The sequence below is a fragment of the Ahaetulla prasina genome, chromosome 4 (genome assembly GCF_028640845.1).
Source record: "Ahaetulla prasina isolate Xishuangbanna chromosome 4, ASM2864084v1, whole genome shotgun sequence".
NCBI lineage: Eukaryota > Metazoa > Chordata > Lepidosauria > Squamata > Colubridae > Ahaetulla > Ahaetulla prasina.
Window position 1 is genome coordinate 21,487,509 of NC_080542.1, and position 134,207 is coordinate 21,621,715.

At 42.3% G+C, this 134,207-nt stretch overlaps 5 protein-coding genes across 14 annotated transcripts; 4 read left to right on the top strand and 1 right to left on the bottom strand.

The window, feature by feature from the left end:
- Positions 1-31,755: 31,755 nt before the first annotated feature.
- Positions 31,756-78,777, top strand: MVP (major vault protein). The gene is made up of 17 exons (XM_058181486.1): positions 31,756-31,829; positions 32,482-32,616; positions 36,295-36,490; positions 38,962-39,085; positions 40,225-40,356; positions 40,459-40,553; positions 42,679-42,915; positions 45,851-45,976; positions 46,080-46,238; positions 57,095-57,333; positions 69,784-69,981; positions 72,112-72,247; positions 73,561-73,772; positions 74,917-75,033; positions 75,265-75,391; positions 77,447-77,635; positions 78,481-78,777. Exons 1-17 carry the CDS (start codon positions 31,759-31,761, stop codon positions 78,601-78,603), a joined length of 2,616 nt encoding a protein of 871 aa, XP_058037469.1. The 5' UTR covers positions 31,756-31,758; the 3' UTR covers positions 78,604-78,777.
- A 3,207-nt stretch (positions 78,778-81,984) lies between these two features.
- TLCD3B (TLC domain containing 3B) lies at positions 81,985-98,489 on the bottom strand. 2 transcript variants are annotated; one of them, XM_058182187.1, is made up of 7 exons: positions 98,478-98,489; positions 91,064-91,178; positions 89,727-89,845; positions 87,236-87,319; positions 84,689-84,914; positions 84,422-84,517; positions 81,985-83,373 (listed from the first exon to the last, which is right to left on the bottom strand). In XM_058182187.1, the coding sequence occupies exons 2-7, from the start codon at positions 91,109-91,111 to the stop codon at positions 83,062-83,064; spliced, it is 885 nt and encodes a 294-aa protein (XP_058038170.1). In that variant the 5' UTR covers positions 91,112-91,178; positions 98,478-98,489; the 3' UTR covers positions 81,985-83,061. The 2 variants fall into 2 exon arrangements, with proteins under 2 accessions (XP_058038170.1, XP_058038171.1); XM_058182188.1 differs by lacking the exons at positions 89,727-89,845; positions 91,064-91,178; positions 98,478-98,489 and adding an exon at positions 88,507-88,631.
- Positions 98,490-99,919: 1,430 nt separating this feature from the next.
- Positions 99,920-106,308, top strand: LOC131198553 (uncharacterized). 5 transcript variants are annotated; one of them, XM_058183328.1, is made up of 5 exons: positions 99,920-100,168; positions 100,950-101,002; positions 101,714-101,851; positions 102,705-102,851; positions 105,932-106,308. In XM_058183328.1, the coding sequence occupies exons 2-5, from the start codon at positions 100,997-100,999 to the stop codon at positions 106,052-106,054; spliced, it is 414 nt and encodes a 137-aa protein (XP_058039311.1). In that variant the 5' UTR covers positions 99,920-100,168; positions 100,950-100,996; the 3' UTR covers positions 106,055-106,308. The 5 variants fall into 5 exon arrangements, with proteins under 5 accessions (XP_058039311.1, XP_058039310.1, XP_058039314.1 ...); XM_058183327.1 differs by having other exon boundaries at positions 99,921-100,173; XM_058183331.1 differs by lacking the exon at positions 99,920-100,168 and adding an exon at positions 100,214-100,279.
- Positions 106,309-111,495: 5,187 nt separating this feature from the next.
- Positions 111,496-115,553, top strand: LOC131198563 (crk-like protein). The gene is made up of 3 exons (XM_058183350.1): positions 111,496-113,270; positions 113,557-114,012; positions 114,877-115,553. The coding sequence occupies exons 1-3, from the start codon at positions 113,097-113,099 to the stop codon at positions 115,000-115,002; spliced, it is 756 nt and encodes a 251-aa protein (XP_058039333.1). The 5' UTR covers positions 111,496-113,096; the 3' UTR covers positions 115,003-115,553.
- A 4,213-nt stretch (positions 115,554-119,766) lies between these two features.
- ALDOA (aldolase, fructose-bisphosphate A) lies at positions 119,767-131,644 on the top strand. Of its 5 annotated transcripts, none has more exons than XM_058181896.1 (9): positions 119,767-119,916; positions 125,677-125,802; positions 125,956-126,167; positions 127,427-127,481; positions 127,613-127,773; positions 129,261-129,344; positions 129,519-129,693; positions 130,273-130,472; positions 131,210-131,644. In XM_058181896.1, exons 2-9 carry the CDS (start codon positions 125,691-125,693, stop codon positions 131,303-131,305), a joined length of 1,095 nt encoding a protein of 364 aa, XP_058037879.1. In that variant the 5' UTR covers positions 119,767-119,916; positions 125,677-125,690; the 3' UTR covers positions 131,306-131,644. The 5 variants fall into 5 exon arrangements, with proteins under 5 accessions (XP_058037879.1, XP_058037883.1, XP_058037881.1 ...); XM_058181900.1 differs by having other exon boundaries at positions 119,794-119,916; positions 125,682-125,802; XM_058181898.1 differs by lacking the exon at positions 119,767-119,916 and adding an exon at positions 119,924-119,941.
- The last annotated feature ends 2,563 nt before the right edge of the window (positions 131,645-134,207 follow it).

Below are 134,207 nucleotides of genomic sequence, written 5' to 3' on the forward strand. Positions count from 1 at the left end.
GCAAGGCCCAGGGGCTGGATCTGGCCCATGGGGTGCTTAGATCTGGCCCACGGGGCTGTCCTGGAAACATCAAAGGAGTTTTGCAGTGCCCCTGCCAGTGAAAATGCCCCTGCCAGCGAAAATGAAGCTAGGGAGGGCTGCCCATGGCCCTTACGTGCTCTGTTTTCACTGGCAGAGGGTTGCAGGAGGCCGTTGCAGCCAAAATCGGAGCTTGGGAGCCTGTTTTCGCTGGCAGAGCGTTCGGGCTGCCATAGGCGCTCCTGACATGAGTGACATCAAGCTGGCCATGACCCTCCTGGGCCCCCCTGAGGTCAAACACAACCCTGATGCAGCCCTCAACGAAATTGAGTTTGACACCCCTGCTCTAGGACCAGAACATAGACACATATTTAATTAAATTAATAATTAATTGAAACAGAGGATAGTGTTATCTTTATTATTTTACACATAGGTTATTCTAAGGTCAAAGACCTTGGAGTTTTCATATCCAATGATCTAAGTGCCAAAGCCCACTGCAACTACATCACAAAAAAGGCTTTAAGAGTTGTAAACCTAATCTTACGTAGCTTCTTCTCCAGAAACACTACACTACTTACCAGAGCTTATAAAACATTTGCTAGACCAATTCTTGAATACAGCTCGCCTGTCTGGAACCCATATCACATTTCAGACATCAATACAATTGAATGTGTCCACAAATATTTTACAAGAAGAGTTCTCCACTCCTCTGAATACAACAAAATACCTTATGCCACCAGACTTGAAATCTTGGGTTTAGAAAACTTGGAACTCTGCCGCCTTCAACAGGACCTGTGTTTAACTCATAGAATCATCTATTGCAATGTCCTTCCTGTTAAAGACTACTTCAGCTTCAATCACAACAATACAAGAGCAAATAATAGATTTAAACTTAATGTTAACCGCTTCAATCTTGATTGCAGAAAATATGACTTCTGTAACAGAGTTGTTAATGCTTGGAACACACTACCTGACTCTGTGGTCTCTTCTCAAAATCCCCAAAGCTTTAACAAAAAACTCTCTACTATTGACCTCACCCCATTCCTAAGAGGTCCGTAAGGGGCGTGCATAAGAGCACAAACGTGCCTACCATTCCTGTCCTATTGTTTTCTTTCATTATATCCAATTAGTATAGTTGTTGCATGCTTATGCTTATATATATATATATGCTTATATATTATATAGTTACTTTCATGCTTATGCTTACATATACTGTTGTGACAAAATAAATAAAATAAATAAATAAATAAATATTAGTATATTTGACTTTATTACACATCTCAGTCATTAGAAATTTGGGCTGTATAAAAACATTGTAATACTCAACTGGATAAATAAAATCAATTGTCTGTAATATTAGTTAGCCTACTCACAAATGGAATTGATTCATATATATTGACCATTTTCACACACACAGACTTCTCTCATCCACTAAAACCCATACATAGCTTACAAGCGTTCTCCTTTTTTCTCCGAGTAGAAACAACAGGAGGAGATTTTGCTTATATATGTATTCATTTATTTGACCACTGTAAGTTGCAGCACTAGGCTAAAAATAATCTAAGAAAATGTACATTTAGAAGGGAAGAAAAGAGACAAGAACATAACTGGATAGAAAAATTAAGTGGAAAAGTTAACAGAAAGAAAGAGTGACAAAAACAGAAATCCCACTTCAGTCTTTCAAAAGGATTAAATTCACCAGGAAAACAGCAGCTTTTTCAAAGGCATCTGCATTTTGCTGTGATGATGTCTCCAACTTTTCTGTTTCTAACTTGTTTGATCTACGGTATGCAGAATTCACATATAAACTCAGTTTCACATGTGAAGTAATGTCAATGCCAATGCTCATGGGTTGTATTTAGGATAAACAGGATAGGCTAAAATATACAGGCATATAGGTGATATCAGAAAGGACAATATAAAAATAAGGCAAAGAAAAAATGCACAGTCTGGCTTATGGAATTCTTTACAATTCCTTTACTAACAGTGCACCTGTTTCCACTGGGAAGCAGTAGGTTACTTCATATGCTGAATTATTCTGGGTTCAGACACTGGGTTATTCTTCATATTTTGGGCTATCTGACTGGGGTTGGAGTGGCAGTGGTGGTGTATTAAATGGAGTGTAAGCAGATCCCAAGTCAAGACTAAGCTACCTCTCAGAGAGGGGATTGTCGTCTATTAATTTTTAATTAATTTTAGGAATACTTTTATAATTCATTTTTACAGAATAGGCAAACAAAAACTAACATAAACTAACAATCAGAAAGAAGGAAAGTGTTGTGCAAAAAGTCATTTAGAAAAAGGAAACAAAAATATACAAAAGGAATGACTTCCAATTTCCTTTTTCAAGCATATCAAATCTCAGAAGTGATATTTATCTCTGTAGCCCCAATCTTCCCTGGTGTAGCCCATTTTTGAACTCACTCCCTTCACAAAACTTTACAAATTTTATTAATGTTTCTGTTATCTTGCTGACAAAAAAGCAAAATCTTAACCTTCCTTTAGATAATTTCTTTCCAACACTTTGTGGGAAACAATAAATATAAGAATATGCTGTAAATAAAATAAAAACACAGAAATATAAATCTAAAATAAATAAAGAATAAATAAAGTAGGGAAATTCCAAAGCGTCTGACTTTGGGAATTTTTTCCAATCCTCTAACCAGAAATGATAATGCCTAGGTCTCTTATTTTCTTCTTTGAAATGAAATAACATGTTAACTGTGTGTATTTTCTCCGTAGGGATTAATTAGGGAGTGCATATTTACATTGCCTCTGCTGTCTGATCTTCCCTTGGATTGTATTTATTTTTCACTTCTCTACACCATCCATCTCACATACTCTGGGTGGTCTGTAATAAAAACATAAAAAGTGATATAAAAGCATAAATAAAAAATGGAGATAAAATAGAATTAAAGTTAAAATTAAAATGCTAAAAAGGCAGAGGAATGATCCTCATATCAGCAACCACCCACAGGGTTTTTTTTTTTATTATTTATTTATTATTCGAATTTATATACCGCCCTATCTCCCAAAGGACTCAGGGCGGTTCACAGGCATATAAAACATCAATATACAAATTAAAATAATCCTTAAAAAACTGATTCTAACGCCCAAATTATTAAAAATAAAAATATAAATATAAAATATAAATATTAAAATCAATTTAAAACCCCTCTAAATTTAAAATCTAAGCCAGTCCTGCACAGATGAATAAATGTGTCTTGAGCTCGCGACGGAAGGTTCGAAGGTCAGGAAGTTGACGGAGTCCTGGGGGGAGTTTGTTCCAGAGGGTGGGCGCCCCCACAGAGAAGGCCCTTCCCCTGGGCGTCGCCAAACGACACTGCCTAGCTGACGGCACCCTGAGGAGTCCCTCTCTGTGAGAGCGCACGGGTCGGTGAGAGGTATCTGGTCGCAGTAGGCGGTCCCGTAGATAACCCGGCCCTATGCCATGGAGCGCTTTAAAGGTGGTCACCAAAACCTTGAAGCGCACCCGGAAGGCCACAGGTAGCCAGTGCAGCCTGCGCAGGATGGGTGTTATGCGGGAGCCACGAGGGGCTCCCTCTATCACCCGCGCAGCCGCATTCTGGACTAACTGCAGCCTCCGGATGCCCTTCAAGGGAAGCCCCATGTAGAGAGCGTTGCAGTAATCCAGGCGAGACGTCACAAGAGCGTGAGTGACCGTGCATAGGGCCTCCCGGTCCAGAAAGGGGCGCAACTGGCGCACCAGGCGAACCTGGTAGAACGCTCTCCTGGAGACGGCCGTCAAATGATCTTCTAGAGACAGCCGTTCATCCAGGAGGACGCCTAAGTTGCGCACCCTCTCCATCGGGGCCAATGACTCGCCACCGATGGTCAGCCGCAGATTTAGCTGACTGTACCAGGATGCCGGCATCCACAGCCACTCTGTCTTGGAGGGATTGAGCTTGAGCCTGTTTCTCCCCATCCAGACCCGTACGGCCTCCAGACACCGGGACAGCACTTCGATAGCTTCGTTGGGATGGTCCGGTGTGGAAAAGTACAGCTGGGTGTCATCCGCGTACAGCTGGTACTTCACACCGAACCCACTGATGATCTCATCCAGCGGCTTCATGTAGATGTTGAACAGAAGGGGCGAGAGGATCGATCCCTGCGGCACCCCACAAGTGAGGCGCCTCGGGGCCGACCTCTGCCCCCCCAGGTAGCGTGCATTGCAGTAGTCCATTCCGGAGATGATCAGGGTATGAGGGACTGAAAGGAGGACTTCTCAATCCAGTAAAGTGTGTAACTGATGTGCAACAGCAAGTTACACAATACCATGTTTATATACATGTGCCTACTTGTACATCTACCTGTACATCTACCTGTACCTATCTGAACATGGAAGCACAGGGTAAACTGCCGACTGTCTTGTGTGCTCTATTCCCTTGACACATGACCAGAAGAATGGCTTAGATTGGAGCAGTGTTACCACCCACAGGAGATAAATAATTTTTCAAGATATCTATTTTTTCGTGTCCCCACCTGGATCTCACCCATCCTTTAGTAACATAATCCTGTTATTTCCTCCCATTTCTGATTAAATTCTTGTCCAATACTGTTTTCAAAGAGTTATTTTGCTGGTGACCAATAAAGTCACCAGCCTTTTTATGTGACACCCTTTTTATTTTTTTAGTTGGCTTTTTAATAATAGGAAAAACATATTTCTTTTCTTTTTCCTTGTTTTTCTTTCTGAATTTTGATCTATAAATAAATGAATGAAGACAACTTTCAATAGTCAGTTGAGTTGGAAGTAATAAAAGTAAACAAATTTCTCAAGTTCCTGGTGATCTCTACGCATGAATTCACAGAATATCAGGGATGAAATGCTCCTGGTTCGGACCGGCTTGCGCGATCCAGTAGCGATAGTGGCAGCTGATTTGGAGGACCGGTAGCAAAAATCCCTGGCCCCGTCCCCCTGCCTCTGCTGAGCCGCACCATCAGCAGAGGTTTTTTTTTTTACTTTTAAAAACCAGTTTTTCTTCAGCCGAAACATGCCTTTAAAAGTAAAAAAAAGCCTTTGAGGATCCCGCCCCTCAGCTGAGATCAGCAGAGCCTTTAAACTTAAAAAAAATAAAATAAAATCTCCTCTGGCGATCTCACCTGAGTTCCTCATCAGCAGAACCTTACTTGTACTCTTACTTGTAGAAAACATGTTTTCTATAAGTAAGAGTAGAGATTCTAAGGCACTTACCTGATTACTGATGAACACATGGCTTTTTTTCCAGCCAGAAAGCCCCAGTTTCACTTTCAGCCAGACAGAATCAATTGCTTAGTTAATCTATTTCCTCATGATCAACTAATGCTGGCTGGCTTTGCTGGCTGAGGAACTCTGGGAATTGAAGTCCACAATAAAATAAAATAAAATAAAATAAAAATAAAATATTTGTGCAGCTTTCTGAGATTTGGTGTGTTTCTGTAGTGTTTCACTCTAACTACACAAACACACAAAATCTCAGAAAGCTGTATGTGGCATTTTGTGTGTGTGTGTGTGTGTGTGTGTGTGAATCAGTTGTGTTGTGTTGTGTCTGTAAAGTGTGAAAGTTGGTTTTTGGTACCTCTTATTGTTTTTTATACTTTGTTAATTATTTTTATTATTTATTGTTATTGGCCACGGCCACCTAGTCATCTGACCATCAAGCCACACCCACCAATTAAGCCACGCCCACAGAACCGGTAGGGAAAATTTTTAGATTTCACCCCTGCAGAATATGCTACAAATTAACATGTGGCGTGTTTATTTGGGATTTGGCATGTTGTATGAAATAGCCAACTGAGTTAATTCAATAATCCATAGATGAATATAGGTAATCCTCATAATCACAATTGAGCCCAAAATTTCTGTTGCTAAGTGTGACAGTTGTTAATGGCTCTAACAATAGCACATATTACTTATATACTGCTTCATAGTGCTTTACAGCCCTCTCTAAGCAGTTTATGGAGTCAGCATATTGCCCCCAACAATCTGGGTCCACATTTACCAACCTTGGAAGGATAGAAGGCTGAGTAAACTTTGAGCGGGTCAAGATCGAACTCCTGGCAGTCAGCACAATCAGCCTGCCGAACTGCATTCTAACCACTATGCCACCACGGTGAAGTGAAATTTGTCCCATTTTACGTCCTTTCTTGCCACTGCTTTTGTAAGGTTAGTAATATGATTGCTAAGTGAATCTGGCTTCCCCACTGACTTTGCTTGTCATAAAGTTGCAAAAGATGATCACATGATCGCTGGACACTGCAACTGTCATAAATAAGAGTCCGTTGCCAAGCGTCTGAATTTTGATCATGTTGACCATGGGAATGCTGCAACTGCCATAAATCACCTTTTTCAGCACCGTTATAACTTCAAACAATCACTAAATGAATGTTGTAAGTCAAGGACTACCTGTAATATACAGTTTGGTATATTGTTTAAACAGAATTCCAAGTTATGGTGTCCATTCTTGAAAAAAAAGGAGTTTCAAAGTTGAGATTGTGGTGTTTCCAAATTCCAGAAAATTGAATTTATTCCATCAAGTGCAGCTTCTTCCAGGTTAATGAAGAGAAATTTTTTCCCAAACTAAGTCTTACTGTCAAAAGTCATGTCATGATTAAATTGATTTTGAACTTAATAACAGCCGCAAGACTTTTGATTGCTCAATATTGGAAGAAAGAAGAATTACCTACAATTGAAGAATGGACACTCAAAGTATCAAATCTGGCAGAAATGGCAAAAATTTCTGCTTATTTGAAAGACTATACACAAGAAAAATATATTTCAGAATGGAAAATGTGGATTGATTATATTCAAAATAAGTACCAGATAAAAAAATATTGAATAGCATATGAGTAAATTTAGGAAATATTTTGTATTAGATATATTTCTGAAGGAGAGGGGAATTGAGAGTGTGATTATGTGTGGAGTGACTAGAGATTATAATTTAGGAATTATTTTGGATTATGATTGTTAGTTTTGATACCCTGCATTTTGTTCTGGGAAGTCGGGGTGGGGGGTAAGGGGGAGGGGAATTGGAGGGTTGAGGGTAGAGGATAGAGTGATGGTTAATGTACAGGGATTATTGAAGATGTATAAATATAATTAATGTAGGCTCGGGTCTGCCCAGTTACCATTTTAGAACGGTGGGGAGGGAGAAAAGAGGAGAGAGTAGGAGGTAGGAAAGAGGAGAAGAGGAAGGAAGATGGGTAGAAGGAAGGTATAGGGTGGAGGGAGGAGAGGATGTAGATAAGAGAAGGAGAGGAAGGTCTAGAAAGTAGAAGAAGGTAGAAGAGGGAAGTGTTAAGTTCGGGAAGTAACGAGGCTGGAGACCAGGGTAGTGACAACAGCTCTTTAATATATGGTGAACCCAGCAACCAGGCTGGGGAAAAAACAACCCTTTATATACTGTTTAACCGGCGGCTTCAACCAATCAGCAACGTGCTTGTTTCCCGCCTAAATATTTAAAGATACATAACACTCCTCCCCTCCCAGAAAACACTTTACCACTATTTACATATTATTTACATGTTATTTTTCGACGTAGTCACGCAAATAACCTGCCTCCTAATTCTTTCGGACCTCGCAGTTCAGTCCTGGTGGTGTTTTGAGCTGGTCGGAGGGGCTTTTCTCCTCCCAGCTCTCTCTAGGCCATCGGGCCCTGGATTACTGGCAGTCTTTTTCTTGGCCCTCCGGCCTTGGATTACTTTGAGTTTTCCTGCTGTTTCCCTCGAACCTGATGGCGCTGGACCTCCGGGACCTCAGCTAAGTCTTGCGCCTCCCGGTTATGGTCAGCTGTGGATTCAAATAGGAGTGGTCATTTTCTGTCTCAGCTAGCTCGGTTTGTTCAGCTATTCGCTTCCTTATCTGGTCTATGTGGCGCCCATACCGGTTGTCTTGTAATTCGACTAAGTATGACTTTGGACCGGTTGCTTTTATGATTTGCCCTGCGAGCCAACTTGGGCCGTCCCCATAGTTGCGGCCCACACTCGATCGCCTATGCCCATTTCTCTCGTTTTTCTATTTCCCTTGTAACCCTCTGGTGTGTAATGGGGATTCAAACGGTCAAGTGGGCACCGGAGTTTCCGTCCATCAATAATTCGGCCGGGCTTCTGCCTGTAGCAGTGCTTGGGGTTCTGTGCTGAACGGCCAGAAAGAAATCTATCTTTGTTTGCCAGTCACCTGGCTTGAGCCTGGACAATGCCTCCTTAGCGCTCCGGACGGAACGCTCTGCAAGGCCATTCGACGCAGGGTGGAAAGGCGCAGAGAGGGCATGTCGGATGCCCTCCTCTGCCAAGTATTCTCAAACTGGGCTGCCGTGAATTGCGGCCGTTGTCGGACACCAGAGTGTCCGCAACCCGTGGGTTGCGAATAGGTGGCGCAGGGCTGCGATTACTGCCTCGGCCGTGGTGGATTTCATGAGTATGATCTCCAACCATTTAGAGAATGCATCGACGACCACGAGGAAGGTTTGGCCGTGGAAGGGGCCAGCAAAATCAATGTGGATTCTTGACCAGGGCCCTTGGGGTTTTTCCCATTCCCTGACTGGGGCCGTTGGGGGTAGAGGTCTGGACTCTTGGCAAGCCTGGCATTTCCCTACCCTCTCAGCAATCTCTGAGTCCATGAGAGGCCACCACACATAGCTTCTTGCTAACCCCTTCATCCTTACGATCCCTGGGTGACCCTCGTGGAGGAGGTCCAATACCTTTCCCCTTAATTTATCCGGGATTACCACACGATCACCCCATAACAGGCACCCCCCTTGAGCCGAGAGCTCATCACGTTTTTTTACAAATTCCTTAAACCGTTCGCCCGGCGCAGCGGGCCACCCTCTCTGTACCCAACCGAGTACAGTCCTTAACATAATGTCCCGGTATGATGCCCGAGCCACTTCCTTAGATGTGACTGGGCCAGAGTCCAAAGAGTCAATCAGCAGGATGGGCGTCCCGAGTGGGATCTTGATCGCCCTGGTAGTGGGCATCTGCTTAACGCGTCTGCATGCCCCACTTCTTTCCCTGGTCGATGCTGCAGCTTGTAAGAATAAGCGGCTAAGAAAATAGTCCATCGAGTCAATCGTGGCGAAAGTGCCACAGGCGTTGGGCGGTCGCCAGCCAGTATTCCTAACAGCGGTCTGTGGTCAGTCACAATTTCAAAGTCTCGCCCAAAAACATATTCGTGAAATTTTTTCACCCCTGACACAATTGCTAGCGCTTCTTTATCTAACTGGCTATAGTTCCTCTCTGGGGAGGACATCGTTCTGGAGTAGAAGGCTATAGGGGCTTCTGTGCCGTTTGGAAGTCTGTGGCTGAGCACAGCCCCCACTCCGTAAGGGGAGGCATCGCAAACCAGCACTAAGGGTAATGAGCTATGATACTGGATGAGCAGGCTATCGCTCGAGAGCAGGTTTTTTACTGCTTCGAAAGCCCTACTTTCCGACTTTCCCCAAGACCAAACAGTATTTTTCCCTAGAAGCTTATGTTTAGCGTCGCCTTGTAGTCAGCGCAGATTCTAATTGACCCATCTGATTTTACTGGGGTGACGATTGGCGTCTCCCACTTTGCATGATCGACTGGCACCAAAATCCCCTGATTTATAAGCTTATCTAGCTCCTTGTCAATTTTTGGCTTAAGGGCAAAAGGGACTCTCCTTGCCTTTAACCTAATGGGAGCTACCTGGGGGTCTAAGTTGAAGGAAATAGGGGTCCCCTTGTACTTGCCCAGGCAGTCCTTTAAGACATCCTCGAACTCGTTCATGAGCATGTCTTTCAGATTACAGTCACTTCTGTAGATGCCAGTCACTCCCATGCCCAGTGCACGAAACCAGTCTAGTCCCAACAAACTAGGCAGGGTTCCTTCGACGATTGTGATGGGCAGGGTCTTCTTGTGTGGTCCGTACTCGACTCGGACGGAGGTTGTCCCTCGAACAGGGATGCGATTCCCTTGGTAGTCGTGGACTCGTAGCCGTTGTGTTTGCAGGTGGCGCTTCGCGACGGACGGCAGTGACTTCGCCAAAGTGTCCCAGGACATGATGGTGATCGCTGACCCGGTGTCTACTTCGAGTCGGCACCGTACTCCTTCTATTTTGGGTTTGGTGAAGATCTTCTTCTCCACCCGGGTTGAGGCGCGGCCTATGACCACCGTTGTTTGGTTTGAATCCGCGCCTTTTTTGTTTGAGCCAATCGCGGGTCGCCTTGCCGCTCCCGCGCTCTGATTGGCCGATTTGAATTTTCGGCGGGAAGGTTGGGGAGCTCGACAGACTTGAGCTAGGTGCCCTTCTTCTCGCACCGCCGACATGTTGCGTCCTTGAACTTGCAGCGCTGGCGCTGGTGTTGACCTCCGCAACTTCCGCATTCGTCCCGGTCCTCTTTGCCGCATTTCTCGGTTCGGCAGACCCCTTCCTCATCCTCACCGTCGGATTCGGTCTGGATATCCTCTTGATGCACCGGGGTTGACTTTGTGCTCGCCTTTGGTGTGAGAGGCTTTTGCAGTGTTTCCGCCGCTTGGGTGGACATTTCATGCGCTCGGGCTTCATCCAGGGCGTTTGCCAGCGTCAGATTGCTTTTCGATAGCAGTCGCCTCGCAAACGCATGTCTCGGACCCCTGATGAGTTGCTCCAGCAGCACCTCGTCTAGGTCTCGGTACCCACAGTCTTTGGAGGCTTTCCGCAGGGCGCCATGTAGTCGCCGATGGATTCGCCTCTAGCTGCCGCGCTCTCCAAATTCAAAACGCCGCACGATTTGGACGGCGTTGGCGCGAAATGGTTTTTAGCAGGGTTTGCAGAGTTTGCCACGACACCGATTGTAACGGCGTTGGCTCTGCCAGGGCTTCCGATGTCGATGACCTCGGGACCGCAGTGGCTCAAAAGTATGCCCTTTGCGGTTGTCTGGAACTCCTTGCAGTTCGTTGGCTTCTAGAAAGCTTTCAAACGGGTCATATCGTTCCCATTTCTCTTTAGCCGGGTCAAACGGTGCGGGCGGAGTGTAACTGGCCATCTCCGTTTTTCTGCCCTGTGTTTGCTGGGTTCGGTTCTTCCGTGCTTCAGCTCGGTTCTGGTGCTCCTTAGCCTCGAGATCCCACCTTCGTCACCAGTGTTAAGTTCTGGAAGTAACGAGGCTGGAGACCAGGGTAGTGACAACAGCTCTTTAATATATGGTGAACCCAGCAACCAGGCTGGGTAAAAAACAACCCTTTATATACTGTTTAACCGGCGGCTTCAACCAATCAGCAACGTGCTTGTTTCCCGCCTAAATATTTAAAGATACATAACAGGAAGAGTGTTAAAAAGGGGGGGGGGTGACTGGGCAAGCCCGACTAATTGTATATAACTGTACATTGGATGAGCTGTTTGATATGATTGTAAAAATAAAACTTTTTTATGAAAAAAAAGTCATGTCACGATTAGCACACTTAATACTCTTTGCATGTTGTATATTGGGAGAAGAATTGTTATTTTGAGACTGCAGTATAGGAGTCAGGGAAGTCAAGAGAATCTCACAAGAGAAGATAATGCTAAGCCATTTCTATAATATTAACAACAGAATTGATGAAAGTGAGCATTATGTTGCGACACCTCAGATAACAAAAATGTGTAATTTAATCCTATTAACTGACTTAAAGTATGCCTTTCACATAACTGTTATCACCAGGAACAGCTTTTGAATATCATTAATCCTGAGCAATCTCTCTCTATAGTTTATAATATTTTTGCATCATTAATCAAAATAGAAGATGGTTTTGGGGAAGGTCTCCACACTTCAAATAATCAAAAGGTGTTTTAGAAATCATTTTTAACTTTTAAGAGATGGATTCTTTAAAACAGCAGCTATCAAAGTGTGGAAAAGCACATTGCTTTAATTAACAGCAAAGAGGTGCTAGGATTAACAGGAAGTTCTGAATTACATCTTTCAAATCCTTTTCAAAGTAGGTTTAGCTTACATTCAAAGTCTATGGATGTAAGTGGAACTGCTCTTAATCCCATGACTTGATGGACTGCAGTCCACAACTTTATTTGGGGTTTTTATGCATAATCATCCAGACAATCTATAGATAATAACAGAGATGTACAAAAAATGTTATTTTCAGCCCACATATTACAGGCTTAATATAGCCCTATAAATATTATTGTTTTCCCATTAACCCTTCTTCAAAATTCCTAGGAATGATGTTTTGGATCCTCAGTCACATGTAATCCACATGATTCCTTAGGCTGCATAATAAAATGTGATTATGTGAGCTTCTCAATGACCCACATAATCCTCATTTAATGATGGCAACTTGGATTGTTGGAATTGCCATTGCTAAGTGATATAATCACATGACATCATGTATCACTTAACAATGGCAGTTTCAATCCCAATTGCCATCATACCCCAAGGATGATCAGAATCCAGCCAGTATGAGCCAACATACTGCGGCATCAGCCAAAAAAGCCGATGTAGTCAGTCCTAGGTTGCATTTACAGAGGGATAAAATTGAGATCACATGAAGTACCACTACTTAGTAGTTCGCATGATCTTTTTATAGATGTAAAATATATATAAAGCCTTAATAAGACCACATTTGGAATACTGCATATAGTTTTGGTCACAATATAATAAAAAAAATGTTGAAACTCTGGAAAGAATGCAGAAAAGTATAACAGAAATGATTAGGGGGCTGGAGATTGCAGGAACTGGATTATACTTAATCTAGTGAAAATAAGGATTAGGGGTGACATGATAGCAGTGTTCCAATATTTGAGGGGCTGCCACAAAGAAAAGGGGGTCAACCTATTTTCCAAAGCACCAGAATGCAAAACAAATAACAATGGATGGAAACTAATCAAGGAGAGAAGCCACCTAGAATTAAGGAGAAATTTCCTAACACAGAACAATTAACCAGTGGAACAGCTTGCCTTCAGAAATTTTAGGTGCTTCAACACTGGAAGTTTTCAAGAGATTGGACAGCCACTTGTCTGGAATGGTATAGGGTCTCAAAGTGTGGATTTTAACTGCTGTTTCTCTATAAATACTGGTGGGGGGGGTGTTTTTTGAATTGATAGCCTAGCTGTTGCAATGTATGTTGCTGGGCAGATTTTGCATGGTATTTCATAGACCAGCAACATACATTGGACAAACTCATAGGAGAATAAATGCACGCATAGCAGAACACAAGATTGCAGTCAGAAAAGAAGAAAAAACTTCGTCTCTTTTCCAATACCTTAAAGCAACAGGACATGACATTGATTTTGAAGGAACCAAATTAATCTCCAAAACTGAACACTACCACAAGAGAATAATTATGGAAGCCATAGAAATAGCGAAACACCCCCATAACATGAATAAACGTGATGATACCTCCCGCTAACCAAACATCTGGAAACTAGCTCTTGTCAAGAAACAAATCCCAGCTACAAAAATTGATACCAACACACTACAGGACCTCAAACTCGAAACCAGACCAGGGCCCAAAATGCTACTCCCCACACAAACATCAATCCCATTAACCAATTAGCAACACAGCCAACCAATCAGTTTGCAGCAGCTAGGCCAGCAATTAAAAAAACTCCATTAACCAATCAATATGTAGCAACACAGCCAACCAATCAGTTTGCAACAGCTAGGCCATCAATTCAAAAAACACCCCCCCCCACCGATTGACAAGAGCTGCCGTTAAACGTAAAGAACAAAAAGAAAAGGTCAACAGGCTCAACTTGCAACTACTAAGACGGAAATAGTGGGAGGAGCAAGGCCCAAAGAAAAATATGATTTGCGGCTGGTGCTTCAAAAATTTCCGGTTGCTGATAAAGGCAATTAGACTTTAATCATGGAATGTTAATGGTCTAAACTCACCACAAAAGAGAAGAAAGACATTTCATTATTTGAAGCAATTTAAAAATGATATTGTATGCTTACAAGAAACACATATTAGAATATTAGATCAGAAATATTTGATAAACGCACGGTTAGGAAAACATTTTGTTGCCTCTGCTACAAAAAAGAAGAACGGAATAGTTGTTTATATTAAGAATAATTTAACTGCAACATTAATTGAGACGGATAATCAAGGAAGATATATCGCTATTGAACTTTTATTGGAGGGGAGAAAGATACTTTTAATAGGAGTTTATGCGCCAAATCAACAAGAAATTTTTTATAAGTTTTTACGTAAAAGAATAACATCTTGGGACTATAAAACTCACATATTAATGGGAGACTGGAATGGAGTGATGGATATTCAGAAAGATAAAAGAAGTCTTAGAAATATTTCCAGTCGTATTAAATTGCCAAAGGCTTTCTTTGATTTGATGGAAGATTTGGAATTGAGAGATGTATGGCGAGAACGTAATGAAGAAGAGAGTGATTTTACTTTTTTTTCTGATAGACATCAATCATTTTCTAGGATTGATTTTATTTTAATTACTAATGATTTGTTTTTCAGAGTGAAAAAGACTAAAATTTGTTCTAGAACTTTGTCTGATCACAGTCCGGTTTGGACTGAGCTTGATCGGGAAAAGGAGGCCAGGAGGTCGTGGAGGATGAATGAGAATTTGTTTAAATATGAACAAAATGTAAATGAATGTAAAACTCAAATGAAGGATTTTTTATCTTTGAATATGGATAAGGGGACACCTATAGAGATAGTTTGGGACGCTAGCAAGGCTTATATGAGGGGAATTTTATTGGATATGAATAATAAATATAGAAATAGATTGCGGAAAAAGTGAAAGGAATTAGAAAAGGAAATTAAAAGGAAGGAACAGTTATTGGTATGTAATCCAGGAGATAGTAAAATAAAAGAGTCAATAAATATATTAAGAGGTCAATTTAATATGTTAATGGCAGATCAGGTGGCAACTAATTTACAATATGCAAAGCATAACTTGTTTAATAATGCTAATAAACCTGGAAGGTGGTTAGCATATTTATTAAGAAAGAAACAGAAACAACGTATAATTGATAGAATAGAATATAGAGGTAAGGAAGTATATCAGCAAAACTTGATTAAAAAAGCTTTTTAAAAATATTATACTAAGTTATATGCTAGAGATGCGATTAATGATGAAGCTATAGATAGATATTTACAAGATCAAGGTATCTTAGAAATTACAACAGACCAAAGGGAAGAGTTGAATCAACTAATTACTTCAGAGGAAATAGTGTTTGCAATTTATTTATTTATTTATTTATTTATTTATTTATTTATTTATTTATTTATTTATTTATTTATTTATTTCGATTTTTATACCCCCCTTCTCCCAAAGGACTCAGGGTGGTGTACAGCCAAGTAAAAATACACTATATACAGATTAAAAGAAAATTAAAAGAAACATATTATAATGTGGCTGAAAATTTAAGACAATTTAAAATCTTAAAATATAAATAACCCCAATAAAATTTTAATCCAGTCCCGCTTGAATAAATAGGTGCGTTTTCAGCTCACGGCGAAAAGTCCGAAGATCAGGCACTTGACGTAAGCCAGGGGGAAGTTCATTCTTGACTACCGGTAGTCTTTCGGGTGCAATTCAAGGTCTTGGTTACCACCTTTAAAGCGCTCCATGGCTTAGGACCGGGATACCTTCGAGACCGCCTTCTGCCGCCGATTGCCTCCCAACGACCTGTGCGCTCCCACAGAGTGGGCCTCCTCAGGGGGCCGTCGACCAAACAATGTAGGTTGGCGGCCCCCAGGGGGAGGGCCTTCTCTGTGGCGGCACCAGCCCTGTGGAACGAGCTTCCTCCAGGATTACGACAACTACCCGACCTCCGGACCTTCAGACGTGAACTGAAGACTCTATTATTTCAGCGCGCAGGACTAGCCTAAGATAAAATGTTTTAGCATATTTTAATGGGGTTTTTATTGGTTTTTACTGTTTTAGTGACCAGGCCATGATAATATTTAGTTTTAACTGGGTCTTAATGTTTATTTATTATATTGTTTTAATATGCCTGTGAACCGCCCTGAGTCCTACGGGAGATGGTGCGGTATATAAGTTTGATTAATAAATAAATAAATAAATAAATTCCAAAGCGTAGGAGCTCCAACAGAGAAGGCCCTTCCCCTGGGGGCCGCCAGCCGACATTGCTTGGCGGACGGCACCCTGAGAAGGCCCTCTCTGTGTGAGCGTACGGGTCGGTGGGAGGCAAAAGGTAACAGCAGGCGGTCCCGTAAGTACCCGGGTCCTAAGCCATGGAGTGCTTTAAAGGTGGTAACCAGAATCTTGAAGCGCACCCGAAAGACCACAGGAAGTCAGTGCAAACTGCGCAGGATTGGTGTTACATGGGAGCAACTAGTTGCTCCCACTATTACCCGCGCAGCTGCATTCTGGACTAGCTGCAGCCTCCGGGTGCACTTCAAGGGCAGCCCCATGTAGAGAGCATTGCAATAGTCCAAGCGGGAAGTGACAAGGGCATGAGTGACCGTGCATAAGGCATCCCGGTCAAGGAAGGGGCGCAACTGGCGCACCAAGCGTACTTGGTGGAAGGCCCTCTTGGAGATGACCGCCAAATGATCGTCAAATGACAGCTGCCCATCCAAGATGACACCCAAGTTGTGCACCCTCTCCGTTGGGGCCAATAACTCGCCCCCCACAGCCAGCTGCGGCTGCAGCTGACTGTATCGGGGTGCTGGCATCCACAGCCACTCCGTCTTGGAGGGATTGAGCTTGAGTCTGTTTCTCCCCATCCAGACCCGTACGGCTTCCAGACACCGGGACAGCACTTCGACAGCTTCGTTGGGGTGGTCCGGGGTGGAAAAGTACAGCTGTGTATCATCAGCGTACAGATGATAACTCACCCCGAAACCACTGATGACCTCACCCAGCGGCTTCATGTAGATGTTGAACAGGAGGGGCAAGAGAATCGACCCCTGAGGCACCCCACAAGTAAGGTGCCTCGCAGTCGACCTCTGCCCCCCTGTCAACACCGTCTGCGACCGGTCGGAGAGATAGGAGGAGAACCACTGATAAACGGTGCCTCCCACTCCCAAACTCTCCAACCGGTGCAGCAAGATACCATGGTCGATGGTATCAAAAGCCGCTGAGAGATCTAATAGGACCAGGGCAGAGGAACAACCCCTATCCCTGGCCCTCCAGAGGTCATCCACCAATGCGACTAAAGCTGTCTCCGTACTGTGACCGGACCGGAAGCCGGACTGGAACGGGTCTAGATAGACGGCTTCATCCAGGTACCGGGGAAGCTGCCATGCAACCACACTCTCTACAACCTTCGCCAGAAAGCAAAGGTTGGAGACTGGACGATAATTTCCCAAAATAGCTGGGTCCAGGGAAGGCTTCTTGAGGAGGGGTCTCACCACCGCCTCTTTCAAGGCAGCGGGGAAAACCCCTTCCAACAATGAAGCATTTATAATCCCCGGAGCCAGCCTCGTGTCACTTCCTGAGTAGCCAGCACCAACCAGGAACCAGTTTAAGCAGCTCAAAGCAAATAAAGCACCAGGTACAGATGGTTTGACAACTACTTATTATAAAAATTTACAAAATGAGATGATTGAACCACTTAAGGTGTTATTTAATAGAATACAAAGGGGAGGAGAAGTTCCTCCCTCATGGAAGACAGCTTTTATCTCATTAATACCAAAAGAAGATTGAGATGGTGTTAAACCAGAGAATTATAGGCCAATATCGCTTTTAAATACTGATTATAAGATATTTGCTAAGATATTAGCGAATAGATTGATGCCACTGATGATTCAAATAATACACAATGATCAAACAGGATTTATTAAGGGGAAGCAGATGAGATATAATATGAGACAAATTGTAAATTTACTTGAATATTTGGAAAGAAATAGCCAGGTCTCAGCAGCAGTCTTTTTTTTGGATGCGGAAAAAGCTTTTTATAGATTGGATTGGCAGTTTTTGTTTAAAGTAATAGAAAAAATGCAATTTGGGGATTATTTTACTCAAGGAATTAAGACTATATATCAAAAGCAAACAGCACAAATAATAGTAAACGGTGGATTAACAGAATCTTTCAAGATTTAGAAAGGGACTAGACAAGGATGTCCCTTGTCACCGTTATTATTTATTTTAACTTTGGAAATATTATTGAGCAATATACGTGGTTTAGATCGAATACAAGGAATTAGAATTAAAAATCAAGATTATAAATTAAGAATGTTTGCAGATGACCTGGTTGTTACTTTATCTCAACCAATACATTCAGCCGTATATCTAAAGAAGACAATAGATCAGTATAGCAAGGTATCTGGGTTTAAAGTGAATGAACAGAAGACAAAAATGATAATTAAAAACATGAATATACATCAGAAAGAAGAATTAGAAAGAATAACTGGATACGAAGTAGTTAAAAAGGTCAAATACCTAGGTGCATATATTACAGCATCGAATGTAAAATTATATAAAAATAACTATGAGGTACTGTGGGGAAAAGTAACTAAAGAAATGGAGAATTGGAAGAAATTACAATTATCATTGTTGGGAAGAGTGGCAGCTATAAAAATGAATGTTTTGCCTAGATTTTTATTTTTGTTTCAGATGGTTCCAATATTGAAGAAAGATGCAAACTTACAGGAATGGCAAAAAGGGATTAGTAATTTTGTATGGAAGGGTAAAAAACTGAGAATAAAGTTAAAAATAATGCAAGATGTTAGGGAAAGAGGGGGTTTAAAAATGCCTAATTTGAAATTGTATTATGATGCAATTGCTTTATCTTTAATTTCTGATTGGATTAATTTAACAGAGGAAAGGGTTTTGAATATAGAAGGTTATGGTTTGTTATATGGTTGGCATGCATATGTATTATATGATAAGAAAACTGATAAGATATTTAAGAATAATATGGTTAGAAATGCTTTGTTCAGGGTTTGGAAAAAATATCAATATAAGTTAGATGGTAAGATACCAATACGGGCTATCCCCAGACATATGATAGAGAATATAAATATAATACAAAAAATGGAGGTTATTACTTACAAAGAGCTTACAAAAGGGGGAATTACAATTAAAATCTAGGGAGAAACTGAGGGATGAAGGGAGAAATTATACGTGGTTCCAGTATGGACAATTGCAATCTAGATGGAAAATAGATCAGAAAATTGGTATTAGGCAAAATGATGATAAGTTGGTAAAACAAATAAAAGATCAAGGTCAATAGCATATAAAGAGATTATATAATGTATTGGTAGAAATTGATTCAGAAATGGAGTTGGTCAAAGATTGTATAGTAAGATGGGCACAAAATTTTCAACAACCTGTAATATTAGAAACATGGGGAAAAATTTGGGTGAAAAATGTTAAATTTATGCAACAAAATTTAAGAGAAATTTTTTATAAAATGTTTTATAGATGGCATTTAGATCCGAAAAAACTGTCGTGCATGTATCCAAATGTGAAAGCAAAATGTTGGAGATGTGATTGTGAGGATGCTACTTATTACCATATATGGTGGACTTGCAAAAAAGTTAAAGCTTTTTGGATTAAAATATGGTGGATTATGCAGAACATTTTGAAGAAGAAGATCAAGTTTGCTCCACAGTTCTTTTTATTAGGAATAATTCCAGATTGCACTGTTATAGAGACAAAATTGATTTTGAACTTAATAACTGCTGCGAGATTATTGATTGCACAATATTGGAAGAAAGAAGACTTACCTACAACTGGAGAATGGATTAGTAAAGTATCATATTTAGCAGAAATGGCAAAAATTTCTGCCTATTTGAAAGACTATACACAAGAAAAATATATTTTGGAATGGAGAAAGTGGATTGATTATATTCAAAATAAGTACCAGATCAAAAAATACCAATTAGTTTTTGAGTGAAGTTAGGATTTGCTATGTATTAGAGTTTAAGAAAGAAGGGAATTGATAGGGTGATGGAGTGAAATGACTGAGGATTATGTTTTATGTTATATTTTAGATTATGTTTGTTAGATACTATATCCTGTATTCTGTTCAGGGAAGTCTCGGGGGGGGAGGGGAATGGGGGGGGAAGGGGAAGATTATAAATTGCCATTATACAGGAATAATTGTAGAATTAAATAAGTTGGAATGGTGTAAAGTCGGGGCTGCTCACTCCGGAAGGGAAAGGGTAAGGAGAGAGGAGTAAAGAAGGAAGAAAGTAGGTAGGTAGGAGAGAGGGGAGGGGGAAGAAAGGATAGGAGGAGCAGAAGGAGGGGAAGATAGAGGGTTAAAGGATGGAAGTGAGAAGTGGGAAGGAGGAGGGGAAGTAGGGAAGCGAGGAGGAGGAGGAAGGTGGGGAAAATAGAAAAAGGATGAGACGGGTAGAAAGGATTAAGGAAGGGAGTGGCGACTGAGCAGGCCCGATTGAGCATAATTCGAGTACACGATCGACTGTTGGATAAGTGATTGTACTGTACTCTGGTCAAATTGTTCGAATTATTATGAAAAAATAAAAACTTTTTATGGGGAAACCCCCACCCCCACCCCCACCAGTATTTATAGAGAAACAGCAGTTAAAATCCACTTTGCTCACATAAGAACAAAGCCAAAAAACTCCAGCCTGAAGATGATGAGTGAGATCTCATCGAAACATTGCCTAAATACTTTCAATCTTATACGGGAAAAGACCCGAACATACCAAAACCTGCATACATATACCCGTGAAAACCTACGAAAACATGTATGTATTTGTATACAGACAGAGAGACACATCTCACAGGGGTGTTGTGAGGAAAATAGGAGAAAGGTGTATGTTTGCCACTTTTATTTATAAAAATAATAAAGGTGGAATAAAAATAAACAAATAATAAAGAAGAGTTGATCCACTTTTATGATATAAAATATTGGAATGGGTGATGATACAGCTTTGTTTGACATGTCATGTCCCAACTGCAGTCTTGAGAGTTACTAGAACTAGATGGTAGCAAAGGGATTAAGATATGGCTCTCCCCAGAAATATGTAGAGCTGGGGATTTTTTTTTTAATGCAATTAAATTCTGTTTTCCTGTGTGCAGATGTTGCTATGAGCTAATCACACCAACCATATACTATTTCTGTTTTAATTGTTCATTTTCCATTGAAGGTTTCAAATTCTTTTGTTTTTAGCAGAATTCTGCTCAGAGATTTGTATAGGTAGTCCTTGATTTATGACAATTGAGCCCAAAATTTATGTTGCCCAGTGAGACATTTGTTAAGTGAGTTTTGCACTACTTTACGATCTTTCTTACCACAGCTGTTAAGTGAATCATTGCAGTTGTTGTGAATCTGGCTTCTACATTGACTTTCCTTGTCAGGTTACAAAATATGCATGACCGTGGGTCACTGCAATCATTATAAAGACGATTCAGTTGCCAGGCATCTCAGTTCTGATCGCATGATCATGGGGATGCTGCAATGGTTGTGTGAAAAATGGTCATAAGTCACTTCTTCCAGTGTCATTGTAACTTTGAATGGTCACTAAATGAACTGTTGTAAGTCGAGGTCTACCTGCACTGAGATTCAGAAAAAAAAACTTAAGGGCAGAGGGGTTAGAACGCAGTATTGCAGGCTAATTCTGAAAACTGCCAGGGGTTCGATTCTCACCAGGCTCAAGGTTGACTCAACCTTCCATCCTTCTGAGGTCGGTAAAATGAGAACCAGATACATTAAGATTAGGAGGTGGAAGACTAGGATTAGGTATATCTAAGGTATTACAATCAACAGGACGTAAAAAATATATTGGAAAATATAGTTTTCAAGGACTATAAATTCAGGGGACTTAGGGATATAAACTTGGGACTGATTAAATTTTATTGACAACTGATTTTTTTGGTATTTATAAAAAGTTGAGATATTGAAAATGTGGTGGAACACTGAGTGATAAATTGGGAAAATATTAGTGTAATACTGATAGATACATAAAAGAATATATTATAATTATAATGAGCAGATTAAGGCTAGAAGTTGGAAGATAAAAATTCTGTATATGTAATTGTATTATTACTGTGAGCATTGTGTGAAAAATATGTCAACCCAGTCATTACACTGTCCACAAAAAAATGTTGGTTGTTAAAGAAAAACTGTAAATAAAACATATACAAAAAAAAAAGAGAGAGAGAGAGAGAGAACCAGATTTTGGGGGGCGATAGGCTGAATCTGTAAACTGCTTAGAGAGCGCTGTAAAGCACTGTGAAGCGGTGCTATAATAGAATAGAATAGAACAGAACAGAACAGAATAGAATAGAATAGAATAGAATTTTTTATTGGCCAAGTGAAATTGGACACACAAGGAATTTGTCTTGGTGCATATGCTCTCAGTGTACATAAAAGAAAAGATACATTCATCAAGGTACAACATTTACAACACAATTGATGGTCAGTATATCAATATAAACCATAAACCATAAGGATTGCCAGCAACAAGTTACAGTCATACAGTCATAAGTGGAAAGAGATTGGTGATGGAAACTATGAGAAGATTAATAGTAGTGCAGATTCAGTAAATAGTTTGACAGTATTGCTATTGTTCTATCTTCTTATATAGTAATTGTCCAAATACTGTATGTTTGGTGATCTGCTATAGGTACTTATGAAGTTGTAATATTTTAGGAAGGAGACTACTAATATTTGAAGACTACGTCTATATATTTTTTTAAAAGAGGGGAGAAATATCTTCAAATATCAGAAGACCTGTTAAATTGTCGAGCACATATTTATTCTCCTTTGTTCCAGAGGATAAGACTACAACTAATGGGATGAAACTTCAAGGACAGAGATACAGATTAAATATAAGGAAGAACTTCTTGGCAATAAGAGAATCAATTAGTGGAATTCGTTTCCTCCCCTTCTCTGGAGGTTTTTAAATGGAGACTGGGTAGTTATCTATTGGGGAAATTGTTGTAAATGTGCAGGAGGTTGAAGCTGATGCCTTCTTAGGTCCTTCCCAGTGCTATAATTCTATAACAGTACCATTTTCAGTCTTCCTCAACAAAGAAGCCTTCTTTAACCTGAATGGTGATCAATTTACCCAGCTGAATAAATGTTAGCAGAGGTAGCCATGGAGATGACCTTGGAGAAGCTGTCTAGAAGCTGTGAAGACAACAGGTGCAGAGGAAACAACAGGGAAGGGAGAAGTATAGAGGATGGAAGGGAAAACAGAGGCAGACCTGCAAGGTTCTGTTATTATAATCTAACTCAATATCTGTAATCTTCCTATGGAGTCTATTTTCTGATCTGATGTACCTTGGCTGAACTGTAGAGCAGTAAATGTTTTCTTGATACACTTATGTTTATAACAGCTGGGCCAGGTTTGTCCTGCATGATTAGCTGTCTCATCTTTTCTTTCTTTTTTTCACACAGCAGTTAAAATGAAGGTGTTTTGACATATCCAAGGAAAGGAAGCTTGTTAATGTGCTTGTTGTGAGCAAGATTTGCATACCTGTCAAAATCCACAGTGAGGCAGAATTTTAAAAGTGCTTTTACAAGTTTCAAGCCCACTTATATCCAGAATATTCTAAATATTTGCTATCACTTTCTGAAGTTTCAATTTTTTCCCCTCCGTTGTATTAAATGACATTTTTTTAATCAACTAAGCTAAATATCGAATTTCTAAATAAGTAGATGATAAATTCTGTCATTGAGTCCATACATCCTGCCAACCCTTGGTTTTTTTCATTTTAATTTACTGAATAAACCAGTGGAAATGTTTAGAATCATCTAGCTCAGGGTATCCAACTTTGGTAACATTTAAGATCTGGGGACTTCAAATCCCAGAATTCTCCAACCAGCATGTCCATAACAAAGTTGGACACCCCTGATTTAGCCCTAAGCCATTGAGCACACATGTATACAGGTTGTTCTCAATTCAATTGAGCCCCAAATTTATGTTGCTAACTGAGAAATTTGTTAAGTGAGTTTTGTCTCATTTTTACAACTTTTCTTGCCATGTTTATTAAGTGAATCACTGCACTTGTTAAATTAGTAACACAGTTGTTAAGTGAATCTGTCTTCTCCATTGACTTTGCTTATCAGGTCACAAAAGGGAATCACATGACCCCACAGACACTGTGACCATCATAAATATAAGTCAGTTGTCAAGCATCCACATGTAAATCATGTTACCATGGGGATGCTGCAATGGTCATAAGTATGAAAAATGGTCATGAATCACTTTTTTTGGTGCCATTGTAACTTTGAACGGTTACTAAGCAAACTGTTGTAAGTCGAGGACTACCTGTTCAGCCTTTTAGCTGTTGGCTGAGCAAAATTTCCAGTGTCCGTTACTATTGGCTATGCTGGCTGGATATTTGGACATCTTACAAATCATTGTAGTCTACAAATGACTGGTATATGTGTGCCATGGCATATGCTGTATTTGACATCACTGTATTTCAGTTCACTATGTCAGATGACATCACTCTGCCAACAAAAGTGCGTATAGTCAAGGCTGTGATGTTCCCAGTTGCAATGTATGGCTTTGAAAGTTGGACCATAAGAAAGGCTGAGCACCAAAGAATTGAGGCCTTTGAACTCTGGTGCTGGAGAAGACTCCTGCGAGTCCCTTGGACTGCAAAGCGAACAAACAAGTCAGTCCTAGGGGAGATCAACCCTGACTGCTTTCTAGAAGGCCAAATCCTGAAGATGAAACTCAAATACTTTGGTCACCTAATAAGAAAGAAGGACTCACTGGAGAAGAGCCTAATGCTGGGAAAGATTGAGGGCAAAAGAAGAAAGGGACGACAGAGAATGAGGTGGCTGGATGGAGTCACTGAAGCAGTCGGCGTGAGTTTGGATAAAAAAAAACAACTTTAGGATTGTGGGAACAGAGTCAGGTAAAGTATTCCAAGCACTGATGATTCTGTTACAGAAGTCATATTTTCTGCAATCTAGATTAAAGCGGTTGACATTAAGTTTAAATCTATTGGTTGCTCTAGTATTATTGCAATTAAAGCTGAAGTAGTCTTTAACAGGAAGGACATTACAATAGATGATTCTGTGAGTTAAGCTTAGGTCTTGTCGAAGGCGACAGAGTTCCAAGTTTTCTAAGCCTAGGATTTCGAGTCTGGTGGGATAGGGTATTCTATTGTTTTCAGAAGAATGGAGAACTCTTCTTGTAAAATATTTCTGGACACGTTCAATTGTATTGATGTCAGAGATGTGGTGAGGGTTCCAAACAGGCGAGCTGTATTCTAGAATTGGTCTAGCAAATATTTTATATGCTCTGGTTAGTAGTGTGGTGTTTTTGGAAAAGAAGCTACGCAAGATTAGGTTTACAACTCTTAGAGCTTTTTTTGCTATATAGTTGCAGTGGGCTTTGGCACTTAGATCATTTGATATGAAAACTCCAAGGTCTTTAATGGGATGGGGGTCGTCTGTAAGGTAATGTCCATCTAGTATGTACTTAGTTTTTGGGTTCTTTTTTCCTATATGTAAGACTGAGCATTTGCTGGTTGAAATTTGGAGCTGCCAATTTTTAGACCAAGCGGTTAGATGATCAAGGTCGTTTTGAATGATAGAAGTATTGTCTGTGATGTTAAATAGTTTGACATCATCAGCAAAGAGAACACAATTACTTGAGATATGGTCACAAAGATCATTTATGTATAGTATGAAGAGTGTTGGTCCAAGGACGCTTCCTTGAGGAACGCCACTCTTGACAGGAACAGGATTTGATAGAGCATTGCCAATTTTGACCACTTGTTGTCTGTTAGACAGAAAAGCAGATATCCATTTGTGGAGGGGTCCTGAGATGCCATAGGATATTAGTTTTAGGAGAAGTTTATCGTGTACTACTGAGTTAAAAGCTTTGCAGAAGTCTATGTAGATTGCATCTATTGATTTGCCTTGATCAAGATTTGAAGTCCATATGTTTTTGCAGTGGAGAAGTTGTAAGTTACATGATAATTTTTTTCTGAAACCAAATTGTTTGTTGGAGAGTAGGTTGTTTGTTTCTAAGTGTGAGGTAATGGATTGGTTGATGATAAATTCCATGACTTTGCAGGTGACACAGCAAAGGGAGATCGGTCTGTAGTTTTCGACTAAGCTGGGGTCTCGTTTTTTGAAGATAGGGATGACTGTGGCTACTGACCAAAGTTTGGGAAGAGAACTGGTAGTGAAAGCTTTATCAAAGATAATACTTAGGGGTTCTGCTATATTAATGGAAAGTTTTTTTAAGAAGTATGCACACAGTCCATCGGGTCCAATAGATAGCGATGGTTTTAAGTTGTGAAGAGCTTTTCCAACATTGTCTTCTGTGAAATCTATATGAGTTAAATCATCATAATCATTGCTGGTACATTTGTGGAAAGTCAGATATGTGTTATCGGAGTTAACAAAAACTGAGCCAAAGAAAATGTTGAAGAGGTTTGCTTTAACTGTTTTGTCATTGCATTCTCTGTTGTTAGAATCTTTTAGTGGTGGGATGGATCTAGAGTCTTTAAGTTTATTGTTAACAAAATTATAAAAGGCACGATTGGAATTTGTGCGCAGAAGATTCTCTTCTTGCTTGGTGTGGTAATTTGTGCATTCAGTTTTTATTTGGTTGCATATGTTTCTGTAGCGGTTTTTGAAATTTGTAACATAGCCTTTTTTGTTTCTTTTCCAGAGGGACTTTTTTTTTTGATTGAAGCTTTTTTATTGATATGGGTAGTTTGTTTTTCTTGATCATGGTAGTCATTTGTGGTACATATAGTTTAAGGACTCTATTGATTTCAAGTAGGAAGACTCTATAGTGGTCTTCAGCGATTATGCAAACAAATTTTGCCAGTCCCAAAATGAAAGATCGTTGTTTATAAGGTCGTAATTGGCTTTTTTGAAGTTGTAGTTGGGAGTACTGTTGTTATGACGATTTAAGTATGGACGTATATTGAGACGAAAATCAATCATGCAGTGGTCACTGTTGGAAAAAGGTTCTTTAATTTGTAGTCCGTAAATTGAGTTTGAATTGTTGCAGAAGATGAGATCAAGGCAGTTGTTGAGTCTTGTATTGTTAGTTACAAGTTGTTCAAGACCTAGGTTTGTAACAGCGTTGTATAGTGTAGTATGGATTGGGTCAGTTGAACATTCATTAGTTGTCCAGTTAATGAGAGGTAGATTTAGGTCACCCAGGAAGATGAGAGGATATGGGCAAGAGGTAGCCCATGTTAGCATTGAGGTTAGCATATTTGCATGGGTAATGTCATAGTCAGGGGCTCTGTAGCATAGTAAGAATCGAAGAGTAGTGTCAAGTGATAGGTCGCATACAATAGTTTCAGGAAGAGAGAGTTTATGTGCTACTTGGATATTTTTTAGATTCAGTGACTTTTTATAAAAGATAGCCACTCCACCACCTCTTCGGTTTTCATGATCTGATCGATAGACTTGATATTCTTTGTTTGAGATAATTGAGTCAGGAAGGGATGAGTTCAGCCATGTTTCACAAACAAAAATGATATCAAATGTGCCACTGTTTAATAAGAGGATAAGTTCAGGTAATTTGTTGACTATGCTTCTTGCATTTATCAATTTGCATTTGAGATCTGAAGTGATTGGTGTTGAAGAGGTAAGGGGCGTGCATACCTAGTTTTGGATGTTAGTAGGTTGGGGGTTGTGTACAACAGATGGTTGCATAGATGGTTGGATGGTAGTTTGGTTGTTTGGATGGATGGTTGTTTGGATGGCTGGTTGGGTGGCTGTTTGGATGGCTGGTTGGATTGTTGGTTGAATGGCTGGTTGGATGGCTGGTAAGATGGTTGGTTGAATGGGTGGTAGGGTGATGGGTGCTTGATTGAACACTGGGATGGCTGGTTGATTGTTATGGGTGATGCGGGGTTTGGAGGTGATTTTTTGATTGTAGGTTTTATTTTTTATGCAATCGGCATGGTAGTCGATGTATAGGTTGGATTCACCATTGTCTTGTCTTCTTTTAAGTTCTGTGTGAAGTTCACGAGAACGTATCCATTGTAGAAAGGATAGATCAGGACGTGATCTAAGTTTACTGTAGGTAGGGTTGGTTTTAGCAATTGAGTTTATAGTATAAATGAATTTAAGTTTACAGTCCTCATTTATGCATGTGACCCTACAAAATCTTGGTGCTGTTGACCCATTGCTGTTTTTATATTCTGGTCCATCTCTGGAGACAGCAATTATTTCATTTGGGAATATGGTTGATGCGTTATAATTTCCAATGATGTTGTGAATCTTATTGATATCTGGTTCGTTAAGTGTTTTCAAGTCCAAATAATATTGCATTATTTATTTTTTGTCCTCTCTCCATTGCATCTCTGATTAGTTGGTTTGTAGTTATTTGTTGCTTAGGTTGTGTTGTATTAATTTGTTGTCTGGGTTAAGTTGAAGGTTGTGCATTAGGTTGTGTATTATGTGATGATAGATGAGTTTGGAAGAGATTTAGGTCATTTGAGTTTTCATTTTTTAGTGTTGAAATTTGTTTTATCAAGTTTGTGAAACTTTGTTCAATAATGTTAAAAAATGTTTTCTAAGTTTTGTTCAATATTTTGTATTCTTTTTTCTAGGTTTTATTCAATAGCTTGTAATCTTTTATCTAAGTTTTGTTCAATAGTTATTAATCTTGTTTCTAAGATTTTATCAGTGTTGGATTTTCTGGCTGGCATAATGATAATATTTCTTATTCCTTTGTTTTATTTCACACTCTTTCCAATTTTAGTAATGATTAAGTATCTGTCACTTAATCAATTATCTTTAATTTTATGTCTCTCTCTTTAACTTTAAATGGTAATCAATTTGGCAATTGCTATGGTAATGGGGAGTCACTATGGTAACAGTGAGATTTGGTGGGAAATTTAAAATGGAGATTGGGTGGTTGAAGAAGCTTCTTTAAGGGTGTCCGTAATGGCGGGAGTTTCAAAAAGTCAGTAGAGGCCGGGAGACTGGAGTCTCCTAGGAACTCACCAGGGTCCTGCAGCAGTCCTGCCGATTGGGGGATAGGTGGTTTTTAATCCTTTTAATTCTAGTTGTTTTGAGTTGATGCAAATGCTGCTGGGCTAACAAAATTAGAAGCGGTGAGGGAGGGCGATGGTGGAGGGCGGCGATGGCAGCAGTGCGACTCATGGCAGCGGCAGTGGCAGTCCCGGGTCTGGCGTGGTGGTTCTGGCGGCAGTGGGCGTTTGAAGCCGCTTTCAATCGGCGGCTCACAGCAGCGGCAGTCTCGGTAGTCGCGCGACTCGCGGCAGCGGCAGCCCCGGGTCTGGCGTGGTGGTTCTGGAGGTAGCGGGCGTTTTCAGCCGCTTTCAATCGGCGGCTCGCAGCAGCGGCAGTCACGGTAGAATCACGGAAGCGGCAGCAGCAGTCTCGGGTCTGCGGTGGCTCTGGCGGCAGCGGGCGTCTCCAGCCGCCTTCAATCGGCGGCCCACGGCAGCAGCAGTCCCGACGGCCCACGGCAGCGGCAGTCCCGGCTCTGGTGGTTTCGGCCACCCCGATTCTTCGCTTACGGCCGTCTCCGTAGTTTAAATGGTCTCTGGGGGATGGTAGAGGACAGGAAAGCCTGGAGGAACTTTGTCCATGGGGTCATGACTTCGCAACTAACGACGTAAGTCAGATATCTAGATGTAAGTTTCTCCAGCATACTGGCTGAGGAATTCTGGGAACTGAAGTCCACCAAAGTTGCCAAGATTGAGAAATACGATCCATATGCAGAAGTCTGTTTCCTGGTCAAGTAACAGTTTCTAGCGATTTAAAAAAAAATCTGCATATTAGAATGGCAAAGGGGCTGGACTAGGACTAAGGAACCTCTTGATCCCGGACTTCAATTCCTAGAACTCCCCAGTCAGCATGCTCACTAGGTGACTTTGTGCCACTCAGCCTCTGCCAGTCCAGCCTAATTCCTAGGGTGGCTGTCGCAGGGGAACATTGGAAGACCATCCAGCCTTGATGCTGAGCGAAGGTGGGCTATAAGGCTAACAAATAAGACCCCCATGAATAAATCAGGCTGCAGTGTTTATGTGAAAAACAGGGGCTTACTCCAAAGCAGCATGAATAGGAATTGTGCTGGCAATCCTATTTCGGATCTGTTTGATCGGCAGCCGATCACCTTCTTTCTCAGGATCAATTCTTACATCTTTCAGCTGTGTAATAGGCAAGATTCCAACAGGCAAATTCGACATAACATTGTGTTTCTAAGAGGGATCACACTTCATTGGTTGTTTTAAAACCGGTTTTCTGCAATAATAAGTCAAGGTTGAATAAAATAACCCCTAAGTCTTACTATTTTAATTGTAAAATCTGAAGTGAATTTATTATCATAACCTCCCATAGCTTCAGGGTTTACATAATTATACCTCAATAAACAGTTATATATCTCTTTCCTTTTTATTATCAGGGATAGCCCTCTGATTCTGAATCCTTTTCTGACAATGTGACTTCGAAATTATTCATAACTACTTCACCTTTGGCAATAAAATGTACCTGCAAACCAGGGGTGGGTATTCATTTACCTTTGCTACTTGCTCGCAAATGTGAGCGCGTGCGCGCCTTCTGTGCATGCTCAGAGGGTTAAAAACGGCACATGATGACGTCCAGACAGGTGGGCGGAGCCTCCTGCAGCCGCTGCTGCTGTTTCACCCGAACAGGATCGAACCATGATGGCGAACCTATGGCACGCATGCCACACGGAGCCATATAGGTGGGCATGCGAGCGTTATCCTAGCTCAGCCCCAGCGCACACACGCGCGTCAGCCAACTGATTTTCGGGCTTTCCGGAAGTCAGAAAACAGGGTGTTTCCGACCTCTGCAGGGCCTCCAGGGAGGGTGGGGAAGGCCCATTTTTTGCTCTCCCCAGGCTCCAGAGCCTTTCTAGGAGCCTGAGGAGAGCAAAAACAACCTTCCCTGCACCCCCCAGAGGCCCTTCGGAGGCCGGAAACACCCTGTTTTCTGACTTCCAGTGGGCAAGCCCGTTTTTCGCTCTCCCCAGGCTCCTAGAAAGACTCTGGAGCCTGGGGAGGGCGAAAAACGGGCCTATCGGGCCCACCGGGCCATCGTGTGCCAAAAGCAGGGAGAGCGCGGGGGGGTTGCACGCGCATGTGGGGGGGGGCATATTGAATTATGGATGTGGGCACGTGCATGTGACTCCCCCGCACTTTCCCAGCTGTTGGCACGTGACGGCAAAAAGGTTAGCCATCACTGGGATAGAACCAGCTGAATACCACCACTACTGCAAACCAGCGGCATAGTCATGTCCTGACATAGAGCTCCTGAATATGCCAAAATTTGTCAGTTGGAAAGGATGCTGCCAGACTTATTCTGATTCTTAGTTCGGGTATAGACAATTTGTCAATTATTCTGAGCAATTCTATAAATGATTTCCTTCCTCTGGTTCAGGAACCAACACTTTTCCATAATGCAGGTAGTCCTTGACTTACAACATTTGAGTTCAAACTTTCTCTTAAATGAGACCGTTGTTAGTGTGAGTTTTGCCCCTACTTCACAACCTTTCTTGCTCAAGTTGTTAAATCAATCACTGCAGTTGAAAAGTTAGTAACCTGGCTGTTAAGTGAATCTGACTCCCCCATTGACTTTGCTTTTCAAGAGGTTGCAAAAGGGGATCACATGACCCCAGGATGCTGCAAGGGTCATAAATATGAACCAGTTGCCAAGAATCTGAATTTTGATCACATGATCACGGGGATGCTGCAAAGGTTGCAGCTGTGAAAAACGGTCTTGTCACTTTGTTGAAACTTTGAATGGTCACTAAACAAATTGCTGTAAGTCGAGGACTACCTTTACTTTGGTAGGGCTATTATTTGGCTGCAAAACTCTGGATGACTATTAGATGCATTTGAACTCTGCTTCTCCTTTAACATTTTTTTTTAATAGCTGTAATTTGCTCCACCTCTCAAACCAGGAAATGAATTTACAATATCAGAGGAATTCCAAGTCGAGGGCCACCCTTGAAGCTACACAAAGCAACTCCGCTTGGTAAGTTTAATTTACCTTTATCCTTGCCTCCCTAGTTCCAGACTGGGGTAGCCCCCCACCCTCCACTCCCTTTGTCACACGAACTCTTGCTTTGCTATCCTTTTTTTCAAACTAGCCCTCTTTGAGCTAAAGTTTTCCAAAGCGCAGCATTGTGAATATAACAGTGAGTGAAGCTGATTTTTTTTCACCAATTATGTACAGTAGTAAGAAGACTCGGTCAAGGAGGAATGAGAGTTTTAGGGTGGATCTCTCTGGCCAACATTTGCAAAACAAGCAAACAAACCCTAACCCCAAAACAGGATCGCTTGTGTGGCTTTCTTTTTCACCCAGAATAGCAAACCTGACAGCCACGTTGCACGCCCAGCTTTTTAACTAGCTTTTCTCGTAACTGCCAAAGGGGTATGAATTTATGGAGCGGGTGTGTCATTTTCCTTCCCCGAGAGCGCTGGTTGCTGAATAAGCCAGGCTGAATTCAGGAAGGAATCGGCGCCTTGATGGGTTTGGTGGCTAAGAGAGAGATTGCAAAGGCTTTCTTCAAAAGCACTCCCGGTTGAGGCAAAAACGGGAGAATGACTCAGCGGGCATTCTTGCAGTGATTACCTTCTGGCAGAATTTTCTAAAATCCTCTTGCTCTTCTTCTCTTGCAACGCAGCTTGGAAGACAACATGGCGAACGAGTCGATTATCCGGATCCCTCCCTATCATTACATTCATGTCTTGGATCAGAACTCCAATGTCACCCGCGTGGAAATCGGGCCCAAGACTTACATCCGCCAGGATAATGAGAGGTGAGTCCCGGCAGAAAAAGCCTAATCGGGAAAAAAATATTGTACAAAAGCCGCTAGGCCGACGTTTCACGCCTCTTCCTCACTTGGAAAAATAGTTATCACTCTTCCACTAACTCAATAGTAACAGTAACCAACAGGTAACTAACTCAACAGTTCCCTCTCGCGTGGCTCCACGAATCGGGAGGGCCACTCCGATTTGTCCAAACTTTTGTAGCGAAATAGAGGTTTTCTTTTCACGTGGGTAAAAGCAGTTCTTTTTGCTTTTTTATCAAACTTTCCGCAAGGGGGCAGTTGCCCAGTCTTCCTGCTGAGACCAAGAATTAATCTTCAAGGGGAGCTGGAGAAGGGGCGGGGAGTGGGGGGAAGTCTTTGCTTATTTTTTTCCCCCAGGGGCTGAGCTACTATAGAAACTACTATTAGAGTAGGAATGTCCAAACTTGGCAACTTTAAGACTTGTGGACTTCAATTCCCAGAATTCCTCAGGCAGCTGCTGGCTGGGGAAGGCTGGAAGTTGAAGTTCATACGTCTTTTAAAAGTCACCAAGTTTGGAGACTCTTACTCTAAATTTATTAAATTTCTATGCCACCCATCACACTATCATTCCACTCTAGGCTGCTTAGGTAAAGGTAAAGGTTCCCCTCGTATATATGTGCTGGTCGTTCCCGATGCTAGGGGGTGGTGCTCATCTCCGTTTCAAAGCCAAAGAGCCACCGTTGTCCGAAGACGTCTCCATGGTCAAGTGGCTGGGATGACTAAACGCCAAAGGTGGTCCCTATTTTTCTACTTGCATTTTTTTATGTGCTTTCGAACTGCTAGGTTGGCAGAAACTGGGACAAGCAATGGGAGCTCATCCTGTTACGTGGCACTAGGGATTTCGGTCTACAAGCTCAGTGTCTTAGCCACTGAGCCTCTGCATCCCTCCTAGTCTGCTTACCTTGTTATAAAAGCAGAGAAAGAAACATTTACAACAATTACCATAATATAAAATAGAAACAAGTTAGGAACCAGAATGCAAATACAGGTATTCCTCCCTTGACTTAACAAGTTTATTTAGTGACCGTTCAAAGTTTACAATGGCACTGAAAAAAGTGACTTATGACTGTTTTTCACACTTACGACTGTTGCAGCCTCCCCATGGTCACATGATCAAAACTCAGATGCTTGGCAACTGTTTCATATTTATGATGGTTGCAGTATCCCAGGGTCACGTGATCCCCTTTTGCAACCTTCTGACAAGTAAAGTCAATGGAGAAACCAGATTCACTTAACAACCATGTACTAACTTAACAACTGCAATGATTCACTTATCTGGGACAAGAAAGGATGTGAAAAGTGGCAAAACTCAAATATTTTGCTTAGTAACATAAATTTGGGGCTCAACTATGGTTGTTAGTCAAGGACTATCTGTATGGTATTTGTTAAAAGAACTTTGAATCAATAACCTCGGGTGAGGCTGGATGGGGTTCAATTGCTTTGAGGAAGTGAAGCTGCTGTGTTTAATTTTACCTGGTGCAAAGTTCCTTTGCTTATCAAAGGGCATTTTCAAAAGTCATTGTTCTGGTTTCTTTATCTTGCTGTTTTCTCCTGGGACAAATCCTCACCTTTGAGTTTTGCATGACTGGATCCCTTAACTCTTCTGGTTTTCTATTACCTTTGTTGGCACTTTCTTTGCAGCCATTTTGGCTGTCTGAGTAATCCTTGTTACACCAGGCTGAGCAAAAGGCAGCTTCTGGACCACCTGAAACCTTGAAAGCTATTTTTGCAAGTTCTGATTATGAGGTTATCCGTCATATCCAATTCTTGGTGATTTTATGGGCCAGGTCTTTCCAGATTTCTTGATATTGCACTACTTCTTTGAGTTGTACTATGCTCTGGCTGAAGTCAGCTTTGATGGTGTCCAGCCACCATGTTATTTGATGTCCTGGTTTCCTTTTACTGCTAACAAGGGATAAAATCTACTTACCTTCCCTACTGGTTCAGAAGGGCGTATCACATGTACACTTGGACTCTCTGCATGTACGCAAAGCCTTCTGTTAAAACCAGGAAGTAATGATGTCCGAGTGGGTGAGCGGAGCCTCATGCTGCTGCCGCTACCGGTTCTCTGAACCACGCACCGCCATCGCCACTGGTTCGGGCGAACTGGTCCAAACCGGTAGCATTTCACCCCTGCTGCTAATTCTTGCAAATGTAATTGCTTTTTGTAGTGAATTCCCCCACATGTAAAAGGTAAGGTAAAGGTAAAGGGATACCTATGGATTTTACTGTTCTAGTTTTTGATGACTGTAGGGGCCAGTGCCCATTTCAGTTTCAAGGCCAGCACTCCCCAAAGAGGTTTCCATAGCCAGGTGGCCAACATGACATTATGTTAGCCCTGTTACCTTCCCAGCAAAGTGATACTTATCTACCCTCATTTGCATGCTTTTGAACTGCTATTTTGACAGGAGGAGCTGGGGTGAGGATGGCACTCAGGTCTCAAACCTGGGCTTCCCCCACATGACATGGCCAAAATAAGTGAGATGCTGTTTTGTCATTTTGCCTTCCAATGACATGTCTGATACTTTTGAGTTTCCCACTGCTTTGAGATGAGAAACAGACAAAAAGGGGTCAATTTTGCTGAATCCGCTAATACCCATTCTTCCGTTGTGGGAATTAGTGTGTCTTTCCGTCTCTGTGCATATATGTCAACATGTCTAATAACAAAATTCCAAATTTTCCTTCAAGTTCTTTGTCCATCAAGCCTGCATTTTATAAAAACTCATAAAACTCATTTATGAGTTTTTAACCATTTTATGACCTTTATTGCCACAGTTAAGGAAATCAGTTGTTGTTAAGTGAATCTAGCTTCCCCATTGACTTTGCTTGTCAGAAGGTTGCAAAAGGGGATCACATGAGGTGGGACATTGCAGCCATCATAAATACATGCCAATTGCCAAGCGTCCAAATTTTGCTCGGGTGATCATTTTTGCTTGAGAATTCTGCAGCAGTTGTGTGAAAAACATAAGTCACTTTTTTCAGTGGTGTTGTAATTTCGAATGGTTAGTAAATGAACTGTTGTAAGTCAAGGACTACCTGTATGCCAAAACTTGAAGAAATCAAGCTTGAAGTTGTCATCTTTAACCAAGAAACCCAAGAGCTTATCTCTCCCTTTCCATTTCCTTGATCAGTTTCCAGCCATTATTTCTTGTCGTGCCTTCCGGTGCTTTGGAGAATAATTTGATCCCGTCTTTTTAGTGGCAGCCCCTGGAATATTGTTATCATGTCATCCCTAATTCTTCTTTTCTTTAGACTAGCCAGACCCAAAACTTGCAGTCGTTCTTCATATGGTTTAATCTCCAGGCTTTTTATCATCTTAGTTACTCTTCCCTGAACTTTTTCCAAAGACTCAACATCTTTTTTGTAGTATAGTGACCAAAATTGGTTGCAGCATTCCAGGTGTGGTCGTACCAAGGTTTTATAAAGTAGTACTAATTCGTCACATGATCTTGATTCTGTGCCTCTGCTTATATAACCAAAGATTGGTTTTTGACTGCTGCTGCTCACTGCTGGCTCATATTCAAGTGATCGTCCAGTAGGACTCCCTCTCACAGTTACTGTTTTTGAGCCAGGTCTCGCCTAATCTGTACTTATACCTTTGATTTTTATTTTTTTTTTGAAAAACTTTGCTTTTCTCTACTTCAGGATCATATTAGCTCCAAAGAAGATGGTGATGGTTCCACCACGACATTACTGTATCATCTTCAATCCAGTGGTTCGTGGAGTAGATGGGGCAGTCCATCTTGATGCTCTGGGGCAGGTCCGGCTCGCGCATGCTGACTTGGAGATCAGAATGGCTCAGGACCCTTTCCCTTTATATCCAGGAGAGGAACTAAAAGAAGTAAGGGGGCCTTAATTTCCCCTCTCCTCAAATGGCCCATACTGAGTATGGTGTCTTGGACCTGTGGTCACCAACCTTTCAGACTCCAGGGGCCACTAAATTCATAATTTTAAATCCCATGGACCATTAATATGATCTGCCTAATGAATGGCTGGGTGGGCGTGGCAAGGTGGTCATGTGACTGGGTGGGCATCGCCAGCTCGATATCACTCATGTCAAGGGGTGCCTTGCCATCCTGTACTCGCCACTCCTCGCCTGGGCTCCTTAGGGCCCCAACAGGAGGCAGTTGCTGGAGTTAAGCAGCCACCATGAGAAAGGGTTGGCAAAACAGCTGGCTCAGTTCAAATTGGATCTGACCGAGAAGAAGGCTCAGCAGAAGCACCTCACTGAGGACTACGAGCATAGGCTTTCCAAGCAGAGGAAAGGCCTGCAGGAGTGCAAGGCCAGGTCCCAGCTCCTGGAGGCTCAGCAGGCTGAGATGGTGAGCCAGTTCCAGACCATGATGCAGTCCCACTGGAACAAGGCCCTCCAGCTCTTCGCCACCTTCCTTCCAGCCTTTGCCAAAAGCCCTGCAACAGGAGGCTGAAGCAGACCCCAAGTGGGAATTTCTGCCCCCCTCCGACCGATACAAAAAGAGGCTCCTCAAAGGGGGAGACTCTCTGCAGCAACAAAAATGTTCATTGCACGTATCTGGCCCAGGGGCCGTAGTTTGAGAACCCCTGATTTAATGCAATATAAAAAATGCAAATAATTTTTCTGGGGACCACCAAAATTTTCTTGTGGACCACCAATGGTCCACTGACCACCAGTTGGTGACCGCTATCTTGGACGGTGTCTTGTAGCAAGGGCAGGGGGAATGTGTGAATGTATGAATTCTATGTTGTAAGTTTCTATGTGTGATGGAATCCATAAGAGAATGTGAGAGCACACAGAAGATAGAAGGACACTCTAAGGGGGTGGTGGTGACAGAACCATCTACAGAAGGGATTCTTGAGTTCAAGGGAGCAAGGAAGTGTGAGGAAGAGACTCAGAGTAATTTTGGCTGATTACACTAAGTATTGGTAATCCTTGACTTATAGCCATTCATTTAGTGACCATTTGACGTTACACTGAAAGAGTGACATGGCCTTTTTTCATACTTACAACTGTTGCATCCCTGGGGTCAGGTGATCAAAATTCGGATGCTTGGCAACTGACTCATATTTATGACAGTTGCTGTGTCCCGGGATCATGTGATCACCTTTTGCAACCTTTTGACCAGCAAAGTCAATGAGGAAACCAGATTCACCTAACAACTGTGTTATTAAATAACTGCAGTGATTCATTTAACAACTGTGGCAATAAAGGTCGTAAAATGGGGCAAAACCAGTGGTGAAATGTAAAGTTTGTTACTACCGTTTCTGTAGGCGTGGCTTGGTGGAGGGGTTAATGTGATTGGGTGGCCGTGGCCAACTGTTTTGTTTTTTTTTACTTTTAAAAAGCATTTTTTTACAACCTCTTCTGCTGAAGAAGTTGTAGAAAAAATGCTTTTAAAAGGCTCCTCTGATTTATTTATTTATTTATTTATTTATTTAATCACATTTTTATACTGCCCTATCTCCCAAGGGACTCAGGGCGGTTTACAGCCTATTAAAAACACAAATACATAAATATAAATACAGAATAAAACACTAATTAAAAAACTTATTAAATAAGGCCGAATTAAAATTTATAATTAAAATAATAAAACCCCATTAAAACTACATTAAATTAAAATCCTAGTCCAGTCCTGCGCAAATAAATAGATGTGTCTTAAGCTCGCGGCGAAAGGTTCGAAGGTCGGGAAGTTGACGGAGTCCCAGGGGAAGTTCATTCCAGAGGGTGGGGGCCCCCACAGAGAAGGTCCTTCCCCTGGGTGTCGCCAGTCGGCACTGCCTGGCGGACGGCACCCCAAGGAGTCCCTCCCTGTTGAGCCTCTGGATCATCAGAGGCTTTTTTTTAACTTTTAAAAGCATTTTTTCGGCCGAAAATACTTTTTTTTAAAAGTTAAAAAAAAAAAATCTGATGATTGCGCGGCTCAGCTGGGTATGGGGGGGGGGCAGGGATTTTTGCTACCGGTTCTCCGAACCACCTGCCGCCATCACTACCGGATCAGCTGATCAGGTCCGAATTAGGAGCATTTCACCTCTGGGCAAAACTCACTTAAAAACTTCTTAGCAACAGAAATTTTGGACTCAGTTGTGGTTGTAAATCAAGGACTACCTATATAAGTTGTGCTGGAGAATTACTTTGGCAAGTTTCAAGATTCTGTTTTTATTTATTCAGTTCAATTTTATTGACATTTTTGCTGTGTTAAATTTGCTTGACCACTAAGAAAGATATTTCCAGAAATCAAAAGGGGTCCTTTTTCCTTGTGTTTTTCAGCCTCCCAAGGCTTGATTACTTCCTGACGTTGTTTTTGTTACTATCCTTTTGTTCATCTGCTTTTCTAGGATGTTACACCTTTACAAATTGTCTTGGCTAATACCGCCCTGCATTTGAGAGCTCTGTTGGACTTTGAAGATGATCAGGCGGGCAAATATGTTGCTGGAGATGAATGGTTGTTTGAAGGACCTGGTAAGTGGCAATTATCAAGGAAAGAAACATTGCTTGGGAAGTGAGATGTTTAGTCCTCTATATGTGGCTGGAAAACAGATCCCAATAACCCCAACTAGCATAGCCAATGGTGAGGAATCCTGAATGCACTGCTCCCCACAAAAGTGGGGAGCCATAGATTCCACATCCTTGGAGGACACATGTAGATCTTTGCAGAAGATTATGGCTTCACTTCCCAGCATCTTCAGCTGAAACAAATGGAGATGAAGAAAAGCGAGGAATTCTGAGATTCCGCCAAGCTGTTTTCCAGTCATATAGGCAAAACTGAGTCAATCAGACACAATTGTTTTCCAGGAAACCTGGTGCCAAAATATTCCATTGAATTCTCCCCTTTCTTCTCACTGCATCCCATAAGAATGTATTTTTTTTATTTTTTAAATCCCAATTGGCTTTTGTATCTCAATACAGGTAGTTCTTGACATACATCAGTTCATTTAGTGACCATTCAAAGTTACAACGCCACTGAAAAAAGTGACTTATGACCATTTTTCACACTTACGACCATTGCAGCATCTCCATGGTCATGTGATTTACGTTAGGATGCTTGACAATGGGTTCACATTTATGATGGTTGCAGTGTCCCAGGGGTCATGTGATCATCTTTTGTAACCTGACAAGGAAAGTCAATGAAGAAACCAGATTTACTTAACGATGGTATGACTAATTTAACAACTGCAGTGATTCGCTTAACAAATGTGGCAAGAAAAGTTGTAAAATGGATCAAAAGTCACTTAACAAAAAAATTTCCACTTAGCAACCTAAATTTTGGGCTCAGTTGTGGTCGTAAGTCAAGGACTGCCTGTAATTGGCTCGAGAGGTGTTAATGGCGAAAATGAAAACATTGAAAAAACTCTTGAGAATATGTTTTAGGTGAATAATTGCAATGTTAAAATGAAAATATGGATCCATATGATTTCTGTTCCCCAAACACCTTAGCATATTTTACAAGGACTTCCCCTCTATACGCGGAACCAGGAAAAATAGCTTCCATTCCTTTTGGCATGACTTGTCCAAGTCAGAAGCTTGCACTCCTTTCCCACCTCTACCACAACTGAGTTGGAGCCTAGCTAGCTCATCTAATAAACCATCATCATTTCCAGGAACCTACATCCCACGAAAAGAGGTTGAAATTCTGGAGACAATCCTGGCCACCATCATTCGTCCCAACCAAGCCATCAAACTTCAGGCACGGAAGGAATGCAACGACAGAGAGGGGAACAAACGTGTGACAGGTATCTTTCTGATTTCTTATCCATAATCCTATGAAAGGACAGCTGTAGTGTGTGTGTGTGTGTGTGTGTGTGTCTTGAGTTTCCCATTTTTTCCCCACACAGGTGAGGAATGGATGGTGAAGAAAGTTGGGGCTTATTTGCCAGGTGTATTTGAAGAAGTAGTTGACATTGTTGATGCTGTCATTCTGACTGAAAAAGTAAGTGGCAGTTTTGTAAGTTCTACCGGTAGTGGTAAATGGTGGTTGTAAGAAAGTGTTATTATTTCACTTGCTTTGGTTTTCAAGATCTTTGCTGCAAAGTCCAAGACAAACGCTTCTTTGATCCGAAGCTCCTCCATCTATGGTTAGATGCCCCCATATACAGGCATACTACAAGCGTCCTTGCCTAAAAAATATGAAAAAGTTCCTTTTTCAAAGCTAATTGGATTGAAAGATGTATGGAAGGATTTTTGCCTGGCACAACCGTAGAGATTGTGTGAATTGCTCTGAAAGACAATATCCTAGACTAGTTAGGCAAAGAAAGGAAGACCCAGGTTTTAATACCTTCTAAGGAGCACCATTCACTCAGTGATTCTGGGGCCTTTACACTATAGGACAATATTCCCAGGGGAATGTTTGAACTGGAGACCAGGACGCATGGTATTGAAACACAAGTGGATTTATTGATGTCACTGGAGGAAAGGCCTAAAGAAGGGTGGAGTTTTGGCCTCATTTTGTATGCTTAAAATATATCTGTGGTTTGATATGGCGAGAATGGGGGATGATGGTCCTTTTATGACTTGTGGAATTTCAACTCCCAGAATTCCTGAGCCAGCTATCCTGGATCAGGAATTCTGGGAGTTGAAGTCCACAAGTCATAAAGGGGACATTGTTCCCCACCTCTGGGATATACGGTATCAAGGTATTGGGTATAGACAACAGCAGGTATTTCACTGGATAAAACACACGTTAGCAAAAGCAGTGGGGTAGTAAAGTAACTGGAGTAATGGTGCAGGACTACAAGCACAATGGTGGTTTGAAGCAACAAAAAAACATGCACCTCATTTCTTCCAAAGAGATACTTACTTTTGCTGTCCCAGAGCTGTACTGACCTCCCAGTAAATCCTTTTTAAATTTCCATCAATCTTTGGCTTTTGAATATTTTATGGCTGAAATGACCAATTTAGTTTTCCCAGGAAAGTATGTTTGGTTAGAGACTTAGTTTAGCCTTCCCAATACCTTAATAAAAATTTTAAAATAACCTCTGCTTATATGGAGATATCCATGATCTTGCATCATTATGAGCCACGGTGGCACAGTGCTTAGAGTGCTACTTCTGCTGCCTGCCGGCTGCCTGCAATTTGGCAGTTCAAATCTCACCAGGCTGAAGGTTGACTCAGCCTTCCATCCTTCTGAGGTAGATAAAATGAGGACCCCGATCATTGGGGGCAATATGCTGACTCTGTAAACCACTTAGAGAGGCTGTAAAGCACTGTAAAGCGGTATATAAGTCTAAGTGCTTTTGCTGTTGTTATTAGACTTTTATCCCACCTAGATTGGTTGATTGATAAATCAAGGTGGCAACCACACCTAATGCTCCTTCCTCCTGTTTTCCTTACAAAAACAACCCTGTGAGGTGGGTTGCACTGAGAGGGAGTGATTGGCCCAAAGCCACCCAGCTGACTTTCATGCCTAAGGTGAAACTAGAACTCACAGTCTCCTGATTACATGGTAGCTGGAAAATTCTAGGAATTGAAGTCCACACATCTTAAATTTGACAAGCTTGAAAAGCACTGCACTACACCACACCAGGCAGACACTCTTATATGGCTCTTGTGGTCTTTCCCTGCTTTGTGAGGCCTCTTTTCCTCGAGTGAGCAAGCAGAAGGAGGCTGTTTTAAAAACCAGTATGCTGCTAGATGCTGATAGATTAGTCTCATACCACTGGCAACCAGAGGTGAGAGTTTGTAGATCAACCTTTTCTGAGATGCCTAATATTTGTATTCTTGTCTGTTTCTTAGCAAAATTTAATCAGAAGAGACATTTTGTGTGTCCTTTGTATGAAGAGTCAGATTAATAACAAATAATGTTAAATCATATATATATGTCTTTGGTTGTTCGGGTTTTCTCCCGTGTAAAATTGGAAATGTCTTGGCAACGTTTTGACGAAGTCTCATTCGTCATCTTCAGGCTTCAGCTTCGTGCTTCAGGCCAGAAGCACGGCTGAAGCCTGAAGATGACGAATGAGACTTTGTCAAACGTTGCCAAGACATTTCCAATTTTACACGGAGAAAACCTCAGAAAACAAATATATATATATATTTGCTTCTTTTGCTCTTTGAAGAAAGCACTGCATCTCCGGGCCACCAAAACATTTCGGGACTCTCAAGGTATCGTGAGGAAAACCGGAGAAGAGTGGTTGGTCACCATGGCGGACACTGAAGCCCACATCCCTGATGTTTATGAGGAAGTGCTGGGCATTACTGACATCACCACCTTGAACAGTTGCCAGTATTGTGTAGTTTGTGACCCTTTAGGGTTAGATGGCAAACCTCAGCTTGGGCAGAAGAAGGTCATTAAGGTATGTATCTTTATCTCAGAAGCATGAAGGGCTCTAATCAGTGGTGGAATTCAAACTTTTTAACTACCGGTTCCGTGGGCATGGCTTGGTGTGCATGGCTTGGGGGGGCGTGGCAGGGGAAGGATACTGCAAAATCTCCATTCCCACCCCACTCCTGGGGCCAGCCAAGGTGGTATTTGCCGGTTCTCCGAACTACTCAAAATTTCTGCTACCGGTTCTCCAGAACCTGTTAGAACCTGCTGAATTTCACCCCTGGCTCTAATGATATGGAGGTGATCCTTGACTTACGGCCACAATTGAGCCTAAATTTTCCATTCCTAAGTGAGACAGTTATTAAATGAGCCTTTTCCCCTTTTCCCCTTTGCTGTCACAATGGTTAAGTGAATCACTGCAGTGGTTGACTTAGTAACCTGGTTGTTAAGTGGACCTGCATTCCCCACTGACTTTGCTTGTCAGAAGGTCACAAAGTGTGATCACATGACCCAGGGACATTGCAACCATCATAAAGATGAGTCAGTTGCCAAGCCTCTGAATTTCGATCACGTGACCATAAGGATGCTGCAACGGTTATAAGTGAGAAAAATGGTCGTAAGTCACTTTTTTCAGTGCTGTTGTAACTTCAAATGGACACTAAATGAATGGTTGTAAGTTGAGGACTACCTGTACAGTTGCCATTCAGCAGGGTAGCCCTAGGGCAGGGGTCTGCAAACTTGGCTCTTTGAAGACTTGTGGACTTCAACTCCCAGAGTTCCTCAGCCAGCAAAACTTGAGGAACTCTGGGAGTTGAAGTCCACAAGTGCCCTAGTGGTTATAACAGAATGCCTTAAAGCAGCCTATCCTTCAAGAGAAGCCAGTTTACATCTCCTATTGGAGGCAGATTAGGAAGCTGTTGTTATAAAATATTTTTTTTTAGATGCTATTTCCATGGTAAATGATTTGGGAAGTAACCTTGATGGTATCCACAGCTCTTGGTCTTTTAAACCATTTTATTCCAAAAAGCAGGAAAGCAATTGCAAGTGAAACAGATTTGGGCTAAACATTAGGATAAACTTGCTAGAAATCACAGTTCTGATAGTATGCAACAAACTCATTAAGAAATGAACTGGTGTTTCTTTCTTTGCTAAAAAAAAATACAGGTAGTCCTGGACTTACAACATGTCACTTAATGACCATTCAAAGTTATGATGGACTTGAAAAATGTTATGATGTGTTCCCAAAGTTACAACTGTCATACCATCCTTCTGATTACATTTCCAGCGCTTGGCAACTGGCTCGCATTTACAATCACCTGCAGTGTCCTTCGGCCACGTAATCACGTTTTGTGACTAATCGCACATTGGATAAGCTCAATTTGGACTTGCAGCCATGTGATTCGCTTAAAGACTGCAATGTCGTGTTCAACAACAGTTGTAAAAATACTCATAAAATCGAGCCTGAGCATGTGGCGACTCTACTTACGGCCACAACGACTTAACAAACAAAATTTGATGCTCAATTGTGATCGTAAATTGAGGACTTCCTGTATTAAGCTCTGTTTTCTCTGTTTTTGATTAGGGATACTTGAAATTGGCTGGCAACGTTTGGTGCATAGGCAGCCCTGAATCTCAGCCACGCTGCAGTCAAATTTCAGTAATGGGATTTTGGCTCAGCTTGGAGCCATCCTCTTGAAGGCTCCAGTTCCTATTCTCTCTTTTAAACTCTCTTCAAGGTGCTAATTGTGGACCAGGAAAAAAAATTGGCTACCCTTTTTCTGATTATATAACCATGTTATTGATCTGTCTTCTGCTGCCTTTTCCCTCAGCTTTTCAGATCCACCCATTTGTGTTTTAGCACATCAGTTGCAGTTACCGCTTAGTATAATTAACAAGAAATGTAGATTTGTATTCTTTTATATAGTAGCTGTACCCTGTATGCATCATTAGATCTTTTTATTCTATGGGCTTTCTGCGTGCATTCTTCTCATTCATTCCACCATTACAGGAACTGAGCGTTTAAACCAATGGTGAAAGCTTTGCTGGCTGGGGAATTCTGGGAGTTGAAGTTCCCCAGGCTTAAAGTTGTCAAGGTTGGAGACCCCTGCCCTAGGGAATTTCTGAGCTGCACACTAGACTTGGAAATCAAAACAACATCCCAGAAAAAGTCAGTGGCGAACTAATTGTGTAATTTTGCCAAGAAAATGGGGGAGCATGATGGCTCAGTGGTTAAAGTTGCTGAGCTTGTCAGCTGGAAAGCTGACATCCTGGGTTTGAGACTAGAGTGCTGTGTGACAAGGTGAGCTCCCAGGCTTGCCTCAGCTCCTGCCAACCTAGCAGTTCAAAAGCATGCAAATTCAAGTAGATAAATAGGTACCACTTTTGTGGGAAGGTATCAGCATTCTATGTGCCTTGGCGCATAGTCCTGCTAGCCAGATGAACACGGAAGTGTCTTCAGATGACACTGGCTGCCTCGGCTAAGATACAGAGATGAGCACTCCTCCCTCCCCTCCCCAAGTTGGACATGGCTGGGCAGGAGAAACCATTACCTTTACCTTTTACCTACCAAAAAAAGTATAGAGGCAGTCACTAAAAACCAGACAAGTGAAGTAGATTTTAGATTTTCTAGACAATAAGAATTAGGCCAGGGCAGATTTTAATTTCCCATGAGTATGTGTGTCTTTTACAGTATTTAAAGTTTTTATTGAAGTCCACGCATCTTAAAGTTGGTTGAGAAACGTTGCACTATAATCTCTGCTTCCAAACTCAGAATGGCAGGCAACTTGACAATTTTTGGTGATAGTGATTGGAACTGGAGGAAATCAGTCTGGAAATTAACCAACATCAAATTAACCACTTTACAGTTTAATAAATAGAGTTCAGCTCCCCCACCCCTTTTTTTTTTAACCAGTGACTGACGATCATTCTTGAGTTTTCTCCAATTCTTGTTTCTCATTCTGCAGGGCGAGATATCATTCTTCCTACAGCCTGGAGAAAGTTTGAAAGACGGGATCCAAGACATTTATGTCCTGTCTGAAGAAGATGGCCTCTTATTACGTGCAGTTCGCCCCATTGAAGACAAAAATGAGGTAGGGGTTCCTGAGTCTCCGTTGGCCAGGGAGGAAGGATGGATAGATTCCTACAGGTGGATGTGACACTTCTTCTCTTCCTCTTACTTGGTCTCTTATCCAGGATGACGAGGACATTCTACGCAAGCCAGGTGACCGCTGGCTGATCAGAGGCCCTCTGGAGTATATACCACCTGCGGAGGTCGAAGTGCTAGAGCAACGTCACGCTATTCCCCTGGCTGAGAATGAAGGCATTTATGTCCGGGATATTAAAACAGGGAAGGTGAGTGGAATAGATCTAGCAGTGGTTACCGAAGAAGAACATCAATCCTTAGAAATGCAGACTTTTAGAGGTCAATTTTAGCCAAAGGACTGCAGTCCTCTAATGTGGTTTATTACATTATTTATTAACTGCTCTATAGACAAAGCTCAAACTCAAATTCCTTTCCTGGCAAAAGGAAATCACAGTGATGTGAAAAGGATGTGTTTCTCCTTCAGCATTGGTTATTGTTTTCAATCCTCTTCCAAAATAAACCAATGTGCAAGAACTTGGTTTGTCATGCCTCCCGCCTCTTATATTCTTCCTCTGGGCATTGGCCACTATTGCAAGGTCAAATGTTACAGACATAAGTTTTTCATACTTATAACCGTTGCAGCATCTCAACAGTCATGTGAACTAAATTTTGATGTTTGGCAACTGACTCATGATGGTTGCAGAGTCCCAGGGTCATGTGATCTTCTTTTGTGACCTTCTGACAAGCCAAGTCAATGGGGAAGGGCAGGTTCACTTAACAGCTATGTTACTAACTTAACAACCGCAGTCATTCATTTAACAACACTGGCAAAAAAACATCATAAAATGTGGCAAAATTCACTTAACAACCATCTCGCATAGCAGCAGAAATGTTGGGCTCAATTGTGGTGGTAAATTGTGGACTTCCTGTAACTAAAAGTATAACAGGAAGTGGGGAGATTGTTTCTGTGGTTCTCACCTTTTGGTAACAGTAATTCACTGGCTGCTGTTACATGAGAAACTTGGAATGCTAGCTTAGGTGGGTGATATGAAAATGATTGAGGGAGTTCTTGGCATGTAATTTCAGAGGTTGCTCTCAAGTCTGTAACCTTCATTTCCCCTGCTATCTGGCATTTGTGGCCTGTTTTAGAGGGGACAGATGTGATGGATTGTGTCTTCGAAGGTGGTTTGATGGACTAGAGTGAAGTCTTTGTTTTCCAAGAAGGAGGGAACACATTTGGGGCGTGGGGGAGGGCAAGAAACAATACAGCTTGGGGCTGACATTGGAGACAGAGGAAGAGATTTAGAATAGCCACTCCTTAGGGTATATCTTTTAGTGTGAGAGTAGAACTGGTTTAGCAGGATTCTGTCAATATGGTATAAAGAATTGAACTTGGGCTGGATAGTCCTTGGGCTGGGCCAGACAATGAGGTCCTAAGAGTTCTGTAGCTTAGATGACTATGAGTTGTCTTCTATATGACTTCTTCCCTACATTCACCTTTTTTTTTCCTGTTTATACCAGTATTTCTCAACTTCTTTAAGGTGTATAAAGTTTAATCTCCACAATTGTCTAGCCTGGAGTGTTGAGAAACACTGATTTATAAAGAAGGAGGAAGATCTGGAATTCCCCCATTTGGTCAGTTTGAGATTTGCACCAGAGTCTGTGCAGCATGCTGGGGCATAGACTCCAAAATGGGTCCCCCACATGGGACCCAGGACACATTTTAGGAAGAAGTTTGAGGTCTAAAGAATGACATTGTGCCTCCTTTCTCCCCAAAAAAAGCCCCTCTCAGAAATGCACACACGAAAATCAAATAAAATTATGAGCTACAGGTTGTCCTTGACATTTATTTATTTATTTATTTATTTATTTATTTATTTATTTATTTATTTATTTATTTTGTCACAACAATATATATAAGTATCATACAAAAAAGATTGTATAGTGTATAAACATATGTATGAGTAAATATTAGAGGAATAAGCATATATATATATATATATATATAAGAAGGAGAAAAAGAAAAACAATAGGACAGGAACGGTAGGCACGTTTGTGCTCTTATACACGCCCCTTATGGTCCTCTTAGGAATGGGGTGAGGTCAATAGTAGAAAGTTTTTGGTTAAAGCTTTTGGGATTATGGGAAGAGACCACAGAGTCAAGTATTCCAAGCACTGATGATTCTGTTAGAGAAGTCATATTTTCTGCAATCTAGATTAAAGAGGTTGACATTAACTTTAAATCTATTGATTGCTCTTGTATTATTGCAATTAAAGCTGAAGTAGTCTTTAACAGGAAGGACATTACAATAGATGATTCTATGAGTTAAACTTAGGTCTTGTCGAAGGCGACGGAGTTCCAAGTTTTCTAAGCCTAGGATTTCAAGTCTGGTGGGATAAGGTATTTTGTTGTTTTCAGAGGAATGGAGAACTCTTCTTGTAAAATATTTCTGGACACGTTCAATTGTATTGATGTCAGAAATGTGGTGAGGGTTCCAGACAGGCGGGCTGTATTCTAGAATTGGTCTAGCAAATGTTTTATATGCTCTGGTTAGTAGTGTAGTGTTTTTGGAAAAGAAGCTACACAAGATTAGATTTACAACTCTTAGAGCCTTTTTTGCTATGTAGTTGCAGTGGGCTTTGGCACTTAGATCATTTGATATGAAAACTCCAAGGTCTTTAATAGGGTGGGGGTCGGGACGACTTCCGGTATCCGGCGGCAACGGACATCTGGAGGTGCCTCTCCTGCCTCCAGTGTCCGAATCCGGCCGCCTCCGAGGCCCTTAGGGGCCAGGTGTTCCGAAAAGGACACCTGCCGCACGGACGGCTCGCCAGGGGTCTCCCAGCCGACATACAGGACTGGGGGGACCGATGCTGGCGCGTCCTAGGCTCGGAGGGGTTCGGAGGCCTCAGGCCGCGGCCATTATTTTGGTCGTCGCCTGGGCCGCTGTGCCCGGTGACACCGGGGCTTTGGATTTATAATTGCAGCAGCCTGGTGGCGAACAGGGAACGGAGAAGAATTGAGGAAGGGAGAAGGGAAGGAGATATCGGCAAATGTGGGTGGAGTGCTCCGGAGTGCGGGGGGGTATCTCTCCCCTGCGTCTGGAAGGAGCACGAATCACTTTGGAGAGAGGAGAACTTAAAATAACAAGATTACGGTTTTGTGGAGCTCTGGAGAAGAGGTGATGGAGAAATTTAGGAGGGAGGGTTTGAGGCCCCCCTCCCTCTGGGGAACAATGGTGGCGTCCAGCTTCCGCCTTCACTATGAGAATCTTGATGACATCACTTCCCTTCGGCTTCCTGGTTGACTAACTGTACTCTGGACTCGTTGCTCCTGTGAGTGCCCCCTGGTGGATCCGGAGGAAATTACAAGGATACTGTGCTTGCCTGAGGATTTTAAAAAATTTTTTTTAAATGGCAAAAGGTCAGAGACCAACTGCTGGAGAAATGGAGAGAATTTTGGAAAAGTTATCTAATATGGACAAGAAACTGGATGAAATAAGAGCAGAAATTGTGACTATCCAAAAGGATTTAAAGGACACTCAACAAGTCTCAGCAGAAAACAAGCAGAAAGTGGAAGGTCTGGAGGGAGAGATGCGGGCAGTGCAGAAAAGAGAGGAGACGACAGGCAATGCTGTGCTTGGACTACAGATGGATAAAATGTCTTATTTCCTTAGGTTTCAAAATCTGGAAGAAGTGGACCAAGAAGACTTGAGAGATGTTGTGACTAAACTGTTGGGAGAATTTCTTGGGAGAGGTGTTGACTTTATGAATTGGGATGTGGATCGAGCTTATAGAGTTAATTCAAAATATGCACGCACGCATGCAGTTCCTAGAGAGGTTCATGTCAAATTTGTGAGAAGAGAGACAAGAGATGAAATTCTTAGAAAACATAGGAGTGGGGCACTGACTTATAGGGGCAGGGAGATAGCCATTCTGAGGCAGATTCCCAGACAGGTACGTGAAATGAGAAAGAAATATTACTTTTTGTCAAGCAAATTGTACCAGAAGGGAGTAGGCTTCAGATGGCTGATGCCAGAGGGATTGATGATTTTCCGGGAGGGCATTACGAAAAAAATTAGTACAATTGCGGAGGCTGCGGCCTACGTGGAGGAACACAAAGCCCTCCTGGAATTAGATGACCCAGGAGTTGAAGAAGGGGAGGTTATAGACCATGGGGAGGAGGCGGCTGCCGCTGTTGCGGCCCTGGAGTTGGGTCAGGCTGAACCCAGAGTTCTGAGATCCAAAACTAGGAAGTGACAATGATATTTGGTATTGTGTTGGTTTTCCTTATTCTCCTTTGTATGATATTCTGATTATTCTTGACCCTTCTTTATTGCGTATGTAAGATTGATAAACTTAGCTACTTCGTATCACCTGCTTGCCATATGGCTGTTGTATGTGTTTAAAATTTTGAGTAAAATTCTTATCTTGTATAAGAAAAATGAAAATTTACCATACCTGATATGTATTTGTATAAACCTTTTTTGACCAATAAAAACTTTTTGGATAAAAAAAAAAAAAAAAAAATAGGGTGGGGGTCATCTGTAAGGTAATGTCCATCAAGTATGTACTCAGTGTTTGGGTTCTTTTTTCCAATATGTAAGACTGAGCATTTGCTGGTTGAGATTTGGAGTTGCCAAGTTTTAGACCAAGTGGTTAGATGGTCAAGGTCTTTTTGAATGGTAGATGTATTGTCTGTGGTGTTAAATAGTTTGACATCGTCAGCAAAGAGAACACAATTACTTGAGATATGGTCACAAAGATCATTTATGTATAGTATGAAGAGTGTTGGTCCAAGAATGCTGCCTTGAGGAACGCCACTCTTGACAGGAACAGGATTTGATAGAGCATTGCCAATTTTGACCACTTGTCTGTTAGACACAAAAGCAGATATCCATTTGTGAAGGGGTCCTGAAATGCCATAGGATTTTAGTTTTAGGAGAAGTTTATTATGTACTACTGAGTCAAAAGCTTTGCAGAAGTCTATGTAGATTGCATCTATTGTTTTGCCTTGATCAAGATTTGTAGTCCATATGTTTTTACAATGGAGAAGTTGTAAGTTGCATGATAATTTTTTCCTGAAACCAAATTGTTTATTAGAGAGTAGGTTGTTTGTTTCTAAGTGTGAGGTGATGGATTGGTTGATGATTGATTCCATGACTTTGCAGGTGACGTAGCACAGAGAGATTGGTCTGTAATTTTCGACTAAGCTGGGGTTTCCTTTTTTGAAGATTGGGATGACTGTGGCTAGTGACCAAAGTTTAGGAAGGGAACTGGTAGTGAAAGCTTTATCAAAGATTATGCTTAGGGGCTCTGCTATATTAGTGGAAAGTTTTTTTAAGAAGTATGCATATAGTCCATCGGGTCCAATAGATAGCAATGGTTTCAAATTATGGAGAGCTTTTCCAACATTATCTTCTGTGAAATCTATATGTGTTAAGTCGTCATACTCATTGCTGGTACATTTTGGGAATGTCGGATATGAGTCATCGCTGTTAACAAAAACTGAGCCAAAGAATATGTTGAAGAGGTTTGCTTTAACTGTTTCGTCATTGCATTCTTTGCTGTTAGAATCTTTTAGTGGTGGGATGGATCTTGAGTCTTTAAGTTAATTGTTGACAAAATTATAAAAGGCATGATTGTAATTTGTGCACAGAAGGTCCTCTTCTTGCTTGGTGTGGTAATTTGTGCATTCAGTTTTTATTTGGTTGCATATATTCCTGTAGCGGTTTTTGAAGTTTGCTACATAGCCTTTTTTGTTTCTTCTCCAGAGGGATTTTTTTTTATTGAAGCTTTTTTATTGATATGGGTAGTTTGCTTTTCCTGATCTTGGTGGTCGTTTGTGGTACTTATAGTTTAATGACTCTATTAATTTCAAGTGGGAAAACTCTATAATGGTCTTGAGCAGTTATACAGGTTGTGAACAGATTTTGCCAGTCCAGAAATGAGAGATCGTTTTTTATAAGGTCATAGTTGGCTTTTTTGAAGCTGTAGTTAGGAATACTATTGTTATGACGATTTAAGTAAGGACGTATATTGAGACGAAAGTCAATCATGCAGTGGTCACTGTTGGAAAAAGGTTCTTTAATTTGTAGTCCATAAATTGAGTTTGGGTTGTTGTAGAAGATGAGATCAAGGCAATTGTTGAGTCTTGTATTGTTAGTTACAAGTTGTTCAAGACCTAGGTTTGTAACAGCGTTGTATAGTGTAGTATGGATTGGATCAGTTGTACATTCATTAGTTATCCAGTTAATGAGAGGTAGATTTAGGTCACCCAGGAAGATGAGAGGATATGGGCAAGACGTAGCCATGTTAGCAGTGAGGTTAACATATTTGCGTGAGTAATGTCGTAGTCAGGGACTCTGTAACATAGTAAGAATCGAAGAGTGGTGTTAAGGGATAGGTCGCATACAATAGTTTCAGGAAGAGAGAGTTTATGTGCAACTTGAATGTTTTTTAGGTTCAGTGACTTTTTGTAAAAGATAGGCACTCCACCACCTCTTCCGTTATCATGATCTGATCGATAAACCTGATATTCTTTGTTTGTAACAATGGAGTCAGGAAGGGATGAGTTCAGCCATGTTTCACAAATAAATATGATATCAAATGTACCACTGTTTAACAAAAGGATAAATTCAGGTAATTTGTTAACAATGCTTCTTACATTTATCAATTTGCATTTGAGATCTGTAGTGATTGGTGTTGAAGAAGTAAGGGGCATGCATACCTAGTTTTGGATGTTGGTTGGTTGGGGGTTGTGTACAACAGGTGGTTGTATATGTGGTTGGATGGGTGAGTGGATGTTTTGTGAGGTGAGTGTTTGGATGTTGGGTACTTGACTGTTTGTTGAGATGTTTGGTTGGATGGTAGGTTGGATGGTTGGTTGGATGGCTGTTTTGGTGGCTGGTTGGATGGATTGTTGGATGGCTGTTTGTTGGGTGGCTGGCTGGATGGCTGTTTGGGTGGCTGGTTGGATGGCTGTTTGGAAGGCTGGTTGGAAGGTTTGTTGGATGGCTGTTTGGATGGCTGTTTGGAAGGCTGTTTGAAAGGTTTGTTGGATGGCTGTTTGGATGGCTGTTTGGATGGCTGGTTGGTTGGATGGCTGGTTGGTTGGTTGGTTGGTTGGTTGGTAGGGTGATGGGGGGTTTGGAGGTGATTTTTTGATTGTAGGTTTTATTTTTTATGCAATCGGCATGGTAGTCGATGTATAGGTTGGATTCACCATTGTCTTGTCTTCTTTTAAGTTCTGTGCGAAGTTCACGAGAACGTATCCATTGTAGAAAGGATAGATCAGGATGTGATCTAAGTTTACTGTAGGCAGGGTTTGTTTTAGCAATTGAGTTTATAGTATAAATGAACTTACGTTTGCTGTCCTCATTTATGCATGTGACTCTACAAAATCTTGGTGCTGTTAATCCATCACTGTTTTTATATTCTGGTCCATCTCTGGAGACAGCAATTATTTCACTTGGGGAGATGGTTGATGAGTTATAATTTCCAATGATGTTGTGAATCTTATTGATATCAGGTTCGTTAGTGTTTTCTAGTCCAAATAATATTACATTATTTATTTTTTGTCCTCTCTCCATGGCATCTCTGATTAGTTGGTTAGTAGTTATTTGTTGTCTAGGTTGTGTTGTAGGTTGTGTATTATGTAATGGCAGTTGAGTTGGGAAGAGATTTAGATCATTTGAGTTTTCATTTTTTAATGTTGTAATTTGTTTTATCAGGTTTGGGAAACTTTGTTCAATAACTGTTAGAATTTTTTTTTCTAACTTTTGTTCAATAGCTTGTATTCTTTTTTCTAGGTTTTGTTCAATAGCTAGTAATCTTTTATCTAAGTTTTGTTCAATAGCTATTATTCTTGTTTCTAAGTTTTTATCAGCGTCAATGGTTGATCTGTTGGATTTTCTGGCTGGCATGATGATATTTTTGAGTTTTTATGTAATTAGTATTAAAGTAATATCTTTCTTATTTCTTTTGTTTTATTTCACACTCTTTCCAATTTTAGATTGAAGAAGTTTCTCTCACTTAATCAATTTTCCTTGGTTTTTATCTCTCTCTCTTTTACTTTCACTGACAATCACTATGGCAATCACTATGGTAATGGTGAAGATTCGGCGGGAAATTTAAAATGATGAGACTGGGCAGTTGAAGAAGCCTCTCTAGCGTGGTCACAATGGTGGGAACTTCAAAAAGCTGGCGGAGATTGGAGTCTCCTCGGAATTCACCAGCTACAGCAGAGCAGGGCAGGGGCTTTATCTCCAGCAGAAGGAATTGGATGAATATTTGAGCTTCCAGCAATGATGTCCAGCGGCAACGGCAGACCTGGCGGACCAAACCTCGACAACGGCAGTGGCAGACCCGGCAATCTAGGTGGCTGACTCGACCTCGGCAGTCCCAGCTACGACGGGTGCCTCGGCTATGGTGGCGGCGGGCGCCTCGGTCCCGGTGGCGGCGGGCGCCTTGGTCATGGTGGCAGTGGGCGCTTCGGTCTCGGCGATTGCGGGCGCCTCGGTCCTGGCGGTGGTGGGCACTTTGGTCCCGCCGGCAGCCGCCGCCTCGATTCCCGCTGCAGCTGCGGTGGCCGCTTCGGTCTCGGTGACGGCGGCCACCTCGGTCACGGCAGCGGTGGCCGCCTCGATTCCAGCGGCGGCGGTGGATTCGGCCGATTTCAAGGTTTCAAGCCTCGGGGACTGCTCTCCTCAAGAGCTTTTGCTCTTTTACAGAGAGCGTTCCTCCGGGGCAACCTTGCTGGTCACCATGTTAAAGTGTCTTTGTGACTTACAACCATTCATTTCATGACCATTCAAAATTACAACAGCACTGAAAAAAAAAAGACACACAATTGTTGTTCACATTCGTAAAATGGTTTTTTACAGCCATTGCAGTATCCCCATGGTCACGTGATCAAAATTCAGGCACTGGCAACTGGCATGTATTTATGACAGTTGCGCTGTTCCGGAGTCTCATGACCACCATTTATAACCTTCTCAGCAGGCTTCCAACAAGCAAAGTCAATGGGGGAAGCCGGGTTCACTTAACCACAATATGATTCACTTAATTGTAGTGGTTTGTTTATATGATAGCAGGCTTCCAATATCTCCAAGGTTTCCACAAAGAAGAGGGAGTCAAGCTATTCTCCAAAGTACCTGAGGGGAAGACAAGAAGCAATGGGTGGAAACTAATCAAGGAGTGATCCAACCTAGAACTAAGGAGAAATTTCCTGACAGTTAGGACAATCAGTAAGTGGAACAACTTGCTTCTAGAAGTTGGGAATGCTCCAACACTGGAGGTTTTTAAGAAAAGACTGGACAACTATTTGTCTGAAATGTTTAGGATTTCCTTCTTGAGCTGGGGGTTGGACTAGAAGACCCCCAAGGCCCTTTCCAACTCTGTTATTTTGTTATTCTAGGTCATAAAATGAGGAAAAACATACTTAACAACTGCCTTGCTTAGCTATGGAAATTTGGGGCTCAATTTTGGTTGTAAGTCAAGAACTACCAGTATTAAGGTGTTAAAAGACTGATATGCCATCAACAATGCCACCATGGTTTCTATTTCAGTATATTTGAATGATTGTAAATTTATTTTTGCATATCCATTTACAGGCAAAGGATGAGTGTCTTTAGTTCCATTTTTGAAATATTCTAATAGCACTTCTCCTTCTTCTCCTCTTCCTCCTCCTCCTTCTCCTATTTGAAAAAACCAAAATCCAGGAAGCAAATAATGCTCTGGTACTTCTGATTTGCAGAAAAATAATTTATCATTAATCTCCATTAAACCTGAAATGAAAGTAATAAAGGTCCAGAGCCTGCAAAAAGGAACCTTTCACAGAAGGCTAGAAAGAAATCTTCCAAGCAATTGCTTGAAAATAAGCATTGTAAAAGAGTCTTGACAATGGAGAAAGGCCGCTCTGGGTATTATTATCTTAAGTGCTGTTCAAAATCTTATTTGTAATCTTGCTTCTTCACTGAAGAAAAGACTCTTTTACAATGCTTATTTTCAAGCAATTGCTTGGAAGATTTCTTTCTAGCCTTCTGTGAAAGGTTCCTTTTTGCAGGCTCTGGACTTTTATTACTTTCATTTCAGGTTTCTGTGTTACCTTGATAGAATAGCAGAGTTGGAAGGGACCTTGGAGATCTTCTAGTCCAACACACTGCTCAGGGAGGGAATCCTATACCATTTCAGACAAATGGTTGTCTAATCTCTTCTTAAAAATATCCAGTTTCTCGAGGCAAGTCATTCCACTGATCAATTACATTAACGAACTGTCAGGAAATTTCTCCTTAGTTCTAGGTTGGTTCTCTTCTCGTTTCCTTAACTTAGTGCTGACTCTCGGCAACCACATAGATAAATCTTCTCTAGCTATTCCGAAGGGCCGGAATAGCTCAGGTTGTAAGAAGCCTGTTATTAGAACACAGCAGCCTGCAATTACTGCAGGTTCAAGCCCGGCCCAAGGTTGACTCAGCCTTCCATCCTTTATAAGGTAGGTAAAATGAGGACCCAGATTGTTGTGGGGGCAATAAGTTGACTTTGTAAAAAATATACAAATAGAATGAGACTATTGCCTTATACACTGTAAGCCGCCCTGAGTCTTCGGAGAAGGGCGGGGTATAAATGTAAATTAATAAAAAAAAAATTCTCCAGCCTTGAGTCTTCCAACAGTCCACCGCAATTGTCCATTCACCTTGCTGCTGGTTATCCTCTTCATTATCCTCCTTCCTCCTTTCTCAGCATTATGGGCTTCTTAAGGAAATGGGATCTTTACATAACTTCTCCAAAATACAGTGATCTAAGTCTGGTCATTTGTGCTTTTGAGTGAGAACAATAATTTGTTTTATCATCCCTTTGTTTGCTTTTGAGGCTATCCTTAGAAATCTTCTCCAGCACCGAAGTCCAAAAGAGTCAATACATTTCTTGAAAATCCAACTTTCACTTCCATATTGCTACAGGGAAAATAGTTTGTAACATGGAGACATCCTCGTTCTTTCAAAGCTATAAACAGAGACCTCCTTTTCGTAACCCTTCTGAAATAAAGGAGATTGCCCAGGAAATTCTACTAAATTTATGGGGACGTTATGTATTCTTATGTTTCCTATCATTGTTCATTCTCTTCCAGATTCGAGCTGTGATTGGCCACTCTTACATGCTGTCTCAGGATGAGGAACTGTGGGAGAAACACCTGCCTGGCCACGTGGAGGATTTGTTGACTACCGGCAGGGATCCAGTTCTCGATCGTTCCAAAGACAGCTCAGACAAGGATGTTGTGTTGCCACGTGATAAGACACGGACTGTGTCTTACCGCGTCCCCCATAATGCGGCTGTGCAAGTTTACGACTACAAGGAGCGTAAATCCAGGTGAGAAAATTCGTCTACAGGTAGCCCTTGACTGCCCACAACTGAGCCCGAAATTTCTGTCGTTAAGCAAGGCAGTTGTTAAGTGAGTTGCACCTCATTTTATGATCTGCTGCCACAGTTATTAAGTGAATCGTGCGGTCCCTATGTGAATCTAGCTTCCCCCATTTGACTTGGCCTGTTGGGAAGCTGGGAAAGTTACAAATGGTGATCACATGACTCCGGAACAGTGCAACGGTCATAAATACATGCCAGTTGCCAAGTGCCAACCAAGGGATGCTGCAAAGGTTGTAAATGTGAAAACTGGTCAGAGGTCATTTTTTTTCAGTGCCGTTATAACTTTGAACGGTCACTAAGTTAATGGTTATAAGTTAAAGACTACCTGTACTCTATCTGAGCCAGACTAGGGCTGGCACATTCTTAAGAATTGGCTTTCATGGCCCATTATTGTTGCCTCTCTACCTTTTATTTTTATTTTTTTTATTTAATTTTGTCATAACAGTATACATAAACATTGTCAAAAGTAAAAAACATATCATGAAGAAAATATATATATATATAAGTAAAGAATATGCATTAGCTATATTAATTTGATATAATAAAGGGAACAATAGGACAGGAACGGTAGGTACTTTTGTGCTCTTATGCACGCCCCTTATAGTCCTCTTATGAATGGGGTGAGGTCAACAGTAGACAGTTTTTGGTTGAAGATTTTGGGATTTTGAGTAGAGACTATGGAGTCAGGTAATGAATTCCAAGCATTAACAACTCTGTTGCAGAAGTCATATTTTCTGCAATCAAGTTTGAAGTGGTTGACATTAAGCTTGAATCTATTTTTTGCTCTTGTAATATTGCGATTGAAGCTGAAGTAGTCATTTACAGGAAGGATATTGCAATAGATGATTTTATGTGTTAAAACACAGGTCATGTCAAAGTCGACGGAGTTCTACGTTTTCTAATCCCAGTATTTCAAGTCTAGTGGTATAAGGTATTTTGTTGTTTTCGGAGGAGTGAAGAACTCTTCTAGTAAAATATTTCTGGACGCGTTCTATTGTATTTATGTCAGAGATGTGCTGTGGGTTCCAGACTGATGAGCTGTAAACTTGTGGGAATGCTGCTGGCACTCACAACTGGGCTCAGGAAATGATGTTTGCAAGTTCCAATGGTTCCTGACAAATAGGTTTGACTGCTGTTGGAAAGTGGATTCTTTCTCTTTTGTGATATTGTATTTTTCATTTATTTTCTGTCTTTTATTCAAGAAGTATAAGATAACATATAGTACTTGTAATATAATACTACCTTCTGGCCTTTTTCCATATACCGTACATGTGGGATTTAATTTTGTGATGGCTAGCCCAGATAACCCAGTTAATTTCACCCAGTATTAATAGCCACATTATTGCATTTCACTGCAAGGTCTTCGTGGTTTTCCCCCCCCTCTAATTTAATTATTAGCAGTATATTTCAATAAAGATACCAATTTATGCTCTCAGTTCTGCAACTTTAACATGCAAAATTAAAGGTAAGAGAGCCTTTTAAAGGTTTAATAAAGGGCTGCCATATCTTTAACAAAATCTCTTCAGAAATTCAGCCTCTTGTGTTTCTTCCTGTTCAGTAATCCTGAGAAGTGGATATGTTCAGGTCTCTGATTCCCTCCTTTTTCTCCCTACATTTTACTAAATTAGTACTCTTTTTCTGAAAGAATACAGATGCTCTTAATGCTGTTAGGAAGTTAATATAATTATATTAAGTTGAGAATGGATTTATTATAATAGTCCCAGGGGATCAGAAAGAATAAAATTTAATTTACTGGTTAGAAGGAAATGATATTGACTGAGTTCTTCAGCAAATGAGATGTGAAATATAAAAATAAGCATTGCAAAAGAACTTTCGCCTCAGAGAAGATTTCATGCCATGTTAAATTGTTGGGTACCTGAGTTTGGTGTGAACTGATAAGAAAGAGACCATTGAATTTGAGAAAGGCGCTTTTACTATTGCAAAGGGAGGAGGTTTTTTTGCCCTTCTGAAAATACAAATTGCTAAGTAATTCAGGCAAAGCAAAATTACTTTTTTGCGTACAGGGTGGGTGGGGTGTCAAGTTTTTTCACAGGGTACAGAAATGGATAAAATACATGCATTTGGTATATGTGATATGTTAGAAAGCAAGTAATCAGAGGTGTGACCAGCGTTGCGGCGGAACGGTCGGTCGCCCTGATAGCTCCGGGGTGACCACCGAGATTCCCCCTGGAATGGGGGTCCATCACGGACCATAGCTACCCTGAAGGGGCAGTGAAGAATGGGGGAGCTGCCGGGGCTGGCGGGGAGGCAGCAAACTCCCTGCAGCCCCAGTCTTTTCCCCCCGACCCACCGGGGAGGAATGGCAGCCAACATCAGCTGCCCCAAAGCCACAAGGATCGCGCAGGAGAGGAAGCACAATTTTTTGAAAGAGATACCGAAGCCGGGTGAGTGATCATCAGCTCACGGGAGGCATGGAAAACAAATTTACCAAAAGCAGGTTAAGAAAAAAACATGAATAATGGCTAATTGAAACAGGAAAAGTAAACGGAAGGAAACAATTAAAGAAAATTAGATTCACCTAAAACCTGGAATGAGAGTCTGGAACCTATCTAAAGGGTTTTAATTAATTTTGGATATTTTTCAAATTAAATATTTCAATTGCAGCTGATTTTGGACAACTTTAAAAGTTTTTATTGGCTAATTAACTTTGGACAGTTTTAAAAGATGGGAGGGGAATGGGAAAGGAAGGTGGAAAAAATTGGATTTGATTATGATTTTAAAGTTTTAAAAATGGACGTAGATTGATTTCATCTTATCCTCCCCACTTTGCACAAGTTTGACTATAAAGGATTACAGTGTAACTAACCATGGGACTGAAAGAAAGTTATAAATTCTAACAATTTGAAACAAAGGAAACTTGGCTTCAAAATGGCTACTGTACTATTTTGCCTAACTATACTATAAAAGGGACAAAGGATCGTGGCTTTAAATTGGAAAGAAAAAGAAAAAGAAAAAGCAGATTGGATTAGGACTTTAAAAATGCTTTAATGGATGGTGGGTTTTTTTCTTTGATTTTTTTATAAAATTTTGAACATAAAGGGTTCAAAATTAAACTGAAACAAAGGAGTTTGCTACTTTATCATTTTGCTACAGTATAACGGTTGACACCTAAAGGCAGAAGAAAGAAGGCAGAAATAAATGATTTGACCTTAAAAGGGATTTTGTTAACTGTGGATGGCAACTACAGTGTAAAGATTGACACTTAAAGGCAGAAAAAGAAATGCAGAAGCAAGAAATTGAAATGATCTGAAATAAAAGACTTGATGATAACTGGGGACTGTAATTGTTATAAAGGCTGATACTTAAAGAATTAGAACAATCCCCAAGGAACGACTTTTTCATTTTAAATTTAAATAGAATAATAAGGAGAAAGTTGTTTTTGATGTTTTGAAACTTTAAAAATACCTGTTACTTATGTTTTGTAACTATACTAAATAATGATTTTAGAGGAGAGGAAGATAGCAGGAACTGAGTAGTCTTGACCTTAGGACTACTCCCACAAAGATGGATAGGTTGATGTGATCGCACAACCGCCCTAAGAAAGGATGTTAAAAGGCTGTCTGTAGATTCATACTAAAGGTTTTTAAAGATTTATGTAAAATACAAATGAGAATTGTAGAATTTTTAAAGATATTTTGGGGAATGATGAACACTATGGGAAATTGTTTTTCATGATTCGAAATTTCAAAAGAAATACTGTTATTTTTGATTTGCAATTTTATTAGATCGCGATCTCTAGAGACAGAGGAAGATAGCAGGAACTGAATAGTTATTATTTCAGGATTATTCCCACGTAGATAGATAGGTTGATGTGATTGCACGACCGCCTTAGAAAAGATGTTAAAAGGCTGTCTTCAGATCTGTATCAAAAGTTTTAAGAGATAATAATAATAATAATAATAATAATAATAATAATAATAATAATAATAATAATAATAATAATAATAATAATAATATAATATTTTAATTTGTATACCGCCCTTCTCCCGAAGGACTCAGGGCGGTGAACAGGCAAATAAAATACAAACAAAAACATACACCTTAATTAAAACAACCTTAAAAAACTGATTCAAAAATTAGCCAAAAAATTTAAAATAACCTTATACCCCATAAAAATTACAGAATTTAAAACCCATAATTAAAAATTAAAAATTTAGAATTTAAAATCAAGCCAGTCCAGCCAAACGGAATAAATAAGTTTTAAGTTCGCGGCGAAAGGTCCCGAGGTCAGGTAGTTGTCGAAGCCCGGGGGGAAGCTCGTTCCACAGGGTAGGAGCCCCCACAGAGAAGGCCCTCCCCCTGGGGGACACCACTCGACATTGTTTGGCTGACGGCACCCTGAGGAGTCCCTCTCTGTGGGAACGCACCGGACGCTGGGAGATAGAGGCCGGCAGTAGACGGTCCCGTAAGTAGCCCGGTCCTAAGCCATGGAGCGCTTTAAAGATGGTAACCAATACCTTGAAGCGCACCCGGAAAACCACAGGTAGCCAGTGCAGTCTGCGCAGGATAGGTGTTACGTGGGAGCTTCGAACCGCTCCCTCAATAACCCACGCAGCCGCATTCTGGACTAGCTGAAGTCTCCGGGTGCTCTTCAAGGGGAGCCCCATGTAGAGAGCATTGCAGTAGTCCAGACGAGAGGTAACGAGAGCATGAGTGACCATGCATAGGGCATCCCGATCCAGGAAGGGACACAACTGGCAGATCAGGCGAACCTGATAAAAAGGTCGTCAAATGATCTTCAAAGGACAACCGACCATCCAGGAGCACGCCCAAGTTGCATACCTTCTCCATCAGGGCCAACGACTCGCCCCCGATAGACAGCCGCATCTGCAGCTGACTGTACTGAGGTGCCGGCATCCACAGCCACTCCGTCTTGGAGGGATTAAGTTTGAGCCTGTTCCTCCCCATCCAGACCCGTACGGCTTCTAAACACCGGGACAGCACTTCGACAGCTTCGCTGGGGTGGCCCGGGGTGGAAAAGTACAGCTGAGTATCATCAGCGTACAGTTGGTATCTCACCCCAAAGCCACTGATGATCTCACCCAGCGGCTTCATATAGATGTTGAACAGGATGGGTGAGAGAATCGACCCCTACGGCACCCCACACATGGGGCACCTCGGAGTCGATCTCTGCCCCCCTGTCAACACCGTCTGTGTCCGGTCAGAGAGGTAGGAGGAGAACCACCGATAAACGGTGCCTCCCACTCCCAACCCCTCCAACCGGCGCAGCAGGATACCATGGTCGATGGTATCAAAAGCCGCTGAGAGGTCTAATAGGACCAGGGCAGAGGAATAACCCCTCCAGAGATCATCCACCAGCGCAACCAAAGCTGTCTCCGTACTGTATCCGGGCCGGAAGCCGGACTGGAACGGGTCTAGATAGACAGCTTCATCCAGGTACTGGGGTAGCTGACATGCCACCACACTCTCTACAACCTTCGCCGTAAAGCGAAGATTGGAGACTGGCCGGTAATTCCCTAAAACAGCTGGGTCCAAGGAAGGCTTCTTGAGGAGAGATCTCACCACCGCCTCTTTCAAGGCAGCGGGAAAGACCCCCTCCCGCAAAGAAGCATTTGTAATCCCCTGGAGCCAGCCTCGTGTCACCGCCTGTGTAGCCAGTACCAACCAGGAGGGGCATGGATCCAGTAAACATGTGGTGGCATTCAGCCTACCCAGCAACCTGTCCATGTCCTCGGGAGTCACAGGGTCAAAATCATCCCAAACCACCTCAACAAGACGGGTCTCAGAACTCTCATCTGGATCTACCCAATTTTGATCCAATCCGTCCCGAAGCTGAACGATTTTATCGTATAGATAACCGTTAAACTCCTCGGCACGCCCTTGTAGGGGGTCCTCACGCCCCTCCTGTTGAAGGAGAGAACGGGTCACCCGAAACAGGGCGGCCGGGCGGTTATCTGCCGACGCAATGAGGGAGGAAACATAGGAACGTTTCGCATCCCTCAGTGCCACTAGGTAGGTCCTGCTATAGGACCTAACCAGTGTCCGGTCAGCCTCAGAACGGCTGGATCTCCAGACACTCTCTAGGCGTCTTCTCCGGCGTTTCATCTCCCTCAGCTCCTCGGAGAACCAAGGAGCTGGTTGAGACCGACGCCGGGTCAGAGGCCGCAAAGGCACGACACGATCCAAAGCTCCAGCCGTGGCCTGTTCCCAGGCCACGACTAGCTCTTCAGTCGTGCCGTGGGCCAGGTTCTCAGGAAACGGCCCAAGCTCCGTCAGGAACCTCTCAGGGTCCATCAGGCGCCTGGGACAGAACCAACGCATTGGTTCCGTCTCCCTGCGGCGGTGGGTAGCGGTCTGAAAGTCCAGACGAAGGAGAAAATGATCCAACCATGACAAAGGGTCGATAACTAAATCATTTAAAATCAGATCATTCAACCACTGGCCAGAGATAAAAACCAAGTCTAGGGTGCCTCCCCCAATATGAGTAGGGCCATCGATTAATTGAGTCAGGTCCATGGCCATCATGGAAGCCATGAACTCCCGAGCGGTCGAGGATGCCGTGCCAGTTGATGGCAAGTTGAAATCCCCCATGACCAACAGTCTAGGGGTTTCAACTGCCAACCCAGCTAGCAACTCCAACAGCTCGGGCAGGGCTGTTGTCACGCAGCAAGGAGCCAGGTATGTGATCAACAAGCCCACCTGAGTCCTACGACCCCACTTCACATAGAGGGATTCACAACCAGCTATCTGAGGCACAGTGGTCTCCCTCGGTTCCAGACTTTCCTTAATAATAACCGCCACCCCACCACCCCTACCTTGGGCCCTCGGCTGATGGAATGCTCGGAAACCTGGTGGGCACATCTCCACTAGGGGAAACCCCCCCTTCCGTGCCCAGCCAGGTCTCCGTAATGCCCATAACGTCCGTGGTCCCCTCCTGAATTAGATCTGAGATCAGGGGGGCTTTGTTAACCACGGACCTTGCATTGCATAACATCAGCCGGAGGCCCAAGTCCCGAGTACTCTGGCCACCCGGGGAACGGGAAGAAGCAGGGGGGCCGGAGCATGCGATCGCTCTTAAATAGCGAGGGCGTACTCCCAAAACCCGACGTGCCCCCCCCCTTCCGTCATATCTGCCTCTCCCGCTTACCGTGTCAATAGCACAACCCTGATAAGCTGGAACGAAACCCTCCCCCACGTCCCTCGGACCTAACTTAATGCCGCGAACACACACTGGACTTGGCTCCCTCCCCGACGGGTTTCCCTCCCCACCCATTCTTCCCCCTCCCCCCCCAACCCAAGCCCGTCAATTTCCACCCTCCCCGTAAAATTCCCATTAAAACTCCCCTTAAAAAATCGGTTAAAACAATTAATTAAAAATCCCCTAAGTCTCCTATTCTTGGCATGCCATCTCTCGGGGTTCCAAAACCCGTCCTCAAGATGGGCCCTCGATAACGTAGAGGGCCAAACCCACGAGAGAGGGGAATCTCGTAGGGCAAGAAGGTCAGCCGATAATTGTAATTATGCAAAATATGAATGACAACTATAGAATTTTTAAGGATACTTTGGGGAATGAGGAAAAGACTATAGAAAATTATTTTTGATTAAAAGAAATAATGTTATTTATGATTTGTAATGATATTAGGACTTTTTGGGGGAGACAATGGGACTTGTTTGGGGACAGAGGAAGACGGAGGAGGATGTGCCCAAGGACTGGAGTGCCATCTCCCCTCACCCCCGGTTTCCAGGATGTTTGGACTATACACTCGACAGAATACCACCTAGACTGTCATTTGGTGCCTATCGCTGTTCCATTCTGCGTCCGTCCTCATTCTGGACTAGTACCATCTGCTACCACCTGCCATTCGGAGATGGAGCTTTTGTTTTTGCCGATTCTTAGTCTCAGCTGCTACGTGCTATACTCATGAGGAACTCTTGCGCCTGCGAGGTGCCCCCGCCTCGCAGGAATGGCCCTCCTCACTACCGAGGGCCGGCCTCCATGACGGGTCTTGGGACCCACAGAGGTGGCATGCGAAAAAGAAGAGCTTGTGGGGTTTTTTAGAGAGGGAACTTTTAAGGGGTGGGAGGGTAAGGGCGGGCAATGGGGGAAACCCGTCGGGTAAGGGGCCAGTCTCTGCACATGCTCGCGGCGGTCTTTCTTTATCAGGTTCGGAGGTTATGGGGGTGGAGGGTGTTCCTATTGATGAGGGTGGTTCTATTGACACGGTAAGTGGGAGAGGCAGATATGGCGGGCGAGGGTCATACCAAGTTTCGGGAGCGCGTGCTCGATGTCTGAAAGCGATCAGCGCTCCGACCCCTTGGACTTCTCCCGTTCCCCGGATGGTCAGGATCCTCAGAGCCCGGGCCTTCGGTTGATGTTGTGCAATGCTCGGTCCGTGGTGAACAAAGCCCCCCTTGTTTGTGATCTTATTCAGGGGGGTTCCGCGGACCTTATAGGCATTACGGAGACCTGGTTGGGCACGGAAGGGGGTGTGCCCCTCGTGGAGATGTGCCCGCCGGGTTTCCGTGCATTCCATCAACCGAGGGCCCAGGGTAGGGGTGGTGGGGTGGCGGTTGTGATTAGAGAGAGTCTAGAGCCGAGGGAGACCACTGTGCCTCAGATTGCCGGGTGCGAATCCCTCTTTGTGAGATGGGGTCATAGGTGTCAGATGGGTCTGCTGATCGCGTACCTGGCTCCTTGCTACGTGACAGCTGCCCTGCCCGATTTCCTGGAGGTGCTGGCCGGGGTGGCAGTTGAGGCCCCCAGACTTTTAGTCATGGGGGACTTTAACTTGCCATCTTCCGGCCCGTCATCAACAGCGGCTCGGGAGTTCATGGCTTCCATGACGGCCTTGGACCTGACCCAGGTAATTGATGGCCCTACTCACATTGGGGGTGGCACGCTGGACCTGATTTTTCTCTCTGGTCAGTGGTTGAGAGATCTGGACTTAAAGGAAATAGTCACTGAACCGTTGTCATGGTCAGATCACTCTCTTCTTCGCCTGGACTTTCTGACCGCCATTCACCACCGCAGGGAGACGGAGCCGATACGTTGGTTCCGTCCCAGGCGCCTGATGGACCCGGATGGGTTCCGGACGGAGCTTGGGCCATTTCCTGAGGGTCTGGCTCACGGCTCGGCCGAGGAACTTGTTGCGGCCTGGGAACGGGCGCAGCGGGGCCTTAGACCGAGTCGTGCCTTTGCGGCCTCTGACCCGGCGCAGGGCCCAACCGGCTCCTTGGTTCTCCGAGAGCTGAGGGGATGAGCGCCGGAGAAGACGCCTAGAGTTCCTGGAGGTCTAGCCGTTCGAAGCTGATCGGACACTAGTGAAGTCCTATACTAGGACTTACCTAGTGGCATTGAGAAGCGGCGTAGCTCGCCTCCTCCCTCATTGCATCGGCAGATAACCGCCCGGCCGCCCTGTTTGGTGACTCGCTCCCTCCTTCATCAGGGGCGGGATGACCCGTTGCAGGGACGGGCTGAGGAGTTTAACGGTTATCTATACGATAAAATCGCTCAGCTCGGGATGGTCTGGACCAAGATTGCGGTGATGCGGGTGAGACGCTCGAGGGTGGTCTTGGCGACATTATTTGGGATGAGTTTGACCCTGTGGCTCCGAGGACATGGACAGGTTGCTGGGTAGGTTGAATGCCACCACGTGTTTACTGGACCCGTGCCCTCCTGGCTGGTGCTGGCCACTCGGGAGGTGACACGAGGCTGGCTCCAGGCGATTACGATCGCTTCTTTGGTGGAGGTGTCTTCCGGCCGCCTTGAAAGAGGCGGTGGTGAGGCCCTCCTTAAGAAGCCTTCCTGGACCCGGCTGTTTTAGGTAATTATCGTCCGGTCTCCAACCTTCGCGGCGAAGGTTGTAGAAATATGGTGGCATATCAGCTTCCCTTGCACCTGGATGAAACTGTCTATCTAGACCCGTTCCAGTCCGGTTTCCGACCCGGTTACAGCACGGAGACGGCTTTGGTCGCGTTGGTAGATGATCTCTGGAGGGCCAGGGATAGGGTTGTTCCTCTGCCCTGGTCCTATTAGACCTCTCAGCGGCTTCGATACCATCGACCATGGTATCCTGCTGCGCGGTTGGGGGATTGGGAGTGGGAGGCACCGTTTATCGGTGGTTCTCCTCCTATCTCTCCGACCGGTCGCAGTCGGTGTTGACAGGGGGGCAGAGGTCGTCCCCGAGGCGCCTCACTTGTGGGGTGCCGCAGGGGTCGATTCTCGCCTTCTGTTTAACATCTACATGAAACCGCTGGGTGAGATCATCAGTGGTTTCGGTGTGAAGTATCAGCTGTATGCGGATGATACTCAGCTTTTCTACACCGAACCACCCCAACGAAGCTATCGAAGTGCTGTCCCGGTGTCTGGGGGCCGTACGGGTCTGGATGGGGAGAAACAGGCTCAAGCTCAATCCCGCCAAGACAGAGTGGCTGTGGATGCCGGCATCCCGGTACTGTCAGCCAAATCGCGGCTGAACATCGGTGGCGAGTCATTGGCCCCGATGGAGAGGTCCGCAACTTAGGCGCCCTCCTGGATGAGCGGCTGTCTCTAGAAGAGCATTTGACGGCCGTCTCCAGGAGAGCGTTCTACCAGGTTCGCCTGGTACGCCAGTTGCGCCTTTCTGCACCGGGATGCCCTATCCACGGTTACTCACGCACTCGTGACGTCTCGCCTGGATTACTGCAACGCTCTCTATATGGGGCTCCCCTTGAGGGGCATCCGGAGGCTACAGTTAGTCCAGAATGCAGCTGCGCGGGTGATAGATGGAGCCCCTCGTGGCTCCCATATGACACCTATCCTGCGCAGACTGCACTGGCTTCCTGTGGCCTTCCGGGTGCGCTTCAAGGTTTTGGTGACCACCTTTAAAGCGCTCCATGGCATTGGGCCGGGTTACTTACGGGACCGCCTACTGCGACCGAATACCTCTCACCGTCCCGTGCGCTCTCACAGAGAGGGTCTCCTCAGGGTGCCATCAGCGAGGCAATGTCGTCTGGCGACGCCCAGGGGAAGGGCCTTCTCTGTGGGGGCTCCCACCCTCTGGAACGATCTACCCCCCGGACTTCGTCAGTTTTCGGACCTTCGGACCTTCCGCCGCGGGCTTAAAACATACTTATTTAATTGTGCAGGACTGAGCTAGATTTTAAATTTTGGGTTTTAAATTGGGTTTTATTTCTATTTTTAATTAGACGGGCTTTAGAATAAGTTTTTTAAATGTTTTATATTGTATTTATATTCTATTTATCTGTTTTTAGTGCCTGTAAACCGCCCTGAGTCCCTTGGGAGATAGGGCGCTATATAAATATGATTAATAAATAAAATAAATAAATAAATAAAAATAAATAAATATAAGATAGGGAATTCTAGAGGCAGAGGATGATAGCAGGATCTGAATAGTCTTTATCTCAGGATTATTCCCATGTTAGGTTGATGTGATGGCATGACTGCTCTAAGAAAGGATAATAATGACTGCCTTTAGATTTATACTAAATGTTTTAAAGAGAAAATGGAATTTATGTAAAATATAGATGATGACTATATGAAAATTTTTAGAGATATTTTGGGACTAAATATTTTCCAGGATAAAGGGATGGAATAGATTTTAAAAGAAAAGGGCTATCACAACATTTGAAAAGGGAAAAATATTGGATAAATGATATAATGAGAGGATGAAATTTGAAATATGTTTGAATATGTACCTGACTGATATCTTTTTCAACAAAGATTTGTATGTTTTGTTTTTTTTTAAAACTTGTTTAAAAAAAAAGAAAGCAAGTGATCAAACAATAAAAGATATTGATTACATGTGAGACTCGAACAACAGAAATAATTGATTCTAGGTAAGACTCCACAAGTGGCAAATTTATGGGTTACGTTACTCTTTCCCATCTAGTTTTGCACCTTTCTTAAAACTTGCAAGTGTATTCGAGGACTTTGGTGCAAAAAAGACAAGTTTTCCCATACCAAAAAAAATGGCCCTGACCAAGGAAGGAAAGAAAAAAAAACAGTTTTCCTGAATTTAAAAAAGTAGCCTAGGGCATCATGCTAAAAATGCTAACATAAGTTTTTTTAAAATGCTAATAATAAATTCCCTTTTTATAATCCTGTAATACCTTAATTTGGGGTAGACTTGGGGTGACTGGATGGAGCTAAGCATTTACTGGCCGGGTGCCCTTCCTGATACCATGCAGAGTTCACAGCAGATATTTTTTTCCTTGCGCCCTAGGACAGAAACATCTGCCGCTACCTAAGATTGAACTCTCAAACTTCTGAGTGGGAGGCAAGGGTTTTCACCACTAGGCTACCACGCTGCTCATTTTTAAAAAATGATAATAATGAAGTCTAAAATTCTAGGTAACAATATCAAATGCCGTTTTGAACCTCTGGGATTTAATATTACCTTCTCCTTCCTCCAGGGTGATTTTTGGACCAGAACTCGTGCTACTCGGTCCAGATGAGCAATTCACAGTCCTGAGTCTCTCTGGGGGCCGACCCAAGCGCCCCCACATGCGCCGTTCTCTGTGTCTCCTTCTGGGTCCAGATTTCTGCACTGACATTATCACTATTGAAACAGCTGATCATGCCCGTCTCCAACTCCAGCTGGCCTATAACTGGTGAGTGAAGGGTAACTGGATGGATTGAAAGTTGGCCCAGGCCTTGATTGGGATGAGATCCCTTACCTGGTGTTTTGGTCTTTTAAAAATTATAGAATCACACGGAGGTGCGATTCACTTACTTTCTCTACCAGTTCACAAATGTGAGTGCATGCGCTTCCTCTCCGTGTATGCTCTTTGCTCACGCGTTATGTCTGGGTGGGTGGAGCCTCCTGCAGTTGTCACTACCGATTCGCCCAAATCGGACAGAACCAGCTGAATCCCACCTCTGGAATCATATGGCTAGAAGGGACTATGGAGGTCTTCTAAATGATCAAAGGCCTGGAGACTAAAACATATGAAGAACAGCTGCAGGATTTGGGTTTTGCTAGTCTAAAGAAAAGAAGAATTAGGGTTGACATAATAACAGTATTCCAGTATTTGAGGAGCTGCTGCAAAGAAGAGGGGGTCAAATTATTCTACAAAGCACCAGAGGACAGGACAAGAAACAATGGTTAAGAACTAATCAAAGAGAGAATCCATTAAGGAGAAACTTCCTAACAGCGAGGACAATTAACCAGTGGAACAGCTTGCCTTCAGAAATTGTGGGTTTCTGGAAGTTTTTAAGAAGAGACTAGACAGTCATTTATGTGAAATGGCATAGGTTCTCCTGCTTGAGCAGGTGGCTGGATTAGAAGACCTCCAAGGTTCCTTCCAGCTCTATTCTATTCTAGTCCAAATCCCTGCCTAAGTCAGGAGTCCTCTACCTCTCGGATAAATGGTTGTCCACTCTTTTCTCAAAAATCTCCAGCAATGGGGGACCCTCAACTCTGGGAGGCAGGCATGATAAATCTACTGCCAAATTCCATTTCTAGAATTTTGCATGGTTTGGTGTTTCTGCAGTACTTTTACCATTGCATTTTGCAAGCCGGCAAGAGTCATAACAGATTGGGGCAGCTGATACAGCCCATAAATATATAGATCAACAAGATAATAGCCGGCAACAGTACAGTATTAATTTTATTTAGGTTTCCTTCTATCTGTATTTTGCTCACCATTTGTTGAACTGCTTTTGCACTTTGCATAATATTCCTTAACTTGAAATGAAAGAAAGTGATGATTATATGTGGTTTTATACTTTGCACTTTTTTTAAAAAAAAATTGAACTTAGTATGCTGCCCTACAAAACCAAGCGTTAAAAATATTGTTTCTCTTCCTTGAGAAGTGTCTTAAGTTGTCAAATTATTCTACCAAGGGAATATAAAAATGGTTGCTCTTACCTAGCAATATCTATACAACATTTATAAATGTTGGATGACTTTAAAAATACACCTTTGGGTCAGAAATATTTTTTTCAATTGAAAGGCATAGGAGGCCATCTAGCTATTTAAATTAATATATTTCAACTACCAGTAGATCTTAAAGCTCCTTTCATTTTTAAATGTGATGTAATCCTCAGTATGCCAATGCCATATGGTACCCTTGCTTTGTCAAATATATTTAATTGCCTTAATTCTCCATTCTGATTTTCTTAATGAACTATTTAGATTTCTGCTTTGAAAATATTTAAATATTGTCTGAATTGTTGCATGATATTAAGTGATTTCTGATTTTAACTGTGGCTTGTAAAGGGCCGGTTTAGCTCTGCCTGGTAAGGCCTGTTATTAAGAACACAAAGCCTGCAATTACTGCAGGTTCGAGCCCAGCCCAAGGTTGACTCAGCCTTCCATCCTTTATAAGGTAGGTAAAATGAGGACCCAGATTGTTGGGGGGGCAATAAGTTGACTTTGTAAATATATACAAATAGAATGAGACTATTGCCCTATACATTGTAAGCCGCCCTGAGTCTTCGGAGAAGGGCGGGGTATAAATGTAAACAAAACAAAAAAAAAATCCCAAGAGGCAACTGGACTTTCTTTGTTTTTCCTTCAAGACGTTTCACTTCTCAGCCAGGAAGCTTCACTGAAGAAGCTTCTTGGATGAGAAGTGAAATGTCGTCAAGGAAAAACAAAGAAAATCCAGCTGCCTTTTGGGGGAAAAAAAGCACCTTTGGGACAACCATGACCCGGATGACCGAGAATCTCCATGGACATGTGGTTTCACTGTCATCTTCTCAGGTTTTCTTTGTAACTCTGGATGTTTTCCCATCAGGCACTTTGAGATTCCTTCAGCGGCTGAAGCAACCCGCCTTTTCTCAGTCCCAGATTTTATAGGTGATGCCTGTAAGACGTTGGCCTCACGCATTCGGGGAGCTGTAGCTGCTGTCACCTTTGATGATTTCCATAAGGTGAGCTTAACTTTAGTTTCTCCTCCGCGACTGTTGTCCCACAGGGACGTGGTGGCTCAGTGGCTAAGACGCTGAGCTTGTCGATCGAAAGGTTGGCAGTTCAGTGAGTCGAATCCTAGTGTCGCGTAACGGGGTGAGCTCCCGTTACTTGTCCCAGCTTCTGCCAACCTAGCAGTTCGAAAGCACGTAAAAAATGCAAGTAGAAAAATAGGGACCACCTTTGGTGGGAAGAAAACAGCGTTCTGTGCGCCTCTGATGTTTAATCATGCCGGCCACATGACTATGAAGATGTCTTTGGACAACCCTGGCTCTTTGGCTTTGAAACGGAGTTCAGCACTGCCCCCTAGAGTTGGGAACAACTAGCACATATGTGTGAGGGGAACTTTACCTTTAACATGACTGTTGTCCCACCAGAAACTCTGCCATTTATCCTTCAACATTCTGTGGATTGGTGATCTCTCTTACATTTAAATCCCTATTTACTTTTAAACTTGGTATGCTGACCTTCAAAACCAAGTGTTAAAAATACAGCTTCCTTTCCTTGAAGTTTGTTTATCCATGAACACAGATTGGAAAAGATGAGAGGTGTGACTAAGGAGATGCTCCACATTTTCAATGTTCAGTAAACTTTTCTTGAGACTTGGACATTATAGGAGAAATCTACTTTCTAGTTAGTGTTTCTTTTTAGTGGAAAGGGGGAATTAAGAGCTGGTGCTATAGCTTCTCCACTGCTGCTTCCAAGTCAGCTGTGGTCCCAGAAGCAACGAACTGCCAGTGCTGGAATGGAGGCCTTGAAAGAATGGAAGATTCTTGTCCTTAGACTGCTTTCTTCCTCTTATCAGTCTTTTCCTCCTTGCTCCATGTCAAGGAACAAAAGGACAGAGAATAGGCATTTGATTGCTGAAATCCATGTCTAATCAGAAAAGTCTAATTTGGTTGGAGTTTTGCCACACAGGTAAGAGAAAACCAAGAGAGAAAGATTTGAGGGGTCCTTGATGGTCTCTGAGCTTGGTTGTTTTCTTGCAGGGAAAGATTTTCCAGGTGGGAATGCGGTGACCTGTGCACTGGAGGAGAAATGTACTTTCGGTCAGTGTTTCTCAACCTCAGCCACTTTAACACGCGTGACTGTATGCTGACTGGGGAATTCTGGCAGTTGAACTTCACATATCTTAAAAGTTGCCAAGGTTGAAAAACACTGCATTAGGTGACTGTGAGGGAAGTCACTATGAGGTGAAGTGAAGACAGACTTTTTGAGGGGGTTAATATTTAATATTTCTATTCTTGAATTTCCTTACTTAAATTGATGTTCCTAGAACTCAAATCGTCTGATCTGTGCTGCCGTCTTCGGGTTTGATGGAGAAGGGACCCTGCGCAACTCCTTGCGCTTTGCCCCAAATGGCCTAATCATCAGCAGTGTTGACATTCAAAGTGTGGAGCCGGTGGACCAACGGACACGGGACGCCCTCCAGCGCAGTGTGCAGCTTGCCATTGAGATCACCACCAACTCTCAGGAAGCTGCTGCTCGGTATGGGGCATCTGGGATGGGAAGCAGCCAGGTCCCTTCTGTTCACTTCTTATTATTAACAATATGTGTAACTTGCCCCAGAATCTCTGGGCAATTTAAATTTATTTATTTGATTTTTATTCCACTTATTATTTGATCAGTAACTCAAGGCAGTGAACATACCTAACATTCTTTCCACCTTTTCCCCACAACAACAACAACAACAACAACACTGAGAGGTGAGTTGGGCTGAGAGAAGTGACTGGCCCAGAGCCATCCAGCTGGCTTAATGACTAGAACTCACAATCTCCTGGTGATTAAGGCTGTTTTCCTCAAGGAGGGGATAACAAGGGTGGGTGATCTCTTCAGATTGTAGAAAAAGGTAAGAGAAGAACCTGCTTTTATTCTGTAGAGATTACAGGCTTTTAGTGAGCATAGACTATGGATTTCTACCTCCAACCAGATGAAGGTTTTAGGCGCTGCCAGAAAAAAAGAAGTTTTGATACAGAGGGCACCCCTCCTTTTTAATAAGCAAAACCACAATATGGAAAAGTTCTTGGTTTTGGTCACTGTTTTACTTTTCTTGGCTTGAGAAAGGGTCAGATATGAAGATATGTAACAAACACGATTTCTGAAATGTCTCCTTTTGCTGTCCTAATTCAACTGTGGCTCTGTCCCTTTAAGGACACTTTAAAACTCCTAGACGTTTTCTCTGTGGCCATTCAAATTTCCAAATCTGTTGCTGTAAAGGAATGTAGTCTGGATTCCCAGGAGGGAGGGGAGGCATCCTCAAGAAGCAAGAAACCCCACCGTTCTGACAGTTTTTGGGAGAGAAAGAGGTTGAAGGCAACTCCTCCTTAACAGTTCCTAGAGTGTATGTTTTATGTGGTTGATAGCTTGCTCTAGTTTGGCAAGATTCTGTCTAGAGGTGAGGAACAATAAAGAAATCTGCTTGGAAGAATCACAACATGTCTTTCTTGGTTTTTGGAGGCTGGCCATTGCTTTCAAATCATCAAACAACCTACAGAATTCTCACCGATGCCTTAGAATGGTACCTCAAGACCAGAGATGGTATTCAGCCAGTTCAGACCAGTTCGACCAAACAGGTAGTAGAAATCATAGGTTCATTTCCCCTGATCCACTGCCATCATCTATCTCTCTCCAGACATGAGGCAGAGAGGCTGGAACAAGAGGCCCGAGGTCGTCTTGAACGGCAGAAAATCCTTGATCAGGCTGAGGCAGAACGAGCCCGGAAGGAGCTGCTGGAGCTGGAAGCACTGAGGTGAGTGTGCAGGATCCATGTTGTTTTAAGGATCAACTATGGACATTTGTTCCAAACTTAGTACTTTCCTTCTCTCTGAAGTCTCAGGCAGCGCTAGCTAAGAATTGTGAGAGCTGGACTCCTCCTTAAATCTGGAGGTTGCAAGTTTGGGGAGGCTGATCTAGTCTTCAATTGCATATTGAGATGCAGTTTTTAAAAGGCTCTCTGCTTCCCCCTTCCCTATTTTCCAAGCACGGCTGTGGAGAGCACAGGGGCAGCCAAGGCAGAAGCCCAGTCCCGAGCAGAGGCAGCCCGAATTGAAGGAGAAGGAGCGGTTCTGCAGGCCAAGCTGAAGGCTCAAGCTACAGCCATAGAGACGGTGAGTCCTGCCAGTCCTCCCACAAACCTAACAAACCCAAGGCTAACTATCTTCTTGATGGTGGCTGCGATTGCTAATCTCCCCTCCAGTGCTGAGCATCATGGGTTAGGACAAAACACTGTATCTGAAAAATAGAGTAACTGATTTTGCATCTTTCCAACCCACTCTAAGCATTTCTCTCCCCCCGCCCCAACTTTCTGTGTTTAGTACTTAATCCTGGGCTAGAGGTTCTGTTAAGTAGAGCAATACATGGACAGAATAGGGTATCCGTATCAAGACTGCCCTTTTGAATTCCACTGGACTAGGGTTGGGAGCAGGCATATTGTTTAATTTTTTTTTTCCTTCAAAAAAAACTGGTGAAGATAGGAGCAGAAGGCCTCTCTTTCCAATTTTCATCCGCAAATGGCTTGAAAGTTCAATTTTTCAGGCCAGACTGGGCATTTTCAAGATTAGTAGACTTTTTTTGCAAATCATTCCTGCCTATCCTTCTGAACCATCCCTCCTTCTTGTACTGAAAAGTATGTAAAAGTGGCCTCGGGAAAAAAAAGTACCAATTTCAGGTCAGTTTGGCTTCCAAAATTGCCTCACTCATCAAGAGTGAGAAACTCCAGCCCCTGTCCCTTAGAGAAAATTAGGAAACCAAGGTGTAGCCCCTGAATTGTGTGATGTGGTCTTAAATTCCTTCCTTTCTTCGTTTTTAGGCACTGAATTCTAAGCTTTCATATGCTTGGTCCCAGTCAAAGCACGGTTTAATACTTTTAATTTTCAGAACAAAGCCTGTATTGGATATTGGTTTTTTTCCCCTCTCAGAATTTTAGGCATAATTATATCTGAAATATATGAAGCATCTTCTGATGACAGATGTTCTCGCTGTCCAGCTCTATTCAGCCTCCAGCTTGTAGACAGCTCTGAACTGCACTTGTAGGCTACAATTCCTAGTCTTGTTCTTTAACTTTGCTGCTGCTTTCCATTCCTGCCGTTTCTATCTCCATGCTTGATGAAGAGTTCTAGAGAAATCAAAAGTTTGGTTCTTTCTAGCAAAAACATTGCATCAATTTGGAGTTTGTGTTTGATTTTTCTCACAGATGAAACTATCTCTGGTCAGATATATAACAAAGAAGAAACTATAAGGGTCAGATTCTGCCTATGACTTTGTACTATTCTGGCATAACAACTTATAGAATCATGAAATCATAGCACTGGAAGGGACCTTGGAGGTCTGCTAGCCCAACCCCTGCCCAAGGCAGGAGACTTTATTGCATCCTGGAAAAATGGCTGTCCAATCTTTTCTTCAAACCTCTTCAGTGGGCTGTAGATGCCAGCAGGTGCCTGCACTTGATAGATGACAGATGATAGTTGCTTGTCAGACTAAGAAGCACATGCTAAATTTTAAAGACTTTAGATCAGGGGGTCTCCAACCTTGGCAACTTTAAGACTTGTGGACTTCAACTCCCAGAATTCCTCAGTCAGCTTTGCTGGCTGAGGTATTCTGGGAGTTGAAGTCCACCAGTCTTAAAGTTGCCAAGATTGGAGACCTCTGCTTTAGATGACATCAGTGGTGGAATTCAGCCAGTTCGCACCACTTCGTAAGAACCGGTTGTTAACTTTCTGAGCAGTTTGGTAAACTGGTGGTTGGAAGAAATCATTAGGGCAGAGAACCGGTTGTTAACTTTCTGAGCAGTTTGGTAAACTGGTGGTTGGAAGAAATCATTAGGGCAGAGAACCGGTTGTTAAATTACTTGAATTCCACCACTGGATGACATCCATTGTTTTATATGCAGATAATAAATTTCACTCATAGAATGGGTGTCTTAGTAAACTTTATATCAGGACTTTAGTGGGAAAAGTAAAGGCAAATTAGAGAAGATCCATCAATTGATATAGCTTCTCTAGTAAAAAGTAAGATAAAAAATGGTATGCAACAGTGTTGTATGAATTGTTGCCAGAGTGTTTAAGAAATCACACTGGTAGCTCCTTTCCTTCCACTCTGATGTTTGGATTCTTCCTGTGTGTCCACCTTTCTCTCTCCCTCCCTTATTCTCTCAACTTTTCCAGGAATCAGAACTGCTGCGTCTTGCACAAGCCCGGGAACAAGAGCTGCGCTTTGCCAAAGAACAAGCTGACTTGGACGTGGCCCGGGCAGAAGCTCTGGCTGCTGTTGAAGTCAAGAAATTTGAATCTGTGATCAAATCCCTCGGAGCCAGCACTATCCGTGACATCGCAGTGGCTGGGCCAGAGATGCAGGTGAGAAGCAGAGGAAGGGAGAAGGACTAGGAGAGCACTGTCCTTCCAAATAATTGGTGTGCTTGAACTCATAGTTTACTTGTTTTGAGTTAGAGTGCAACAGAACAAAGGGTTGTGGACTGTGGCTTCTAGTGTATAAAAAAAAACAAAACCCACTGGCAGTAAGGATCAGATCAACCTTCCCCAATATGGTTTTCCCCTAGTTCTGGTTGGGAAATTCTGGAAAGGTCAATTCTACCATATCTGGAGAACACCATGCCGGGCCAAATGGCATGAAGACATAAGACAGGGGTGAACATTCCTACTGATCTAAGAAAGCCTGGGGCACAATAAACTACAGGTAGTTCTTGACTTACAACACACAATTGAGCCCAACATTTCCATTGGTAAGCAAGACAGCTGTTAAGTGAGTTGCGCCTCATTTTACCACCTTTTTGCCACAGTTGTTAAGTGAATTATGATCTTAATCATGTTAAGTGGATCTGGTTTCTGCCTTCCTTTGACTTTGCTTGTCCGAGGCCAGCTGGGAAGGTTACGAATGGTGATCACGTGACCCCTGGGCAGGGTAACTGTCATATATACATGCCAATTGCCAAGCACCCGAATTTTGATCATGTGACCACAGGGATGCTGCAAAGGTCGTGTGAAAACTGGTTATGTCACCTTTTTCAGCACTGGTGTAACTTCAGACGGTCACTAAATGAATGGTTGTAAGTCAAGGACCACCTGTAGAAGAGCAGGAGCAGCCAGTCATCTCAGATGCCCCAACATGATAGCAAATTAGAAATATTCAATTGAGATTCTGAAACCCTGATGCATGACTTTTTGCTTTCTATTCCTTGCAGGTCAAATTGCTCCAAGGTCTGGGAATCCAGTCCACCCTCATTACAGATGGTTCTTCTCCTATTAACCTCTTCACAGCTGCTGGAGGGCTACTGGGGATTCTGCCCAAGCCTTCGCAGACATGAAATGGAGGGGGAAAGACACCACTCCAAATGAATGCTCTCTATTCTTACTTAATGAGTGCCTTACAAGAATGTGGAAGGGGACCATGGGCTATATAATACTGTGCTTCCCCAGAGTTTATGAATCTTTCGATGGGGGAAAAGTATAAAATAAACATTTTTTTCTGTTGCATATCATCCTCTGCTTCGTTATTCATCTTTTCTTTTTTTTTAAATGATTGCTCCTGGGAGCAACGATAGAACCTGGATGGGAGCAGTGGTGGAATCTTGGTTGTTGTGGCAGAAAAGTCAGCTGGAATGTGTGGAGAGAAGCATGCACTATGAGGTCATCAGGTGTGCAATGGTGTTTGGATGTGAGAGAGATAAGATTGAGCCATTATGCCGAGCCAAGTGCAATCTTTGTTTCTCTATATCTTATGCAATTTTGCAAATCTCTCCAAGGAAAAATGGATTGATCAATTAATGGAAGGTGAGCTCAGGCCCTCCTGCCCGACTTTCTCCACTTACCTAAAATTTAATATTATCCATCTTAATTCTACAGTTATACCAACTGCAGCAAAAGTAAATCTAGGTTGGTGTACTATACAGTGGTCGTAGGTGGGCAGATCTGCTACCATCTAGTGGTCATCCATGTTTTTGCAGACAAGCTATGGTAGCTAATTAAAAAGAAATTTCAATCTTAGTTTGGGTTTATGTAACACTAAGCTATGGTTTGTTGAACTATGTTCTGGCAAAATAATCGCATTCAACCTATCAAACTAGAGCCAAATCATCCACATAACATCCGGGTATTATATGAGGAATGAACCCAGGCTCCAAAAATGTAAAGTCAATATACTGATTATTTTATTGTTAATGAATCCATTCTTTGAACTTTTCAGCATACATTTCAGGCAGCTTCTTAGAGCCTGTGTGCATTTGAAAAAAATCTGTTCACAATATAATTCCACACCTACATGGATACGGCTTTTATCTCAGAATTGTGTTTAGGTAGACTCTCCAGCATAGATGCTTCAGTGCCAGACCAAAGATGATTCTAGCTCTGTATTAACACTATTTAAAAGTGGTTAATGCTTTTTTTAAACAACAAAGTGATGTTGGAATGACTTGGGATACTTCTAGAGCTTATTATCATAGCAGTATCCATATATAGTCATATGGGGAAAAATATTTCGATAAACTTCAGCACTTTTTCATTAGTTCCTGGCCATCTGCATTGTAGTCAGAAAGAAGTTTTCTCATTTTCATTTCTCATTTCATTTGAAATGAAAATTTCATTTCATTTTCATTTCTCATTTTCACTACTCATTTCTGTAGTCAGACTATTTACTGAATCTGCACTACTATTAATAGTCTCATAGTTCCCATCACCAATCTCTTTCCACTTATGACTGTATGACTATAACTTGTTGCTGGCAATCCTTATGATTTATATTGATATATTGACCATCAATTGTGTTGTAAATGTTGTACCTTGATGAACGTATCTTTTCTTTTATGTACACGAGAGCATATGCACCAAGACAAATTCTTTGTGTGTCCAATCACACTTGGCCAATAAAATTCTATTCTATTCTATTCTATTCTATTCTATTCTATTCTATTCTATTCTATTCTATTCTATTCTATTCTATTCTATTCTATTCAACAAAGACCTAGGGAACAATTAATTGACCACACAATGGATGGGTACTGAATGCTTAAAAGAGACTTTCCATAAAATATTAAAGGAGAGAAGATAGATATAAAAATTATGACTGAATGTAAGGATGGTTATGTTTGAAGAATAGAGTGATTAGCCCACCAGCTCTGAAAACAGATATAAAAGTAAGGGAGGAAACATATTTTGTCCTTGATCAGTAACAATATGAACCAATTTAAGAAGTGTAACTTCCCTTTGACATCAGAAATGCTTTCCTCTGAGTGTGTTTCTTATTTCTTTGGGCCCCCCAGCACCTGTGGAAAAACTGCATGATGCCAACGAGACAATGGAGTCCTTATCCCATGAGGCATCCTGGTTTGACTACCCTGACACCGATAAAGAGAAGATCTTCGCTGTCTATAAGTTTATTGGAGAAAAGCCTGAATTTATTGCTCCAAGTGAGACGTCAGTTTGTAGACCTCTAGGGCAGGGTTTCTCAACCTTGACAACTTGAAGATGGGGGGGACTTCAATTCCCAGCATTCCCCAGTCAGCGTGGCTGGCTGGGGAATTCTGGGAGTTGAAGTCACCCATCTTCAAGTTGCTAAGGTTGAGAAACACTGTTCCAGAGATTGCCAGAATCCCCTCTGGGAAGAAACCAGGCAACACATGAAAATTATAGCACGGAACTAAAAGAAGCATAAATTGCCCACCTGTGTGTTGTCCCCTCCTTTATTTTACAGCCTTCATTCTTCCCTCCCCCCACCCTCCATGTTGGGGCTTCTAAACCCGTTTATTAGAAAAAGAAGTCCAAGGGAGGATCACTTGCTTGACGTAACACATAGATTATGCCTCCAAATCCCTGCCCTGGTTGTTAGATCCTAAGCCAGTAAACAACCCTCCCAGCTTGTTTCTGAACAGTGGGCTTTTCTGCTAGTGGCCCACAAGAAGCCCATTTTCTTTGTCTCTTCCAGGCGCCTTCCCTCAGCTGCTGCGCTACATCCTGGTGGGTTCCATTCTCCTCATCCTGCTGTTCTTTGTTTTTCAGATTGTCCAAGCGTAAGTGTTGCACCAGCCCACATCTGCTGGGCCTTGGCTGGAACCCTTCCCCCGGGGGTGTCCAGAGCAATGTTTTGTGCCCACACATTTCCTCCAGGATCTGATTTCCCATCCTTCCCCATCTCAGGCTTTTCCGTAAACAACATGATTAGAGAAGACGACTAGAGTTCCTGAGTGGCTTGTCCTCTGCTCCTTTCCACGGTCCTTCCTGTTAAGTAAAAGGCCTTTGAGTTTGTATGCATTTGCAAGATATTCATTGATGAAGAAATAAGGCAAGAAAGTGGGAGAATTGTGAACTCAAGTCCCACCTGAGTCATGAAAGCCGGCTCGGTGACTTTGGGCCGGTCACTCACTCTCAGCTGAACCCACCACACGCTATTGTTGTGGGGAAAACAGGAGGAGGAAGGTGGGCTGATTATGTTCGCCACCTTGTGTTATTTGTAAAAATAATAAAGGTGGGATAGAAATAAGTAGATAAATAAAAGAAGGTTAAAGAGGAAGAGTTGTAAAGATAGCTATGTGGTCCTCAAAGGTTTTAGGGAGAGAGTGATCCGAATACAGGGCTCGGCAATACACATGGGGCTGGGGGTTTGGAATTAATAAACGACACACACAGCCCCTCCACTGACAGTAGATAAAGGCTCCTTTAATACTTGGCAGACCTTGGGTTATAAATACATTCCCCCCTGCTCTTTATTTACAGCTAGATTCCTGCCCTATGAAGTGAGGAGGGGGTCTAAGAGTGAGCAGTGAAGGAATTCTGTGCTGAAACAGAGAAGGTGTCAAGAGGAGAGGGATGTTTCCCCTGCTTGGTTATTGCTATGGGGAGGGGGGCATGTGTTCTTTAAGCAGCACCCCTCTGATCATCTTGCTACAGAGGATAAACGTGTGTGCGCATGTGTGTCAGATCACACCCGCACCCACATATGAATGAATTAAATATCCTGGGTAGATGACATTCCAGTAATACTGAAGACCATGTTATTTTACTAGCATCCAAAAAAAAAAATGATAAAGAGTGTTTCCTTATTGGTTATTCTACAAATATAACTAATTCTGCTGATAGATTCCCCTATTGCTGCCTGGGGCGAGGGCAATCCAAACCCAGTATTATTTCTCCATCGTGTTTACATGTGATAGAGATTCTGCAAGTCTAGAGAAAATAGGATTGGGGAGAATTTGACTTAATCTTCCTATAACCCTTGCTTTCAGGAAATAGTATCGTCCCCATGCAAGCCACATGGGTCTCTCCTTGGCTAGCAATGCTCAAAAACTCTTAGGTCATCTAATCATAGTCTAGCAAGCAATAACCATTATGCGTTTGTTGGCTTGGCAGAGCCCTGATACATTAGAAACCTGGTTTTGCTCTACAGGCCCACATCCACTTGATTCTTGATGTGGTGCCCCACAGGTGTCAATATCTCCCCAACATAGATAACCTCAATATTCCCTTTGGTTTAGGACTACACTCTGGTTCAAACCCTACCCAACTCATAGACATTTCAAAACATCAACAGCATTGCAAATTTAGAGGGGTTCCTTTGACAAAGGATTTCCACATTAGCAAACCAAGGAATACTTTGGTTTCATGCCCTCTAAAGACTTCCTTTGAGACACCACCACCCCCTTCCCAGACCCTCCCGTTTTCCCTTTTGGCTTAGGAGCCAGCTTCCCCACTCCCTCCCATCACCCCAATAAATAAGTCATAGGGGAAAAAGGCGGCTTGTCCGTTTGCAGCTGAGGGAGGGGGCAAGAGAGCCATTAGTCCAGTGCCTGGGTATCCATCCTGTGCCCATTTCGCAATACTTGTTCCTTGGTGGTACCCCGGGCACGGAAGACACGGAATGCTCCACGGCAGATGAGACCAAACCAGTATATCTGGGGAGCCATGAGGATGGCCGATCCCAAGTTGTACTCAGCGGGGATGGAAAAGGGTACACGGTAGAAGGGCAAGCCAACGTACTGCCCATATACCCAGTACATATAAGGAAAGAGCAGGATTCGGCAGAAGAAGAATGTGACTAGCATGGCCATGCCATTCACCTTGTGGAGAAGGGTGTGCTGCTGCTTGTACTGTGGAGAGAGAGAAAAAAGAGAGTTGAAAGGCAAATTCAGGCCAGGTTGGCAAACTCTTCTGCCTTCCCATTATGTCTTTAGTTATGTACGGTTTCCCATCCTACCCTACCAAATGGGTATTTAATCAATTAAAACACCATCTAAAACGTCCACAAACCAAACAACCAATATATAAAACCTATACAGGGAGTCCTTGACTTATGACCACAATTGGGACCAGGATTTCTGTTGCTAATAGAGGGGGTTGTTAAGTGAGTCATACCTCATTTTGCAACCTTTTTTTGCCATGATTGTTAAGAAAAATCACTGCGGTTGTTAAAATGAGTGACACAGTCATTAAGAGAATCTGGTTTCCCCCACTGACTTCACTTAACTGGAAGCCAGCTGGGAAGATTGCGAATGGCGATCACATAACTCCAGGACACTGCAACTATCATAAATACATGCCCGTTGCCAAGAGCCCGAATTCTGATCATGTGACTGTGGGAATGCTGCAATGATGGTAAGTCATTTCTTCAGAGTGGTTATAACTGTGAACAATCGCTAAGTCAATGCAGGTAGTCCTTGACTTAAAACAGTTCACATTTAGTAAATCGTTCAAAGTTACAACATCACTGAAAAAGTGATTTAAAGCCGTTTTTCACACTTCGGACTGTTGCCGCACCATCGTGGTCACGTGAATTACATTCGGATGCTTGACAACTGATTCACATTTATGACAATTGCAGTATCCCAGGATCCCCTTCTGCGACCTTCTGACAAGCAGAGTCAAGGGGGAAGCCAGATTCACTTAACAACAGTGTTACTAATTTAGCAACTGCAGTGATTCACTTAACAACTGTGCCGAGAAAGGTGGTAAAATGGGGCAAAGCTCACTTAACAAGTTTGTCAATTAGCCACACAAAATTTGGGCTCAATTCTGGTAAGTTGAGGACTACCTCCAGTTATTAGTCGAGGGCTACCTACCTGTAATGTACACCAAGCTAAAAACCAATCCAAACCTTTCTCCTCCCCTAAGAGAAGCTCAGTAGTAGGCGATACTCACCAGGATGAGAACCTTCCCAAGGCAGACAAAAGGGGTACTGAGTTCAGCCATCAACATACAACCCAGAAAGAAGTCACCTTTGCCTTGACGCCACAGCTGAAGGGGGGAAAGGGATAAGCATGACAGACCTGGGCTGGTGGGCCAGCAACTTCTAAAACACAGCATCCTCATTTGCAGCTTCTGCTGCATGGATCAATAGCCCTTCCCGTCCTCATCTGTGCACACAGCTCATGTGTGTCCCATCTCCCCACCCCCAGTCCCACTCACCACAGACACAGGGAAGCAAACCAACACCATGAAAAGATGGTGAATCACCATCAGTAATTCCTTGTGCAAGTAGGCACGGATGGCAGTGTGCAGCGTCTGGGTCTCAATGCATCTTGTCTCGTGCCCTTTGACCTGGTACCTGTGCCAATGGCACAGGAACATAGCGTAGATATCGTAGATGAAGTAAGGGACTGCAAACTGGGTGTAGTTAGAAGTCAGCCAGTGTCTGCAGGAGGTGAAAAAGTGTAAAGGAATATAAGCAGCTAATAGACTCAGTAATCCCTGCATATAACTTGAACCACGAGCAAAGGGGATGGAAGAGCAGGACACTCTCCACCCCTCTGGAACAGACTCAAGGCCACAATCAATGAGGAATTGATGGCATGCTGATGTGCTTCACTCCCAAGGACAATGGTAACATAGATTCTGCCTTGCTCACTTTGTCCTCTCTCTCTCTCTCTTTCTCTTTCTCTTTCTCTCACTCCCTGATCCTGATCACAACCTTCCCCTCCTGGAGCAAATGTGGTTTATCACCAGTTTTAACTTGCTTATACCTTATTTCTAAGGTACTCCAGACACTGCTGCCCCTAGGACAGGTATACTATTAGCAATTCCTCCTTACTTATCGGATCCTACCATATTACTCCCTCAGGTCTTTATGAACAGGATGCTTTGGCTTGCTAGCATCTGGCTGGGACCCATGCTTTCAACTTTGCTTAGAAACCCACCAACTCTATAAAAAGGCACTGAGATTCATGTAAATTCACAACACTGGACTTAGTCTCATTCTACTTAAAATACAAGGTTTTAAAAAAAGGATTTTCTGGTCTGGACTCATTTTTGAAAATGCTAAAGAGCAGCTGAAATAGAGATAAATAAAACAGGGTTTCTTTACAACTTCTTAACCACCGTATCCCTTGCTCAGCTCCGTCATGATGCTCTCTCTCCCCCTCTCCCAAACATTTCTGCTGATGATACTCTCTGCTCCATGCAAGGTGATTAGGCCAAATGCCAAAGCAGCAGTGCAATGCAGGGTATTAAGCTCAAGCGTCCTTCTGGGGTCCAGACCTAAGAAAAAGTAGCGCATTTGGCTCTGAAGCACATTTAGGAGGACTGGGCAGCCGTATGCTTTGAGGGTTGGTACAGCAGAATTCAATTTCCATGCTGAAAGACCTACATAGAAACTGTTCTTTCTTGATTTTTAGGCACGAGGGTCAATGAAGAGGATACTTCAAAGTTGCCAGGGAAACCTCACATTATTTCCCAGAAGGAGATTTGCTGTGATAACTTTGTGAAAAATAAAAATGCTGAGGCAGTTTTCACATCCTTATGAGAAGTCTTATCTCATAGCTCCCTCCTTCTGTGTCTATCCAATCGGAGCTCATGGCAGAGGACTCAACAACCCAACTTCCCTTTGTTTTAACCTCCTCCTCTCCTAAGGGTCCTGGAGTTCCTCGTCACTGGCTACCCAATAAAACTTAATTACACATACACAGAATGCAAATCAGCAATGGAAGCAGCTGTTCCTTTGGTCTAATTCCCTCTGCTGCTCCCACATGCCTATCTAACATCACCCAGGGAGGGAATTAATCCCAACTAAATTCATTAATGAGAAACTAAACTATCCTTGGGAGAAAAAAAAGCAAGAAAGGATATGATAAAAATAGATACGACGACACCTCCTGCCATATCTTACAGCCACCCCAAACCCTTCATCTCTACCCTGCCCTGTCCTCAGAATTCCCCAGTGTGGACTTGTGTGCGTTTCCAATCCTTCTTGTCCTGCAGAACTGCCCTACTGCCAAATTGGATTCTGCAGAAACTGAGGTCTGGCAGCCCTCCCAGAAGCCAGAGAGACTGACAAATCTGATCCTGGAGCTTATTTCCAGCACATATTGTGGAAATCAACTCTCCCATATATTGTATGGGGATTTAGGAATACAGTACAGGACCGGAATGGGAAGACTTGTTGTAGTTTGAGTGGGGCTGTCCATGGTGCTGAAAGGGTACCCATTCAGAGGCCCATGGGTTTTTTTCCCCCAGCACCATGGACAGCACTTTATTGTTCAACAAGGCTTGGAATCTGCCCTCCTGCTACTTTTGTCTTACTTACCCTAACACCTCTACTAAGTTTTGTGGTGGATGCAATCTTTATATGCATCTTGTCTCCACTACTCCCATAACCCTGAAACGCCTCTTTTTGGAAGAGCATCCTGAACCTGCTCTCTCTGGGTCCACAACCCAGTGCTTCACCCTACACTGCTATCGACCATAGCATTCCTGTTGGTGGCCCCAAATTCCGCCCTGCTCCAAAGCTTCTTGATCCAGCCTACTCATTGCGGTACATCTGCTTGGAACATGTCACTGTCATCCTGTTCTAAATTTGGTGCCACTCCTGGCGCAGGTATCAAGTTTCTCAGTAGTGTGACCTTGCCAAGATGCTAGCTGAGCTGCACTTAGAAAATAAGGTAGAGATGGGGTTGGGGTGGGAATGAGATTACTGCACCACAGTGCTGCCCTGGCATTATACCATAAATGCTGACTTACTGGTCATCGATAATGTGCTTGCAGGATGTAGAGATGATGTAGCCAACTGTGGAAGCCATAATGGCCTGCACTGAGGAGACAAGTCTGTGATAGGAGAATGGGAAATTGTAAGAAGTTAAGTAACTGTGGTTTCTCCTTCCTCTTCTCTTGGATTCTAGAACCCTATTTCCATTTTAGGTCTGAAGGTATGAGGCCAAAACAATAGTTCTCAATCCCAATCTGCTATTCTGGGAGCCGGCCTGGACTATTACATTGCTCCAGAACTCTGCCAGCCTTGACCAACAGCTTTAATTCCAACCCACGCATCTTTCACCAAACCATAACAACTGCCATTGGCTGGATATATTTGGAGATAAGTAGCAATGGCTAAATGATTCAGCTGCCCGTTGACCCTGCTACATTCTCAAGTAATTCCAGAAGTCAGCCAATAGAGAGGCTTTCATGCTTAAAAGAAAACATCCTGAGTGATGAGGGCAATTGTGTGTCCCCCGCCCCATCTTAGTTTACATTCCTGGGGTTTTTACTACACACCACTTTTTTAAAGCATCTCTTACTATACCCCAATAAAGCATCTAGCCTCCTGAAAGACTCCTATTTTCAAAAGAATTTCCATTTTGGAGTGCAGAACTGTGGGTACTTTAACACACAGCATAAAAAACTTACAGTGACTCCAATAACTCATTTGGTGATACCTCGATCCCAGGCTCAACATATCCTGCTAAGACTTGACTTTCTTGAGTTATCCCTACTGTTGGGTTATCAAGAGGCGGCAGTGACACCCTTTCAGTTCTCATTGTGTTGGTTGCTTTTCCTACAATGATCCCACTCCCCTCCCACTGTGGGATCCTAGGAACATCAACTAGCTCACGACCTCAATATAATGCTTCTTCCAGAAAATCCTGGACACTTTTCTATTTATAGAGATCCTGTACAGGTCCAAGAGAGTTTGAAACTCAATGCACCCTACTCTATTCCCAGTCAGTCCAAGAACTGGCTTCCAGCTTTAACCTCTCCTTTTGCAGCTACCAAGAAAGCTTGCTAGGGATGAGGATACCACTCCCCCTCCAAAAAAAACCCCTCTCCCTTCCCATTCCATCTCCCCAGGATCCAAAGTCCCCCTCTTTTCCTTAAAACCACCCACATCAAACTAACAAATCCACAAAAATCCAGGTGCCCAGCAGCTCATCCTTGAGGCCTCTGCCTGTTCTCCTTCCTGCCCACCCTCTGGACTGCTAGATCCTGCTGGCATCCCCTCCTGCATCCCTGGTTACCTGGCTGAGACGATGACCGCGTCAGCCTCCTCCCATCGCAGGCCCGGTAGCCACTTGAGGCCGTTCTTGGACAACAGGAAGAGGCCAGGAAAGACAATGGTCCCTGCTACCAAGGCGTGAAACATCTCGCTCAGGCTGCAGGGTTGGGGTGATGGGGGGGAGGAGGAGGAGGAAGGAGGGCAGAGCGGAGGATGGGGAGGGTCAGTGGGGCTGGGATCCCTCCGGGTGTCCACGAGGAAGGCTCATGGTCCCCCAGGGGGCGAGGGGGGATGGAGAGGGAAGGGGGGATGGCGGTGGGAGGGTTGGTCCCTAGCAGAGCTGCTGTGACAGACACAGAGAGAGACACAGTCGGGGGAAGGAGGGAGGGAGGGAGGGGGAGCAGCTGTCAGCACAGTGCGGGAGCAACTTAAAGAGACAGTGGACTGCGCTGTGCAGATGGACCCGCAGAAAGAAGAGCAGGGTAGCACAGCTCAGCGTTGAATAATCGCAGCTAAAGAAGCTCAGGGCCCAGTTTGCAAGGCATGGTGGGAGACGGAAGATGAGATCTATGTATGGGTGGAGAAGTATTGTGGAGGACCTGCCAGTTGGGAGACAAAGCTGGGTAGGATGGATCTGATTCAGGATTGGAAGGCTGAGCTGGAGGTTTGGGACATCTTAGAGGGATGAGGTTGAAGACCCAGATATCGGCGTCCTTAACATCCCATGGCAGAATCCGCTAAGTTAATCCATTGCTCCTTTCCATCTGGAAGCCGGTCGAGCATTGCTCCCCCTTTTCCAAGGCAGCTAATCAGGCATCATCATTTAACCCCCGGAACACCAAAGCCTAACTTCCTTGAGCTCTGCCTCTTCCCTTCTCTGGCAGGATCGCTGGAAATTTGGCTAAGCCTATAATCTCAGCTCAATTTGTGGAGGGGGGGGAAGAGACTATGGGGCAGCTAACCCATTCCCCCTCCTAACGCATTAAGGGATAATCTTCCACCTGCTAAGTGACCCTGATACAACCTTTGATAGGTAAAAGAGCAATTGGCTGCCAGGAAGAAATAACTAAATCAGCAGTGACACCTTATGGCTGACTGTGAGCATTGTAGCATGCTAGTTTTGTAAAACAGGGATGGGTAGAAGTGGCCGGGTTGGGTGGGTGGATGTTCCTGGAAAAGCTGTTGAGGGATTCCCTAATCTTTGAGCCTGTGGTTCTTCTAGGTTTGCAGGGAGCCTCCCACCTGGCAGTTATATAGACGGCAAAGCAGAACTCCATTTTGCAGATGTGCACCAGGCTCCAACGCAGGATATAGTAGAAACTGGGATAAGCAACCAAACCCAGAAGGAAGAAGTAGGAGAACTGCCAGAGCAAAGGACAGGATTCAACAGTTAAGGTAACCAATTTCTGTCTAAGCAACACTAGTCTTATTGCTTTCCCTCTTAAACCCACAAAGAAACTTCAAGCATCGGTTCCATATGGTGGATTTCATTGGTTTCTTAATAACACTCTCTCAACATCCCACTTTTTCAGGACAGTGGAACTGTTCCATTGGCTACTCAAACTTTTTTTTAGGCATAAATGCACAGAGACCCAATTTATACGAGCTATTTAACTAGTTCCACCTTGACTTGACTTCTACCATAGGAAGCCATAGACCTCTGATAGGTTTTTAAAAAACCTCAGATAAATTAGTATCAGTTTGCTCTGTTTATGGATTAGTTTAGAGATTTTACTGGTTACAGGCTAACCATACACTGTCCTTTCCACATTTCAGCAAGGGAGATGGCCTTTTTAGTCCTTAAATAGCCAGTTCATTATAAACAAAGTGAGGTTGTGATGCCATTGACTAAGCATATTAATATGTGTTTAATCAAAATGTTGGTTGATTAAATATATAATTGGGACTGTTTTGCTGGATCAGGTCAGAGGCCTATCAAGAATTGTGGAATCTGTATGCCACCGAAGAAGGCATAAACAATTATGCCTAAACATTATAATAAAAATATGAAGGGATTTGTATACAGTTATCTGGGAGACATGCCTAACAGGCAAGTATCTGAAGGATTATCCCAAAAATTACACAGAAAATGGTTCTTTCGATTGCTCCAAATTTAGGACTCAAACAAGGATTAATTGAACAGGGATTTGATGAAATATTAAGATCTCCCTGTTGATCACCTGAGAAAATGGTGGACTCTCCACAGGCATTAAGCAGAGATAACCAACCACTGTATCTGGAAGATGAACTTTCCCTCCTTTTTCCTTCTACCATTGATTAAAACTCTTTAACTGCTTCAGTTAAGAGATCAGTTGGATTCACATATTGTATTACTGATCCATAATGTCATTTGTTTGATTTGTGTTGGGCATTGTGGTTTCTAAAGACACGATCAACAGCTCAGTGTGTTAGTGAATCCATCCAATTGTCGCTTATTTAATAAACTCATTAGGCAAGCCATGGCTAATATACAAACATGCATTTATGTAAACCATCAGCCAGCCTCTCTCCGCCTTTACTAATTCTGAAACCAATTTAGAAGGAATGTATACATACTGGATCTTAGCCGATTGACTCACCAGGTCCTCTGCCATCCTAGTGAACCCAGAAAAGGTGAGAAATGACATCCATATTATTCCATATGTCCTCCTCTATGGAGGGTACTTCATGTTGTCAAGATCCTTCCCTGAGGGGCTAATTAAGACACCATTGAAATATCATAAGATAGAAGTGTTTTACTTTTATAGTAATGCAACAATCAAGTTGGAACATTTGGTTAATTAATTCAGTGGAAGAAATGACTTGTGACAGTAAAATAATGTATTGCCTAACAATTATCAGAATAACACAAACTAATTAAATGGCATTTCAAATCCCTACACTGTGATGAGGATTACTTGGGCAAATCTTTGCTCAGACTACTTGATAGGGTTGTTGTGGTTCTAAATTGGGGACAGGCATGGCACCTCCCCACTCCCAAGGATCTTGAAGGAAGAATATGATAAACTGTGATAAAATAAGTATTTGTGTGGGGAATGAGGAATAAGGAATCAGCATTTTTGATCGTAACAAAATACAAAGTTTAGTGAAAACTGCTAATCTCTAAATCTCATTAATTTGAACAGGTTATTTCCAGTGCTATCTGACTAAGTACATTTCACATGCAGAAACTTGCTCTAGATGTGTCGATAGAGAACTGCAACCAAAATCAATTGTTTTGAAAATAATGGTATGGGATTGATTTACTTTGGGCAAGACCAGAGATGCAGAAATTATGGATGTAATGCCTAAATATAGTTCAAGCCATGTTCACTATATTTCCTGAATAAATTCCCTATTATCTGATCCATATTAGGTGTATTTTTTTAATCTTTAATTCAGACCTTGCACTTGATTTGGGATGCTTTATGTTTGCAGCAAGAAATTCCTTCCCTAATATTGACCTAAGTGAAATGAAGTTGGTTGCTTCAGACTGAAAAAATAACAAGTGGATAAGAATTATAAAGAAAGTGGGCATATCAATTTACCCTCCAGAATGTATACAGTGACCTGGTTAATGCAGCCATAATGTGGTTTACTTTGCTTCGCCTTAAGGTGTTGTATGTGAACAATTGTGGCCCCTTGTTGAACATTAAATAGACACCCACTGTGGTTCAACCAACTAACCATGATTTGCAAATGGTTTGCAAATTATTGTATGAACCAACTGGCATTAAAAGTAGAGTTGCAACTCTGAATTGCAAAGGATTAGTCTTATTTAGCACAACATGCAATCAATTTAGTGCCCTGAGGGATTTAGATGAGTTTTGAATATAGTCCAGGCAGGGCAAAAAGAGTCAATTTTCCAAGACCCAGATATGCCCATGGAATTTGTGCAAAATACTTTTCTTGATTACACCTTTAAGATATGAATCCTATAATTTATTGAAATATAAACATTAAGCATGTATTTATCCATTTCTGTCTGCATTTCAACTCAAACAGATGTAAGAGTTACAGAAAGCAAAAAGAAACACAGAGAAATCTCACACACACACACACACACACACACACACACACACGTCAGCTGGATAATGAATTACTTATACATATTGACATATTTCACATACTTAGTAAGTTTATCAACATTTCACTGTTAAAGATTACATTTCTTTAAGAGATCTAATAATTCACCAGTGAAGCAATGATTTATGTTTTTAATTCTCTTGTGTGTTAATGGATTTTAGGGGCAGAAGAGTTTGTTGCTAATAATAATACGCGCATGTCCCTTTGTGTTAGTTTATGCTTCCTGGCAACTGCCTGGACACGTCCCTGTAGTTTTCTTTGCACAGTTTTTGGAAGTGGTTTGCCATTGCCTGTTTCCTAGAGCTAAGAGTGACTGTCCCAAAGTCACCCAGCTGGTTTCATATTTATGGCAAGACAAGACTAGAACGCTCAGTCTAGCCTGTTGCCTTAACTGACTTTCTGCTAATAATGAATTCTTAATTATTTTGATAAAGTATGAGATAGAATTAGCTGAAAATGCAAACAATCCGCAAGCTCTGGTAATAAACATCTAGGAACCCCATGAAAAAAATGGGACTAAAATAAAGAAAACCAGATTAATGACAGCAGGTACCATAACCAGCCTTAGACTTGACAATTAAGACACTGAGGTAGTAGATGAGCCTTTTAGGCTATCAGCAAGGAACAAGAAGTTATAAAATACAGTACATTGCATCCCAGCCCCATGAAGGTCTTGGAAAAGGTATTCAAATGCTGTGATGTCTATAGCTACACAAACCAGAATCATAGAATCAATGGTGTGTCCTATGACACCCTACGAAAGTGAAAATTGGATTTTGAAGAACCAGGTTAGGAAGAGTATTGATGCTTTTGAATTTTGGTGTTGAAATCTCCTGAGAATACCACAGACAGCCAAGAAAATAAACCAATGGATCACTGTACAAATCAACCCAGTGGTCTCAAGGCACACTGGCTCAAATTATTCTGGCCATATTATGTGAAGATCTAGATCTCTAATGCCGGGAAATTAGAGAAGGAAAGAGAAGAGGATGGCCATGGATATGACATTGGAAGGCCTGAAGACAAAGTTAGAGACAGATCATCGTGAAGATAATCTATGTGGTCACTAAGAAACAACAATGACTTGATAGCACATAATCACAGAAGCAACTGTTCAAATGTTTTATCCTTAATGGAAAATTAAACATTAAGAATAGCATAAAAATTATATAAAGTAATATGCTGCAACCCGGTGCTCTCCAATATATTGGATTACAGCTCCCAGACTGAAAGTTGTTACATTGGTGGACCCTGTTAGCATTTGAATATTTGTGGGAAAAGGGATAGGGGATATGCCATTATTTCTAAGTGTTGTCCCAACATATCTTTAATAGTTGGGATGTACCTGTTGTAGCATATCTTCTACTATATCATAGAGCCTAGACTTCAACTTGATGACTGCTCTAGGACAATACCTGGGCTGCAAATCTCTTAATTACTACTAGATAGCAGCAAAGAGTTGTGGTCTCTTTGCTACCCTCTTGTGGCCACCCAAAGTAATGTAGCACTGATTGGCAAAACTAGGTTGTCAAATGCATTATTTATACTGCTTTTTCATTTCCATTAAGATGGCAATGGGAATGGTGGGAAGATTTATTTGATACAAATATGGAGAATAGCAATTTAGGAAGTCTGATGTTGCCTCCAATCGAGGCAAGAGATATAGTGCACTGCTCAATGAAAGAGCCAGTTTCCTGGCCGCCTCCTCTGAACTGAGAAACTAAGCACAAGGTCAGGGCTGTTTGGTATTTGCTATGCTGAGTGGTTGAAAGCATTCCAGAAGAAGGCAATAGCATCCATTCCTATTTCCTCCCAAGCAAACTACAGGGGCTTCATGAAATCACCAGGAGACTTGGAAGAAAATTTACCCTTTTGTATTAAGAGTCTGGGTGCAATCCAGCATCTGCCTCCATGGCAATAAGACTCATTTAACAGCAGTAACAATAACGCTTAGACTTATATACTGCCCCATTGTGCTCATCAGCATATTGCCCACAACAATCTGGGTTCTCATTTTACCAACCTCAGAAGAATGGAAGCCTGAGTGAACCTTGAGCCAGTCAGGATCGAACTCCTGGCTGTGGGTAGACTTTGTCTGCAGTACTGCATTCTGGCCACTGCACCACCACAGGCCTATATCTATTTGAAACTTATTTAGGAATACTTATGGATAAAATAATATCTGAAGTTTTTACACTGACACCAACTTGGCCAGCCTTATACATCTTTAAATAAACTATTAAATGCAATATAAATGGTTAATGCTTGACTTCTGGGGAAGCAGTGGCTGACTGAAGACAGCTCCATTCCCACAGAACCAAAGATCTCATCAAAAAGAGGAACCGCTGAACGGAAGAACTCCTTGAAACTCCAGTTCAAGGAAAGGTCTAGGACCATCCAAAGGCTTGCTCCATGCAGGGTCTACCCCCAAAGAGACTGCAAAATGACAATTCTCCAGTGGGTTTGATGTAGTATATAATAAACTTCTCCTAAAACTAATATCCCACGGTATTTCAGGATCCCTCCACATTTGGATAACAGCTTTTTTGTCAAACAGACAACAACTGGTCAAAATTGGCAATGCTCTATCAAATCCTGTTCCTATCAATAATGGCATTCTCCAAGGCAGCGTTCTTGGACCAACACTCTTCATATTATACATTAATGATCTCTGTGACAATATTACAAGTAATTGTATTCTTTTTGCTGACGATGTCAAACTATTTAACACCACCAACAATACAGCTACCCTTCAAAAAGACCTTGACTTTGTATCTGAATGGTCTAAAACTTGGCAACTCCAAATCTCAACCAGCAAATGCTGTCTTACATATTGGAAAAAAGAATCTAAACACTAAGTACAAGCTTGATGGACATTACCTTGCAGATGACCCCCACCCAGTTAAAGAGCTTGGAGTTTTCATGTCAAATGATCTAAGTGCCAAAGCCCATTGCAACTACATCGCAAAAAAAGCTTTAAGAGTTGTAAACCTAATCTTGCATAGCTTCTTCTCCAGAAACACTACACTACTAACCAGAGCATATAAAACATTTGTTAGACCAATTCTTGAATACAGCTCGACTGTCTGGAACCCATACCACATTTCTGACATCAGTACAATTGAACGTGTCCAGAAATATTTTACAAAAAGAGTTCTCCAGTCCTCTGAATACAACAAAATACTTTATGCCACCAGACTTGAAATCCTGGGCTTAGAAAATTTAGAACTACGCCGCCTTCGACATGATCTGAGTTTAACTCATAAAATCACCTATTACAATGTCCTTCCTGTCGAAGACTACTTCAGCTTCAGTTGCAACAATACACGAGCACACAATAGATTTAAGCTTAATGTGAACCGCTCCAATCTTGATTGCAGAAAACATGACTTCAGTAACAGAGTTGTTAATGCTTGGAATAAACTACCTGACTCTTCCCAAAATCCCCAAAGCTTCAACCAAAAACTGTCTACTATAGACCTCACCCTATTTCTAAGAGGTCTGTAAGGGGCGTGCGTAAGAGCACAAGTGTGCCTATCATTTCTGTCCTATTGTTTCCTTTCGTTATATCCAATTAATATAGTTATTACATACTCATACTTATATATATGCTTATATATTGTATAGTTATTACATGCTTATGCTTATATATACTGTGTGACATAAATAAATAAATAAATAAAAATAAAACTCTTAAGAGGCAAGGGGGGAATCATCTTGCCCAGATTGGGCAACTAATATTCCAAGGGGGCACACGAGAAACTGAGACTTTGGTGAAAGGCTGAACCAATGTAATTTGATTTGGTGTCCTCAAACTCTATCAGCTCAACTCCTCAGGCTGCTCCAGATGAGGGGTGAAGGCTGCACAGGCGCAGATGAGAACTTTCTCCCCTCACCCTCCTGCAATCACAAGCCAATTCAAGCAGTGCACCATGACTGTGTGGAGCCAGACCCTACTTGGCTTCTTCTGCTCCTCTCCCCCAATTTACATTTGATTTCTAATTTCCAATTGACTTCATGTGGGCCAAAGAGGGAAAGCCAAAGGGCTGGATGTGGCCTGGTGGCCATAAACTGCCCAGGTCTGGTCTTATCTAAGTCCAGGTTCAGCGCCTTCAAATAGACCCTAGGTTGACCTACTTCCTCTCTTATCTACTTTAGGAAGTTTTTCGTTATTGATTATCAAGATGTTAAGAATCTTCTGAATGGCAAATATCATCATGCCAGCAAAGTTTACTTCTACCCCTAATGAAATAAGTTTTATATAAGTTTAAGGATTAGAAATAAAAACATTTTTTTTTGAAAACAACAAAAGCGGGATTAGAGTGTTGATTTCTGAAAGTTAAAGAGCTAGACTGACTTGAAAGACTATTTCCTGTGGAGTGTTTTAAAATATTATTTAAAAATGCATGAAGATTTTGAAATTAACTGTAAGAAATCCTCCCATGGGAAAAAAATTGCTAATTGGAAAATAAACATATGACGTGGGAATTTAGAAGGTTGACAGAGGGAAGCAGAGAGAATTAAGCATTACAATAAAGGAGAGGAGAATGTTAAATACAATGGAGCAATACTATTTGTAGAAGAAACTAAAGTTGTTTGGGAACAATATACTCAGAAATTGGTTACAAGATTGTCTGATACAATAAAAATAAACTTATCAGAGGATATAGAAGGAGGACAGATTTTACAGGACAAAACAGAGACTGGGGCTGATTCAAAATGGAAAAAGATGCTGTGGGTTTGAAAATGGGTTTATACCAAACAACAAGAGTGATATTGAAAGGAATGCTATAATGGGTTTATATTTGAAACCAGCTAATGTTTTAATAATTAAAGAGGACATACAAATAACAAATCAGAAGAATGATTTCTGAAAGCCTTATTTGGCTTTATAAACAGGATGTGTTGAACTACTGAAGCTGTTCCTGAAAGGACAGAGAAAGCGATAAAAAATCAATATCATTTGATAGGATTAAAGATTATGCTTTTAAAAAAATAAATGGAAGATAAGTGAACTTATTTGACCAGGGTTAAAATATATGCGTTGTGGTTTCTGTTTGCTATTAATGACCAAGACTGAATGATAAGGCTTTAAACATCTGTATATAAATGGGGAGGGATTTCTTCTGCTTTTCTTGTTAGGGGAAATGATAACTTGAAATGCAAAATGGATTCATTTGACTAAAGTTAAAGTATGTTATTATTTCTGGTAGTTCTTCATAGCTTTTTGCCAATTGAGTTTTTATAATTTGATCATTGATAAGGAATACGATAAGAGATCATTTTAAAAATTTAACGAAAAGGGAAAGTATCGATTTGTTATACTGTTCCTACTTATCTGGAGGGGGGGGGGAAAAGTCATTTTTAATACATCTTTTCATTCTTCCCCATCTCTTTGCACTTCTCTTTTTCTTTACCTTTTAGTTTTTTCTTCGTTTGAATTAATTTTTTATCTTCATATCTGTAATCTTTAACAAAATTATTTTAATAAATGGTTAATACACTAGTCTACTATGTTAACGTAGAAAACACCAGAAGTTGAACCTTCTTCGACAATAGAGAAATGCACTTGTTTGTTAAAGTCGGAATCATGCTTCAAGGAATGCAACCTTCCAGAAAAGTGATTCAACGCAACGAGCTAAACACTCTCCTTCAGTGACGTCATAGCCAGATGTGCAGGGGCTTAATGGCTTTTAAAGATCGGGACAGCATCTCTCCTCCCTCCCGACTGAATCAATTTGCATCGTGAGCCCCGCCTCCTCCCTGTTTTCGCCAGCTAGGGGGCTCATTAACGAGTGACGATTGGCACATTTGAATTCCTGCGGAGCAGCCTCAGGGGCTCTTAAACATGCTGGCCAATGAAAACCCCGCTCCTCTCTACCTTCCCGCCCACCTGCCACAAGCCTCTCTCTCGGGTCCCCGAAATACCCTGTGTCCGCCACGGTGAAAGTTTGCCGTTTCCATAGCAACGACAAAGGTGGTGCAACGAGAGGCGTGAAGGCAAGTTTTGCGCATGCGCAACATGGTAGCCGGTCTTCAAGGTAGAGACACGAAAAGGAAGAGTTAAACGATCCAATGGATCTAAGAGAAGTGGAGTCGCAATGCCATTTATTTCCCCTGACCTTCTTTTTAGCTTCACGTTCTCGGCACAGAGGATGATTGAACAGGCCTGGAACCTGGAAGATAAACACTTTCTCTTTCTATAGGAGAAATTAATAATAATGGATTAAACATGTATGGCTCCACCACTCAGGGCGGCGCACTACCATCAAACGTCAATAAAATCAATAAAGCAAATATCATTTAAGAATATATTTAATGTTGATAGGTAATAAAACGGAAGTATTTAATAATACTATTCAAAATGTACTGAAAAATTGTTGATTTGTACCAATTTTAAGATTTTCCATCCATATATGAGTTACCAAGTCGACAATGCAACCGTACAGAAAACTCTTGCATAGAGGACACAAGTTCTTCCTATGCAGAGCATTGTAGCCCGTGGTTTCTACCTATAGTGATTAGCACTTCGGAGCTTTTGGTAGCAAATGCAAATCTTTGCAGCCTTCAAAATGCAGTAACCAGGAAACCATTTTCACTTTAAAATAGCTTTCACATATATGTAAAAGCATTGAAAACGGTTTCCATGCTAGGATTATTATTTTTGCTAGATACAATCTTGCTGTAGGCAGTAAAAATCGATTATTTATTGTTATATGCTGCCCAACTCACTCTGCACAGCAATCCAATATTGATAACAGACTGGTTAACTATGAGACTCAAAATGCAAAAGTGAAAAAAGGTGTAGCTTGCCCAATTTCATATATCAACCTACAGAATGGGAAGAGTGGAAAATATGAGAATGAAATCTGAAAGTAGCTCTTTGTATCTCTCTCTACTCCTTAAAAGAATGAATCTTTAGTCCACCAGCGCTGAGCGCTTGCGCAGTACCGTAGAAACGGAGAGCAAATGCGCAGGCGTAGCACGCGGAGAAACAGCCGCCAGAGGTCGCTACGAACTCCCAATTGGAATACGTCTTTTGTATCCTTCCCACACCACCCCATCATTCTGGGATTATGATTGGTTGCCATAATGCTCGAAAGGCCCGCCCGAGAGCAGTCTTGTTGCTGGGTGGGTTTGTAAAAGAAACGAGCCGATGCACTTTGTATAGATTAAACAGAAAAGAAACAACGATCCTTTGTTCTGAATGATTAGAAATATAAGACATGAGTGTATAATTTATGTTGCTGATGGAATAGGAAAAGGTTTGGATTCCCCTATAAACATTGAAATATTGCCCCCCTCCCTTATGATAATTGAAAAACCCTCCTCTTCCTGCCGCTCCCCGATGACGTCACTTCAGAGGCAGTTGCCAGAACGTAGAGTTTACGCTTTCAAATGGCGGATGACCCAGAACTGATACGGGAAGCATTTCTCGATGACATCACATGTTTATCTGAACTCTTCTGCGAGCCAACACGGCTTCAGGAATTTTGGTCGCGATGGGAACCCGTAGGAGCCTGCACAACGTTGGAGTGGAACTAGTTTCCTTGGCGACGGAGGAACGCGGTTTTGATTTAGATCCCGTTTAACTCGGTCCTTTTCTCCGGAACAACCATGTGAGGTTAGGCCGAAAGAAGGAGCGACCCGGAGAAATTCGGGAAGCATTGAAGTATTCCTGGCGGGAGGAAAATCCGACAACTGTGAAAACGGGCCTTGCGGGGTTGTTGGTTGGTTCGCGAGGCGCATAGTGTCATCTCGATGCTTATCAATATTAACTAAGCAACTTGCTGGAAGATGAGTAACATCCATAGGGTGAATGCTGATGGGAAACGATTTTAACCCGTTTTGCGGCTGAGAAAGAAAGGCCCGGTTAAGGATGCTTTGGTACTTCCTAGCCCCATGTTTTTCAAATTTGACAATTTTAAGATGTATGTGGACTTCAACTCCAAGAATTCCCGAGCCAGCAATTGCTGCCTGGGGAATTCTGGGACTTGAAGTCTGCATAGCTTAAAAGTGGCTAAGTTGAAAGACACCATTCTAGGGTGCGAATTTTTTATTTAATTTTCACCATCGGGGAAGCAATTTGGGCTAGGAAATTGTTCCTAGTAAAGACAGCTTTTGAATTCGGAACCTGCAATCATAATGGATCTGAAAAATTATATTTTCATTACAAATTCATTAGCTAATCAAAAATCTGAGGTGCATATAAAAGCTACAAGATCATTGGTATCTGGTTTTGAATAGGGCTTGCTTTTCTTTAAATTTATGCTACTTGAAAAGAATGTATATGCAAACAGAAACTTTGATTAGTTGTTTCTTAAATCCTGACTGGTTTTTTTATCAATCCCATTATGTTTATGTGGTGCAATTTATTGACAATATTCTCTTTCTCTTAAGGCTGTTTGACATCTATGGAGCCTCCAGACTCATTTCTCAACTGAGGAATGGCAGTAAGTGCAGCACCTATTTTAGATCTGTTCAATAATTCTCCTTTTCTGGCTCTCCATAGGAATGGAACTGCACTTCATAAATATACTTACAGATCAGTTATCTTAGAAGCCCAGAGTTCAAACCCAAGTATTTTGAACATTGAGTGTTGTGAAATAATCTCAGATTTAAGCATTTGATAACTATATCATATATTTAACATATAACACAAAATGCACTAAGCGTGTCATAATATGTGCTATTTGGTTGTATTTGGAGCATTAAGCTGAAAGATTATCTGACTTTCAAACTTTTGATTACTGGAGGAGCTATACATTTGGTATATAAAGACTTCCAATCAGAGCTGTTTGATTTGTTAATGTTTAGTTTACCAAACAAGCCAGTTGGATCTAATGGTTAGGGCATCAGGCTTAAAAGCAGAAGACTACAAATCCCACCTTTGTCATTAAAGCCAGGGGAGTGCCTTTGGACTAGTTCCTCTCTCAGCTCAATCCACTTACTGAGTTGCTGTTAAGAAAATAGGAGGAGGAAGGTATGCTGGATATATTCCACCACCTTGACTTATTTATAAAAATAATAAAGGCAAGGTATAAATTAAATAAATCAAAATCAGATATTGGACTTAGCTGGTCTTGCATGCAACTCCATTTATGCCTCCTTTACTCCTCACCCCTCCTACTGTCAACCTACCTTTGATTTTTTCCATCTTACAGACTCCACCGCTGAATCCTCCACCAGATCTCCCCTTTGCTGCCACCTTGTTCCTGCCCCTCCCTGCCATTGTTTTCTTGGTTGTTGGTGCCTACCTGCTGCTCCTCATTCTGGTCCTGGTCCTCAGACAATGCCTACTGGTAACTGGGAGAAGCGATAGAGACAGTCAGCGGTTGGGGATTTAGAGATCAAAGGATAAGATTTCAACTATTTTCCATCTTAATACTGCTCTTATTTCAGCAGTTTTCCATTAGAAAATCTGCAAAAAATAATGCATTTAGGCACTAATCTTATGAAATCCTGATGGATTCTCATTCGCATAGATTGCAGCAGTTATTCCATATACTTTAGTCAGATCTATTTTCCACTGTTGCCTTACTTAGTCTTATATTAGTTTTTCTCCAAAGATTGCCAACATGCATTGTTGTTGCTTAGATACTTATGGATTGCATATAGTCCTCGACTTACAACTATTTGATTAATGACATTTTGAAGTTACAAGGGCACTGAAAAAAGTGACCATTTATGACCATTTTTCACACTTTGCAACCGTTGCAGCGTCCCCATGGCCATGTGATCAAAATTCAGATGCTTGGCAAACTGATTCTTATTTATAACGGTCGCAATGTTCTGGGTTCACATGATCACCTTTTGTGAACTTCTGACAAGCAAAGTCAATGGGAAAGCCTGATTCACTTAACGCTGTTACTAACTCAGCAACTGTAGTGATTCACTTAACAACTGCTGCAAGAAAGGTCACAAAATGGGACAAAACTCAGTTTTCTCACTTAGCAACAGAAATTTTGGGCTCAATTGTGGTCGTAAGTTGAGGGCTACTGTAATTTACAATATTAGAAAAATAAATCCAAGAAAAAAATTATATAGGAGCGAGAAACCAGTGAGAAACCATAGAGATGGAATTATTATTTTTTTCTAAGTAGTTCTTTTGCAATTAAGTTATGTCTTGTCTTGTTTTTTAATACTGTTGCTCAGGCCAGAGGTTTTTGTGCCAATTGCTGTTCCTGTGAGAAGCGGCCTTGGCCGTCTATGTGTGAATGCTGTATGGCTTGTGCCGAATCCTGTGATTGTGCCCTTCCCACTCCAGCCCATTGCCTAGATCACTGCTGTTCTTGTGCTAATGTGAGTTTTCTCAGTGCCCTTTTTTTCTAGAGTAAGAGTTAGCTGGTTTAGATAATCAGTTGTTAGGGCTGTGTTGAATGTCTACAGGAAAACCTCCAGCCTTTAGCAAATGTTAGGGTTGTCTGTAAAATGGAAAATGTATTTTTGTTCCAATCTGAAACAAACACATTGTGTCTTTTTAAGTTTTGCAAAATTATTCCAGACAACTGTGGGTCAATAGAATCGAAAGCTTGGAAATTATGTTTTTTCTGCATTTGGGCCAAGACGATATCCAAAGGGCAAGGCTGGTGTTGGATTTAGATTGGGGAGCAGTTTTATTTGGCTATACAGATAGTCCTCATTGAACGACCATTCAGTTAGTGACCATTCAAATTTACAACAGTGCTGCACAAGGGGCACTTGCAATAGGTCCAACTATTGCAGTGTCTTGTAGTCTTGTGATTATGATTCAGGCACTTGGCCACTGATTCGTAATTACAACATTGTAGCATCCTGCTGTAACTTGTCAGTTGTGACCTTCACTGCTGGGTTCCACTGGGAAAAATCAATGAGGAAACTGGTAGGCGGTTGCAAATAGCAATAGCACTTAGATTTATATACTGCTTCGCAGTGCTTTACAGCCCTCTAAGAAGGACGCGGTGGCTCAGGGGCTAGGACTTTGAACTTGTCGATCGAAAGTTCAACTTGGCAGCTCGGCAGTTCAAATCCCTAGTGCTGCCGTGTAACGGGGTGAGCTCCCGTTACTTGTCCCAGCTTCTGCCAACCTAGCAGTTTCGAAAGCACATAAAAATGCAAGTAGAAAAAATAGGGACCACCTTTGGTGGGAAGGTAACAGTGTTCCATGTGCCTTTGGCGTTGAGTCATGCCGGCCACATGACCACGGAGACGTCTTCGGACAGCGCTGGCTCTTCGGCTTTGAAACAGAGATGAGCACCACCCCCTAGAGTCGGGAACAACTTTATGTCACACGTATGTGCGAGGGGAACCTTTACCTTTACCTTTAAGCAGTTTACAGAGTCAACATATTTTCCCCAACAATCTGGGTCCTCATTTTACTGACCTCAGAAAGATGGAAAGCTGTATCAACCTTGAGCGGGTGAGAACTGAACGGCTGGAATCGGCAGAATTAGCCTGCAATATTGCATTGATGCTGTAACTGCACAAGATTCACCTAATGATAGCAAATGAGAGAATTCCGCAACTGCCGATTTAGAGTTGCCCACAACTGCCTGTAGCCATTGCTACATACTATACTGCAAAGGGGTTGATGAGTAAGTGGAGATTGCAGAGGGCTGCCGATGCGCCAGTGCAAACACTTCCCAAATTCCAACTGCATGTTGTACTGAGCTGCACATCCTGTGTGTTGTTTGGTTGATCCGACTTCCACTTCTGTGCTTTGCTATTTGGGGACCCCCTAACCAGAACATTCAAATTTACTGACATATAAAAGGAACGCCTATGCAACCATCCCCAAACAACATCCGCATAAATTCCATCTCACATGCAGTGCTGGAGAAATCTGCTCAAGCCTTAAATTTCATGGCCATATGACATTCCGTTTTATGACTATCACTTACCAATGGGGTTGCTTCTCAAGGACTATATGTATTCTTGAGTGGTTTTCATTTTATGATGGAACCAGATTATCCAAGAACATACCAGTCATATTATAAATATGTCCCTAGATTTCTGACTACTATAGGAAAGACAGCAGCCTCTTAGAACAAAGATTCTAGCCATGGAGAAAACATAATTTCTGGAAGTCTAGGTTTGTAGGAAAAGGAATATCAGTGAATATCAGTGAATAAAATGTACTCAATTGAATATCACTTTTTGTTAGCTTTTACAAGTAGGATTGCTTTTTTAAAAAAATCAGAAATAGCCCTTCTCAATAAAACAGACAAGAGACAATGTCTATTTTAAGGATGAGATGTCATTTCAACGCCAAGAAAAATTAATTAAATTTTGAGCTGAAAAAGATAAATGACTGAGAAATAAAGCAATACATAGTGAAGTGATAATCACTTAAGAATGAATGGAATACATGTAATTCTTGATTTACAACCTGCCCATTACAGTAATACATTATGACAGTTATAAAGTAGACATCCGATTTTACACCTTATTGTGGCGGTTGTTAGGCAAACTCCATGATTGTAAAGCAAACACATTGTTTGCTATGGACCATTTTTGCTGAACACCAGAAGTAAATATTGGGTTTCAGCAAAAATGTCATAACACATGTTCGGGTGACTGTGGGGTGCTGCAAACAATCATAAATACGACCTGACGGCTGGTCATATAATGGCGGAGGGGATTGACCATTGGAACTTCAGAACCAGGTTGTAAGTAGCCCTGGGGAGGTCTGTCGTAAATTTGAATACCGTATATACTCGAATATAAGCCGATCCGAGTATAAGCCGAGGTCCCCAATTTTACCCCAAAAAACTGGGGTAAACTGGGGACTCGAGTATAAGCCGAGGGTGGGAAATGAGGCAGCTACCGGTCGGGGAAACCCTCCCTCCCTCAGCCGAGAAGGCTGGCGGCTCCCCCGCCCCGCCCTCTCACTGCACCGGCAGGGCTTCCCCGCGCTAATGCAAAAGCCCGCCAAGTTTGCGCCATCCGGTATAATGTGAAAAAAAGAAGAAAAAAAAAACGAGTATAAGCCGTATATACTCGAGTATAAGCCGAGGGGACGTTTTTCAGCACAAAAAACGTGCTGAAAAACTCGGCTTATACTCGAGTATATACGGTAATTGCTGAGCAACCAGTCATAAGTCAAGAACTACTTATACAATACTAATTTAATTGACTATTCCTGAGAAGAAAAATAGTGCAATTTGTCTCAGTCTTCAGTGAGATAGAAACTCTGAAAGAAAATGAATCTGCATTCAAAGTGACTTCCAGCTGATGTCCTTGGATGCTGCCTAGTATCTCAACCTTAAACACAGATCACAATTCTAGCAACTTTATGCTAATCACTCTGCAATCACTCTATGCCTTCAGTTTGAAGAGATTAATAGTTTTTGAAGGAGAACATTCTGTGGATTAACAACATATGATTGTTCACTTCCCAACAGGGCTTGGAACCAAGAAGTTGCTCCTTTCCACGCCTGTGTCCACTTTGTGACTGTGCCTGTACATACCAGCCCCCAGACTGCCAGAATATCAACTGTATTTGTTTTGAAATCAAATTGCGTTAAGGGATCTTAGCTTTCTAAATAAAAGAGATTTGTATCTGGATGCATGAAAAAATGTAGGAGACTGCAAGTGATGGTTAATACAGTAAACTATTGCTCACATTGGAAGAATTAACTTTTGTGTTGCCAAGAGACTTAAAACTTTGCACTTCTTTTTAGTGTTTTTTTTCAAAATACTACCTATTGATTTTTATGATGCTTGTTTGATATCATGTTTTATATGAACTGCTGCATTTTATAATAAATTGAATTGTCTATCCCGTGTCTAATCTTTGTATATGCATTAAAACTGTGGCCTAACCTTTTGGGCCCCAGGGACCTGTTCTGTGGAGAAAGGATTTTTCTCTGGACCAGAGGGGGTGTGGTTTTGTATGCTGCCTGCATTCTATGGATGGGGCTTTGCTTGTTTGTGTAGCCCATTTGTGTGTTCTGGCATGCCGCAGTCTAGTGCTGGTCCCCTGAATCGGGGATTGGGGACCCTTGCATTAAAAGACAAGTAAAGCAGTATAGATGTAGATAAACAATAGATATGTATAAATGCAAACTTTGGTGAAGAGTTTGGATGTCAATTTTATTGAAGTGCTTGGATATTCATATGCACTTTTGTAGTTAAATATGTTTATAGGACTAAAAAAAGATATTTGATTACACAATTTCATTCAACTATTGTTCAGCCAATGTATTTTTCCCTATCCTATGGTCACAAAAAAGTCTTCCTTATCTAAATCATTTTATTAGTTGCAATTTGGAAACTCAAGTGAATTTTGATTGTGGCATAAATAAGCACTCTGCAATTTTGAAATTCCTGGTTTGTGCGGGTCTGCAACTGAATCGGTATCTTGGAAGCCAATGCAGCAGAAATATGTACAAGGAAATAACTGGAAGTATAACATTGTTGGGAGGGATCTTGAAGGTCTTCTAATCCAATCCTTTGCTCAAGCAGGAGACCCTATATCATTTCAGACAAATTGTCCGAAGTTTTTATGAACTCCCTCCTGAGTACATCTTGGCTGAATCTGCACATTATCCCAAGCCACCATAGGTCCAGTTTAGGTTACTATATTGTGTGATCAATACATAACTAGTGTATGGTGGTTTGTAAGCTGGCTTAATGTTTTATGATGCAGAACTCCAATAAACTAGTTTATTCAAACTATAGATAAGCAAGGCTTAATAGAATATGTGAACTACTAATTTTGTAACAAGTTCAAGTTTAAAGAAAATTTGTATTTTAAGCTCGCATTTCCCTACCAGGAAACTTAAAAACTGCATTTAAAGAAGAAGGGTAGGCTGAAAGAGATATGGATTCACTCACTCAGATTCATGCCTGAGCAGGAATGCCAAGCTATATCCCCTCTCTTCAGCCCCTGTTTGGTACTTTGTATCACACCAGCAATTAAAAGTTGTCTTGCTGTTTTTTATCTTACAGTGAAAGATACTGAGGTCCCTCATTTAGAAAGCACGTAGGCCAATTTTTTGCTGTTGGGGCCAGAAGCAAAAACGTCTGCACCAGTGAAGCTTTGTGCTATTATGCCAAGTTGCCTAGGGTCATTAATCTGTTTGTGCAAGGATCCAGATAGGCCAGCTCACATGTCTGTAGCTGCATAATGCTGTTCCTCACGTAGGTAAACAAATTAAGGCAACTGCTATCTTGATTGCTGTCTTTGTAGCATAGCCAGAATTCTTTCAAGAGGTCAAATGTTGCTCTCCAAAGCTTCGATTCTTGATTCAAAATATCAGTATACAGCATCAAATGAGTTACTATTTATATGTGCACACACACAAACTCACATGTTTCCTTTTTCAGATCATTACAGAAATATAAACAAGCAAAACGCCATCTTTTCACATGTATTTATGTACACACACATATTGAACTAAGGGAAATCCTGTGCTTATTTGAGTAAAGATGCAAATGAGGGCAAAACAATTTGAAGGGCAATGGACAAAACCAATGTAAATATGTAATGATTGAGGATTAAGGTGTGAGGGCCTTTGGTCTTAACTGACTTAAAAGATTGCTGCTATACTATACTTCCCAGACTGACATAATTAAGTCTAAACATTTGCACTTAGTCAGATGACTTTATAACAAGATTAAAGCCCACTTATTCATGACATTTTATTATGGTGACAAAGATATGCAATTAAAACAAATTGATATAGTTATGTTCATTCCACAGGTAAGCCATGGTTTTGCTTCACTATTTATTAAATACATAAATACAAAAAATATGAAGACAAAAATTGAGTGATACCAAACAGAAATCGTTAAAGTTTGTTGAAAATTCTGAAAGTGGATGAGAATTGTAATTACGCAACATCCTTCTCTTTAAGATCTGGACATACCACAACCAGCCTTAAACTCCTGGAAAGTTCTTAGTTGTTGGCTTTTCCTCGGGCACTTGGAATAGCTGGATAAATACAAGTTGTTGGATTAGGCATCTGGTTTTTCTTGTTCATTGTATTGTTTTATTGTGTTTCTTATTACTGTTAGCTGCCCAGAGTCGTATTTCATGAGATGGGGAGTCATTGATAGTGTATATGAGAGAGAGATAAGATTTAGGGTTGAGCCTGTAGGGTGATGATTAGAGGTCTTAATTCTCCATTCCTACCATAGAAGCCAATTGGTTCTATATACTCTGGCCCTGCCATCTTGACTTAGTGCAGCTTTTGTAATTAATGCTGCTACAGGATGCTGTTATCAGAGGTCCTACCTTTAACCCTAACATATATGATAGATAAGGGTCCCAGAGCCTGGAAACCTGCCTGGTTAAATTAGTGAGAAAATAAGGCTGATAAAAATGTCATAAATTATACAGCATCAATTTTGTAGAGTGAAATGTGAGACTAGGGAAATCAGTCTGCCCCCCCCCTTTCCTCCTTTGGGAGCCAGATCAATATCACAAGGTGTACATAGATTTAACAAGGTTTACACACACAACAAAATGTTTAAAAAGTTTTTTTTTCTAATTTGAAGTAAACATCAAAGGTAAAGATAAAAACACAGAAATGTGAAGATCACAAACAGCATCTGAAGAGAATTTCCAGTCTGGAAAAATAGGCAGAAAAAATTAAAACTCCGCTAAAAATTACAATCACTGACCTGCTATAGAGAAAACAAATCTGAGGAAAGAAGAGGGAGAGGGAGGGGGGAGGAGGGGGAGAGGAGAGAAGAAGCTTTTGTTACCTATTCTTTGGAAAAATTCCCTGCTAGCTTCCCTGGATTACTTAGATCCTTAGTTCCAGCTTTTGAATAGTGAGCATCTGGGAGACAAACTTGAAACCTCCAGCCTTTCACTTTATGTGTTCAGCAACATAACTTTTTTTTAATTCACAAAATAAACTTACTGATAAATCAAGCTCTATTTCTGATGACAGCCTAGTCACAACCACTTATTTTCTTGGCAACACAATTAGTTTGCAGAATTCTCAGTTTCTGAATTCTCATTTGGTCTAGGCTACATCCTGGAGTTGCCTCTTTCAAACCATGACTAGGCCTGGCCTGGCCTTTCTTAGGATATTAGCTTAACATAAAATTAGCCATCTGAAAATGAATTATAAGACCCGTCACTGGCATTTGTTTATAGTTTTTACTGGCATTCTTGGTCCTCTGAATAAGTACCAATACCAAGGAGCACTGGAAGTATCAAAAATATCTTCTTTATATCTTTCCCTATGAGTTAGCCATAAGGAGAAGTCAAAAAAGTCAAGATAGTGGTCACAATGTGATTGCAACCTTTCTCTTTAAAATATTTGGCACTAAAAGAGATCAAGGCTATGCGTGGTCATAGTCACTATTTTTAGTTTTCTGACCCATCTTGCAGATAGGATTGGGCAGTAATTAATCTTAAATACTGGCTTTTGATCAGCAAACCCATGGCTGGTTGGACTGATACATTAATATTTACGGGTTAAAAAAAACCCACCTATTTTCATTTATCTGTGAAAATTTCCAATAATCTAGTCTAGTACAATGCTCAAGGCCTGAGTTCAGAATTGTGCTCCTGCTTACTGGAAACATCTCTTAATAATTGTACCCTTAATTATACGTAACTGATATGTAACTTCTTTTTTTAGCAGAGCTTAGCCCTTGGGCCATATCAAAGTGCAGGGTTCCAGACACAAATTATTACTAAAATCTGATAAAAACAATTTAAAATGGAATCGGATGAAATATGATTTAAAATGAAATTAGAATAAAATACCATTTAAAATGAAATTAGATTAAAATACTGTTTAAAATGATAGCTTTGATAAGCCTATAGGCCTATGATGTATGTTTGTATTTGCTCAGCCATTTCAAGTTACCCACCTTGGACAGCTCTTTTTTGAATTGTTCTCCTGTTAGGCCACTGCTTCTTACAAAATTTGTTAGTTTGGTGATCCAGGAGATTTGTGATCATAATTTTATTTCCTCCAGTAGACAAAGCTTGGGGAGTCCATCAGGCTTCATTTCATTGACTTTGCACCAGTAGTTAGTTATATGCTCTAATTTTGGATAGTGCATGAATCGTATAAATTCCTAGTTCAGCTCTAACTGCTGCAGCAGATGTTCTTGGATCTACACCCAAAATATAACAATAACAACAACAACAGAGTTGGAAGGGACCTTGGAGGTCTTCTAGTCCAACCCCCTGCCCAGGCAGGAAACCCTACACCATTTCAGACAAATGGCTATCCAACATTTTCTTAAAAATTTCCAGTGTTGGAGCGTTCACAACTTCTGCAGGCAAGTTGTTCCACTCATTAATTGTTCTAACTGTCAAGGAATTTTTTCCCTTAGTACTAAGTTGCTTTTAATTAGTTTCCACCCATTGCTTCTTGTCCTGCCTTCAGGTGCTTTGGAGAATAGTTTGACTCCCTCTTATTTGTGGCAACCCCTGAGATATTGGAACACTGCAGTAAATTCAAATGGGCGTTTGCTCTGAGTGTACTCTGTTGATGAAGGCAAGCCCAAGGTCCAGTCTTGGAAAAGGTTATGCCTAAATATACAAAAGTTATTAACCTGTTCAATTGGTTCACCGTCTAATTGCCACCTATGTCTCTGATGCTGTTTTCCAAACACAATTAACTTCCATGTAACTTCTTGAATTCCTCATAACTTACAAAATTGACTACATATTTCCATATTTTTATATACTTTTAATGCTCCATGTACTCTCCAGCTTATGCCAAATAAATAAATAAATAAATATGTCAGTCAGCCAGTCAATCAATCAATCGATCGATCAATCCCTATTCGTCCATCTTTGCAGCTACAAATCCCCCACCCCAGCTCGACCGCAGCCTCCACCATGGCGTGACAGCCCATTCCCACAGTGAAGATGGTGGCAGCCCCTTCCCCTAGACCCCTTTTGCCAACGCTCAAGATGGCTGCCCCACCCCCGCTTAAACAGGGGAGGGGGAGGGAGGGTGGGTGCGTCACTTTCCCATCAGCCCTTCGGCAGCTGCAATCCGGATTGCGGGCAGCGGTTTCGGTCAGGGGCGGGTCGGCTGCCCGCCAGGACTCCCAGCTTTCCGAGGGCAGGGCCAGGGGGACGATGGGCGCCAGGCCGTGGGGGGTATCCGGGATAGGCGCGGGCTGTTGAACGGGGGTGCCGCGGGCAAGCCCTGCTGCGTCCCCGGGCAGGAGTGCAGGGAAAGCGGGGAGACATGTGCAGCCGAGGCTTTATTGTGGAGTCCCGGCGGGGGAGGCTCGGCAGGGCGCTCCGCTGATTCGGAGGATGCCCTGGGTGAAAGAAGCGCTGGCTTGCATCAGGGAGTTACGGGGCTGCGATGCCGCGGTAGGCGAATTGCCGGGCGGGTGGAGATAAAATGGGGGGTTCGGGGTCTCTTTGCCTGGCGGAGCTGCGGGTGGAGGGGTAGCGCGGCAGGCTTCGGAAGCAGAGCTAGATGGCATCATGTGGGATGCTCCCCATTTAGGGAGGGGGCGACGGCTTCTTTTTCCTCTGCTGCAGTGGGGCTTTTGGGGGGGGGGAAGAGAAGGCGGGTCAATTTCTGATGTGCCAAGAGGCCTTGGGGAAATAGTTTTAATTAGCTGAGAAGCAGCAGCTGTTAACTGGGGTGCGGTGGTTTTCTCCAGAGGACGACCTAGTAATAGAAGGATGCAGGGCAGAGGACGGAGTCGATCTGTGGCGGATCCACTTCAAAGCTTTTGTGGGTTAAAGGCTACGTGGGCATAGATATTCTTCCTTGAGATGGGTTTGTGGTTCGGGGGAAGATAATCCTCTTCCGCTTAGATGCCTGTGAACCATGCCAGCTTTGTCTGTGAAAAATTAGGACTTTTCAAATTTGACTTTAAAATGAGAACAGCCTGTTATATATATATATATATATATTTGCTTGCTGATGTCTCATGATGCTTCATGTTAATTTAAATGGAGTGGAGATTTTGTAGTTTATTCAGTCTATTCTCTTAATTTTATCTGGATATTAAAAGATGCTATATTGATTCCTATGTAAATACATTACTCATCTGATTGTATTGTATGTTGATGTTTTTCGATGGAAGCTACCTTTGAGTAGCTGGTTAATTCTTAGATTGATTGTAAGCATAAAGCGATTTATTATTGTTAAAACGATTTGTTGTTGAAAGTGTACTCCTCCGGTTCCATTATATTCAAACTGGGAAATTTAGGAAAGACTTAAGAAATCGCTTCCCATTAATGATACAATTTTATTGCAGAAACTTTATTTGCATTCCTGAGATATTACTTTTCTTGTTCTGGGAAAATATTGCTGTGGTGCGGAAGTGTGTAGGAAACTAGATTTGGATACTCTCAGGAGATACAAAGTTTGAATAGTAGACCTTAGGCTGAAAGATTTTGGGGTGGAACTATATAAGAAATCCTGGTCCCTTGCAGATGTACACATCTGATTATTTAAAGGTCCTACTAAACTACTGAAAGAAGCAATACTCCAATGCAAACATTCAACAGGGTAACTTTATTTCGTAAAGTGTTGTTAAATACTAGAGCAAAACTTACCAGATTTTTTAAGGAATAACATTCAACGAAGTGAGTGGTGGTTTTTTCCACCTTCAATGTTCCCCCAAGCCATGTCTGCTTTTGGGGATGCTCACGAATGGTATTTGGGAGCTCTGAGTCGTCAGGAAGCAGCCGCGTGTCTCCAAGGGCATCGCCATGGGACCTTTCTGGTACGGGACAGTACTACGTGCCCTGGTGACTACGTCCTCTCTGTCAGTGAAAACTCCAAGGTGAATTTTTTTTTTTTTGTATAATCCTAAAATCTAGTGGGGGGAAAAAAATAGAGGGACTCTTCTGGAAAGTTAGCAGGGAGTTCCTGATACATTTAGAAGAGTGATTTTTAGACGTTTGAACTTTAGTATCCGGAATACTTGGCACTGGAGCATTTTGGGATTTAAAGTTTGCATAGAGGGATGCATCCTAGTTGGTCAAGATAGATTGTTCTGTCATATGAATTTGATGGAAGGTTTGGGATAGCAGGCTTATTGTGTTTCTTTGCCATTCTGTCTCTTTCAGGTTTCACACTACATCATAAACAGCCTCCCTGGGCGTCTACGGATTGGGGAGCATGAGTTTGACGGTTTTCCAGCTCTTTTAGACTTTTACCGCCTGCATTACCTGGACACCACCACCCTGGTAGCCCCCTTGGGACGCGTTGTAGCCCCTTCCTCTGTCCAGCCACCTCCTGCTGGCGAGTGGGTCCGTGCCCTCTATGACTTTGTTGGCCGTGACCAGGAAGACCTTCCCTTCACCAAAGGGGAACCTTTGCGAGTTTTGGCCAAGCCAGAAGAGCAATGGTGGACAGCTCAACGTGCCGATGGGCGCGTGGGTATGATACCTGTGCCATATGTCCAGCCTTGTCCATATGCTCATCCCAGCAGCCATGGCACCCCCCGACACACTCCCGTAATAGCCAGAGCAGTCCAACGAAGGGTGCCTGGTGCCAGTGACAAGACAGCATTGGCTTTTGAGGCAAGTCACCAAAACAATAAAAATAAATATCTTTAAAAAGGGTCAGGATGATCTTGATCATGGAGGGTGGTGGGGTGATCTGGTTATTATGTATGCGAATGGGGATTTATGACTCATAATGGTGATGATATAGATCAGAGATCTTCAAACTTGGCAGCTTTAAGATTTGTGGATTCAACTCCTAGAATTCTCCAGCCAGCATAGCTGAAGTCCACAAGTCTTAAAGCTGCCAAGTTTGAAGACCTCTGATATACATTAATGATGAATCTTGAGCAATGCTTCTTTTATTGCCAGGAAGCATGGAATTTTGGTCTACCTCCCCTTTACTTTTAAAAGTTATAATGTCGGGGGGAGAATGCAACTTATGCTGATAGGATTATTCAGCAAAATGTTGAGTAAAACAGTTTTGTTGGTGAAAGAATCCAGGCTACAGACTTTCATCCATGCTCTTAAGAAGCCCATTGCAATTATCAAACTATTTCCTAGGACTGAGGGATGTGCAGGCGGGGGTGGGTGGGTAGTGGGGGAGTTTAAAAGCCATAATAAACTGAACGCGCTTGGATTCTGGCATTCCTAGCAATCCAGTTCCTTCATGCCAGTATTTTGGAAGATTGGAAATGTATTGGCCTGGAATCTATTCCTCGTTTGAGATGACCACTAAAGGAAAGGAAAAAGCCTTATCTCTCAGTTGTTGGGGGTAAAGAGGTCATCAGCTTGATGCCCAACAGTTGTGGAAGTTGTTTGGCCATGTATTACAGGAGTTATAATTCTAGCACAGAAGTTAGGAAAGGTTGAGATAATGGGAAACTGCAGAATGGTGGTCAGTGTTTTGATCTTGGCTTTGTGTCTTGTGATATTCCACAGGTGGGTGATCTCATTGCAGTCACCAAGATGAATGTCAACGGCCAATGGGAGGGAGAGCTGAACGGGCGCCGTGGACACTTCCCTTTCACCCACGTCAAAGTCCTAGACTCTGAGGAAACCAGCTGAACACTCAGTGGAACACCTGAACTGTTGCTGACCCTGATAGGATCACAATGCTCTGAATTCTTAATTCCCTTTGAACTTCTTGAACATTTTGATGTGAACATTAAATTATGGCCTCCTCAGTAGACTCTTGTGATGATCCAGTTCAGTTCCTTGGATATGGGTGCTGTGACCATCTTTACCTCCTCGACTTAGGAAAGCTGCTCCTTGATAACATTATTCTTAAATGCTATTGTAGTTTTATTTGATATACTTTTGATTTTTCTGGGCTTGTTCCTTTTTGCCTCCCAAGAACTTTACTGCTTTGGCATTGTGATTTTCAATTATATGCCCTTGAAGTTGCTTCATTTTCATCCTATGACCTATGAAACAAGAAGCTCTGAGCTTTCATGAGGAACCCTTTGCCTCCCTTGGGCCTTGCTTGCTTGGAGAGGTGGCCATATGCTTGGCTTTGATCAGATAAACAGAACTGTGCCACTTCTTATAAGACCCCTGCTCAACTTGTTTGTCTGTTCCAAAACTGCCTTGTTAATTAAAGTTTCCTGCTGATTATTTCTTAGCTGCTATGGACTTCTTGGGGATGGGGGTGGGGTGGGCTGGAGGATGGATCTGGGGAAAAAGTAACAGTGCTGCCATGGTAACTAGCATCACAACCTAGGCCTTGCAGGTTGCCATGGGGAACTGGATCACAGCCTATTGCTGCAGATAGACTGAAGATTGCAGCAGTATGCACCACAGGTGTGGTTTGGGACCTCTTGCTCTCCACCTGTTGTTCCATCAAGCTTCCCTTTCCATGCGTAGGAACAGCTCCTCTGGCTCATTGGTGCAGTATTTTTCCTTACTAAATTATAAGCAAATGTATTGGTACTTGTGACCTCTGCTTAGCTTCCCCCCCACATATAATCTCAGCTTCCCCATATTGATTCATTTTCTGACTTTACATGATGTAGTAGATTCAAAATCCAGTGTCCTAGAATAGGGGTCTCCAACCTTGGCAACTTTAACCCTGGAGGACTTCAACTCCCCGAATTCTGGGAGTTGAAGTCCTCCAGGCTTAAAGTTGCCAAGGTTGGAGACCCCTATCTTAGAAGAAACCTTCCCAATCTGGATCACAATTCTCAAAATGACTGCAGTGATCCCTCTAGTGTAAATGGCTGGAGACGGCTGCCTCACGTGGAATTAATATTTAGAAACTAAACTGATCTGGTGCATTGTTATAGATCGATGATTATTTTGACACAAACCAGAGACAGTTAACACACATATATACATGTGTTCGAGAATGGGAGCAATTTAATGTGATAGGCAGGCAGGATTTTTTTTTCTGAATTCCTCTAGGTATCTAAACATGTAAGCAGATGGCAGGCATTTTCTGTGGCTGAGATAGCCTTAAGATTACTTAAAAGAGGTCCAAGGACTCATTGCAGATGTACACTTAATACGCCTGTATTTTTTGGCTCACGATAGAAAACTCTTAAGAGTCATAAAAAAGCTCCTAGGATGTGTGTAATTCTGATACCACAAGTTACCCACTTCTAATAGATATACTGTATATTAGATTCAGGGATGTGGTGGCTCAGGGGCTAGGACGTTGAGCTTGTCGATTGAAAGGTCGGCAGTTTGGCTGTTCAAATCCCTAGTGCTGCCATGTAATGGGGTGAGCTCCCGTTACTTGTCCCAGCTTCTGCCAACCTAGCAGTTTTGAAAGCACGTAAAAATGCAAGTAGAAAAAATAGGGACCACCTTTGGTGGGAAGGTAACAGCGTTCCATGCGCCTTTGGTGTTAAGTCATGCCAGCCACATGACCACGGAGATGTCTTCGGACAGCGCTGGCTCTTTGGCTTTGAAACTGAGATGAGCACCGCCCCCTAGAGTCGGCAATGACTAGCACGTGTGTGTGAGGGGAACCTTTACCTTTACCTATATTAGATTCACTGAAGCATAGCATTTTGGGCAAAAGCCTCAGGCTCCCCAAAGTTTTTTAAACACGCATTCTTATGTTGCTATTACTCCTATATTAAGCCAACATTTGTATTTTAATTTATATTCTTGGCCCACAATCTAATTCTCTGGAACAAGTGGAGGAGTGAATCTGATCTCCTAATTACCTTCAGGATAACTCTTTAAACATTTGATGATCACTCTTAGCTCTGTCCTTAATATATGTATCTGAAGTCTTTCTACTTAAGATTTTGACTGTAGATCCCAGAATTTTATAAAGTTATCCAGACATGTGGCTATGTTAAATTTTTGCACCAAATAAATAAAAGCTAGCTTTGTATGTTGGATGCACAAACTTGTCAAAGATATTTTGGCCTGTTATTAGAAGAACAGTATTCTTAAGACAAATTTCAGTGCAGGGTTAGTGTTTTCAAAGGTTGGGTTCACTCATATTATCCAATTGTTCAACTATGATTTCTTAAACAAGCCATTTGGGTTAATATACAATGTTAAAACATGCACAATGATTTACCAATTACAATGACTTGCACATAGCACTAACCTATACTGTGATTTGTTTGCTTTGAGATTAGTGTGATGTATAAGTCCCCCATTTAAGTTGAGTCTGCTTTGGTGAATTGTGTAAAAAAATACCTATGAGAATTTAAAACATGACTAGATTGTCACAACAGCTTCTATAGGATATGATCTATTCATGCAACAGATCAATAAACTGAAAACTATAGATTATCATTTGTAAGTCCCTGCAACCTTCCTGTGGCTAAATTGACAAGCCACAAGGAAACATCTTGCTCATGTTTACACTTGCCTCACCCAGAAATACGCTTATGTAATGTAAAATGAGAGCACTTTTTTCCCTTCGGGCAAACATTGCAGAATGAATTTCTGTCCACCTCATGCTAATGAAATGTTTGCTAAAAACCATCTGATTTATAACAACTCTAGTGCAGCATTTCCTTCTGTCTTAATTATTGGGTGGGGAACAATATGTGTGATTTCCAGTTCTTATTAATAGCTGAGGCATGGTTTGTTTTAATACAGATAATCCTCTACTTAACAGTGATTCATTTAGTGACTGTTGTAACTTATAATGGCACTGAAAAAAGTGACTTACTCACAGGATTGTCCCATCTCCATTGTCACATGATAAAAATTCTGGTGTTTGGAAACCAGCATGTATTTATGGCTGTTGCAGTATCCTGCAGTCAGTCTTGTGATCACCATTTGCAATTTTCCTAGCCAGCTCCCCCCAAAGTCAATGGGGGAGTTCCTTAACGATCCCATGATTCACTTAACAACTGCAGTGATTTGCTTATAACAGTGGTAAAAAAGGTGGTAAAATTGGGCATAACTCACAACCACCTCATTTAGCAAGGGACATTCTGGTCCCAATTATGATTTTAAGTCAAGGACTTCTGTTAAAAGTTTGTTGGGTAGCCATACCAGTCAGATTCTATCTATCACACTTGCCTGATGAATTATAAGTGCTGGATTCATAGTGCCCTGTGATGAAAACAAATCGTTCACTTAGTGCAAGCAGCAAACTGACAAAATTAATATATGACTTCTACTACACACACAATAGCTTTATCAGAACTACACAAGACTGTGCAAACTTGTCAGTTTTCTGGAGCTGTTCCCCAAGAGACTGTGGTGCAAACTTGGGGGATGAGAGGAGAAATGGATACATTCAGAGATGAGAAAGGAGTAGCAATGTCCGAAAATAAGACCAGGTCATGCAGTGTTGCTTAATATGTCTCTGGAGAAGATTTAATTTATGGAAGGGACAAGAGAAGTGTCTAAACTTCTGGCAACCCTTAATGTTGTAAGCTGCCCAGAATTGCCTTGTGGTGAGATCAGAGGTGGGTTTCAGCAGGTTCTGACCAGTTCTGGAGAACCGGTAGCCGAAATTTTGAGTAGTTCAGGGAACCGGTAGTAAAAATTCTGACTGGCCCTGCCCCCATCTATTCTCTCCTCCCAAGTCCCAGATGATCGGGAAGAAATGAGGATTTTGCAGTAACCTTCCCCAGGAGTGGGGTGTGAATGGAGATTTTACAGTATCCTTCCCCTGCCACGCCCACCAAGCCACGCCCACAGAACCGGTAGTAAAAAAAATTTGAAACCCACCACTGGGCGAGATCAGTGGCAAACAAATTTAATACATAAGCAAACCCTTATTCCCAGTCCTTAAATCAAAAACTCAACCTCCGATCTGTTTCCTGTCCGCCAGTGGAAGATTTGTCTTCAAATTTTTGCTTTTGCATTCCTTAAGACCTACAGAGGGAAAAATTGGTTTTCTAATTCTTTGCCTCTGCCCTTTTTGTTGTGTTGCAGTTGGCAGCCTTGACACATTTAACTCTCTGGTGATTTAAAAATGCTCTTCCACCCAGAGGACAGTAGGTGGCATTGACAATCTTGGCATCCCAGGAGCAGAAGATTGAAATCTAGCAAGAAACAGAAGCAAGATACCCAGAGAAGGTGATTTGGTAAGAGAGAGTGGTGTCTTCATGGTTGAATTTTTTGCCAGTGGCAGGGAGGGGAACCAGAAAACTTGGAACAGGAGGATCCGCTAACCAAGTGTCTCTGCATGGGGGGCTTAGAGGGCTCCAAGTAGGAACGGGTCTGAAGAACAGAAAGTGTGTTGCAATTGGGCGATGCCCCCTTGGTGGTGGTGGGAGGTTGGCCCTTGGCCCTTTCTCCCCCCTCGCCCCATGACCCTCTTGCTGTTCCTTGCTCTGCAGGGAATGTCAAGAGCCTCGTGTTTCACCTGCTCAGGTCCCCAGGCCTATATTTAGCCTGGCCAGCAAAAGGTCAGGAGTTGGGGAGAAGGTTAGCCCAGCCCCGCCCAGTGACTGCTCCCTCTTTTTATAGCCCTCCTCCGGTCTTTGCCTCTTGCCAGTCAGCAAGCACCCTCCGGAGCTGCCGTGTCTCGCCAGAGCCCCCGCTGTATCCACGGTATAGGATGGTGGGGGGAGGGAAGGTGATTTCTCATTACTGTATAGTTTTAGAGTGGAGCAAGGTTGGCGAGAGCAGAGGCTGGCAAGAGAGAAGTCGGCATTTTTTTCCATAGCAATGAGCCTGGGTGGGTGGGTTAGGTTGCAGTGGGGTCCTGGGGAGGGGATAGGTCGCAATGGCTGTGCTGGAAAAATTGAATAGGTAAGGTGCAGATCCACTGTGCAAGTAAGTTATTCCCAGCCTCAAAACTATCCATCTCTTATTTTGATTATCTTGTTTTTTTAACAGGGCCCTAAAATGGAGAGGTTTTTTTTTTTAATTTTCTGTTATTTTTTTTTGGCAGCCAAAAGCTTTGTTTCAATCCTCCAGGCCATTCATCTCTCCTTCCCTTTAGGGATTTTAGATAAAGTACTCTGTGGGTGTGCGGGTGTGTGCGCGCACAGCGCAAGCTGTCCTGTGCTGGGCTGTCTATTTCAGAAGATTTAAGTTCCAGTTCTGTTTAGAATTGGGTTTCTCTGCTCGTTTTGGGCCAAAAAGTTTATTGTCTCAGACTGTGCATTAGCTAACATTATCTAAGACAATTGTTTCTTCCTTTTGACTGGTTATGACTTGCAAAAAGTACAAGCTGCTGGTTTGAGGAAATACTGCTAACACAATTTCCTGTTCTGCAGACCATGTTTGTGTCTCAATATTTTCTCTGCATTCTTGTGAGGTATCTAATCTTTTTGTCTGTAAATGTATGTCACCTGCAACCTAAGTCAACACATTTATACCCATGCTGCTATTTTGCACTTTCTCTTTTTTTCCTTGTTCCTAAACATCTTCCATCCTTGTTTTCCTGGATGATAGGATAGTTTCCATGTAGAATAATTTATATTGCTCCTTACAGCATCCATAACTCATTTGCAAAAAAATCTCTATAGGGGTGAACACACATCATTGAAATAGATAAGGATAATTGATTTCACACTCTAAGTATGTCCAAGCCTCAATCCAACCTTTAAATGCAATGCATATTTTTAAATGTGCCAATAGCTTTCTATCCTGCATTAAAATCAATTAATCTTCTAGGCTATATTTTTTATATATCACTTGTACAAATGATTCATGAAAACATGAAGAAGACTGTCTATATTTTTGGCTTACTACACCATTAGCCTGGTAGACCCTTATGGATGGCTTCCTAGCCAGTTATGTTAAAAAGACTGCAGTAGATTCTTATAAATTATCTATGTTGCTTTTATTGGCTTTACTGAGGTATGAAAATCAGGAATAGTTTTTTATAAGAAGCTGCACAGGTAGCACCTTTCTTCAGGTATCCTTGAGTCCCTGTCACAAATTTGGAGTAGAACAGCTGTGCTTTAGTTTGTTGCAAGACAATTTTACAGCAACTTACTGTGTTACATGTTTTTGGTGCCAGAGTCCATTTCATTTAAATTATAAAACTGCTTTTATGTCAAGAATTCGATGTTCTTGCCAATCTCCAGAGAACCTCTCTTGAAGCTGAAGATGAATGCATTGAAAGTTTATCTGTTTTCCTCCCACACTGCGCTCGCTCTGGGAGCCCCCCTCCCACTTCCTTTTATTGAAGCTCAGCTGTTCACACTCTTGCTTAAGCCAAGCTATGAGAGGAATTTTGGGAACATTGATCTGGGAACATTGGTCTGGGAACATTGAATCAAGTTACTAGGTTTCATAAATCCTGCAACTGATCAGAAAATATTACAGCATTGTGGTTTGGGTCTAATTGCTGACCTCTTTGTCTCGCATCTATTACATATCTGATCTATAGAAACCCCCCAAAATGGATAAAAAAAATTGCATGCAATATAATTATCTATCTTTCAGATTTAAAGATGGAGATGCCATTGTAGGGCAAAAATATGGAAGCATTCCTGGAGCAGCTGTCTCCAAGAGCTGCATCTGTTCTTCAAAAATTATCCTTTAGTTTTGACAGGGCTACAGAAAGGACCATAAGTGGCAGGGGTGAAAGAAGGGGGTTCTCCACTGCTTGCTACGTGAGAGCCTGCACAGAGACTGTGACTCCACAGTTACCGTAATCATCCCAAAAGAAGCCCATTTTGGATTCAGCCTGGTTTAGGCTAGCCCAGGGGTCTGCAAACTTGGCTCTTTTAAGACTTGTGGACTTCAAAGTTGAAGTCCACAAGTCTTAAAAGAGCCAAGTTTGCAGACCCCTGAGCTAGGCTATCATTAAAAAAAGTTTTAGGTAGGGCTTAAGAAATTCAGGCAACTGGTGAGATGCTGTTACACTGAGAGCAAAGGGGCCGAGCCACCTGTCTCCTGTCATAAATCAAACAGCGGTGCCTCTCTCACCTCTGAGGCAAATATTTCTCAACCTTAGCAACTTTCAGATACGTCTTCAACTGTCAATCTGAAAGTTGCTAAGGTTGAGAAACATTGGCCTAGGCACTGGGGCATTAGATAACTCACTAGGAGTGCTGTTTTCCACCTTGGCAAATGCCTCTTTGCATTCTCTTATCTTCCATCTGTTGTTTCCTTTAACAACTGAGCTCACTCCAGAAGAATAGGCAGCACTGTTGCAAGACTACTCAACCGTTGTTCCTTGATGTCGGTATTCTGCCTGAAAACTTCAAGGGATATTTACATTTATGTATGATCCTTACGCAGATAATTAGTAGGCCTTTCTACTGAATGTTTCACCTTGAATATCCAGTAAGCAAATTGGGAAGATGCATTAAAGTCATGAGTGTGACTGTGTTCATGCCATTCAGAAATGGATTGCACTTCAGACTTCTTTAGTTACAACCAAGATCTCCCTCCCCAACACCCCTGGCTCCTAAAATGCGTGCTTTAATTTCATATAATCCATTTTTTTGTTTTTGAGTAAGCAGAAAGTGTTTTGCCACTCGCTGTATTTCTTCAAACAATTAACATAGGTTTTGTGAAGAAACTAATTCAGCTTAAGGTACTGTTCAAACTGAGATGCATTCCTTTTAAAAATATTATTTAAATCTCAATAGATGATAAAGGTTTGATTGTATCAGTCATGGGCTGTGGTCATGTAATTATAATCACGTTTTGTAGAATTTACAAATATATTGTCTTCATACCACAATTAACTATCAGAAGCTGTGTTGGTGCAACCCAGGAAGCCAGTTCATTGTTTTGTATGAACACAGCCTGGGACTAATTGTTGTATCTCTACTCCTTCACTTGCCAGTCCTAGGTTCTTGGAATTAACACTGCTAGATTGGCACAGAACATGCCACTTAAGCTTATCTTATTTTTTTTAAAAACCCTATCTTTATGGTCTCAAGCTGATGAGCCACTTGCTCATTGCATTAAAGCAGTGTTTCTCAAACTTGGCAACTTTAAAACAGGTGGATTTCGATTCCCAGAATTCCCCAGCCCAAAATTTTTCTACTATTCAGAATCCCTCCATCTGACCTTGCCCCTATCTATAATGTTGATCCTCCTGAAGATAAAAACATCCATGCAGGCAGGACTGGGTCAAAGGCTTGCTTAATCCAACATTGTGGGGTCACCCATACCAGAAGAAGGTTAAGGAACAGAAGAACTGGAGGGGAGTGGGGGACAGCCTTGTTTCCCATCCATCTTCCCTAGCCAAGGGAATCTACACCGCCTTTGCTATATTTTGTGTCAGGAAGTTCCCCCACATAGGGGCTCTTTGGAACATCTGGTGCTTTAAAATTGAGCTGACCCCAACTGAAGTGTTTGGGCAGATGTGGCAGGCACCCAATGTTCTGGGATTTTTCCACCCAGGTCTATTAATTGAGGGCCTCTTTTCTTCCCTCTTATCACTTCCAGGGCATTTTGCTATCTTTCAGTCCATATATGCCCAGGGCATTCTTTTTGGTAGCTGAGATCCAGCACTCATGGGCCAGGATGGGGTAGGGCAAGATCCAGAAATAGTACTGTGTCCTTCAGGAAAGGACAGAAGAGCTGAAGGAAGAGTGATCGGGTTTCCCCTTGAAAGGTCAGTACTGAAATTGAAGTTGGAGAGGATGTTAAGGAGAAAGGGGGGGAAAAAACAACCCTACAGAGACACCAATTTGATGTAACTTCAGCGGTTGAGGTTTAAAATTCTTTCATGCTCTTTAACTGCCCTTTCATACCACTACAGCAGGGTAATCGAAGAGAGGGTTTTTCACCGCCGGATAATGTGTTTGGAGATTCCAAGCCAGGTTTCCCTTGCCATTAGAAAACCACATCTTATTGATTGTGTAATTTTACTGCTTAGATTATGCAGCAGTAGCCTTTTTTTTTTTTTTTGCACAATCACGACCAAGCCATGCGAATTCTATACCCTGCCCTTTTTCCGTGCGCGACTCAACAGAGCCATCCGCCCACGTTACGCTTCGTTTCCTTGTGTGTTTTTTTACAAAATACTTCGTCGTGATTCGGAGAAAGAACTCGGGCTCTTTAAGTCTCTTCCCTCCTCCTCCCCGCACCACCCTAATGAGTCAACTTCTCACCCTTTTCCGCCTAAGTTACGTGACGTTCGATTTTGGAAGGTTGGGGCTCTCTGCGTTCGATTCGAGTTCCTCACTCGGGTTTCGGGCGCCTTAGCCATCTATCAAGCGGCTGCTGCTGTTTCTCCGCGCGCACGCGTTAGTACTTTTCCGAAGGAGGAGAGCGGTGAGCCATCTTGATTTGGAAGGTTGGGGGTGGGGAGAGAAGGGAAACAATGTGCACTACCACAAGATTGGGGAACAATTCTAATTTCTCTCCCTGATTCATTTTTTTTAAAAAATGCAAGAATCTTGTTTTGCACAGGTAATACTTGCTGAAGGGAGGGAAGAGAAACCACTGGGGACGCAGGAGATGAAGTCACGTGGCGAAGTTTAATATGTAACTGTTGCGCCGGAAAATTGTGGGATGAGGGGTTTTGCCTTTTCTTCCCCTTCTTCCTTCTAGTATAATTCCCGATCTTAAAAAGATCAGATTTTGCGCCCTAACCGCAAACCCGTCTTCTATGTTTATGCTTTTGGGTTTTTTTTCCTTTTTCTTTAAAAAAAATCTATAGTAATTTGCAGACCAAAAAATGAGACTAGATGAAAGATTACAGGCTGTACCAGAATACTGGGGTTAGGAAAGCTGAAAATGGGAATAAAATATTTCTTTGTCCTTGAAATGACCTTGGCTGGGTTAATTTTTCCCTTTACAGGAGAAAATGTTCTTGTTTTCAGTTGGGGAACGCTCCTTTTAACCTGAATGGAAATCCTCTTCTAATCTCTATGGTAACATGTTCTCTGTTAGAAACATTTGGCAGTCCATCAGGGATAGATGTATGGCTGTGTTGCAGTGTGGAGGAACAAGGAGACCTGATCATAAATGGCCAGTCATGTAAACCATTACAGTAGTTTGGAATCGAAATCATGACTCAGAATGAATAAACATATTCTAGGTGTCCTTTCCCTAATTAGGAAACCCTTCAGATATATCCCACTACAGTTGTGATGCTGGGCTTCTGCTGGCTAACAATGAAAAGCTTGCATTCCAGCCTACCTATTAAGGTGTCAGAATTGGGAAGGATGAGATTAAGCTCCCCTGAGCATGTGCATAGTGCAGGAATTGATAAAACACAGAAAAACTTTGTATTCCCCCCCCTACCCTGCAAATGTATGGGGCTTAAAATTGCTGCTACTGCTGTGCTTTTAGGAATTCAGAAGAGCACCTGGGTCCCCCCCTCCCCTGATCATCCTTTAGCTACAGGATCTTGTTGCCGAGCCATTAACACTTCCTGCCTTTCTCTAGTATAGTCATTCAAGATGCCTCACCAATACCCAGCCTTGACTCCAGAGCAGAAGAAGGAGCTGTCAGAAAATGCTCTCCGCATTGTGGCAACTGGCAAAGGCATCCTAGCAGCTGATGAGTCTACTGGTAAGAGCCAAAGGGGTACAATTGAGAGGCGCTGGACTGCGGTTGGGGAGGCAGTGGGGAAAAACGGGGGAGGGAGCAGGACTTTGAAAGACCTGCAGGTCTGAAATGGAGCATTTGACATGAATGTCTGCTTTTTTGTCTTTTACCTCTTAGGCAGTATTGCCAAACGCTTGCAGTCCATTGGCACTGAAAACACAGAAGAAAACCGCCGCTTCTATAGGCAACTGCTCTTCACCGCAGATGACCGTGTCAACCCTTGCATTGGTGGTGTCATCCTCTTCCATGAGACCATGTACCAAAAAGCTGATGATGGGCGTGTCTTCACAAAGGTCATTAAGGACAAAGGTGCCCTGGTTGGCATCAAGGTAAGCATCTTTTGGGTTTTAATTAAGGGTTTGCAAAACCTAAAATTGGGATGGAATGGTTTGAACAAATCTGGAACATAATGCGAGGAACAGAACGTTTGATTTGACCCAGACCTAATTTTCTGTTACTAAATCGCATAAGAAAAATGAAGGATGCTAATATTCATTATCACCATTGAACTCTTTGGATGGAGCTGATTGGAGTCATGATTCAAGATATATGAGGCCACTGGATTGAAGAAAATGGGTTTAGATAGTCTCTCATAACATATTGCCTCTAAAGAAGGATTCTATGTAGGAAGGCAGAATACGCCAAGTCTTCTGCGATCTTTTATGATACTGAACATAATTCCCCTTTTTCCCAGTTTAATGATGGACAGGAAGTTGTTTGGATACACAGACTAAACACTGGAATCTTTTTAATGTGTTTAATGGGGAACCAATAAGGGAGGAGAGAAAGGGTGGCTGCGGAGTTTTGCTATTGAAACAGGAGATTGACAACTGTAATAGATATTCAGAGTGATGCTTTTATAATCTTTTCATTTGGATCAGCTATTGTTTCCTATTTCTACATTTGATTAATTTGATAGATTAGAATTCCAAAGGCTTATATACTTTCTGAAAGCTAAGCAAACGTTGCTCTTGTTAAGCGAACCAATGGTCCTCTATTGGCATGGTTTTACTGAAAATCAGAAGTAAAATGGGTCACACGACTGCAGGACACTACAAACAGCTGTAAATATAGCCATAAACGTGGCCAAATGTTGCTAAGCACCTTAATTTTGGTCATGTAACCATAGGGGGAAGTACTGTCAGAACTTCAAATTCAGGTTGTAAGCTCTAAGGTAGGTTTGTTGTAAATCTGAATGGTCACAGGTCATAAGTTGAGGATTACATATGTAAGAAGTTGGACTGTAGGATGAACTAGAGAAGCTGTGAAAAGTAAAGGCCAAAGTAATTCTAGTAGTGACTCCTAAACTGGGAGAATGGCTCCAACAGATCCCACGAACAACGTAAGTTCTCCATCCAGAAGAGTGAAGTGCTAGGAACAGCTAAGTTTCTGAGAAGAACCTTCAAACTCCCAGGGCTCTGGTAGAGGACCCAAGACTGAAGAAAACACAGCAGACAACCCATAGGGGTGAAAAGAGAATTTTTATATTTCTGCCTTAATTACTCTTGGAAATTAAGGGTGTGTTGATGAGAATGGAGCAATCGGTCATCAGTTTGACAGATATTCTTCCTTTCCTCCCTCTGTGCAGGTTGACAAAGGTGTTGTGCCTCTTGCAGGAACTAATGGAGAGACCACCACCCAGGGTGAGTAAATACGTGCGAGCAGATTATAAAAGATAGCTGACATAATGGACTAAACCTGGATTCATGTAGCAATTGAAGGTTCAAGTTGAGGCATTCAAAGAAGTTCATTTTTATAATCTCTAACTTTGTAGGTCTGGATGGCTTGTCTGAACGCTGTGCCCAGTACAAGAAGGATGGTGCTGACTTTGCCAAGTGGCGCTGTGTCTTGAAGATCACTCCTACCACCCCTTCCCACCTGGCCATCATTGAGAATGCCAATGTGCTTGCTCGTTATGCCAGCATCTGCCAGCAGGTGGGCGCACAGCGACATTAGGAGAGGAATCATGGCCGTCGTTGGATAGCGGCCACATTTTTGCTTCAACAATGATCGATGCACCCACTGATATTTAATGGAGGGGAAAGCGTCATAATGGAGCAAATGCAATTCATGGAACAGAGCCCAAGTTTGATCTCTCTTTAAAAATTCTTAGCGGGCTGGGTTGTTAGACAGGCTGGGTTTCAGTTAGCTCGATACAGCTCTGTGAAGCAGAACTCCTTAAATTAATGTCATCTTTAGCTGCCAAGTATATCTCAAGAGGGTGGTGTTGAAATTGCTGTTTTGTGATCTTCTGTCAACAGAAATGGCTCTGGGCAATTTTGCAAGGACATTCAATGTCCTTATTTTGCCGATGGTTGGAGTTAGATACGTGATTGTAAATTTTCCCTGGGGCGTACTTCAGTAAACATCCCCAAACATATTATGCTTCACTACTTACAATCTTACACGCAGACTGCATGGACAAATTGGAAAGAGTTTGGGTTTTTTTTTCTCCTGAAAATAGAAGGTTGTTTACAGCAGGGGTTATAATCTGTAAAACCCCACATTTCAGGTTTTTCCAAAAATTGCCATCTAGCTGTAATTTGAATATGAAGAAGGGAAAAAAGGGAACCCACTGAGAATAACTATATTAGCTTTACCTAGTGAATTTATATCCTACCTTTTGCTTGGGCAAGAGGTCAAGGGAGCTAAGAAAATTAAAAACTGCTATTTTGAAAATCTATGTGTAATTAAAAGCTAGGGAGTCCTCGACTTATGACCATAGTAGAGTCTTCATGGTGAAAAGTTGTGAGGGTAGAAAACAGATCGGTCATATAACTCAGAATTCCCCAACCGTTCTGGCTTTGCGGAAAGGCAGCGGGGGGAGGAAGTTCCGTGCGAGTGGTGGGCACATATGCCCACTGCAGGCAAATGGAGCGTGTTGACTGCCCACTGCTCGCTCAACTGGGAATGTGCACACTCAGTCGCTCACCGCTTCTGTGACCCAGTTCCGAACAGCTCAAGGTCCGGTAGTTGGGGACCCCTGATGTAACTGGCTGGATTTTATGGCCTTTTTTACTGTGTTTTAAAAAGCTAGAGATTTCCTAAATACCATGGGGGTGGGGTGGGGGGGTGAACAAGTTTCTCAAGAGCAAAGTGGCTGCGGTCTCTCCAACAGAGGGGACACAAAGGAACAGCAGGAAGTTCTTAATGGCTGATAGATTTGTGAGGAGGAGGAGGGGGAAGCCCTTCAGATAGTGAAGTCCTCAGCCATTTAGAATTAACGCCAGCATCTTACAAAGTGCTTAAGAAGTGACTGGTAGTTGATGTAGTGCTGCATACTATTTCAAAATTGGACACAGCCTGTGACTTGAAAAGGGGTATTGGTTTCTGAAATGGGATTTATTTTTATTTTATTTTTTTGTACATTGTCAATTTGGAGTTTTCTAATCATTGACGGCTCTCCTTTCCCTGAACTGCAGAATGGAATTGTTCCTATTGTGGAACCAGAAATCCTTCCTGATGGTGACCATGATCTCAAACGCTGCCAGTATGTGACAGAGAAGGTGAGGATGGGGAGGGGGCTTGTCAACTGACATCAATGGGTTAAAGTGGGTATGGGTGGAAAAGACTTTTGCATGCCTCGTAACCAGAAAAGGAGGCTTCTAATGTGACTGAGAATTCTTTTGACAACGGAAAGCTTACAAATTACATCTTCCCTTGATTTACTCTACGGACAGGTTCTGGCTGCTGTTTACAAGGCCTTAAGTGACCATCATATCTACCTGGAGGGGACCCTGCTGAAACCAAACATGGTGACACCTGGCCATGCCTGTACCACCAAATACGCAGCTGAGGAAATTGCTTTTGCCACTGTGACTGCCCTGCGCCGCACCGTCCCTCCAGCAGTGCCTGGTAAGAAAAATCAAACTTCCAACACCTTAATTTTCTGCCTGATTCTAATCCCAAAGCGGATCATATAGACACATTCACAGCTATAGAAGATTACTTGTCTGCATTTGGGTTTCCCTGTTGCACTTTATAATAATGAAAATAGTTAATGTGTTAGTTTCTTCATTCTGGAGTTCTTCAGTTGTGTTGGGACTGTGGCGCTGAAACTCTGGGAATTGCAGATCAAACACGTCCAAAAAGTTGACCTGTGAGATTATTGATGATATTTTATACCACGCAAAAAGTGGAAGTGGTTCGCTTGCTAGTGGAGTGCTATAGTAATCTATTCCCCCTTTAAAAACTTGGGGGCTTCCCCATTTTGTTAAGATGCACTCCATCCATATAACTGGATGGAGTGCATCTCATTTCTTAAAGGGCCAGAGTACACTTTAATTTCTGAAGATAGAATGCGTGAATCCTTGAATTTCTCAATGCTGAATTTCCCCCATAAAAACAATTCCTCTTTTTTAAAGCTATTTTTCACAGACCTCAAATCCATATTTGGTTCTGCCTGGCTTACTCACATTCTCTTTGTGGTCACAGGAATCACCTTCCTGTCTGGAGGTCAGAGTGAAGAAGAGGCTTCCATCAATTTGAATGCCATCAATAAGTGCCCTCTGCACAAGCCATGGGCCTTGACCTTCTCTTATGGCCGTGCCCTGCAAGCTTCTGCCCTCAAGGCTTGGAGTGGCAAGAAAGAAAACATGAAGAATGCTCAGGAGGAATACGTCAAGCGTGCTTTGGTATGTTTCATCTAGCAGGGTTTAGCAAGGGGTTGTCTTGATTGCTGAAAAGTACGAGCGTAATCCATGAATGAGAGAGTTAAAATTATTCGATTTCCCCAAAAGTTAAGCATACAAAGTTTTAGACATACTTTTTAATTAAGATGAGGGAAGAAGATTAAGTGAAAAACAACTTTAGTGGGAATGATTTGTGATGTTGCAAATCACAAGAATCCTGGTGGTGCAGTGGTTAGAATGCAGCATCACAGGTAAACTCTGCTCACAGCCTGGAGTTCGATACCTGACGGGCTCAAGGGTGACTCAGCCTTCCAAATTCGGTAAAATGAGGACCCAAATTGTTGGGAAACAATATGCCAATAATCCTGATGTTGTAAACAGCCCAGAGAGTGTTGTAAAGCATTATGGGGCAGTATATAAATCTAAGTGCTATTGCTATATTATTCTGGTGGTCACACTTAACCAAGAGCCTTTTGTAGGAGGGAAAGAGATTGAAAGTGGGAGGAGTGGTCTTGTATTTGCCAGCAGTTCTGCCACAAAAGAGGTCTGTGGGAAAGTTAGATTCCTTGCAACTGTCTCCTCTCAGCAAGAGAAAGGGCTTTACTTCAATAACTAACCTCAGTTTCTGCTGTGGCTGTCCATGAGCTCAATATGGGCAGGGAAAGTGAAGCAATGTGCTATTTTTACTTTTGACCTGGGACAAGTCCTACTTCTTTCTCAATGACTTTTCCTCCTTACAGGCCAACAGCCTTGCCTGCCAAGGTAAATACATTGCATCTGGCCAAACAGGAGCAGCTGCCAGCGAGTCTCTCTTCGTTTCCAACCATGCTTATTAAAAACCAGAGGCTTGGTTACACTGTCTGCTCTCTTGTTGCTATATTGTGCCTGGGCTACTGTGATGTCTGCTGGCTGTTTTTTACCTGTTCCCCTTCCTCCCCTCACCCGTCCCTTTTGCCAGCTTCTCTTGTAAGAGAAAGGTGTAAATCTTTGTCTTGACGTGAAAAACCTAGAAGTTCTGGTGGATTTCCTTCTCTCACACATCCCCCTCTTCATATGTGAAACCCAGCTTCTTCTGGTGAACGACACTCCCGGTCTGCGGCCAAAACATCAAAATTTCTCCGGAGCAGGGATGCCTGACTCGCAGACCTCTTGAAATAAAAATCTATTTAAACATTGCAAGTGCCTCTTATTCTTGTCCCTCTGCAGAACTTGAGCAAAAATTGTCTGCTTTCTCCACTGCTCACAGTGAGGAGCTGCCTTTTTCCAGTTAACAAAAATATTAGTCCCATCATTAGATGGAAAGACGACTTAGAACCATTTGATTAATGGCAATTCGAAATTGCAACAGTACTGAAAAAAGTGAGTTGCAACCTGTTCTCACGCTTAGAACTGTCATGGGTGTTCCCCACAGTCACATGATCAGAAATTCAAGTGTTTGGCAACTGGCATGTATTTACCAGGTTGCAGCAATCTTGGGTCACATGATTGCTGTTTTGTGACCTTCCCAGCTGTCTTCCAGCACACAAAGTCAATAGAGGAATCTAGATTCGCTTGACAACTGCATGATTCGGTGAACAAGATGCAGTGATTCACATGACAAAAAAGTTCATAAAATTGGGTGCAATTTACATAACAGCCTTACTTAAGGAAATTCTGGTCCAAATTATAGTTATAAGTTGAACACTAGCTGTAGGTTCTGGTTCTCAATTTCTTGGCTCAATTGTTTTCAGGTTTCTCTGCCCTCACCCCCACCTGAATTTCATCTCAGCTTCTGAAACAGCCTCTTGTTTAGGTTCTAAAGGCCAAGACATTCTGAATATCCTACCGTCCTCTATTTCATTACTCCAATGGATTCCTATGCCCATGTGGAGTGGCCCTGTCACAGTGAGCGATGGGAGGTGTTGCAGACACAGGATCACATGGGAATGGCGTATCCTTCTGCTTCAGTGATTAGTCATTTTGGCCATCTGCTTATGTCAGCTTCAAGCTTAGAAATCAAGGCATCCTGGATTTACACTTCTCATAGAATAGGGCTGAAAGGGACATTGGGAGGTCTTTTACAACCCCTTGCCCAAAACAGGAGTCCTTATCCCAGACAAATGGCTGTCCAATCTTCTGAAAACTTCCAGCACCCGTAATTCCTCCCAGATGCAAGCTGTTCGTTGATTGTTCGTTGGCTGGAGGGATTGGGAGTGGGAGGCACCGTTTATCGGTGGTTCTCCTCCTATCTCTCCGACCGGTCGCAGTCGGTGTTGACAGGGGGGCAGAGGTCGACCCCGAGGCGCCTCACTTGTGGGGTGCCGCAGGGGTCGATCCTCTCGCCCCTTCTGTTTAACATCTACATGAAGCCGCTGGGTGAGATCATCAGTGGTTTCGGCGTGAGGTATCAGCTGTATGCGGATGACACCCAGCTGTACCTTTCCACGCCGGACCACCCCAACGAAGCTATCGAAGTGCTGTCCCGGTGTCTGGAGGCTGTACGGGTCTGGATGGGGAGAAACAGGCTCAAGCTCAATCCCTCCAAGACAGAGTGGCTGTGGATGCCGGCATCCCGGTACAGTCAGCTAAATCCGCGGCTGACCATCGGTGGGGAGGCATTGGCCCCGATGGAGGGTGCGCAACTTAGGCGCCCCCCGGGATGAGGGGCTGTCTTTGGAAGATCATTTGACGGCCGTCTCCAGGAGAGCGTTTCACCAGGTTCGCCTGGTGCGCCAGTTGCGCCCCTTTCTGGACCGGGATGCCCTGTGCACAGTCACCCACGCACTCGTGACGTCTCGCCTGGATTACTGCAATGCTCTCTACATGGGGCTCCCCTTGAAGGGCATCCGGAGGCTGCAGTTAGTCCAGAATGCGGCTGCGCGGGTGATAGAGGAGCCCTCGTGGCTCCGTATAACACCCATCCTGCGCAGACTGCACTGGCTGCCTGTGGCCTCCGGGGTGCGCTTCAAGGTTTTGGTGACCACCTTTAAAGCGCTCCATGGCATAGGGCCGGGTTATCTACGGGACCGCCTGCTGCTACCGAATACCTCTCACCGACCCGTGCGCTCTCAGAGAGGGACTCCTCAGGGTGCCGTCAGCGAGGCAATGTCGTCTGGCGACGCCCAGGAAGGGCCTTCTCTGTGGGGCTCCCACCCTCTGGAATGAACTGCCCCAGGACTTCGTCAGCTTCGGACCTTGGACCTTCCGTGAGCTTAAAACATATCTATTTAATTGCGCAGGACTGAGTTAGATTTTAGTTTATGGGTTTTATCTTGGGTTTTAATTTTTATATTTTTAATTAAGGCTTTTGAATAAGTTTTTTAATTGTTTTTAGAATTGTATTTATTGTATTTCTTGCTTTTAAATGCCTGTAAACCGCCCTGAGTCCTTTGGGAGATAGGGCGGTATATAAATATAAACAATAAATAAATAAATAAATAAATAAATAAATTGTTCTCAGGCAGGAAATTCCTCATTTCTCAACCAGCCACATGGGAATTTATAGTCCTAGCATTAAAATTGGGGAAGGCTAATCCTACATCTGCCACAAAAGAGCTTCCTTTAGTTCTGGTATATCAGTACTGTAGTTCATCTCTAGCCCCTTATGATTCAAGATCTAGGTGGTTGTTTTTCCCCCCCCCCCTGTTGTATGAAAGTTTCCAAGATACGTTTTGGTATTTATAATTCTAACACTCATAAAATGGTTCTCAAGAGATGATTCAAGTAACAGTTCTTGGAGAAAACCAATTTTGTAGATTA

Excerpts from the sequence above, each read along its gene's own strand:
- ALDOA (XM_058181896.1), top strand. The coding sequence starts at position 125,691 with ATGCCTCACCAATACCCAGCCTTGACTCCAGAGCAGAAGAAGGAGCTG. Across the intron at positions 125,803-125,955 it reads AGCAGCTGATGAGTCTACTG|GCAGTATTGCCAAACGCTTG; the intron begins GTAAGAGCCAAA and ends TTTACCTCTTAG. Across the intron at positions 126,168-127,426 it reads GTGCCCTGGTTGGCATCAAG|GTTGACAAAGGTGTTGTGCC; the intron begins GTAAGCATCTTT and ends CCCTCTGTGCAG.
- MVP (XM_058181486.1), top strand. The coding sequence starts at position 31,759 with ATGAATTTACAATATCAGAGGAATTCCAAGTCGAGGGCCACCCTTGAA. Across the intron at positions 40,554-42,678 it reads CTGTCATTCTGACTGAAAAA|AAAGCACTGCATCTCCGGGC; the intron begins GTAAGTGGCAGT and ends TGCTCTTTGAAG. Across the intron at positions 42,916-45,850 it reads GGCAGAAGAAGGTCATTAAG|GGCGAGATATCATTCTTCCT; the intron begins GTATGTATCTTT and ends CTCATTCTGCAG.
- LOC131198553 (XM_058183328.1), top strand. Across the intron at positions 101,852-102,704 it reads TCCTCAGACAATGCCTACTG|GCCAGAGGTTTTTGTGCCAA; the intron begins GTAACTGGGAGA and ends ACTGTTGCTCAG. Across the intron at positions 102,852-105,931 it reads ACTGCTGTTCTTGTGCTAAT|GGCTTGGAACCAAGAAGTTG; the intron begins GTGAGTTTTCTC and ends ACTTCCCAACAG.
- TLCD3B (XM_058182187.1), bottom strand. The coding sequence starts at position 91,111 with ATGTCATTTCTCACCTTTTCTGGGTTCACTAGGATGGCAGAGGACCTG. Across the intron at positions 84,518-84,688 it reads TTTGCTTCCCTGTGTCTGTG|CTGTGGCGTCAAGGCAAAGG; the intron begins GTGAGTGGGACT and ends TCCCCCCTTCAG. Across the intron at positions 83,374-84,421 it reads TTGGGAAGGTTCTCATCCTG|TACAAGCAGCAGCACACCCT; the intron begins GTGAGTATCGCC and ends CTCTCTCCACAG.
- LOC131198563 (XM_058183350.1), top strand. The coding sequence starts at position 113,097 with ATGTTCCCCCAAGCCATGTCTGCTTTTGGGGATGCTCACGAATGGTAT. Across the intron at positions 113,271-113,556 it reads CTGTCAGTGAAAACTCCAAG|GTTTCACACTACATCATAAA; the intron begins GTGAATTTTTTT and ends TGTCTCTTTCAG. Across the intron at positions 114,013-114,876 it reads AGACAGCATTGGCTTTTGAG|GTGGGTGATCTCATTGCAGT; the intron begins GCAAGTCACCAA and ends GATATTCCACAG.